Genomic DNA, 103,800 nt, shown 5'->3' with positions numbered 1-103,800 from the left:
TTTCACAGGAAATCATTATACTACATAACTTTTCCATCTTTTTTACACTTCATCTTCCTGGTGATAATTGTTATAGTCATCAGCACCTCCCTTGTTATTCACTATTTGGCCTGTCAGTGTAGAGATGTCTCTCCCCACCCGCCATGTTTTAGCATTCCTTTCTGTTTAAAAATCTCCTTTCTTTTCCCCAGTGCTCCATCCATCCTGATTTCTCTTCACAACAGGCCCTCTGTAAAAACAGGAATGCAGGCTGTTCTGAGAAAATCTGTTTAGAGTATGTTGTCTGTCTTCAAGTGGGCATTGTTAAAAACCCATGCCATGCACTGAGCTTTTCAATTATTCATTCATTTGTCAGCTTTGCAATGCATTCATTATCTTCCTGTGCTGTTGAGCTCTGTTTTTCTAGGACACTTAGTGATTGTTTAGCTGGCACTTTCTGTTATTTGAAAGTTCTTTTATTGTTACCATACGTTATGTAGTGGGATGCATGTGAAGGTGACGTAATCCATTATTCATCTCTTAGAAGTGCAATACTGGCTTATGCACAAGAACAAGACGTCTTTTTCTCAGTCATGCAATTATTAAGTGTTTAATATTTCAAATAAAAATACTATAAAATGTTTGTCTATTTATAAAATAAAAATAAAATAATAGCCATGTAAACAGTTACTCACTCACTCACTTTCTTAACCGCTTATCCAATTAGGGTCGTGGGGGGTGCTTAAGCCTATCCCAGCTTTTCAATGGGCACAAGGCACACAGTAACACCCTGGACAGGGCGCCAGTCCATCGCGGGGCAGACACACATACACACACCCATTTACCTATAGGGCAATTCAGTGTCTCCAATTAACCTGGCTGCATGTATTTAGACTCTGGGAGGAAACTCGGAGCACCCGGAGGAAACCCGCGCAGACACTGGGAGAACATGCAAACTCCGCACAGAAAGGACCCAGACCGCCCCGCCTGGGGATCGAACCCAGGACCTTCTTGCTGTGAGGCGACAGTGCTACCCACCGAGCCACTGTGCCGCCCAACATGTAAACATCTGTATCCAATTACATTCCCAATCAGAAAGTTTAAGTACATGTTACAGCACGGTGGCTACGTGGGTAGCACTGTCGCCTCACAGCAAGAAGGTTGTGGGTTTGATCCCCAGGTGGGTCCTTTCTGTGTGGAGTTTGCATGTTCTCCCTGTGTCTGCGTGGGTTTACTCCAGGTGCTCCGGTTACCTCCCACAGTCCAAAGACATGCAAGTGAGATGAATTGGAGATACAAAATTGTCCATGACTGTGTTCAATATAACCTTGTGTAAACTGATGAACCTTGTGTTTCGAGTAACTACTGTTTTTGTCATGAATGTAGCCAAAGTGTAAGACATGACATTAAAATCCTAATAAACAAACAAACAAAGTACATGTTAATGTACAATGTGTATTTACTTACTGCCAAAATTCAACATGGCAGGAGAGAAAAACAGGTCTGCAAAAGAGACATAGTTTATGCTGCACACTCCTAAGGGCACATTTTCCTGAGTCTGTCATAATTTTAAAGCAATAAAAAAAAAAACTACACCAACTGTAACCTCAGGTAACATACTTCTACTGTGTTGACTGGACTAATGTGATGCTCATTATTATTAATGTGTAAACTAAGTGCTACTCTTTACATGCATGTCATTTTGGATTAGATTACTTGTAGCATGCATGTAAACAAATATATTCATGATGTTGTTGAGTAGAGTTACAGTGTGTAACACTTAATCTTAAATCTTATTCTATAATTGGAATAAATTCAATTGGATTGAAGAAAAGCTTTGAATGTAATCATAGCTACTGAAAATTGTATTGGGATATACACCGATCAGCCATAACATTGAAACCACCTTAGCTCCACTTACCATATAGAAGCACTTTGTAGTTCTACAATTACTGACTGTAGTCCATCTGTTTCTCTGCATGCTTTTTTTTTTAGCTTGCTTTCACCCTGTTGTTCAATGGTCAGGACCCCCACAGGACCACCACAGAGCAGGTATTATTTAGGTGGTGGATCATTCTCAGCACTGCAGTGACTCTGACATGGTGCTGGTGTGTTATGGCATGCACGGGGGCTAACAAAATATGTCGAGAAATAGATGGACTACAGTCAGTAATTGTAGAACTACAAAGTGCTTCTACATGGTAAGTGGAGCTGATAAAATGGACAGTGAGTGTTGAAACAAGGAAGTGGTTTTAATGTCATGGCTGATCAGTGTATACTGTATTATTATAATATATTTAGTCTCTATTCATTAAAAAGAAAATGAATAAATGATGAATCATGTAAAATCATGTAAAACAATGCACAGTAAGATTTCTATAAACATGCATACAAGGTCATATCTGGTCAGTGGTGGCCCTAATGTGGCCCCTTCTTCTTTGATAGACTTGAAGGACGGTAAGAACATTTGTCAAGCAAGATTTTTTTTCATTGTGTTTCTGAAAACATTTTGGTTCTGAGACAATACAACTGATCTGACAAGAGTACTGATTCTAATCTATATAGAACACACAGAGTAAATGTCAAACAAACCAAGGACCACAAATGTCTTCCAGAAAACACATGTTTTTCATTAATCATATTGCAAAATGGAATCCCTCTCAAATTCAGTTTCAGTGAAATTCAGCTCTGGTAGCAACCATACTTACAGTTTCCACAGCTGTGTTTTATCTTTTAACTGAAGCAGATTTAAATATGAAAAACTGGAACTTTGGTTTGACTGCTTCAGCTGAGTGACACAACACATTTTACTGATCCGCTTTCTGCTTTTGCCTTTGTTTTAAATGAGATCTCTGCAATGGAAAAAATAACTAAGATTAAATCATTTTCTGGGTCATCACAATGTCACATTTAGAGATTTGTAAGAAGTTGAAGAAGTATTGGAGAAGTATTTAGACAATGTAACTATTAAGCTTGCTTAAAATTTAGTTTAGTGGGTAAAACTTCTAGAATTGAAAGTAAAGAAAATGACTGTTCCTGCATTCAGATGGGCAGACTCAGTTGATTAGCATTTAACTCTTGGCCAAACGTTTGTGGACACCTAATACTAGAACTGTGGGCATATTTTTTTAGGTGCTCCGTATTTAGGGTCACAGCAGATCTGGTTCGCATAGCTTTAAAGCCAGATTTGCTTCCAGATGCAATGCTTCTATTTTTATCTGGGCTAGGGACTAGCACTGAGAGCACACTGATAAGTGCACCTCCCAATGTCGGGACTGTTTTGGCCCTCCCGCTCCCTTGAACTTTAGCCAATCATACATGTATGTACATTTTAAGACTGTTAAGTTATTGGCTTTCGTAGTCCTATACTGTACATGCAACTAATCTATCTCATTATTATATTTTATTTTTCTTACTATCTCTACCAATTTTGGTCACCACCCTTGCACTCTTTAGTCTTTCAAACACAACAGGCAGCTTTATATGTGGGAGTTTACAAACCTCTAAGCTTTGTGACATGTAATTTGGATGTAACTTTCATAATGTTGTTAACAGCAGGAACATTACTCTACACACTGTTATTCTATAACGAAATGGCTGTTGATGTGGATAAAATTGGAACCTTAAAAAGGTCTTTTCAGGACACACATAGTCAGCTCTGTTTGTTATACATTTTATTTCTTGTGAGGTCATATTAGTTTTATTAGTATTATGCTTACATGTTTGTAATGGATTACAAACTGTTCATAAAGGATTGTATTTTTATTGTTAAGTGTATTCTTTTTGTATTTTATTGTTATTTTAATACTCTATTTTTGCTTATTATAAGCTGTTATATTTACTTTTATATTAAACAAACACACACTTAATCAAGACTTAAAAGCATAGATTCTTTCAAGTGCCACGATATAAAATTACATATAGCTTGACCACATTTATACAGTGGGCTGCAAACTTAAAATAGCAATGTCCTAAAACTAACCATTTCTATGAACTGTAGACATATGGGAAACATCTTTTGCAGAACTTTATACAAAAACAAGTCAACCATTAAAAAGTATTTCTGAGTGTTTATATACTACTGAATTATTGGCTGTCCTTTTTAAATAATCTAGTTCTAAAGATGAGCACTATTCATACATTAAAAATGGACTTTATAGTTGTTTGTTACTGTTGTAAAATATTTCTGCTTACTCACTGGCTGCTGTTGATCAATATCCATTATTGTTACGGGCTTTGCAAGCTGACCACAAATGTGTCTGGCACAAATGACGCATAAGATAAGATATAATGTACAGGATCCATTAGCATAGGTATAGCAAAGTCAGTAGCTTTATTCTCATCTCTTCTATATATACTGACTCAACTGCATGTGTACAAAATAAATCATGAGGTAAACAAGTAATATGTGCAAGTAAAAAGTTGCAGGGTTTTTTTTAATAAAAGAAAAGGTGCAGTATAAAGTAACACATATATTGAGGACATTGTAGATGAAGGGTCTTAAATTCAACCATTATTAGTGGTTTCTATTTTTGTGGACTGGTCCATGTGGATGTCTTATGTGTACCCTGGTTTACTCACTCATCATTACATACTGCAAGATGGATGGGTTACTCTAAATGTGAACCACGCCATACATTGGCAAGATTACAGATTTCATCCATTATAAGTAGTTGCATGTAACGTTATAAAGCAGAGGGTGTTTATGGCACACAGCTTCCTGAGGTACAGCCCACTTTTGTACAATATGGGCCTTTTAGTCCTTTAATAATGCATTTGTGCATTTTGTGAGACCAGATTTTGGCCAGTATAGCAGCCCACTGTAACACAGCTGTTAGAAAGACAAAAGAGCATTGGTGAACCACTTCTTACCAAGTGTTATTCAGGTGGTGAACCATTTTCAAAAGAGCAGGTACTTTTACTTGGTAGGGATAAGGTATTGTGTGGCACTGGTACAAGTGTATCAGGCAGCATTGCAGTGGTTTAATATAGAAGGTTTATCTGGAAAATGACTAATTGGGTTATAAGAGTGAGCATAAAATAAGTTTACAAGATATACTGGCATCTTATACCAGAGTGTACAGTCTAGAAAGAGAGCAGGAGGAGGAATGTGACTTCATGTAATAATTAAATGGCACATCATTGGTATGCAAAGGTTTTATGCAAAGCAGATGCCCAATATAACTCTTAAGGTAATACACAAATGTTGTGTAGACAAAGAAGCTGGTTAAATCAAATGTTTAACCACAGTCAAGTGTGGTTTTAAATTTACAATTAATACCAGACACAAAACTATGACCACTGTTACCATATTTTTCTTTTTACCATAGTGTTACCACTTAATTCCTGTGATGTATAAAAAAAGGACCATTAGAATAACCTAAAACTAAAAATGCATGCAAAGAATTATTTATTTAGTCATCTTAAGTAACTGCGTTATCCTTGTCAGGGTTACAGTGGGCCTAGAGTCTAACCTAACACACATACACACATTCACACACACCAAGGGGAACTTTACTGTCTCCAGTTAACCTGACTGCTTTAGGCTGGTGTTTGGACTGTGGGAAAAACCAGAGCACCCGGAGGAAACCCACACAGACATGACGGGAACATGCAAACTCCACAATATTCCACAAACATGCACACAGATAGATAGATAGATAGATAGATAGATAGATAGATAGATAGATAGATAGATAGATAGATAGATAGATAGATAGATATACTTTATTTGTCATATATACATATACAGTTGTACAGTACAATGAAATTCTTTCTTTGCATATCCCAGCTTGTTTGGAAGCTGGGGTCAGAGCGCAGGGTCAGCCATCGTACGGCGCCCCTGGAGCAGACAGCAGGGTTAAGGGCCTTTCTCAAGGACCCAACAGTGGCTGCATAGCAGAGCCTGGATTTGAACCGCCAATCTTCCGGTTGATAGCCAAAAGTTCCACTAGGCTACGACTGGACCCAGACTGCTCCACCTGGGAATTGAACCCAGGACCTATTTCCACCCTTTTTACTTATATGTGATTTTATTTTGTTTTTATTTATGCTGCAGTTTGTGGATATTCTTTTGATTGGCTATTCAAGTTTCATGTTTTAAAAATGTGTTTAAAAATGAGTATATTTCTGCTGGTTACTGCTGGTTTTGTAAATGATTGCTCACTACGCGAAAACGTGTAAGAATTCTTAGTTAGAAATGTAAGAAAAAAAAGAAAATGAAGTATTATTTTGCATCTAGAATTAGTGTTGTATGTTTGGGAGTTTAGTGGAGAGGCTCTCGGCCCTTTAAGAGTACAGTAGGATGGCCCCGCCGGAAGCTCTCAAAGCGCAACAGTGTGGATGGATGAGTTTGAGCAGCAGAGCGACTGATACGCAAACACACGCGTTCACGTCCACACACCCGGCGCTTAGTTCGACTAAAACTACAGAAAAACCGTCTTTCTTTGCTGTTCGATAAAGAATTACGCCATGTTTTGTTCTTAAATCCATAACTAAGCTCGTATAAAGTTGTCATGGTCTGAATTGTTGCTTGCGCTGGTTGGTTTGTTTGATAAACTTAACGCCGCCTGTTTATCCACATTCTGCATTTTTAATTGTTCGGATGCAACTCTGACTATGAGAAATTCTGTGTGGTAAGTTTTTTTTAATTCCTTTATTCCACTGTTTACTGTTTTTCTTTGTTTTGTGATAAGTTACACGACAGGGGCAAACCCAATTAAGCTTGGCGTGGGTTCATTAAATGAACCATTTATGCAGCCTAATGAATTTACTGGTTAATTGCAGAACAGTGCATGCTTATATGCTAAATAATGTGTGTCATTTCTAATATTTGTATTTTTTTTAATAGTCCAGGTTGGGTTATGTTCCAGCTTTTTATGTTCTTTGTAAATAAGTTCTTTTCTCACCTTATGTGCATTTGTTTTAACCCAGGTTTAAAATGAAACTGCTTGGCTGCTTTGGAAGGCCTGTTTGTGTTGCAAATGTGGTGCCTAACATATAAACAAATCATTTATATTACTCTAGTCTAAACTGGATACAAAGCAATGAGTGGCATTTTACTACCTGCCTACTGAATCAAGCCTACTGAATTGTGTGTTGAATTAGTGCTTCATTAATACCCCTTAGCTAATAGGTGTAATATTCTACATACAGTGTATCCTAAATAAAGTACTGAGATATCTGCTATATCTGGTTGTGAGAGATGATGAGGCTTTTTAAAACTTACGGCATTGTGTTACTTTCTTTTTCTTTACCACATTAAACCACATTTAACTTATTATATAGAACAGAACCTGGAATAGGGTTGTTCTGCACAGGTGGCAGGTGGACATGAGTTCTTCGATGTTTTCTAGCCTAACCTCTTTCTGCAGTATCTGTTCTGTATGTTCTGCATGAAACGTCTGCATGCATTTCATTTACAGCAAACTACAGACCTTAGTTTGTAGTAGGTGGACTGTGTGTTGGTACCTAGTGGCCACACCCTGAGTTAAAAACCAGTTTTACACATGCCAAACATAGTAAATTTACTGTTTAAATCAGCCATAAACAAAGGTGCTGGTGTGTAAAGAGGAGACAGTTGATGACTTCCATGATGTAACCATCACATCACATTTATCAGTGCTTGTTGTTTTAACAAATATTCAAACACTAAAGCGATACTTAATTTTAAAATTCATTTCTTGGTTTTGGTTTTTTGTTTGTTGTAATGGTGACCAGATCTTTCCAAATACATTGACACTTTTGTTATGCTTAAAGGTTCTTGAAACAAGCCAGAGCTGTTATTTGGCTGCATAGAACTTTACTTAACTCTATGTCAAATAAATGTCAAATAAAAGCAATACACCTAGGGGTTTAAATTATTATATTTTACCCTAGGTAGTTCACAAATGTAGACAAGTGATTTGGGATGCTTCTTACCTAATATCAAATAGGCTTACTTGCATTAGTCATGGTTACAAATGAGTATTTTTTTGGGATGAGCCTTAATTTGCAGTAGGGCAACACTTTCAGTAGTTGTTAATAAGCTGCATTGTGTGTTTGCTTGTGGGATTTAATATTGGACAGCAGCAGATCTGCCTGACCGTGGGAGGAAGCCCAAATTTTTTATTCAGACCTTTCTCATGAGCACAACAAAGAAAACCCCCATGTTACTGCAAAGACATACAGGTTGACCTGATGAAGGCTGAGACAAATGTGTCAGTGGCAACCATAAGATGACTTAACCAAGGACTTCATGGTTGTGCTCCTCAAACCAACCTACCCTTGACCAGGAAGCATAGAAGACATTGACTGGAATATGCCAAAATGAATGGATGGGACATGTAGTTCTGGGACACAGTTATATGAAGTGATTAATCCAAACTGGAACTGTTTGGTCTTATGGGACTGGCCATCTTGACTGTTTGACTGGCATTAAACACCAAGGCAATTTGAGTAGGAATGTAATGTTCTTGGTTAAGGAATCAGTCTTGGAATTTCCTGGTGTATCCTTTTCAGTCTCCATATTTAAATATCATAGAACATCTTTGATGGGATTAAAGAATGCAGTTGCAGCACAAAAGCCACCAAACTTAAAGAATGGACAACGAGGTGCCAGGAGCTTGTTAATACTTAAATCAATTACCGAGGAATGTTTCCAATTGCGTATGTGTGTAGGTTTGTGTGTTTGTATGTATAAAGTGTTTTTATTTATTTTTTGGTGTGTAATTAAGCTAATTACCAACATAGTAATTTTCCCATTTTCCCCCTATATTTATAAAGCATACTATTATTCTGGACGTCATGGTACACAATTCCACAGAAGACAGGATGGCTGTGTTTGTGTCTAACACTGTAACAGTGTTATCCGTCAGTCAGTGTGAAGGCCAGCTGAGCTCAATGGCAGTAGCTGTGTGGCCTTCTGTGTTGAAAGATGTTGACTGGAGCAGGTCAGTGAGCTGTAGGTGTTAAGAATGGCCGTTGTACACTGCTGCCAAGCTTATTACCAGCAAACAACTTTAGAGGATGTTTCATCTCACTCGATGATTTATGTTGTTTCCATGCCTAATGTTATTCACAATTGCTTTTGGAACACTGTCAGGAAGGATATGGCTTAGTTCAGGTCATGTGGTTTGGAAAGGTTTTGCTTCTGGTTTTGTGTGCAGAGTCTCTGAAAGCCAGTTAGTGCAGAATGAAATGTAAAGACAGTGTTTATTTCTTATATAGAGGAGTAATTACAAACCATAGGAACTGCATAATTATAAAAACCTACACACAGGGCTGTTAGAACTGCTTTGTGTATATTCTATGTGAAAGAATTACAGAGTGGAGATTTTATTTACACATATTTTCCTTTAAGCTAAGTTTGTATTTATAGAGCCCACCAGATCATTGGTGACCTTATAAATCACTGACATGTTTTTATTATTGACCGTCTTATTGTATTTTGTAAATATAATCTAACTTAGAATTAGGATGTTTACCACTGTGTTACATTTTTTTTTATTATTAATTAAATTTTTAATGGTTTTGGAACTGAGGATACTAAGTGTTGCAGTTTTGCCCATTATTGCTTGACTTGAGACTTTAGCTGCACTACTACATTTTCAATAGGAGACAGATCTGGCATACAGGTGGGCCAGTTATAATATCATGTCTCCTAAAATCCCACTATATGACTCTGTGTCAGTGGTAACCTCACCCATATGCAAGGCAGCCATGATTCACATGTATTATGATGTGTTGGCTTTTGCATCTTTTGCTGATTACCCTTTTGATGGTCCTTATTGTCGTTGGCTGATAGAAGTTGATGTCTGTTTTTTGTTAAACAAGCTGAAATGTAGATCTATTGGACCCTGGCTTGTTTCCACTGTCTTTCGGTCTGTTTGACATGTGCTCTGGCCCAGAGGACCTGGTGGTTTTTCTGCACAGAATTGATGTGTGGCTTTCCAATGTTCTCCCATCTGGTTTCAGTTCATGCCTTACATGATTTTCTCTCGGATTTCCAGAATCTTTTCACAGTGTTTCACAGTAGATGGTAAAAAGAGCATCCTAATTTACTTGCAGTCTTGCTTTGAGAAACATTTTGAACTAAATTGTCAGTTATCTTACAAAGTTTGGAATATAGTGGTGAGCCATGACCCATCTTTGCAAAGGCTGAACCTTTGGTAGATCCCCCTTTTATACCGTCATGATAACTTCACTTGTTGCCTGCTTGTAAAACAATGTAAATGGTTTTCTCTTATGTTATAACTTGTTATTCTTAATTTGAGTGTGCTGCAGGAATCACATTTATTAAAAGCTCAGTCAAGTTAATCAGTTAAAACATTGTTTTACAAAATAGACAACCTCTGTCTGTATTTCATGCTAATATACTTATTGAAACATCACATGTATTTTCAGTGCTTACAAAATATACATCATTATTATGCATAGTAACACTCAAATGTCGTTCTGTAAATGTTATTGTATTATCATAGTTCTGCTCACCTTATGTTTGTAAACCTCTAGAGAACTAAATGTTTTGCCTAATTGCTAATCCCTCTTGCCCCAACACTAGAAGAAAAATAAAAAACATGTTTCTGTTAAATAGCAGTGCTGAACTTCCTTTACCACCACCCATTGTTATGCTAGAACTCAATTCCAGGACATCCACCCCAATCGTGAATTACAACTGACACTGTTGCATAAGCTTACATCATCGATAGAGGCCCAGGAGTGGGTGGTGGATGAGGTTGGAGAACAGATGGACTGGGGCCTCAGCCTACCCCAAAACACCCATCACTCACTGTAGGGTAAGAGGCAGTTGGAACACGTTTAAGACTTGCTTCTCTTTGTGCAGTATGATAAAATAGTTTTTTAGTGTTTGTTGTGACAGACAAGTTTGCCTTTTTTCTTCTTTCTTTTTTTGTCTTTGCACTCAGTCACATTTGCTCAGTTTCATATTTTAGGATGTGAAGGATTGTACGCGGACTCATGCATGTCACTGTTTTAGACTAGATTTGCATGTAATGTATGGAATAGTTCAAATTTATGATACAAGGTTTTATTGCTAGAATGTACAATGTCTGATTCTTCTCATGATGCACCTACATTTTCAATAGGAGACAGATCTGGAATGCAGGCAGGCCAGTCATTATATCATATGTCTCTCAAAATCCCACTATACGTCTCTGTGTCAGTGGTAACCTCGTGCATATGCAAGTCAACCATGCTGTGTTCACTAATGCATCCCGGTATTATGACATATTAGCTTTTGCACTTTTCGCTGATGATCCTTTATTGGCTTCAGCCAAAGAAAGATGGTGTCCATTTGTGCAAAGCCTTTTTTAAGGGTTTTTTTTCCCTTTACTAAGTTTACCTTCCTCTGTTTTATGGCACACCAAGTGTTTAGTTATGAGGGTTGTTTGAACCTTGAAAGAAGTATTCACTTGTCTATGTTTTTACATCAAAGAAACTAAATAAATGAATTTGTGGAGTAGGTCCGTCCATTGGCAGTGAAAATCTTGAATTAAAAAAAAGAAAATAGTATTTGTACTCTCACTATGTAGTTGTTTCAGATCTCATGATTTGCCAGTTTATAACCTTGCTGAGTTGAACTACACTAAGATAGACTACCATCTTATCTTAATTCCTGCTCAAAGTAAATGGGACAGTAAACCGCACAACAAACTGTTTGAAGTTGAGGTAGAAAAATCTAATCTAACCTAAATTATAACTAAATTATAATGGACAGTCGTTTTACTGTGCTTGGTGGTGGCTGCATTATGAGGTTGTTTTTCTTTAGTGAGAACTGACGGAAAATAGATGCTGCAAAGCACCTCGCATTTTTAGGGACAACATGCACATTCTGCTAGACAGCTGAAAACATAATTTAGGTTGATCACTTTTCAGCATACCAATGATCCTCAACACACTGAAGTGTAATGTAAAATGTAATGTTCTGGCATAAGGATAATGAGACGAACATCCTGGAGTGGCTAAGCTAGAGTCCTGATGTAAATCTTTGGAAATTGCCACTCACCTCGAAAGTTGATTGAACTTAAAGGATTTCAAAAAACTTATAAATTATTAGTTGACTAATCATTTTTAACCCTGTCATTGTAGTTTTCATAACTGTTGCCTTTCTCTTTTTTTTGGTTTTAATGGGTTTTAATTTTAAGCTGTGTGAAAAAGATTGATTGATTTTTGATTTAAAAGCAATTTAATGATTTCCTATAGGCACTAACTATTAAAACTTGAACTATTAAAGTAAGAGAGTAATAAGTAATTTTTAACTGGTTATTGTGAGTCTATTAGCCCATCCATGTAGTGTAATCTCTTATAATAATCTTCTCATACTTGTAAACATTTGTAGTAATGGATAAATTATCAGTATAGTACAGTAGTACAGTATAGTACAGTAAACCATTAACCAACAGGCTTACACCATACCCAAATATAAAAAAAAACATCACTGAGGTTCATATCAACAAGTCTTCACACTTTATTCAATAAAAACAGTTTGATTATATGAAGCTAAAACACTACGAGCAAAACAAGTTCATCGTTCTGAATGTGTTTTAAATACATGGTATGGTAAAAGTATGGTAATATTAATTAGATGCAATAAAAATGAAATTTTGTTTGTGCTATGCAGAGCCTGTAAATGTGTGAGAGAACTCGAGTAACCCTTTTCCCACATGTATGTACATGGAGCCACTGAAAGCATAAGGTTCACAGATGTGTTGATCAGTTATGATCCACGTTGACTCTCGTTCATGGATAAATGCAACACGCTGGAGAAAGTGCTAATGCCTTCATGTCTTACAGACTTCTGAGCTTGGTGTTGTTTAGTTTGTGTATAAATGGGTCACAGCAACAAGGAAACTCTGTACTTTCAACATGGAATTATTGAAGTTTGTTGTTTGTACCTGGACTGATGTCATTCTTCTGCCATATGAGTGAATTATGTCATAGCTTTCAGTAGAATTATAGTGCGTCTGATTCTCTTTTGAAAGCTTTTTACCTGAGCTGGTCTAAAACAAGGCATGTCCTGATTCTGTAACAAAGATCTGCATCAGAATGATTTAGGCATATTAGAGTGAATTTTATTAGTAATTTACTAATCTGTTACGTTTAATGTCAGATTAGTGTGCCTCTTAGTGTGCTGGTGGTGTAGTAAAGAAATTTTTTACCCTGGAAATTCGATTTGTGCAAGTAAAAATCATCTCTTGTTTTTGATAATGGCTTGTATTATTTTCAGTGCTGAAATAATAAGTTCACACAGGTTAAGAGCTAACAGAATTAAAACTCTCTAGAACAGCTGACATTAAAAATTCACTTCATTTTCATGTTTCTAACATTTAATGTCTCTGTTTCTAAATCAGCGTGGCCATCTATCCATACTTCTAACTTGTAATTGGCTGTTAAAACCTTGCTACAGTTTAGCTCTAATGTTTGGGACTGTGCTGTGCTTACATAGCGATGTCCCAGAGTGTGAGTGAAAGACCTGGGACTTTATTCAAGCTATTTTGTTTGGAGAACAGAAAACAAGAACATGATTTTTCAATTATGTCTTCTGTTTTTCTTCTCTAAGTGCAACACAGATGCATCTGGGACATGACCAAACCCCCACCCATGAAAGTACTTTCTCCCTAGTTTGTATTATATAATTGTGTGTGTTTGCAGATGAAAACAAAAGATGAAGTCATGCCTTTTTGGTGGTCTAGTGAAGGATGATGGGTCATTTTGATGGCACTTTCAGGCAGTCATTTTCATTTGTATAAAAACAGAGTTCTATCTCCTAATAGTGGTAGTCACAGAGTGCCAAAACTGCAAGGAAGCTTGGCGTTGCAACATTTGCAACACTACTACAAACTGCTTAAAGTGCTTTCTTTGGTTCCGATAACTCAACCTTTTTCAGATTAGTTGTTTATAGTTGTTTCCATAAATGCGTCTCCCAAGGAAGGTCAAATCTCAATTTACTTTTTTACTATTAACATATGTGGACAGCATTGAATACAGCAAATGGCATATGCACGCTTAGCACTACAGTACATGGTTTAAATGTTAAAAACCTGTAGGGGGACACATTAAAATGAGTTTAGCAGTTTTGAGTTTTACAAAGACTAGGTATTATTTCAAGTTACAATTTCCGAATGCAACCGCTATGTTGATTGTTAGTCCTGTAATCACTACTTCATCTGTTTTATTTATTTATTATATTGTGATGAACTGCTTTTTATTTTATTATGAGCACATTATGATTTGTTTTATGTTGATTGGTAATGCCAAGTTCACACTACACGACTTTCCAAGTCGTCAGGTCGCTATACAGTTCACACTACACGACTGGATCTCTTGTAATCAGGAGTCTTTCAAGTCGTTGTGTATTTCACACTACACGACTGATCGGCGATAGGGGGTTTCACACTACACGATCTATCACCAACTGGAATCGCAGGCGAGCTTCTCTGGTCTCCCAAACTACGTTTTGTCATGAAAACAAATGTGAGAAGTGATGAAAGTTTTAACAATACCATGTCCAAAAATGCACGTCAGCAAGTAGCGAGCGATCAAAGTTTGTGCGGCAAAAAAACAAAGAGGAAAAGATAAATGACTTCGAGTGGATTTGGCTACATGAACAGTATGGATTGTTCTATAGTGAGTTGGAGGTTAATAAATATTTTTGCAATGTTGGTGTTGTTGAGAACGATCAGATCAGAAATACTGTAAAACTTGTGTGTGTGTCGATGTATTCTGATATAAACTATTTTATTCCCGTCCCACCTTTTTACAACGCCTCCCCTGCGTTTCCCCTCACCCCGTATCTTGCGTTCTCATTGGCTGTTTGACATAGCACTCATTGCCAGTTGGGTAACTCAGATTCAGATATCTGACATGCTAGAATTCTCATTTCGACCAGTCGCCGAGTGAAAATCAGGGCAAAAATTGTGTAGTGTGAACTAGGCATAAGACGACATCTCTGTTGCAACTGGAGGAGTGGAGTAGAGTTTGGCAATTACATCATGAATTATATTGTACGTAGTTTATATTGACATTCATTGATGAAAATCTGGTGTTGATAAGTGTTCACTTATACAAAACATGAGAGGTGTAGTGATTAAAAATCTGCAGCAGTCAACAACCACTTTATATCTAATTACGGCTATGAATTGGTATCGGCCGATTTTTAATCAAAATATGCTATCGGCGATCGGCCGATATTTCCTAAAAGTAGCCGATCCGATCGTGTGATATATAAAAGATCACGTTAAGTTAACAGCTCAGGGGATTGATCCAGACTTTGAGCTACGAAGTGCCAACCATCACATCACCATTCATCAACCATCGTACAGAAACCACAGTGAAAGCTCTTCATGACCTAAAATAACATAATTAACGTTGTGCATCATACATACAATGTAATTTTGCTGATTGTAATATTTACTTTAAAAAGATAATTCAATCCGGTCACATCTGAGTCGATTCTATCAGCACGTTATATAAACTCCTGGTTCACGTTGGTAAATCGTAAGCGGTTCTTACTTGTGATGTAGATGAGAACAGAAGACGTTACAGAGCCAATCCGAGGCAAAAGTTTATTCATTAGCAAATTCGTTAGTTCAGGATCATCTGCTGAGCTTTTAGCTCCTTAGACGGAACGAGTCTGACGGTCGGTTACAGATCTGTGGTAATAGCAGTTTAATTAAGCTTTTTAATGAAGCTTTTTAATGTAAGAGAGTCACACAGAATGTTCTGTAGTAGCTGCTGTTTATTTGAAACCACGACATTTAATTAATAACAGTAAACACGGAGAGATAACTGAGAAGAGAAACTTACGCTTCGCGAAAAATGAATCGACTCGTGAATCAATGAATCACTTATAGTGATACTGTGAACAAAGCGTATCTTCTAAAGGCACACACACACACACACGCACGCGCTGCCCCGGTTTATCTTCGCTCTTTTTAAGTTTATTTATTTTATTTACTGCTAACCCCCCCTTGATCCGAATCGGCTATCGGCCTGAAAGGAGATCGGAGATCGGAATCGGTGCCAAAAACCCTGATCGGTACATCTCTACTAATTACATTTTCAATTTTTAGTTAAAAAAATTGCATTGTTACCTGTTTTGCAACCAAAGTTTAACTTTTGCAACCAAAGTTTACTCAGAGTGACATCCTTTAGAGAATGTTTTTTTAGAGTAACTGATATTTGATCTGTTCACTGTCATGTCAAGCGTCATGATCAGCACTGTTCTTTAATGGCCCTGGTTTCTAACTTTGTGTTTATTTTTCTCTAACATCACTAATGTAGATTAAATGAAAATGAATAACACTTTAATCTTTATTAATCACTTCATGAATCACAATCAGTCGTGTACCTGTGTGTATGCATGTGTGCAGGATGCAGAGAGGGTCCTATGTGATTAGAAATTAGGAATGGCTTATCTTGTTTTGGCTCCGGCTCTGCGTCCTTTATAATGTAGTAATGGGGCTATGGGTTCCTGTTGGCTAAGCATGTGGGTCAGTCTGTGCTGCTCAGTTTGCAGTGTGTTTTTTTACAGGGAGGCATCAAATGGTTCAAAAGGCTTTTTATTTTCTAGAAAGATTAAATGACCCTAGTTTACTATGTTCTCTGCATGCTAGTTATTGATGAATAAATATTCTGCATAAATGCCCTGTATAGAAAAATACAAGCTTAAATGTTGTATTTGCCTTTCAAATGAGTAAAGTAATCAGTCTTAAAATTTAAGCTGAATTTTTCTTTTGATATATTATGGAGTTGTTTGCAAGGAATGTTCAACACTGCATATTAATTACCAGTCCAAGATTGTTTTCTTTATTATTATTTGTTTTTTAACTTTTTTTTGGACTGCTGGTGCTACCTTTCTGCCTGCTGTTTTTTTTTTTTTTTTTTCTTCTTTTTTTAAATTTAAGATTAGGTCTAAGTTATTTATACAGTACTAAGCTACAATATTACATTGCTTTACAATTGAAGGAATCAAATCACAAAGTGTATTTAGTTCTTGTGTCTTCTGTGCATATAGCAAATTTTATGGAAGCCAATTCCTGCCACCTAAGATAAAGTCCAGCACAGAATTATTTTTTATTAAATAATTTTATTAATTAATAATTCTATTTTTTCATTATTAGCTTTCTTGCTAAATTGTTATTTTGAGATGCTAGGCTAACACACATAAAGAAAGCATTGTTTGATTAATGCTGTACCTTTAAAAGCTTATTTAAACTGATAGCGTAAGTACCTCCGCGCTCCCTATTGACTTGTGTAAACACTTATGTTTTATCCACTTATCCCACATTGTGTGTGTATGTGTGTGTGCACACACCAGAGGGAGCTGTACTCTCTGAAACACTTTTTAATTGTGTACTTCTGTATGACCCTGTGCTGTACCAGTGATCACATAGTAGTTAGCAGTATGCTTCCACTGTAATGTAATATACATAGTTGCAGTCATTATCTGAGTTAATTTGCTTGTAAATGCTTTTTTAAATAAAAAAAATACACGAATGAAAAACAAGTATGCAACCACTTTTATATAGTATAATTTTAGAGCATTTATTTTGTTACACAATGTCAACCAAAATGTACATTTATAAGCATAAACAAAAATATAATTAAAAAGTAAAATTTCATAGGGGAAAAGGACTGTTACATTAGACAAATTCATACATTAATTGTACAAAATGATATAGAATAATTGCTACAACTGCACCTGTTTTAAAGACCAAATAATTTAACAGTATTTAAATGGACAGAAAATACAGAGATCTATCAAATGCATTCAAAATTCTTTTCAGTACAATTGCTTTTATATTGTTCAATTGAAAGGTTTACAGAATGCCTGGACAGCTGTGCCATACAAGGTGTGCTATCAAAATGAAACCTGCAATCACAAAACGGTTGCAGGATGAACTGAAACAGCAGCAACAACAGTTGTGAAGTAATAAATTACCAATTCAATTAACAATGAATTACACTGTATTAGACTTCCCTTTGTAAGCAGTTTTGGGTTGTTTAGCCATGCATGTGTAAAAGCTCCCTAAGAGCATAATAGACCTATGCACCATCTACCATATAAATAATACTGTAAAATATTCAGGAAATTTGGAAATATTTCAGTAAGTATAGGGCAAGGCCGTAAACCACTGATAAATGTGCCCGACCCTCAGAATTGCATGAGAGACCGTCATGCTATGGGAGATCTTAAAAAAAAAACAATGCCACTTAACCAGGCTAACACTCCATGCAAAGTAACTTTATTATGCAAAGAGAAAGCTATACGTCAATTTTAAGAGCATCCCCTTGTCATATACACACACACATGTACAGTACAATGAAATGCTTTTTCCTCATATCCCAGCTTGTTTAAAAGCTGGGGTCAGCAGACAGGGTTAAGGGCCTTGCTCATGGGCCCAACAGTGGCTGCATAGCAAAGCCTGGATTTAAACCGATAGCCCAAAGCTCTACCCACTAGGCTACCACCGTCCTGTTAAACACACACACACACAATTGGGGTGTACTAAAGCAATAAGCCACGAGAGGCTGTGCATTACTGTGATTTTAGCACGGGGATGACGTTTTTGGCACGACGCGAAGCGGAGTGCCTAAAACTTCTTTCCCCGTGCTAAAATCATAACAGTAATGCACGGTCTCGAGTGGCTTATTGCTTTTATAAAACGGCGGTCAACATAAAATATAATAAATACAACAATGTTTAATTCATAAATGTATTTATTGTGTATAAACTTACAATAAAGCGTTCTTCCGCGATGCAAAATAGTTCGATTAACAGTGTTGCTAGGCAACATGAGGGCGAAAATAACATTAACTTTTCTATTCAGTGGCGTATTAATATGGAATGATGTGAGGTGCAGGGCTCTAGAGTGCGACCAATTTGGTCGCACATGCGACCTAATTTCTCAATGGTGCGACTAAAAAAAATCTCAGGTCGCACCGGTGCGACCAGGCGTCCGAGGGAAAAAAAAAACAGACACACATTAGGCCAGAGCGGTAGAGAGAACAGAGTGGCGACACTCCCATAGGGAACCGTTGGAAAGGGGGCGGGACATATTTTCTGTGCAGCTTCCGGGTTGTGGAGCTCTGTATAGTTCCAAACATCCCATAGAGCCCCATTCATTTCCACTACTTATCAAGCATTTTTAGCTGTTTGTTGCTTTGTTTTAAAAAAAATAATGAATTTGATGTCATTAATATACGTAATACTGTTATTATTTAGCATTTGCTCAGCACTAAATGTTACATGTTTATCTTAATTAATAGGTATAACTGAATTTAGCTTAGTCAGCTAAGCTAAATTATTGACACTAGTCTTTTCACCTAAAATTGATTAATTAAAAGTTGATTAATCAAGAGTCTTGTTACAGAAATGATAATAAAACATCAGAGCCATAATAAATCATTATACTTTTACTTTCATTCTTAAGTACATTTGAAGGTAAATTTAGTTTAGTACTTTAGTGGAGGTAAAGAGTATTTTTACTTTTACTACTACTTTTACTGGAGTAATATGTTACCTTGGATATCTCTACTTCAACTCAACTACATGGTTTGTGTACCTTGTCCACCACTTACATTAGACAAAATGAACTAGTGCATATTAATTATGAATTAATTCATGTATTACATGTAGGAATAAATTATTACTTACTCATGAAATAAGACATGAATGAATGCTATTTCATGTACCTGCACTATAATGTTAAAGGTATTGGTACGGTAGTGTGTTTATGAATCTGTTCATTCAGTGCAGGTAAACCTTATGAATCCAGCCACATGGCTTAGTGTTTAACCAAAATGATTATTATTATGAATCCTCAGGAAAGTGAAGGGAGATTAGTTTATGTAAAAAACAAAACATAAAAAACTGTCTAATCTCTGTACTGTATATTGTCTCTACTACTTAATGATATCGCATTATGTAATGTATGCTAATATAATGTACTGTGTGTTAACAAGAACGACCTATTAAGTCATTATAAACATCAATCTTCCACTTCATATACCAAATTGATATTAAAGCAGATGCAGTAAATGTAAACGCAGTTGAAAATACCCAGAAATTGTACAAATGTTTATTATTTAGCGTTTAATATTTCACTCACTGCTGCCTGTCCCATATGAGAACATGACAGCGCCGGGTTTGTTTGGAACTATTGGAGGGTTACATGAACCACGTGACCGCGTAGCGGCGAGATCAAGGAGTGTCGCAACTCTCTCTATCTACGGCTCTGCATTAGGCCAATATCATGGTCTAAACCAATCAGAGATAGTGAAGGGCGGGACAATATTGTAGCGGTGATATGTAAACAACATTCAGCTCAGCCAATCAGAATGCAGCACCAGGTTTATACATGTGCGTTCGGACGTTCTGTCGTAAGTTTAGTTTTGTATATGAGACTCGCCGGATGTTCCCAGAATGGAAGTTCGGGTTCTGGAGCTCGGCGGTGTAAAGTGTTGTAACGCTCACTTAAGTCCTGACTAAACAGTTAAAGTGAGTCTACCCTGTCGTGTGTCTTTATTCCCACACCTCCACCACCGCACAGCAAAAGACTCGCAGCATCCCCACCGGACAGCGGCTAGGTGAGCCGACCCTCTACAGTAGCAAGGGGCTAATGCTAGCGGTAAAGTGCCGCGATAGTGAAAGTAAAAACACGACAATATTTTCGTTAAGTAAAATATAAAAATAACTAAAAGACCAAAATATATTACAATACATGTAGTCAAAATACGCAGTGAGTGGACCGCAAGCGATTTTGGGAATCTGTGTAAAAGATTCAGTAAAGCCGATAATATAATGCACTGCATTTAAGATTACACTCTAACACACACACAAACATATACATATAATTTTAAATATACACACACATATAAATAGATATACACACATACATACACATTTACTCTATTATTTTTATAATTTTTATAAGTGTGCTATAATTAGTCTGTAATACTATAATTAACTGTAAAGAAGACAGTGGCCGGCAATAGTATATTTGTGACTGGTTCTAATACATTTCGAATTGAAAGGCTGAAAAAGCCCAATGCATCTATAAAACACATTACATGCCTCGATAAATGCACTGCCCAAGTGTCCCCTCTCCCCACTGCCTTTCATTGTCAGGCAGCAGCAAACAGATCATCAGACGAGGCCATGTTGACCAGATTGTTAGTTATTTCCAAGTCAATATTGCCTGTATGGACAGTGATTAAAAAAAAAAAAAAAAAAGTGAACCTGTAAAACTGCGGTGTTAAATGCGATGCGGTCGAAAATTTGGGTGCACCTAACTTTTGTGCTGGTGCACCTAAGAAAAAAAGTTAGGTGCACCAGTGCAACCAGTGCAAAACGTTAGTCTAGAGCCCTGAGGTGGTCCTAGGTGTGCGTTTATCGGGGATTTTACAACGGCTTCGAACGCGGCTCAGCCAATCAGATTTTAGGACCGGAACTATCCGTTTTATAATGCTTATTATGGAATACAGAATACACATACATCATTTCAACTTGCACTTTTTAATGGTGTCAGCTGTTTAATAGGCAGCCGGCACTGGTAAGAGTTGGTACTTACCATTTACTAATTAATTTATACTGAAATCATTAGATTTTAAATATTAGACTTGAGAAAGTTTGTTTTCTTAACTTTTATTCCACTCTTTTTCCCAGCCACTCACATGTACTCGAGGTTAGACCCGGTCATTTACCGTGACCTTGGTCTGTTTTCTGTCTTAGCTCATGTTTCATCTTGCTCTCCTCACACCCTTACCTTTAAATTCCTGGCACAGTCTGGTGCTAAGGCATCGGTGGGAAAGCACCGTGCTATATTTGTGACTTTTGATTCCAGGCTAAAGCGTGTGAAGCGCGCTGCCTCTCATTTTTCCTGGAGGGAGGGTGGAGGGTTATATGTGTGTCTACACTGCATGGACCCCATGCTGTAGTCGTCCTTCATGTCACTTGTTCATTGTCTTTCTTTTGAGTTGAAACTGCTGTCTTCTATTTTGTGGTTTTCTATGCATCAATCTTTCTTATTAATGCTGAGTGTTGAATCATCTCCAAGATAACTATTCTAGAAGAACAAATCCTTTGTAAGTTTGCTACTACTTTTTTTTCTTCTATAGTAGATTTATACTGTTTTATATACTGTGTAAGTGTTTTGAGTGTAATGTCAAAGGTTATTAGAATCCCTGGATATCTGGTTAATTACTTCTGTAGGTAAACAGATTGCAACAGAATTTAATATACCGTTACATTTCATGTCAAATCTGTTAGGACTCTAGTGGTCCATTACTAACTGATAGACAAATTCACATTCAGACTTCATGGCATCAATGTTGTAGTAAAATAAATCCATTAATCATTTGTTATAAGAATTTATTCTAACAAGTTTTATTTTTCTGCGTTTAGTTGTTAGAGGAATTAGAAAGATGTTTATACTCACTTTTAAGGACAATGCTCATAGTATAGCTTTTGTAAACTGCAAGAAAGTGGTCATAAAAATGAGTAGGGATTAAGAGAGATTTTGATTATTTACCCATTATCTGATAACTGACATTAAAGTCATTGTTTATTTAGTGCTGTCAGTTTAAACGATTGTTTAAATTAATTGTCAACAACTAATGTTTAGTCTACACTAGCGATACAGAGTTTTCAAACTGATTTGTAACTCACCTTTACCCACCCTCAGTGCACGTGTGCCCCAGTGACTGTTTATATGCTCTGAGATAGAGCACTGCCATTCTAATGAATGATGGAAATATTAAGTAATAAAATAACAAACTATGTCAGTATGGAGTCTGTTCATCTCTGCACATGTGGACTTTTATGTGTATTTTTAATAATGCATGACCCAGTATAAAGGTAAAACTCCATCATGTAATAATACCTACACTAATGCTGTTACTAAAGCCCTAACATACATACCGCATGTATATAATGCCTAACTGAATAACGTTGATCAAAAGTCAATGCTGACTTTGTTGCCATATTCTGAATGCTGACCTGGTTCTACTCATGGTGTTTGTTCTTTTTACTGTTCTACATTCACCATGTTATGCAGTTTTTCTTTAAATAAAGCATAAAAACTAGAATGCTATATGCTTATCGATTGGTTATTGGGCAACTCTGTTTAATGATACTGATTTGATGCGTCAATTCAAGTTGCTGCCTAACATCTGAATGTTTTGTAAATGTATTGTGATATACTTCTTATATTGTCTTTGGCTGTGAATATAGTATTTTGTGGGTGAAATTTGTATTGTATTGAAGATGCTAGGTTTCTGTACCGGGGGCAATGAAGTTGTGGGTGTGGCTGCTTAACTAGACCTTTGGTTTTACAGCTGTCCACCAAGTCCCACCTGCTCTCTCCTCATCAGAATATTGGAACTAAAATAGAAAGACACACTCACTCTTCATGCCAGATACAAACAGTCTTTGTCCTGCAACATGAGGTCAGAGCCTAATTAAGAACTTGCAGTTTAGGTCACAGGTTTACATGAATTTGTATGTTATAAACATGTATCTTTGTGGCATGACATCCAAATTTGTTACTGGTAATGTACTGGTTATGATGGTTTATATAATTGTGTTCAATCAAACTACCCTTTTTACATAAGTACAAAGTCACCAACTGTAAAGTTAAAACCTTCTGTAAAATACCATAAAAACAAGAAGCTGTAAGTTGGTAGTTCTTCTAAACCTTTATGTATCTGACAAGTACAAAGAAATAGCTTCTTATTTTTCTAGACCTCCTTGATGTTAAATTTGATGCCTTCAACGCACTTAAGCCGGGACAGGTCAAATTAAAAGTAAAATGTTTATAGAATACTCAGGTTAAATGTTTTTAAAAATTTTTTACAATAAACAAGTGAATTGGTAACAGGTGAAGATATAATGATTGAGTGCAAATGATTGCTTCCTTTTATACCCAATGTTTAATTGTGTCAAGCTTTGTAAGAGAATTTGTCAGTCAGTTGCAACTGATAATTTGAGACTTTCACCCTCTTGAGAAATCAAGGCATTTTATATTCCTGAGAGGGCAATGGTTATTTTAACAAGACAATGTCAAACCTTGTCCTGCATGCACAACAACAGGTGGCTTTTTAGACACAGACTGCACATGCTTGGCTAGCCTGTCTGCAGTTCAGGTCTATGTCCAGTTGAAAATATATGGTGCATCGAGTAGAGTTAGACAGTGTGACAACAAACTGTCTTACGAAGTCTTAAAGCAAGAGCGTGCGAAAATTTTAGGTGCAAAACTGTAACTATCGGTATCCCTATTGCCCTATTGGGGGTTACTGCATTGCACCTAGTTATTCTGGGTTAACCGGACCCCCCCCATGACCCTGACCAGGATAAAAAGGTGGTCATAAAAATAAATGAATAACCAAATGTAAATCCATTCACACACTTTTGATACAGACTATATGTTTGAGCTTAATTTGTGGGTACAACTAGGTTTCCCATGGGTAGTTCACTCTCCTCCCATCTCTCTAAAAATGCCAGTAGGTAAAGTTGGAACTTAAAATTTCCTCTAGGTCATGTAAGTGAATGGGTAAGTCTGTGATGACCTGTAATAGACTGGGATTCTGAGTTTCCAGGATAGACTTAGCACCCACCTTAATGACAACCAGGACAATCAGTTACTGAAAATAAATCATTGGTGTACAGTTTTCCCCCCATTTCCAGTTTAACTGGAATGTTACCATAGCATGGAGCATGGTCATCGGATGATTTGTTAAGATGCAGTGCAGTCACTGCCACTCGATTACTCGTGTACATTACTCATGTACACAAACTTATAATAAGAGTACACCCACATCAGTTACACACACAGGTCTCCAGTTAGGGAAAAGAAAGGACTGGTGATTACTGAGCTAGCCATTCAGCACACACCTCTCCTTATTGGGGTAGAGCAGTGTGAGTGTGATAATTTTAGGGAAATGTCGCAGCCAGTGTACACCTTTCCTGACCTTGTGCCTTTGCATACCACCCACTGGCATTAAAAAGCCAATGTCATGCCAGGTCTAGATTTAATTGCTTATTATGTTTACATTTAGGACAATGGTCATTCTGAACCATGCTGATCTGAGAACAGGCAGACACCAACTTTCAGACTTTTAAAGTCCGTTGTAATGTATTAAATATTTAATACAAAAATTGTCAATCATCTTTTGACATCATTTTGGATTGGATTGAGATATTGTTTGACTAAAACTCAGGGAAGATCTAGTGTAAAATCTCTTTTCAAAATGACAGGCATTATGCTTATAGCCATACCAACCCAGCAATGCTGAATATCATTTGTTCTTGGAAAAAGGGTCTGGCAGAGTTAATGACTTAATATGAGATGGGAAATGGCCCGGGAATACTATGAGCTCTCAGTTTAATTATACACATTTCATGCTTCCGTTAGGACCTTTAATTCTCAAGAGTACACTTTACATATATGTAGTGTTATACTGGCTTTTTAGCAGCTTAAGTTTACTTACTATTGTTGCTTAGACAAGATTTAGTGAGAGATATCAGGGTTTTTGTTTGTTTGTTTGTCTTTTTCTTTGGTTGAACTCAAGTCAACACAGTAGTTAACACAACTGCCTCATGGTTAACACTGATATTTATTGATGTCATCTTACAGCCATGCATTGTAATATCATTAATTGTTAAAAAAAAAATCATATTTGAATAAATAGTCCTTGGCTAGATTTCTGAGTTTATATTATACAGCGCCACTGGAGCCAAGAGGGTTAAGGGCCTTGCTCAAGGGTCCAACAGTGGTTATATGGCAGAGTTGAGCTTCGAACTCTCAACCTTTCGATTGATAACCCAAAGCGCTACCCACTAGGCTACCACTTTCCCACACATTGGACAGCAATCTACACACTGCTGGCAATTTTATATCTGCACAGGTTTCCAGTGTAACTGTAGCCCCTTGACATTTATTTTGATGTTATATCATATGTATATCAGATGAACCATTTCTGATACTAGGCTAAGCTCTGATTTCAGCTTTATGCAGGCTTCAGTAAGAATATCTACCCTCTTCAGCACTTGGAATCACTGTTTGCCAGAGGGTCACTGCTCTGTTGGGAAGCCCACAGTCCCATCATGTCTCACTGCATGGTTTTTAAACTTGTAAAATTTAACAAAAATATAAAGCCCACATAGCATGTAGCAGTAAAAAAAATAGAATTATATATATATTTTATCACCAAAAGCAACTTGAAGCCACATTGTGTCCCAAACTCTGCTTAGAACATTTGCCTGAATAAAAATAAAGGTTTAGAGAGTAAAGAAAACCTTTAGTGAATGTTGGCCTTTTTCAGTATCTTTATTTATATTTTAAAAATACATTGTTGAAGTAGATTGTTACTAGAACTCTATTGTTACTAAACAAACTGGATTAACATTTTCCATCAGTTTATGCTGGTAATAAAATTAAGCTGCTGCTACTACCTTTATAGTACGTTTTATAGAGTACATCTTTACAAAGAGTACTAATAATTAAACTGTTTAAAAAAAAAACTGATTTAACCTGCAACTAATGTTCTGTCTTATAGTGACATCTATTATGTAAATTATGATTTGAATGATTCATTGGCATTTATTATGTATTCAAGTAATCACTAATAATCTTATGTAATAATGTTGTAGTCTGGTAATGACCGATGCTAATCTTGTAACACTGACGGCTTGGGTCACCCCTGGATTAATTTGTACCTTTATCCCTCCTAAGTAGTGCCTCCTTGGGTTTACTGTCTTAATTTCAATTGGATCTCACTAAGAGATGTACTTGCCTAAGGTAAACTTTACAGACAGTATTGGGCCTTTGTGCCTGTAGGCAGTAAATATTTTACCTAACAGTGCTTTATAAGAGATAATTTGTCTTTTTGTGTATCATTTTATTAAAGAATATCATAATCTAAAGATAAAAGTGAGGTCCCAACCACAGAAGTAAACTTCAAAGTGAGCTTAAGTTGTAGCCTGACATCATATAGACAGACTGGTTATGACCTTATGGCATTTCAATTACAGATTATTTGAGGCATTAGCTCATGCTCCGGAATGTCTTTGGTCTCATCAAATTGTGTGCAATGATGGTTCCTGTATTGCGTGTGGGGAAGCTTTGGGGGGTGATCTCACACATCTCATCTAGTTAAAAACAGTTGCTTTAACTCCAGGCACAGTGCACTACTGACAGGCTTGATTTGTGATTGGCATGGGATATATGGCAAAGTATCATATTGCTATACTTCTCATGATACATTTAGCATGTAATGTAACTTTTTTCATGTTCCCAAATGTCACATAGATCATATGAAAACCTATAAAAACATAACCCTCAGTGGGTGTTGGATTGGCGACCTGTATTGTGTATTGTTGTATTCCTGCCTTTCACCGTGTATTCCTCATCACAACCCTGACTAAAAAGAAGTGGTTAGTAAATATTACAATTTTTTTATTCCCCACTAGAAAAGTCAAAATAACAGTTAACAATTCTGTTCTTACATTCATCAGATCATAAAGAGATGTAACAGTGTAATTATTTGTTTAATCTCCTTGAAATTTTCCTTCTACCTCATAAAAACAAGCGTCTAGTTGAACTCATTGCTGTGAATTGGCCATATGTGTAAATTACTACGTTTTATTTATTGGCATCAAACTTGTAGGTTGTAGGTTGAAGGTGCCTTTTCCAAATAAAAATCACACAATGCCTATAAAGGTCTTATACATGATAAAACATCCTGTCCTTTGATAAAACACACTTTAAAGAACTTACTTGTCTTGTATTTGGAGAGACTTCAGCACTCCCACTGATTTACAAGTACCATAATGTGCAATGTTTAAGTTGGAATATAACACATGAAATTGTCTGATTGAGGTGATGAGGCATGACCAGTAGAGGGACGTTGTTTGCAAGAAATTCATCACTGTGCAAATGTGATGCAGCTACAGGAAATGTTATTCCTACTGTAGGAGGTTCTAACACTTAAAATTAAAGGGTTTACTTTCCTGTTTACTAAACATTGATCATTTACAGGCTAGGCTGTAAACACCCAAAGTATAAATGATAAACACATTTTGTCTAAGCAGTTAACAAATTCATTCAGAAATCTGGGTAACTGTGAATGTCCAGTCATCTATTTGTTGTGATAGGCTTCAGTTTACTTGTGAGTCCTTATTTACTTTGAAACTGTGTTTATAAATGTGTGTGTAAAAGATAAGTGTTGCAGTGGAAACATTGCAGGCAGGATAATGTGCCAGAAATAGTCCAGGCCAGATGCCATTCTGCATGTACTCTAGTGATTGACCTCTTACCAGCAACAGTAGTGCTCATGCGCTTCCTCACCTAAATTGTCCCCTCCATGATCTACTTTTGAATTGCTCTTTATGTTGCCTCTGGCTGTTTTCTGCTATAATTACTGTGTGCAGGCTTTCTTGAAACCCTCCTTCACAGTAGTTGGATTTTAGTAGCTGTGGGCAAATACACTCATTGTCCTCAGTTTGAGTAACACCCTACTAAGATTGGGTATGACCCCTCTTTGCTTTTGATTCCACAGTGGTTTGAGAAGTTGCTGCTTATTCAACCTGCAAATTTTGTATTCTTTCACATTCCAAAGTTGCTTTTACATTTAGGTCTAGTGACAAGAAATACAATGTAAGTATGCTTAACTCTTGGTAATATTAATAGACCAGTTTAAGATGACTTGGTGACATGGTGCATTATTATGCTTGGAGAAACAGACTAGTTAAATTGTGGCCATAAAGTGATGCACATGGTCAGCAACAATGCTAAAGCCATAGCATTAAAATGATACACCCTTACACCACCACTAGTCTAAACTGTTTTCATACAAGGAATACAGGGTGTTCCTAAAATAGTGGCTGGTGGACCATGGATTACTACAGTGTTGGCGTTAGCCAATATGTCAACTGAGAATTAGTATGTAAAGAAGCGTACAAATAACTGCCCCCCAGTGTTCTAGCCCCACCTTAAGTCCAGATCTAGGTGTGTTAGTAAATGTTATGAAAATAGTCAGTTATTTTATAAGAAGCATATTGTAAAATAATTTATTACACAGTCATCAATGTCTTATTGTTACCAATGTATTATCTACTACCCTACTAGATATATCACTGCAGCACTGGTAAAATGGGCATCCAAATTGATTGATTCACATTTTACCACAGTTTAGTGTGGTGTGATTGTGGAAACCAATGTGCAGAAGTTGGTCACTGTAGTGGATCATAAGGTGTGTGTATGTTTGCTTTTACTCACTAAAATTGAGTGAGTAGTTTGAAAGTTGTGAGGAGAGCTTAAAATCTTGTAAAAACAATCTTGCCTTTTTTGTTTTCATCTCCATTTCCCTCATCTGTTGCACATGTGCATTTACCAGGGATGGAATTTTGTCTCATTTTCCTCAACTAAGAGAGACACAATATGCTGTAAGGTCAGTTGTTGGAGTGGTCAGAAGACATACATGTGAAATTCACTTCTGCAGAAATGATTTGTTGTGAGTTCTTTAGATCACAGATTTAAATAAAAAATCCTTTAAGTAATTAAAATACCATTCAAGTTAGAATTATTGGTTGTGCATAAGTAGAATATTTTGAAGGGGTGGATGTCACCTAAACTAGAAATGCATTTTATTATAAAGAACTTAAAAGATTTTTTGTTTTCAATCTCTTATTAAAAGACCAGAGAAAGAAGAAAAAAGAACCAGTAATTTTAATTAAATTCAGCTAATAATTTCAAAGAACATGTTGAAATGCATCAAATAAGTGTTACACCCCAGCTGTAATAAGAATGCTACATCTAAATATGAAACAATAATACAGTACATTTTTAGTAATGGTTGCAAAGTGCATTTTGGGAAAGTTGTGGGAATCATTTTTTTTTTTTTTTTGCATTTTTCCCAATTTTTCTCCCAATCTAGTTGTATTCAATTACCCAATTTCATTACGCTTCTTCTCTACTGATGCTGATCTCCACTTCTGATTGAGGAGAGCAAGGCTGACACACGCCGTTTCCTACATGTGATCTTTTCACCTGCACAAGCCGAGTTTGTATGCGGATCAGCTTTGTGTACGGCAAACCACACCCTGATCAATGCATTATTCCTCGACTCTGTGCAGGTGCCATCAATCAGCCAGCAGAGGTCGTAATTGCATCAGTTATGGGTCCCTATCTGGCTTCTCACCCTGTATGAACAACCGCCAATCATTGTTCATGTAGCCGCCCAGCCCAGCCGGATGGCAGAGCTGAGTTTCAAACTGACGAGTTGTCAGCTCTGGTGTGCTAGTGTGTTTTACCGCTGCGCCACCTGAGTGGCCTGAATCAGTGTATTTTTCAGATAAGGATACTCACTGACATAAACCTTTAACATGTAATAAAGTCAGTAAAGTCAGTAATAGATGTTTCTTACAATTTAAGCTTCACGTATGCCCCCAAAGATGTATGGCTTCTATCGTAATACTGTATTAGGTTTAAATACCTTTGACTCATATTTGCAGTACCAGCTCACTACACAACAGGAAGGAGAGCAGACTATGTTGCTGATGGGGTATTAATGTGTAAATCAGGATTAAGTTGTGTGTGTATGTGACACTGTAGTCTAGGACTTAGCTGCAGGACCTTTCTGACTGACTTCTTTGTCCAGCCATTGGAAAGCACATGCCAACATTCAAACTCTGTCTCAGTTGTGCCAACATGGATCTGTTTTGTCACTGCTCTCTGAACAGCACAAGCTACTCTTTCGGGATTAATTTGGGACTCTATATCAATGTCTATTGCTTTGGAATGAAATGCCAATCTTTTTTTAATGACATGAAATTGTTCATGTGAATCACATCTGCGCACCAGATGTGGAGATTAGTTTATAAATGCTGGAGAATTTCTTTAATTGAGACGAATGCCACTGTACAATTATAAGGAGTGCCTGCAGTACTGCAGGTTTTGTCCTATATGCTCTGTGTATGAAAGCTAAATAGGAAAAGTGAATTTGAGGTAAGGGGGTCATAAATCTGATTCCCTTCTCTGAACTATTTTATTTTTTGAAGTAGTGTTTCATAATATGAATAGTGTAGTCTCTCTCTCTGCCTGCACTAACACTGGTCATGTGTCATCACTTAGTGGAATTTCTCATTTCTGTGAGGTGCTCATATTTGTCCCACTCCTTTCCTCAGTAGTCCCTGACTACACACACACACACACACACACACACACTTTTTTCTTCCCACCCTGCAGTGTCAAGTCAGTAATCTGATTAGCATTATACGAGCAACCTTAGCACAGTGCTTAGTTAGCCTGCTTGCGTCCAGCGTCAGCTCTTCTGCCAGCTTTCCCTAGGCTCTGATCCAGCACCATGCAGCCAGCAAGCCACGCTAAGGAATGAGAGAGGAGCTAAATCGAGTCCATTGCTCCAAATCTCTTATCCCACTGTACTCTCTCTATCCCACTCACTAGCGCTATCTGCTTTGCAGTCACCCCTTCTTGCTTTCTTCACATACTCAGTGCTCCATATCACTCCTCCTCTCTCTTTCTCTCTTTCACTCTCGATCTTTTTCGCTTACTGGCTGACTTTCCCGGGACTCCTGCAGCAGAGCCTGCATCACCTTGAAGTCTGCTCGCTTCTGCCTACCCGCAGTCCCCTCCCTTCACATTCCTCTTTCTATCCCTCTCTTCCTCATTCTCATCCTCTTCTGTTCTTCACCTTCCTTTTCTCACGGTCTTTCTCTCCTTAGTCCACTCTTTTTTTTTTTTTTTTTATCTTTTCCAAAATGTACCAGAACGCATGGATTGCCAGCTATCTCAGCCATGTGAAGTGCTGTCAAGGTGAGTGCATGAGAGTGGAGGCGTATTGATAGGAACTTCCTTTTACAGTTCCATCGCACTTTTATTAAACCTACTTTGCTTTTGAAGTACTTATTGTTCAGAACCTCGTATCATCTAGGGACCTAGAATATGCTGATTTAACACTTTCTGATAGCAAACAAGGAACAAGAGAGAGAATAAATTTGGCTAAGCAGGCAAATCCTTTGGCTTTTTAGTAATTTTGCTAGGAATTCAGTAGTTGAATTTACAGCACATTTTTCCAACACTGTCATATCTGTGGCAGCTTTTCTGTCTGACTTGAAAAGCATGCGCAGGACTTAACACTGCCAAATTGCAGTTTTATGGTTCTGTTTTGGCCTGTATGTGTTTGTGGTGGGACATGACTTTTCATTTATCCGCTGTGTTGACTGTTCTACTGGTTGTTTAAATGCAGCAAAATTCATAACAGGTGTTGGTAAATGCTGGCACTTTTTATGTCTTGGTTCCAGTCTTAAACTTTGCATTCATGAGGACAAACATTTTTAAAGTCAATAAAGAAATTTAAAGGTGACTTTATAGGGTAATTTTCATGTTTAGCTCATTTTAGTGCCTGGTTCGAAGTCCATGTACCCAAACCTGCATGCAGATACTGTCATTTTTCAAAATAAATTGTTAGCTATTATTAGACGATCAAGCTTAGACGCTTTAATTATGGCAGAATGATGTAAGTTCGGCTATAGATGTGATGCTTCCTATGTTTCCCTTGAGGGTAATCCTGTGCCTCTTAAAGCTTATCCTTTATTATCTTTGCCATGTGTTCCATTAAGACCCAGCTGCCATGCTACCTTAACAGTTTGCCTTGAAGCAGTGGACTCTTTGATTTACTTTTATGGTTTACCTAAACAACCACAAGCCTTTATTTTTCTTCTGCTGTTTGTTATTGTTTTTTTTTTTTAGAATTGACGTGACCTATAGATTTATTTTTCTATTAGAATGATGAGTTGGTTCTTGCTATTCTTTTGGCATAGACTTGTGTAGTAGTTCCTGATATTGTCGGCCTTGCCAGTAGGTTGCACTGGTTGTTTAATAAACAGTTGGGAATATTTTACCAAGTTGCTGCATTAATGCTTATACAGTGTATCACAAAAGTGAGTACACCCCTCACATTTCTGCAAATATTTTATTATATCTTTTCATGGGACAACACTATAGAAATAAAACTTGGATATAACTTAGAGTAGTCAGTGTACAACTTGTAAAGCAGTGTAGATTTACTGTCTTCTGAAAATAACTCAACACACAGCCATTAATGTCTAAATAGCTGGCAACATAAGTGAGTACACCCCACAGTGAAAATGTCCAAATTGTGCCCAAAGTGTCAATATTTTGTGTGACCACCATTATTATCCAGCACTGCCTTAACCCTCCTGGGCATGGAGTTCACCAGAGCTGTACAGGTTGCTACTGGAATCCTCTTCCATTCCTCCATGATGACATCACGGAGCTGGTGGATGTTAGACACCTTGAACTCCTCCACCTTCCACTTGAGGATGCGCCACAGGTGCTCAATTGGGTTTAGTCCATCACCTTTACCTTCAGCTTCCTCAGCAAGGCAGTTGTCATCTTGGAGGTTGTGTTTGCGGTCGTTATCCTGTTGGAAAACTGCCATGAGGCCCAGTTTTCGAAGGGAGGGGATCATGCTCTGCTTCAGGATGTCACAGTACATGTTGGAATTCATGTTTCCCTCAATGAACTGCAGCTCCCCAGTGCCAGCAACACTCATGCAGCCCAAGACCATGATGCTACCACCACCATGCTTGACTGTAGGCAAGATACAGTTGTCTTGGTACTTCTCACCAGGGCGCCGCCACACATGCTGGACACCATCTAAGCCAAACAAGTTTATCTTGGTCTCGTCAGACCACAGGGCATTCCAGTAATCCATGTTCTTGGACTGCTTGTCTTCAGCAAACTGTTTGCGGGCTTTCTTGTGCGTTAGCTTCCTTCTGGGATGACGACCATGCAGACCGAGTTGATGCAGTGTGCGGCGTATGGTCTGAGCACTGACAGGCTGGCCTCCCACGTCTTCAACCTCTGCAGCAATGCTGGCAGCACTCATGTGTCTATTTTTTAAAGCCAACCTCTGGATATGACGCCGAACACGTGGACTCAACTTCTTTGGTCGATCCTGGCGAAGCCTGTTCCGAGTGGAACCTGTCCTGGAAAACCACTGTATGACCTTGGCCACCATGCTGTAGCTCAGTTTCAGGGTGTTAGCAATCTTCTTATAGCCCAGGCCATCTTTGTGGAGAGCAACAATTCTATTTCTCATCCTCAGAGCGTTCTTTGCCATGAGGTGCCATGTTGAATATCCAGTGGCCAGTATGAGAGAATTGTACCCAAAACACCAAATTTAACAGCCCTGCTCCCCATTTACACCTGGGACCTTGACACATGACACCAGGGAGGGACAACGACACATTTGGGCACAATTTGGACATGTTCACTGTGGGGTGTACTCACTTATGTTGCCAGCTATTTAGACATTAATGGCTGTGTGTTGAGTTATTTTCAGAAGACAGTAAATCTACACTGCTATACAAGCTGTACACTGACTACTCTAAGTTATATCCAAGTTTCATGTCTATAGTGTTGTCCCATGAAAAGATATAATGAAATATTTGCAGAAATGTAAGGGGTGTACTCACTTTTGTGATACACTGTATATAGGGCAGTTGTGGCTCAGCAGTTTAGATTTTGGACTTGTGGTTGGAAGGTCACTGGTTCAAGCCCAACAACCGCTAAATGACCCTGAATTGCTTGCACTGTTATTAGTTATACTTATAAGTTGTTTTGGCGTCTGCTAAATGCCATGAATGTAAACGTAATACTTTAATATAGTTTGATAATTCTTCCCCAACACTATTTGCTAACCAGGCTGTGTCATTTTGTCTCTCATGCTTAATGACTGCAGATGCTTGTAGCGTGACTTATCACATAGCGGTGACAGAATGCATAAGTCATGCAGGCTTATCTCCACTTTACTTATTAGCCATGGCTGCCTGTGCTTTAAAACAGGTGTGCCAAGTATGCAATGTCTTGTGGGAGAAAATGTGTCGATTGTACCAGTTAAGATATTTATTGGACAACCTTGTTTACCTGATATGCACATCTGCTATAACCCTGACAATAGGACTGTGTGTCTGTGTGTGTCTGTGTGTGTGTGTGTGTGTGTGTGTGTGTGTGTGTGTGTGTGTGTAGTGGTGTACTATTGTTACACCACATTATCTTAACATCACAGAGCTATGGGCCAAGTACAGTGCTTGAGGTGTGAGATAATGGGAGAGATGCTAACAGAAATGCTAGTGTGTAGTAAGCATCATCAACCACAATCAACAATTTGAGTAGTACTTTTTCTATTGCAGTTTCTATTGTAGTTTTCTGTTAGTGTGAATTAATTGCCTGATGCTATTGCTGTCTCTTGCAGTTTAAATTAATTGGACATACAGTCACACTTGGTAATATAAAACCTCCATCTTTTTAATGTACTGTATTATGCTGCATATAAAATGAAATCAAAATACAACATAAAAGAAGTGACATTGAGTTTAATTGAAAATAAGACGATAGTTCTTTTGACAAAAGTCCATGTGCATTATTATTTAACCCCTAGTGCTTGGTCTGAACATCCTTTTGCCTTTATAACCTTTAATATGTCATTTCAGTAAGTGCTAACTGTGCTTCTCACACAGCTCTTGTGGAATCTTTGCCAATAGTTCTTGTTCTAAAGCTTTCAGCTCATTAAGGTCTCATGGCTTTCATGATGCATCTACTTTATTTAAATCCCACCAAAGCTTTTTTTATAGGATTTAATTCTGGAGACTAAGAAGGCCACACCAGGATATTTAGGGACTGATTTCATAATCAAGCTTTGGTTGACTTGAATGGTTGGGATCATTGTATTGCTGGAAAGTTTTATCATCAAGGTTTAGTTTTCACCACATCACTGACTGACCTCTTTGGTTGACCATGGACTGGTGTTTTTTTGTCATCCATGTGGCCAAATAGCTCCAGGTTTGACACATCACTCTTTACCCGGGGTGTCCAATTTACTGCCTGCTGGCCATTTATGGCTCGTTACCCTTTCTGAAACAGCCCATGAGGTATTTTTGAAATTAAATGAAAGTGTCCCAGAGGTCTTAAAGTTATTCCTAGTTTAAACTCTGGGTGTCGCTATCACATATAACCTGTCTAAAATGCTCCAGCCACATCTTCTTTTCAGAATCAAAACTGTAACGATGTTACACCTGCATTAATGTTCCTGAATTTCAGGGTGGCTCCATAGAAAGATTTCGCTGATTTCAGAGGGAAGTGTGTATGTTTAATTTGTCAGGAAACAGTTGCTTTAACGATGGAGTGTAAAAATCTCATTCAAATCAAAAGGACATGTCATTTATAGTAGGTCTATTATTTTTTTTATTGTGTCCATTTTTTTCTAAATGCAGCCCCAATACGAAAAGTGTTGCCCTGCTCTTTTCTGTGTCCCAGAATTTTGCAGGCTTGTCCAAACTATCCAAGTGTACATTGTAGAGTTCGGCTATGAAGTCCTTGGCTGTTAAGTAATCATTTTATGGTTGCCACGGACACATTTGTCCCAGGCCTCATCAGGTCATCCTGTAAGTCTTTAGCGTTAACTTGGTTTTTCTTTGTTGTCCTAATAAGATTGCTAAGGTCTCTGGACAATATCTTGGGCTTTATCTCACGGCCAGGCAGGTTTGCTCCTGCTTCGTCAATTTGGAACTTTGAGACGATACTCCCAATGGTGCCTCTAGGAATGCTCAATGTTTTGGAAATCTTCTTATACCCATTACATTTGGTGAGATGAAATGATCTCTTACAGTTTTGTGACAGCTCCATAGTTTTCACAATGGTTAAAACACAGCTTGAAGACCTAAATCTCTAGGTGGTGTTTATATCACATCACAGCTAAAGCAATTTAAGAGTCGTTATTGAGTTTCCAATTATTTAATCATGTTGTAATCCAACTTTAGGTCATACAGACTAGCAGGGGGTTTGAAGATCAGCAATATTATGTAGGGGTTGAGAATTGTGGTAGTATTAACAAAATATTTTGCTACTCTAAAATACTGTATCATTTGTTTTCTTTGCTCATTCGATGTATCATTCAACTGATAAAGACTTCATTTAAAACAAATCCAGATGCAGAAAAATTAAGTAATAATTTAGTTTTTTTAATTTCCTGCGAGTGAATATATTCAAATTCAACTGTAGTTGTTAACATACCTCAGTCTATAAGGGCTCACAATTTACACTGCATTGTAAGAACAGAGACTAAACTCTGAAGTCCAAGGAACTGTCTGTGGATGACCAATCAATTAGCAGTAAGGCATAGTTCAGAGCAAAGTATACACAACAATATCTAAGGCTTTGAGTATTCTTAGGAGCAGAGTAATTTTGAAATGGATGAAGATTGGCACCATCTTGAACACTCAGAATTAGTACTATAGCCAAACTAGGCATCTGGGCAGGAGGAAAATGGTAAAATCTGTTGGTCCAATGACTTTCTCTGCTGCCATTCATTAATCAGGCCTTTATGGCTGAGAAGTATGGTAGAATCCATCGATGAGTAAAAGGCATATGACAGGTTTCTCAATCAAATCAATACTAGCCTCTTATTTAAGGCCCAGATAACCAAACGGTAGCTCTGTTATTTAGGACACATTGAGAAGAGCCAATTAATTTTAAAAAATAGTAATGCTTGCAAGGGATGAAGGTGGAAGAGGACAGCCAGCAGCTAGTTAAATTGATGCAACACATGCAAAAGCTGTTTAAATCTTAAACCATTCAAACAATATTCATGTACCAAAATTACAGGCATTAAAAAGTTCTGTGAACTTATTAAAAGTTAAACTTTTTGAGTGACAAACATATGTATTACATGCAACCCACTTTTGGGGTTTTAATATACCTCATGTATCTTTGTAATATATTTAAAACACTTTAAGGATTTGAGGCTGACGGACACTACATGCTATGATTTGGACTCTTAGCACTTGAAAATCCACAGAACTTTTGTGGCTCTGTGATACATGCCATATACCCATTTCAATCAAACATATACTAACTGAATGAATAAATAGAATTTACTTATAGTCTTAGGATTTGCTAATCAAACCAAATTGGAAGAAAATGGTCTAAAAGATGGCATCTAAAGAACACTTGACATGGACTATAAACTGAAATAGGAGAATTGATCTACCTTTCCTGCTGTGAATATAACCACTGTGTAAGCACGGTGCAAACATGTAAATAAATACATAAAATACATAAATACAATTTGTGGAACTACTGTTAGTATTGAGAACTGCAAAGTGTTTTTTATTATATACAGTCTGACACGAGTTACAGTATGTTGGCACTGTTTCCACCCACAATACAAAAAGGCTGACGATGCCAATTTAAAGACTAACTTAAAAAATAAATAAATAAAAATACCTCAAAGCACACTGCTTTAAATAGCCACAGTCTTTAGGCCAGGTAAAAAAAACAAACAAACAGCAATGTTATTTAAAAGTTCTTAACACACTTAAGAGTATTAACACACTTTTCTCATTTCTGTTTGTTTTTTCCCTCCTGTCACTCGATCCCTCTTGTCCGATCAGCTGCTGCTGTGCTTTGGGAAGTAAAAAGAGATTTCTAGGCAGTGTGGAATTTTTTTGGGCGGATACTCATTCCAGCTGTGAAAACACTCAATACCAAAACGTAACAGGGTCCTAAGAGATGATTCGGAGCTCTCAATCAATAATTAGCTATCTCAGATTATGTTTGTAAAGGGTGAGGGAGTTGTAACACTGACACACCCATTCTTATGAAAACCTTGGAGTTCAGAAGTTTTGTGATATTGTAATTGTGTGATAGTTATATTAGAAGTAATATTTCCACTTTAAAAGTAACATTATTGTTTTGTGTATCTTACTCGAGGTTGTACAATTTGTACATTTATTAGCTAGTATTTACATAATCTTATGTGCTTGTCTATAATGAATTATTCATTCATTCGTTGTCTGTTTTACCCCTACTTTATCCTGATCAGGGTCACGGTGGGTGCAATTTATTAGGCGAAGTAGAAAACACCCTGGACATGTCGCCAGTCCATTACAGGGAAAACACATTCTTTCTCTCCCTCTCTCTCTCTCTCACACACACACACACACACACACACACACACACACACACACACACACACACACACACACACACTGTGCAAGAAAACCAGAGCTCTAGGAGGAAACCCAGGTGGACACACAGAAAGGAACCAGATCACTCCATCTGGGAATTGAACCCAGGTTGAGCGATCAACCTGTCGCCTCTTGCTGTGAGGTGACAGCGCTACCCGCTAGATTAGATTAGATTAGATAGATTAGAAAAGCTAGCTGGCCTAACTTATTTTAAATGGGTGCCATGGAAGATAGCTAATTAAAGCTGAATTGGGTACAGTTCTATCGGGGTGCACATTTACATGAAGCTCTGCTGCACAGAATCTGGAGTTTATTCACATTACATACTGTAGGATGAATAAGCATTGTACACAGAGTTTAACCAATTAGCACAGGAAGGCCTGAATGATGACAAGAACAAAATAGTCTTGATTATTATTTGAATTATTTTATAGTTCTGACATAGCTAATTTCTTCCAGTTGTAGCTAACATATTCAGTACCTCTCCTGGTGTTTTTATTTCTTTTTTTTTGCATGTAATGCACATTTATTGTAAACTTCACTTTTCAGCTGAGGTGGTCAGATTCCATAGAGTCAGTGTAACATGTGGAGTGCATTAAGAATGCCTGTTAAATTTCTAATGAGAAAAAATGTGGAGTGCTAAAAGAACATAGCAGCATTTTGTCAACATACTATCATCACATCTACCACACCTGTAATGAATGTGCAGTTACTGCAGACTTTAATGCATTCATGTAACCCCTGCAGCATTTGCTAAACTCATTTAATACATTAAAATATTTTATATTATTAAAACATTGATATTGAAACCAAACACTGTTAAACTGTACATGTACAAGTGTCTCATAACAGTTCTTATAAATGTAGTTCATTCCAACTTTGTTAAAGTGTGACAGCAGTGTTAAAATAGTGTTGCAGTTGAATTAAATGAGAACATTGTGCTGATAAACATTATAAGTAAGGATCTACCGAATTCACGGCCGTGAAAATCGTGTCTCATGCAATATGCAATTTGCTGTGAAATTCAAAATTTAGGGTTTGTGTTTAGCAATTTAACGTTTTTCATTTGCATAGTGTTCAAGTGCATCTTTAGAGTTTGCTGAGTTTATAAAGTTAGAAAAACTGTGCATAGACAAACTATTGAGAGAATCATACTTTACCGGCTTGTTCTTTTGAGGCGCAGCACAGAGATGATAATGTGTAGAGAAGCACACTTTTCCACTGATTATGAAATCCCCAAAGGGACTAAATACACTCAATACGTAAACACATAAATCAAACATTGTCAGCACACTACAGCACCGAAAAGTCTGTTACACTAGCAGTCCTACGGCAATTCAGTTAGCAATCGGTTAGTCAAAATGTCCAGGATGTCAATGTGTAAAGCAGTTAAAAACACTACCCATGTACAGTGGTGTTCAAAAAAATAGCAGTCCAACACCATTAACCTGATAAATCACTGTTTTTAGTAGAAGTGATATTTCTACATAGCAAATAATTTACTTAAAAGTGTAGTAGAGTAATGAAAACAAAACAAACCCAACAATTAGGACATGCATGCCACTCATTCTGAGTAATTGAAGCATTGATTGAAAGGGGCTTGTTCAAAATAATAGCAGTGAGGAGTACAATTGGTGAAATCATTCATTCTGCAGAAGAACGTGTGTCAAATTTGGCCCTTATTTAATTTAGGATGGTGGCAAATGTTGCACAGCTTGGTCATAGCACATTTCCTTCTGAAATACTAGGTAAAATGGGTTGTTCCAGACATTGTTCTGATGAACAGCATACTTTGATTAAAAAGTTGATAGTAGAGGGAAAAACATACAGAGAAGTGCAGCAAATTATTGGCTGCTCAGCTAAAATGATCTCAAATGCCTTGAAGTGACAACCAAAATCTGAAAGATGCAGAAGGAAGCGTGGAACTACTGTTCGAATGGATCGAAGAATAGCCAAAATGGCAAATACTCAGCCAATGATCACCTCCAGAAAGATCAAGGAACATCTGAAGTTACCAGTGAGTACAGAAGATGATTAAGTGAAGCCAATTCACCAGCAAGAACTCCTTGCAAAGTCCCGTTGTTAAGAAAAAGACAAGTCCTGAATGGGTTAACATTTGCCAAGAACACATTGACTGGTCCAAAGAGAAATGGCTCAACATTTTGTGGACTGGTGAAAGCAAAATTGTTCTTTTTGGGTCTAGTGGCTGTAGACAGTATGTCAGACGACCATCGAGCACTGAATTCAAGCCAAAGTTCACTGTGAAGACAGTAAAGCATGGTGGTACAAAATGATGATATGGGGATGTTTCTCATAACATGGTGTTATGCCTATTTATCGCATACGAGGGATCATGGATCAGTTTAAATATATCAGAATACTTAAGATCATGTTGCCCTATGTCGAAGAAGAAATGTCCTTAAAATGGGTGTTTCAACATGACAATGACCCAAAACATCTTGGTTACAGACAAACAAGACTGAGGTAATAGAGTGGCCAGCTCAATCCCCTGACTTCAATCCCATAGAGAACTTGTGGGCTGAAATCTGAAGCGTGTTTTTTTAAGGCAAAACCCAAAATTGCAGAAGAACTGTGGAATGTAGTCTAATCATCCTGGACTGGAATACCTGTTCAGAGGTGCCAGAAGTTGGTCGACTCCATGCAACACAGATCTCAGAAACAATTGTTTTGCCACTAAATATTAGTTCAGTAATTTAAAGTAAAGTAAAACCTCAAAAAAAATTTCATGTTATAGATAATTTTTTTGAGTTTTTAATGAAAAATGCTGGCACTGCTATTTTTTTTTGAACAGCCTAATATTCATTTTTCTTAACTTTCTGTAAAGGATGAACACAAACTGGCAAAATTTTGTTAATGTTTTGATTTAGAATTGAAAGTGTAGTATTTTCAGTGCATTTGCATTTATGGAAATAAAAGTTATTATAATGATTTTGTGCTTTATTCACTTTTTTAAAATCACTGCTATTTTTTTTAACACTGCTGTAACTGAGTTTGGAAAACTCTGTGGACACAAAAGGGGGGTATGTTTTTTTCGGACGAGTATTTTTGTATTTGAGACAGTCGCTGAATGTTCTAGTTTATTTTCACCTGTTAAGGTAGGCTTTGCTTGTGTATTGTAGCTTCTATTTATTCTATCATTTCATTTATGAGTGTTTTTTTAATAACTGCTGTGAAATGTGGGTCTTTTCTTAAAAAAATCTGTCGGATTTTTTTTTTTTTTTTTTTTTTTTTTTTTTTTTTTTTATAAAACGAGGTCCTTAATCACATTTTCCCGTGAATTTAGTATAGCCCTAATTATGAAACATGTTGCACCTTCCACAGACACAGCCAGCAAAGACATTAGACTGCTGAGTTCCATTGTACATGAATAAATAGGAAAAGGTATTAACAATTATATCGAAATGTGTGTGAAGAATGCAATCACAGTGCTAGTTCTAGTCTAATTTTTTTTTTTGTGTTTTTGGCAGAGGTGGAAAGAGTACTAAAATATTGTACTCAAGTAAAAGTACTATTACTTTAATGAATTTTTACTTAAGTACAAGTAAAATTACTAGTCTAAAAATCTACTCAAGTAAAAAGTAACTCATTTAAAATGTACTCAGAGTAAACGTTACTTAGTTAAACTTAGTTACTTTTTTAACAGGAGAAGGATGTCTCTTCTGTGTAATGCAAACAGGACAAGTGGATATAAATCTCACAATAGTTGTTTTTAATTAAAATATAATAGAAAAAAACATGCTGATACAACATTTAAAACATTTAGGGATGTCTAATGTGTCATTTTAGTACAGACCATCCCATAAAACTTTTTCAAACTGTATAACCACTGAAGTTGGCATTAATTGTGGATTCTATAGACCAGCCTTCTTTTCATCACCAACAAATACCAAACAGTCATACTGCAAATCCATAACTCAAAACAAGTTACGGTTACAGGTGTTGTGACTAAATGACCCAAAGAAAACCTTCAAGATGTAAGACAAAACTTTGCCATTCTTTAACATCAGACTATGTTGTCAAATAACGAAACATCAAACTCCAAACATGGTAAACTTTTAAAAATCGCCCCTCCCTACTCTATACCTAGATTACAGCTCCTTTATTTTAGCACCAGTTTATTTTCCATCGCAGAATTCACTGCAGCAGTTTTTTACTCAGTAACGGATGTTATTTAAAATTTAGCGAATTACAATTCTTAATACAAAACATACTTAAGTAAAACTAAAATTACTGTTTGTAAAATCTACTTTAAAAAGTACACAAAAAAACTACTCAATTACAGTAACTGTAATTTTTTGCTTTCCACCTCTGGTTTTTGGTTCATACAGCTATGAAAGTACAATCTTTACATCTGTGCCTTTATCATCCTCTCAACACTAACTGTAAATTAAAAAGATCTTTCTTCCTGTTCCCAGGCATCACAGGAGAGGCTCTTAAAGTCACCAGACCCAAACTACAGCGGAGGGCTCTCAGGTAAATGCTTTTTGCTTTGTTTTCTCTTTGTCATGGAAATGAATGTAAGAACTTCTTGCTAAAATCAAAATATGAATAGCAATTCTAGCATCTGGCAATTCATTAAGGTAAATTCTTCGAGATGGATTTAATCTACACAGCTATCATGATACAAATGCAGAAGTACCTTGTTCTTAAATGTATGTGCCACACACACAAACTCTGTTATTGCATCCTCTTCATTTAATACTTTGTGCTATAATAACATCATGGAGCTTTCTACTATAATGATTGATGAGACTGGAGAACACATGGGAAAGGATGCGAGACTATTCTACCATACAGAATCTCTCCAGATCCTTCATATTTCTAGTCAATGTTTCTCTACAGCTTATCACACAGTCATTCTATGAAGTTCAGAGTCATGTTATGGCCATGGCAATAGTATAGTCATGCTGGAGGATCCATACACAGCCTAGTTTAGGCTTCCAAATCCCAGATCTTGATTGGTACTTGATGATTGCCCTGACACCATGTATCCAAACAAGTTGTCCAGCCATGTAGTCCACCACCATGTGACACACTAGGGAAGATGTAATATTCTTGGTTATTTTTGTGTCTGTACCAAACAGACCTCTGGTGTTTGTTGACGAGAAGCTCTATTTTGGTCTTATCTGACCATAGATCCCAGTCCCAATGAAAGTTGCAGTAACTGCTGGCAAACTGTAGGCTCTTGAGTTTGTTGGTTCTTGACAGCAGATGTTCTTGACAGCTTCTGATCATTTTCTTAAACAACTTCTGGTTATGTTGATGACAACTAATACTTAGATGTTTGTCCCAAACACCTAATTAATGTCTGTAATTTCCCAGCTGTGACCCTTTTTCAATTTTCTGGCCTCTCAAACCATCAATAAAGATATACATCTCTACCTGACTGATTCTTAATATCTCCATTAGCTTTAAAATACACATTTCTAACTGTTTGTTTGCTTGTAGCCATTTCCTAATTTGTGCAGCCCAGCTACCTTCTACGAATAACAAAAGTAGGCCTGTATCACTTTATATTTATACACAGTTTCTTTGGAAATAGGGTTTGTAGATTTGACTCATAAGAACTTATAGGAGTGCCAATAATTATGGCATATCTAGATTATTATTTTTCATTGCTCCCCACCTGTCTAGTAAAATCATAAAGATTTAGTTTTTGACATCAGTTTTTGACAAAAGGTAAAGCTGCTCCATATTGTGCAGAATGCCAAACTCAATACAATAAAAGACTTTATACTAGAATGTGTCATTATGACCGTGAAGACAACAGTGCTTAACAGCAAAGACCATTAGGGAACTGTTCAACAACACAGAAGCAGAGACATTCCTAAAATTCCTGTCAATAACAACACCAAAGTAACACACATAATGAAGTTTTTACAGTGTGCTTTGTTTTCAGTTGCTGTTATTATTCAGGTGGAGGGAACTATACCAGAGCAAATTTATTCAATTAATAAACAGTGTGTTAGTAAGCTTTTGGAACAGATAATATTTTAATATTGACTAAAGTAACATACAGTACATTCTTAAAACAAGGACCAATATTGCTGTTGTATTATGCATATGGTTTTTGTTAAGTGGCGATGATGAAAGAATTGATTTGTTTGCTTGGTTTCAGCCAGATTAGATAAAACACAGTGGTCTGTGTTTTTAGGTATCTTGTCAGTCATTGCTATAAATAACTGCTGAAATATATTGATCTTTTTGTTGTAAAGTACTTCTTTATCTCTACTTTATTCATCTGTGTTATCAGCATGTATTTAAAGTAGGTTTTCAACTAAACTAGTGGCTAAAGCTCAAATGAAGCATAAATAAACATAGACTTTGTGTTTGCAAATTGTATTGTCATGTCATTTTTCTCACTCTCCAGTTTTATGTAGTAACTTTGGAAGCTCATAAAGAAGGGTGTACTGCATTGCCATGTTTTATTTTTCATTGTGATATCCTGCACAGTGCAGCATTTTAGTAACCTAATTTGTGTTCAAGAACTTTTTTATGTCTTTGTGGTACTTTCAGTGAACTTAAGTGGTTTAAAATAGCTTTTTGCAGTATAAAATTCTCTGTTATTAAAAACAGAATAATTGCCAAGTCATGGTGGCTGCAATTTCTTTGTGCAGCTAAACCCAAACTAGCCTTTTTAAATATAAATTATTTTCTAGCTCTTTTGATGCTCCATAATTTTTAAGCCATTATTTTTCTATTTCTGTAGTTTCCATAAACAGTTTTCATTTGAAGAAAAAGAAGAGGTAGCACAGAACAACAAGCCTGTGGATGCTCTTGCTAGTTTACCCAAAGGTGAGTACATATTTATTTCATTGCTTAAAAAGGTTAGTGATGTACAGTTTAAGTACATATGTAAGGGTCTGTATTAGGTATTCGTTCTGGGCTTATTTTGGGAAGACTTTTATCAAAGCAGATCATTTTCATAGACCAGTTTCTTCCACACCACTGATTGCTTGCACAATTCTAACGTCAGGTCGGCTTTGGGGGAACGTTTTGCAAAACTGTAGAAAAAAAACTTTGATTTATTTTATTGATTAAGCAAATGTAATGAATTTATTGCTTATTTACTTCTTTACTTTCAGATCAGCCTTTTGGTGAAAAGTCTTTTAGTCATTGCTGCTTAACAGTTTTATGACACGTACTTACTTGTGTTTAATGGCCTTTTCACAGTACAGACATCAATAAGTCACAACATCCTATTTTCCACCAGCATTAAATCAAAAGTAACATGACAAATTCAGTACCACATTACTTTATGCTAGGCATTGATTATAGATCACATTTACACATCACATAATCCACAACTAAACTCATTCAAAAGAAACCTATAAGATGGTCCAAAACTTGGTAAACAACCCTGACCCATCCAGGATTAACAAGTTCTAACAGACTCGGATAAGGAGCAAAATAATAGAATACAATAAAAAAAGAAATACTGTAGCCAGGGACATTACGCACTTAGACTAATGACAATAAAGATTCTATTTGACAATATAAATTCTATTCTAATGTCACTGGATATCCAGAATAAGTAGTTTAAGTTATCCTGGACCAAATAAATTGCAATGCAAGCACACTTTTAAAGGAAACGTACAATTACAAGTCCTTGTGTAGAATTATGCTACAGCAGTTATTTACACCTTAATACGACTGTTATTGGAATGTTGCTGCTACACATAAGCCGAAGTAAGTACACTTGCCTAGTAAGTTATTTAAATTACTGAACACTGATTACAATAAATATATAAATAAATTTGCAAATGTTTGGCGCAAAACTGATAAAACCTATACTTTGTACATTTAGGCTTAATATTATTGTGTATTTTTTTTTCTCTGAGTGTTTTTAGAGGTTTTACTGGGTTGGGTTAGGGTCAGGGGTTGAGCTCCATTGAGACTGATGGCCTATTTTTGGTCTGTGGGTAGCCACCTGTTCTTTTGCACAAGCTTTGAAATTGCTCATTTTGAGTTTAGAAAAGGCTAATAACAATGTGAGCTATGGTATCTAATACTGCCTGTAATAACAATGGTAGAACAGGATTTGTCACAGGGTCACCCACCATCAGGTAAGAGCTAATTTGTTATATTTGCGTGGTGGCTTTAAGGGTAAAATAGCTTAAGATTAAAAAAAAAAAAAATTAAAATGCAGTTGCAGAACATGAGAATCCTTGGTGTTTATCCTTTGTATTTAAATGCTACTTTGTCCTATTGTTAAAACTTTACAGTTACATCATGAGCTTGAGAATTTAAGTGGATTTGTTAAGAGGTTTTATTTTTGGCTTAGCAGTTGGTTTATCTCTTGCTGAGACACTTACCTAGTGTGATGGATAAAATAACATGTTAGTTTGACACATTTTGACACATTTTTTTGAAGTATTTCTTTTTTTCATTTGTTTAGAAGTATTTCTTTTTTTTAAATAAAAGTTAAAAACACAGAAATAATATAGCAGCAATAGCACATCACATTATCTAATACCAGTTCATTAAAAAGTGTGATTTTGTATATAATAGTGATCAATGAATTAATACAAACCCACTTGCCAAAGTACATCCCGAGTGATCCAAGTGATACAAATTTTTAAACTGATGCTCATACAGCACTGCCCTAAAAACCAACATACTTCTTTAATAAAGATAACCACTTTGTCTTGGGTATCCATCATGAATCCCTTGTCAGTAAACACAGTTAGTTACGACATCTGCTAATGTAAGACTTAAAGTGGAAGCCATATATCAACAACATCCAGAAACGCTACGTTTAAGCTCATCTGTAATTCATAACCTTTCAAAAAAAAAAAATTTTTTTGGAATAAATACACCTAGTCATGGACAAAATTGAGGATTTTTGTATGTGGGCAACTTTGAAATCACTGCTTGTTTTAGAAAGGTTTTTTTTCCCCTTTTAGCGCATCCAATTGTTCAATTAGCATCGTGCTTCCTCTCTGTCTATGCCGAACCCTGCCCTGACGGAGGTGATTGAAGCTAACCCGTATCCCCTCCGAAACACGAGCAGCAGCCAGATGCATCTTTGCCACCCACACATTGACGAGTTTTGGCGCCACCTAGCGTTGCATGCGGAGAGACACACCCTAAGCGCACCCTCTCCCATCTCTGTGTAAGCGCCTCCAATCAGCCGGCAGAGAACGCAATCGCATTCTGACAGGGAGAGACCCACATCCGGTTCTTTGTCCCACCCCCCACATGAGCAACCGGCCAATCGTTGCTCATATAGCCACTCAGCTTCGAACCGGTAAAGCAAGGCTGGATTCGATACCACGCTTTCAGAATCCAGCCCTGGTTGCAGCGCGTTTCTTTTTACCGCTGCGCCACCTGAGCGGTTTGTTTTAGAAAGTGAATGTAATAGTGGTAAACACAGTGGTAAACATGCCCCTGTTCTACCATTTTGGAACATGTTGCAGCCATTAAATTTAGACTAAGCATATACATTGTAAAAAGCACTATATAAATAAATTTGACTTGACTTGAGTGGTTCAGAGCTGTTTTTCTTTATCAATGGACATTGAAGCAACTTTACAGAATCCAGGACCAACAGACCAAAAACCCCTACTGAGCAAGCCGAGGGCGACAGTGGCAAGGAAAAACTCCCTTAAAATTACAGGAAGAAACCTTGAGAGGAACCTGACTCAGCAGGGACCCATCCTCTTTGGGTGGCCTGGAGGATACTTTAAATAAATAGGACTGAGGCATAGACTTCAAAGAGCATCTTCACAGAACATTACCTGCACGTCCACATGATCTTGCAGAAAACAGGATCTGTCTGCCAATTGACATCTTCCATGGCTCCCCTGTAAAGCCTGCATGCCCATTGTAGGTGCATTTAATGGTGGACCCGAGTTAGCTTGGGTACTTTTACTGGCCAATATGCAGTACCATGTTATGACTGTATGTTATGACTGTATGTTATGACGTTTTCATCTCATCTCATCTAAAATTGGAGCCACATTAGCCCTTCTGTTGATTCATTGATTGCCATACATTATGACGCACTATATTCATGTTCTCTGGCATCAGTGAGTTTTGGCTGCCCAATAAACTGTCGATGGTTCGTGACTTGTGCTTTCTCTGACCACTGCTCGTGGGTTCTCACCACAGTTCCCTGTGAGCACTACTTGCTTTTTCTGAGACACTTAAACACTGGCAACCGGCCATAATTTGGCCCATAAAGTCACTCAGATCTTTATTCCTGCTAATATCTGCTGAATGCATCATGTTTTCTACCATTAATTACCATCAGGCCAACATTTAGAATATCCCTGACTGTGACATGCACAATTGTTACTATATAGGTATGGCACCTTTCTGAGAGGCGGTCGTATTATTTAGGCTTATAAGTTTATATCCAAAAAACAATGAAGTTAATTTGCTTTTGGTCTACCTACTGACTTTTGAGATGTGGTTGTACTGATAAGAAACCATAGCCATGGAGCTGATTTTTTTTAACTGATGTGCTAAAAGCTTATGGTCAGGTGACCATACCTTTGAACATAGTGAAGGTTACATTTTTATAACTGTACAACCAGATTTCCAGAAGTAACCTGAACCATTTCTATCTGTAATTGTTTATCTGTGGAAGGAAGTACTTAACAGCTGTCTCACTTCCACCAGTCTAATGCCAGCCAGTAGGCTCTTTGCTAAATTTGCGTTTTATGGATTTATTACAAATTAGATGGCACTTTTGTACTTCTTTTAAGCTCATTTTAGCTGCTGTGACTCTGTGAAAGCCCGGAAAAAACTTAGTATTGCTTCTGAACTGTACTTAAAGTGTAATAAAACATGTACTTAAGTGTAATAAAGAATTTATTTTAATTTACTCTCATTTGAGTAGAAAGTGAAGTATGGTCATGAACAAGATTTTCTTATTTGCATTTGAACGCAACAGATTTGGGTAAACAAATATAATACCATGCAAGAATAAATGATTATATTTAATTACATTTCTTTTGTTCATTTGCAGTCTCAGAGTTAAGGAAACGGTTTGAGCACATAAACACGAGTCAGAGTGACTGCTGGGCCATGAACAGGTGAGAAATTACCTCAAGCATTTTACTTTACAATCAGGGTTGCGTGTTTAAAACACTGAAGCATTTACAATATGTCTGGCTGTATTTACGCAGTGATCTTTTTATGTCAGTGATCTGTTATATTCATCTGTTGTCTGGCTTTTAGGAAAGAACGAATTGCTCGCCGGCTGGAAGGAATAGACAGTGACATTCAGCTCTCCCTTCCAAATGCTGGTCTGACCAATCGGCTGCTGGAAGAAGATACCCCCAGATACACTCGTGCAGCAGACTCTTGTGACCCCTGCACAGGTTACATATATATGCTTATTTTTGTTAAAAACATTATTATTCGCTGTTATTAATCAGGGATCAGAAGTGACTGATGCTGTTATTTTTACAAATGCATTCAGCATTATTGACCCTTCACTAAACCTCTCGCCCAAACTAGGGTTTACCAATTATAACTTAGCAAATGTAACTAAAAACCATGTACTATCAATAAGCTGGTGTATGGAGTGTTTAGGATTGAATTTCAGCTCTAGTGGTTGCTAGAGGAGCTACTACAGCAGATATTTTCTTCCCTTCTGCTACTAGTGTCATATTGTTACTAGGTAGTAATTCTGCCATGTTTTTATTTGTCAGCAGTTAAAATAGTTTGGAATTAATAGGCTCTAAAAGGAATGTCAGTCTTACAATTTTACTGTCAGGTTATTTTTAATGGCCAGCTTTAGAAGTTGAAATCTGCAACACAGAGTTTGTAAAGTGGCAGGTTTACTATTGTCACATGACCTTTTTATTCATTAAACGTTTTGAACATTTGGAAACTAAGGGGAACGGCTATATCTTGTTATTTTAACGTTGGCGTTACTAAAGGATAGGACAGAACTTGGTCAGAATGTGTTATTTGTGGCGAGAAGCTAGCCAATGACAGTATAAAGCCAAGCAAAAAGAGACGATATCAAGAAACAAAACACCAGGAGACTCTTGGTGAAGGTCATACATTTTTTGAGAGGAAAAATCAGTTGGCACTGTTAAAAAGATCCACAGACATTAGAAAAGCTTTAGAAAGAGCAGGTTGTAATTTATACAGAGCTACGGGGGCGTCGTTTGAGTGTTCGCTATTAATAGTCAAGGCTAAAAAGCTGCACAGTATTGGAGAGCAGCTAATTAAACCCACTTGCCTGAACATTGTAGTTAGGCTGTGTGGCCTACACTTAGTGGATAAAGTGGAAACCATCCCACTCTCTGACAACACTGACTGTCACAACTAGCTGCACAAGAAGCTTCTTTGCCATTCAGTTGGTGTCAGATGAATCTGTGCTAATCATTTTATGTACAGTATATCAACGGTATAACGTCTACCAATCTGACCACGATATTTTTACTGTAGACTGTAGACTTTTATCTCTCATCCAACAATTTTCGTACAAGAATCTTGTTGAATGCTGCACTGACACGGCTGCCTGGGTTTGATCCCCAGGTGGGGTGGTCTGGGTCCTTTCTGTGTGAAGTTTGCATGTTCTCCTCGTGTCCGTGTGGGTTTCCTCCGGGTGCTCCAGTTTCCTCCCACAATCCAAAGACATGCAAGTGAGGGGAATTGGAAACACTAAATTGTCCATGACTGTGTTCGATATAACCTTGTGAACTGATAAACCTTGTGTAACGAGTAACTACCGTTCCTGTCATGAATGTAACCAAAGTGTAAAACATGACGTTAAAATCCTACTACACAAACAATCAAACACTGACACGGCTGCAGAGATCATGGCCAAAAACCATAGCTGTAACCCAAAAAAGGCCTTACTTAAAATTGTTTATTTATTTTTTAGGATTTTAACGTCATGTTTTACACAATTTGGTTACATTCATGACATGACATAAGTTACTAGGTACACAATATTCATCAGTTCTAGTCTTTAATGTCAAACACAGTCATTGACCGTTTTGTATCGCAAATTTATTTCACTTGCATGTCTTTGGACTGTGGGAGGAAACCGGAGCTCCCGAAGGAAACTCACGCAGCAAATAATTTACTTTATAGAATTGATTTTATACACTCATTAGTGATTATAATGGCTTAAATGCCTGAACTTATTAAATAGAAAGGGTGTCCATATTATTTTGTTCTATCATTAGGATGTTGTGCAGTGGAAGGCTCTAACAAAATAGTGCCTTGATGACTTGGGTGTTGTTCTTTGGCTTTTTGCCTCCCCACCAAAAACTTGGTTTGTATTCAGTGATAGAAAGCTTTGTTTGATATACAGTAGCAACAGTAACCAAGTGTGCAAAGCTAAAAACTATTTACTCAGTTTTCATAATGTATTTTTTTAGTAAAACAATTTTGTATTTCACTTTATCCTTTCAGTTCCTGTTCAGCACTTTGCTAAAGATGAGACTGGAATTTCGTACCCCAGAAGTTCAGAGGATGAATCCATGCACCGAAGTCGGCTTGAAATGCACATGGCTCAGATTGAACCTGCCTACCACCCCAGCTCTTCTGTAACAGTCGAGCATGAGTCTAAAGCTGAGCGCATTGCCCGCTACAAGGCTGAACGCCGTCGCCAGCTCTGTGAGCGCTACCGCATCTTGATGGACGAAGAGGCAGATAAGGACTATGCCGGCCACCACTCTCGAATGCGAAGGGAGCCTGAGGGCTCGGAGCGCCAGCACAGACGGCAAGCTGAGGAATTGGAGCATAATGCCCAAACCTCACATGCCCAGGCAGGAAAAATGCCCTCTCAGGCCAGCACCGAGCAAGAGTCTAGCCGAGAGCAGGCTGATTCATTCTCTGAACATGAGAGGAGGATGAATTTGGAAAACCAGAAGAGGGTACAGGACACAGGAAGAACGCATGGAGACGGAACAGCTCCTGACCCATCTGCACCTTACATAGACACTACTGGAGTGTCCAGAGCGTCAAGGGAACAGGAAGTTATTGGATCTCCGAAAGCGGGTCGACCTGCAAAGCAAGCGGCTTCTCCAGGAGATCTGTTCATTGAGCAACAGGCTCTTAACGTTCTCCAGAGACAAGGGTAAGTTTGTAATTTTTTAGCATTCTCATCACAGTTGACCTATTTAGGTGTGCTATTGTTGTTTTTAAAATACCACACTTCAGTGAACAAGTATTGCTTTCTATATGAAAGATATTTGAAAGATATAAATACTATGCCATATAAAATATTTTTTCTTCAGCTAAGGTATCAAAACAATGGTAAGGTAAAAAAAAAAAACAATAACATTACAACAAAATCTGATATTTTAGGATACATTTTTAACAATTTGAATTAAATCTGAAATTTTTAGCATTCAATGCATTAAAGAACTGCAGAACTAAAAACACCATTAAAAAACAACCGACTTATGCCATGTCATTTTATTATTGGTGCGTAACTTCTGAGGCCATGATTTAAAACAAAATAATAATAAAACAAATGTTTTGTGTGTGAATTATGTGTATTTAAGTTTATTGATTGGTAACACTTCGATTTAAAAATTCTAAAATTGATTTTCAGCCGCTCAGCTGGCACAGCAGTAAAACACGCCAGCACATGTCGGTTTGAAACTCGCCGGTTTAAAACTTGGCTCTGCCATCCGGTGAACAACGATTGGTTTGTCGTTCATACTGGGTGGGAAGCCAGATAGGGACCTCATAACTGATGCAACTATGACCTCTGCTGGCTGGTTGATGGCACCTGCACAGAGTCGAGGAATAATGTGGACAGGGTGTGGCTCTCCGTACACAAAGCTGAGCCGCATATAAACTTGCCTTGTACAGGTGAAAAGATGCAGTTGGCTACTGCTGTCAGAGGGGGCGTGTGACAGTCTCGCTTACCTCAATCAGAAGTGGGAATCAGCATCAGTAGAGAGGAAGCTTAAATTTTATAGCTCTTCCATGTCATGTCAACCGTAGTTTACTAAGGGGTGGGTTGATGAGAATAAATATTTACAGTATCAGTATCACAGAAAAATATTGTAAGATCATGGCATTATATTTAAGTTGTGAAAAAATATAATTCTGATACAAAACTGATAAATGCTTTTGTGACACATTTTGCCATTTTGTACTGCATTACATCTACACACATGCGCATTCCTGCATGCATATTGCTTGACCCAAAGTACAAGGACTTACTGACTGTGTTTTATTCAATGTATGTTTTATGGGTTTTAAAAGAGTGTCAGGGTTTGGAACCTTCACCGCCATGCTTGATATGCACTAGCTAGTGTGTGATCAGTTCTATGTCCGAGTACTATATTGTATGAGTGGTTCATTCACTCTAATCTGTATGTTTAGTGAACCAGCAAGCCAATGGTCACTCCAGAGAGATTCAGAAGGAGACACCAATTCCCCAATCAACTGGCCCTCCAGGTACCTCCCTTTGGGGAAGTCTGGTTGTGTCGATACACCCCCTTTTAATATCCACCTCATTCCACTCTGAGTCAGTGTTGACTAACAATTGTCCCCGTCTGCAAAAAAATCCATTTGAACTTACCTCAAAGGCTTTGCCTAACAAGTCACTGCGCTGATGTTTTGGGTATATGCTGATAAGTATACACTAATGAGCAAAATGAGCATTGCATTGTCTATTTGTAACAGTTTTGCAGGTCACAGTCCCAAGTCCTCACCAAGGTTTTTGGGGGTATTCACATAAATTAAATGACCCCCGTAGTTTCTGGGCAACTTTTGCCTACTTGGATAAGTTACTAACAGTAAAAGATCCAGCAGTCAGGAAATACGACACAGACTGGTAGTTGGCAGAACAAGAAGGAATGAACTGGAGAAGATCTTCAGATGTAATGATTTGTCTCTCTAAACAGATAAACAGGCTCCCAAGCAAAAATAAGAATTGTCCAGACTGTGGTCATTTCTGTGGTTGTTTATGGCTGTGAAAGCCTGGACAATGAAAAGAAGAACAGGAAGAATATTGATGCTTTGAAACTTTCAGCCCTACTTCTCTTATAAAAAAAAAATCACACCCTGAAAAAATTCATATACACAAAAGAGCTTGTGTTTGAATTATTCAATAATGAGTGGAAAATGGCTCATATTGCACTGCTCAAACCTACAGGGACTGAATTTTGGCATGCCTAAATAAAATGAGTAGATTTGTACAAAACATTTAACATTGTTTCCAGTTCTAGCATTTGAAAGTTGAAGTCAGGCTTAAAGAGAAGGGTTTTTGCTTCATTTCCAATAAGCCTTTCATTTAACAACTACCATTCCACCATATTCTCTACTCATCACTACATGTGGTATCGGCATTTCTAATCCCTTAATGTGTGAACATATTGTTTTCCTTTGCACAAAAAATAATAATCTTAATCCACCATTTAATTACCCAACAAGAATTGATTACACTTCCTTTCTTACTTTGGTTTTATTTTGGAAGCTGTGTGTTATAAATTAGTTTTAACAGGCAGCTTTTACATGCTTTGTTTTACACTATGACAATTCTGTCAATTTTATAGTACTCAAGTATTTTTTTCAGATTGTGTTCTTGGTTTTAGAAATATACTAATTAGTAAATGCAGGCTTTTTTTCTCTTAAAAAGGTCTTTAATGTGTTACGCTGTGTTAGTAAAAGCTAGGTAAGGAAAATTAATTAAGACTAAATATTTTAATTTCATTGTTGATCTCCGTTGCTTGCTTTGAGTCAGTTGACTTTACTGAGCTCTCTTGCGCATGAGTAGGGAAGAAAAATAATTATTTGGTTGACTTGCTAAGAATGCCTACCTTGATCACTTGGATGCGCTTCTCTCTCTATTGACCTTCCATCTTAGTCATTAGTCCCTGTGTAGAACCATGATATTCAAAGGTTTATATTCAAGCTGAGTATTTTATTGGAGTATTGTCCTGATTACAATGTGTTCTTTAGCAGATTTGGATTTGATTAACTTAAATCTATTAGTAATTTTAGATTTACTTTGGAAAAACTCTTAAGATCGTTAAATACAAGCAATTGCAATTTATTTAAAGCAGTAAAGTCTTTAAAAGTCACCTAAAATTACCTTCTAAAAGTATCGGACAATATTGGTTCGGAGCCCTAAGACATTTTAAGAGAGTTTATCATACAAGGATGTTGGATCTTGTTTCAGGACTTGCATCTGTATTTTATCAGGACTTGTAACTGTAATTTTTTGATCAACTTTTTGATTGTTATCTGTTTCTACCTTTTGTGACTACATGTCCTTTTTGTTGGATAGCTGAAAACTTCCTACTGGCCTATTAAATCATGTTTTTCATGTCTCTTCATTCTTGTTTTGGGTGGCTTTTCTGAAAAAAAGCATAAGCTAGGCTTGTCATAGACTTCTACATATTTTTTCTGCATAAGTAACTCTACCACAAATATACCATTAGTAATATTCTGAAACACTCCCTTCTGAAGTTCTCTAGCATACATAATGATATCTTATCATTATGTAATTATGGATATCTTATCTTATCTTATCTCTCTTATAAGGTTGAGTAATAATCAGCCCTCAACATTCACACAATTATTGTACATAAGGGAAACATAAGCTGGAAGCATTTTGCTTATTAACAAGCAATATTTGTGTTCTCTGCATTGTTTGGTAGCCCCTAGGGAATGGGTGAGGTTGCTAAGAGTTTATTTATGGACATAATAAATGTCCATTTAATGTGGTAATTTATGTGGCCTATGGTTGTCTAAATTTGAGCTGCTGTTGCAATATTTGTCGCTGAGTTCACATTGATTTTAGCTTTGGGTATTGTTTGCTCCAGTCTTTGGATTACTTCAACTTGAACATGTTATTGCTGTTATCTTGTTATTGCTACCACAGGGATGATGACACCACATTAGTATCTGAATGTTTTCTAAAGATTATTTTCATTATCTTAACCAGGCCAAAACTGAATAACTGGAATATGATTTTAATCCAAAGACATTTTTGAAGCCAGGTTAATTCCCATGTAATTACTCCCTGACCAACAATGTTTACCCCCCATATGCAGTGTATTTTTTCCTCTATCTTGTTGTTAACTCCCTTTTTCTTCCTCTGAAGAATCAGAGCTAGGGAAAGACTGACTCGTGATGAGCCAGCCCACAAGGGTCATGAGGTCTGCTCCACATCAGACACCGCTGTGTACCACTGTGATGCACAGCCCTCCTCCAATCATCGTCCATCCAGTTTCCAGCACTCCCGTCCTAGGCAAGCAGAGCACCACGACCCTGGCTGTTATGGCTACCTATCCATGGGTACTGATCCTAGTCTTCAGGCTTGGCAGCAAGCAGAAGTAAGAGTGGATGAAACAAGGAGTCAAAGGGATGTGAAACAGGAGGTGGCAGAGGAACTCCTGAGGACCAAAAAAGCTGTTTTGCCCTCTGAAGTCCGTAGACGAGAAAGAAGTGTTGACACTTCCCACCGTGGAAGATCTGTCGACTCAGGTATGGCCTCACGTCATCAAGGTCACACTGCACCCAGCAGAGAGGAAGTCCTTGGAGGACACGCCAGAGGAAGGCAAGGACGTAGCTCAAGAAGAGAGGAGCACGCAGAGCATGTCTCTCGACTTCAAGCTACTGAAGAAATGCAGACAAGAGCCAGGCAGGTCCAAGAAAGGACATCTAATGGCTGGTATCACCACCAGGGGACAGGCAATCAACTATCTCATGCTAGCACTCAAGGCTCTTCTCAACCATCCAGTGGTAAATGGGCTCAGGATTCAAGCAAACAGCAGCTTAGTCGATACAGTCAAGACTCTGCAAATCCCCAATCTGAATCTGGAGTTCCTATGCAAGAGGCTGTTCACAAAAGAGAGGAAACCCATAGAAGAGAGGCTATTCCTCAAAATTCCAGGGACAACAGAGATCACTCGCCAGTAGACTTGAGGGTTTCTGTAGCCCAGCTACGCCACTCTTACCTGGAAAGTGCCACAAACTCCCAGAAAACTGAACAGTATGTGGTTCCTTCAAGATAGACCGTATGTTTCCGTCTGGACTAACTGTAACCAGGGTTTAATGCCTTTGACTAATTCCAAACAAAGAAAAATAATAATTCTTTATCAATTCTAACCACGCCTTGTATCTTCCTTTATAAGTTTGTAGAGTCATTAACTAATTAACCTTGCAAAGTAGCCTGGATTATTAATTGTTCCTTCTTTTGTTCTTCCTTTCTTCCAAAAAGTTTGTCTTTGTGTACTGATTATTGTGTTGTATCTCTTGTTAATATAAAACATTTCTCTTTTAATCACCTCCCTCTTTTTCTATTTCCAAAGCAAAGTACTCACCACGTTCTGTTCTGGTAGGGTTGAGGTGATTCCTGCAGTTTCAGAAGTTCCCTGGAGAAGTGAAAGAGCATCCCGTCGCCCCCGGCGATACACATCTCCCAATAAAAGTAGAAAAACTTCTGAGAGGTTTAGAACTCAGCCAATCACTTCTGCCGAGCGGCAAGAGTCTGATAGGTGGGGTGTTTGAAGAAGCTGATCATGCATGACTGGTTAAGAGTGGAGTGCACGGAAATAATATTTCCACTATTTGCTCAAATAAGTGAACCAGTTGATGTTTGACGCTTTGAGTGGTGATCTGTGGATGTGCGCCTTGAGTTCTAATGCAAAACTCACACTATCACTGCAAAACTCACACTACCACCCAAACTGTCATCTTATGCTGTGAGGAAATTTGTACAGCTATTCAGATGAAATCCAAAAAACACAAAAAACAGGTCTGCCGTAATTCAAACCTCCTGGAACATCGATGCTGTCAATAGTCTAGAGCTGGGTTTTTTAAACCCTGGGATGGCTCTCAGAGAAAAATAATAATTAAATAAACTTGCACACAAACACCCCTTGTGGAGGCTTTATGTTACATCTTGTAAACCACAGTGGGACAGATTGTACAGAGATTATTGTACAGAGATTGTAAGAGATATTTCTTTTGTTGTCTGGGTCGCAGAAAAAAATCGTGGACAAAATGCGGGTCGCTTGAAAAAAAAAGTTTGGAAAAACCCTGGACTTGACATTGTCATAGCCTTAATTGCTGCTGTGAAAGAACAAAACATTTTATTTATTTATTTATGCATTTTCTCGCTTCTTCTCACGATTTAGTGTAGTCAATTCATCTTCCTCTGCTGGGGATCCCTGATTGCGTTTGAAGAGGGTATATTTTCTGCTCACTTGCCATCCGACGCATGCACAATCCTAGCGGACCCCTTCTTTACGCCCGTGCTACTGCACAGGTGCCTCTATCTGCTAACCAGGGTCCTTGCACAGCATTTAAAGACCGTACCCACTTAGTCCGGTCATTTCCCTAACCCAGAAGACACAGTGGCCAATTTGTGACCGGTAGCAGAGCCGAGACTCGAACCGGGGTGTTCAGAATCTCGGCGCTGGTGTGCATGCGGAATATCCCTCTGCGCCACCTGCATGCAAAACAAATGTAATAAATGTAAATGTTATAAAAGTTTTTTTTTAGAGACAAAAGTTTTTTCAGTCAGAAAATTAAAAATTGTACATTTTGTTGAAATCCCAAGACTGCTATAACAGTCTATTATTAGCTTTTACTTGACTAGGCAGTGGTAGCTAAGGTACTGGACTAATAATTGGATGGTTGCTGGTTCCAGCCCCACCATGCTGACACTGGTGGGCCCTCTGAGCAAGTCCCTTAACCTTCTATTGCTTAAACTTATTCAGTCATAATTCCAAGTCTCTTTGGATGAGTGTCTAAATGCTAAATGCTGTAAATGTAAACTGTATATTTAATTAGGTTTTAATATATCTCACCTTTTATCATATTTGCTTGGTTCAGTTGAAGTTTGTTACCAGGTGGCATCATGTTAACTGCTGTTTCGCATACATTTTATACACTTAGTGTTAAAATGAATGGCAGTAAGCACCTCTATATAATCAGTGCTCTGCTTGGGAGGAATAGAACACTTCAGATGCAGAGCAAACTAAAAATAGATCTCTATTTATATGAGCCATATCTCAGCTTATAAAATCTTCATGATAACAAAAAAGAATGCCAGCATTAAACACTTGGTACTGTGGCTAAACAGTATTTGCAGATGTTTACTTTTTCTTTTAAGTTATTACTTTTAACTAGTTGATTAAAAAGTTAATTCCCAATTAAGAGTTTTCTTTCATTTGTTTACATTACAGTAAAATGTTTTAACTAGCCTAACATAATTTGCTGCTTGGAATCATCTCCTTTTCCTCATCTCTGCAGTATAAAGCTTGCTGATTGCTCACTGGATTACTAATCTTGTCTCTGATTAAATAAGTTGTGAGCTAACTATTTATGTTCAGTCACTTTAATCTTCTAGTGCTTTGATAAGTCATTTTGATTGTGCTTTCTACAGGTGTTGTCCAGCCCCAGAATCTCAGATCACTGAAGGTAATACTTTTTGCTCAATAAATATGTTTTAAAATACATTTGTTTGTTTTTTTCCTTTTCTAGCTCTAAATTGGAAATTCTATTTAAAGGCCTTTTGTACATGTTTAAGACTTGTTACTTACAAAGCTTGAGCTAATTACTTATTCAGACACTAAGACAACCTAATATGGACTTTTAAATGTAATAGCTTTTGTTTTAGTTCTTTCTGTTTATTGTGGTGGCTCACAGTAGCGTGACCTCATTCGACTCCATTACAGACACACAGCTGTTTACTGGCTATAAAGCAGAAGCTCATGACATTGTTAACCTACTGAAAAAAAAATACTATTAAAATTTTAAAGTGGCTAGCTGATTATGCAGATATGGACAGACAAAAGTTTCCAAAACAAATTCCTGAAGTAAAATTAGACATTTACGATTATTGTAGTATAGTATTTAGATATATGACTAGTTTATATAGCAGTAGGTAAATTTGATAAATTTTAATTCATGTTTGAGAATTAGCTTCTAAATATTTTTAGCTTTTAGTTTTGTTCCACTTGGCATTGTTTTACAGTATAACTGCACTTAGGCTGAGCCATGCGTACTTTTCTATATCCCCGAGCTGTGTCTGATAATGTACTTCTGACATCATCTGTGAAGAATGATTATCATCCCACCTGCTGGTCTGAGATTCTGTCCAAATTAAGTCGCAGTAGCATGCTGTTTTATAGCCACTGTCTCGCCCCACAACTTCACTTGTTATCGACAGAAATAGTTTGCCCAAAATTGGTATAAGAAAGCAATGATGTTTTGTTTTTACTTTTTTTTTCCACATGTACCACATTTTTATCTGTAAAGCATTGACCTTCTGAATAATGTTCACAAATATGTGTTTTATTCCCTGCTGTGTTTTTTTTTCCAGTGGATGAGGAGAAGTTGGATGATAGAGCAAAGATGAGTGTTGCAGCAAAACGCTCTCTTTTTAGGGTGGGTGTACGCATGTCTGTGTGTTTTTTGTGCGTGTGTGTGCGCACTGTAAAGTATGCACACATTTTTGTAGCACTAACTTAAACCTGCAGCTCCTCACTACGACACCAATGTGTTCAACATACGACAAGCACCTGTTTCTTATTTAATATACCTCTAATTCATGTATATTGTTTAATGAACACTTGTGTAAGTATAGACAAAACGTATGTATTAATAAAAATAATCACGTTTTAGGAAAATAAAATTGGTAAAAAGGAAAAAAGGTTTATATTTACTTTGTATTATAAATGAAGTCCCGAATAATAATGTGGTTTAAAAAAAAAAAATTTTTTAAATTCAAAATGGTTTTAATGAAAGAAAATGCAACAGGCGACACTTATGGTGAAGGTGAAGGAGCTGTCTTAAGTATTAAGGGGATTGGAAACTTGCTTGAAAAAGGCTACAGAGCCACATGAAACACCTAAACTTACCTGCCTACAATTGATTCTTGTAACCCACAAGTTTTAAATGTTTATAAAGACACAGACATGGCACACAAGATTACACTGTCACTTAAAGTAGCAGGACAACCTAAAATCAGCAGAAACAACAGTTACACAGTGAAAAATTAGCTTTACTGTAGCCCTGAAGCTAAAATCGCAAACAGGTTCCCAACAAAGTATTAGGGTTTTTCAAAAAGTTTCCACACTTTTTTAAACTCTATTTATTAATAATGTCAAAAACAAATGACATCAACTTTTCTACATTGTCACTTTGAGGCATTTTTCTCATCATTGTGCCATCAGCAAAAAATGTTTTTGGTTCAGTGTGTAGCCACTGATGCACCACTGCTTTCACATCATCATCACATGAAAATCTTCTTCCCCTTAAAGCTTCTTTGAACAGTCCAAAAAAGTGGAAATCAGATGGCCCCCACTTTTTCCAACGAAAATATAAGTTAAATATAAGTGCGGAAACTTGAAGATCTTTCATAATAATCATAATTTTTGTAGTCAGTATTCTTCCAATAGAATTTTTTTTTACCATATCCTTTTTTATGCTTATAACCACTTTTTCTACAAATTTGAAAGACATTGTGTGTACCTTTTTAGTGACTCTGTCCCAGATATTTATAAAAGAAACAGTAGCTGCATAATTCAATAGAGAAAATACTTGTTTTCCTATTTGAGTTGCATGTAATATACATAAAGTTATTTACTTATTTAAAAGCTTTGTTGTGTTTTAGGAGTTGGAGAAGAGCGTGAACGAATCAGCTTTGAAGTCACAAAGTCAAAATTCTGCTTTACAACGCAGAATGAGACGAGGTCAGGACCGTTACCGCACACAACCTATTACATCAGAGGAAGTCGTCATTGCTGCTACGTGAGGAGACACACGCACACACACATACAGTCTGAATATCTCTGCCTAATTATTTCTCTCTCTCGCTCTCTCTCTCTCGCAAGTCTTTCATCACTGACTTTTACAGATAATGTGCATATTTCTAGTATTGAAAGTGTTTTATATAATTAGATGTCTTCTAAAGAAATTAATTATTATTGATGAGATGAAGGACATATTGATGAAAACTGGTTGGAGGGGGGGGGGGGGGATTATTAATTTTTGTAATAATAATATAAAACTCTAATATAATTTTTATCTCTGAATTTCTCCCCCCTGTCTTTTTCCTCTTTTCCCACTGATGCGAAGTGTCCCTGGTCCTTTGTCACAGATTGTGTCTGTTCACTCCTCTGTAGCACGTGTTCCTAGTCCCACTCTAGTGAACAGCACAGTCACCAAACACAGGTATTCTGTATCATACATGAACATGTGAGCATGTTTGTTGGACAGGCATGGTCACTGCTACAGATACTAACATGCTAGATGGCTACATTGAGCATGCAGTTATTGTTACTGTGTGTGTAACAACAATGTTGGGATCATGGCCTGTGATGTAACCTAGACTACCTAAAGTCTTAAGAGCTTAGGTTATTTAAATAGACTGCTTTGGGGTGGCACGGTGGCTAAGTGGGTAGTACTGTCGCCTCACAGCAAGAAGGTCCTGGGTTCGATCCCCAGGTGGGTTGGTCCAGGTCCTTTCTGTGTGGAGCTTGCATGTTCTCCCTGTGTCCGCGTGGGTTTCCTCTGGGTGCTCTGGTTTCCTCCCACAGTCCAAAGACATGCGGGTGAGGTGAATTGGAGATACAAGATTGTCCATAACTGTTTGACATTAAACTTGTGAACTGATGAACTTTGTGTAACGAGTAACTACCATTCCTGTCATGAACGTAACCAAAGAGTGTAAAACATGATGTTAAAATCCTAATAAACAAACAATAGACTGCTCTGTAACAGTGTACACAGAAATGTTTAGTTGCAGCTCTCCCTCATGTGGCAGTTGAAGGAAGTGTCACAGTGTGAGGCAAGTGTGGAGAACCTGACAAATAAAAGACCAGTGAGGCTGGTGGTCTATTTTAAAGTAAGAAGCCCTCTGAAGAAAGGCCTTCGAATTAAAGTCGCCCTCAGCAGCCATTTGGGTAGTTCCAAATAAAGAAAGGAAAAGTGATTACTTAAAGATCCCTTCAAAATGGTCATTTGTGACTAAATGTAATCTTTGCCCAGTTTCTTCACGTTCTGGTTAAAATTAAATACTATTTGTATTGCTAATGTATCAGGACACCTTGAATAAATAAAAAAGTCGAAGGCTGTAAGTTTCCTTACCAAGTAAGTAGAACTACAGCTGGAAATCAGTAGTTCATGTAAGTCAAAACACTACACACAACACAATACACTAGTCAAAAGTTAGTGTATTTATGTTGGCTTGGTTTGAAAACAAACTCATGCAACCAAACATGAGTTTCCTACCCCTGTTAAAAGGAATGAGCAAATATGGTGACTGTCTGTTTTAGATGTACATTAAATGTCATTTTTACAGTGATCAGTGTATTTTAAGCAGAATTATATGGACACTGGTATGTGATATAATAAAAATCTTTTTAAGATTGGTCTTTGTAAAAGATTGTCTATCTTTCCCACTTTTCCATCTCCATACTGACTCAGGTTTTCATGGTCCTGCATGCTTCTGCTGTGTTACTTACCAGTGCAACCACTGCACTAAACATGCCACTTTAACCTCCATGTGCTCTTCCATTAAACTGATTAATCACTCCACCTAAGAAAAGTATTCAAACTGACCTTTTATACTGTCATGTGGATAAATGGTCCAGTGTTGTCCTTTGAACAGGAAGCCGTCCTTGCTAAAAGCATGTGGGCTCCATATTAAAAAGATATGCATGGATTTGTCATGTGAAGACAGTAACACACTAGGAATAACTTTGTCTAAAATTATTAATGTGTGTTCTATAAAATAAATGTAAAGAAAACTGCCAGTTAAGAAACATGTAGATGCTCTTGGTACACAATTAGTGACTGTTATCTGTTGCCGTTATTTATTATTGCCTTTCCTGGCTTCAATCCTTCTTCAGCTCTTTGGTAAAGAAGCCAGCAAGAGAAATAGCAGAACCAGAGAGGACTGAAGAGATCCAGGAGGAGCCGGACCAATCCACCCTCAGCCTGGCAGAGAAAATGGCCATCTTCAACAGACTCACCCAGCAGCCTAGCCATAACCGACAGAGAGACACTCGAGCACGTCGGAGTAATGCCCGCTATCAGACGCAGCCCATTATACCCGGAGAGGTTGAGCAGGTATGGAACATTTTTATTCCTTCAGTCCTTTGTTGTTGTGGATTTAAACTTAGTGTCTATTAAGAGGAAGTCAGGGTGGCTCATGATTTAATTATTAAGAAGATTTAGTGAAGTTACTGTAGTATTACACAACAGTAGTCAGTTGAAGATGTCTACTTAAAATGGTTTATGATAAAAGTACAAGTGCCTTTGTACCAAATGCTGCCCACTGTTGCACAAACCTAATACTTACAATTCATAGTGCACTATTACCAAAATGCTGTAGTATAGTGTAAAATGAATTACTCCAAATAAAAAAAATGCATCACACTTTTTTTCTTTTTTTACACCACTGTAGCTGACGAAAACGTAAGCTATAGTAAAGTCACGAGTCTATGTATGTTTGCATATAATAGAGATAAGCTGGTGATTGCTGTAGCAATCCATAAAAAAAGAATTTATGTTGTACTTATGACAGAAAACAGAAAGTTAATTATTATAACAACCTGATTTCAACAAATTACAGTAGCACAAAACAGGTGTGTGAGAGCTTACTAAAATTAAGTGGGCGGCACGGTGGCTCGGTGGGTAGCACTTTCGCCTCACAGCAAGAATGTCCTGGGTTCGATCCCCAGGTGGGGCGGTCCGGGTCCTTTCTGTGTGGAGTTTGCATGTTCTCCCCGTGTCTGAGTTGGTTTCCCCCGGAGCTCCGGTTTCTCGCACAGTCCAAAGACATGCAAGTAAGGTGAATTGCAGATACTAAATTGTCCAGGACTGTGTAATGAGTAACTACTGTTCCTGTCATGAATGTAACCAAAGTGTAAAACATGACGTTAAAATCCCAGTAAACAAACAAACAAACTTAAATGAAGTATCTTAATGCAGTCCTTGTATTTAACATTGCTGTTTATGGCCTTAATGCTATTTCTGTCATACATAAAAGACAAATGGAAAAAAAACATACACTTAAGTTCCATTAAAGTGAAGTGGATTAGAGGCCAAAGTTCCAGATGTTTGTTTATCGTAATATGTCTAATGGTTTCTAGATTTAGTAGACTGAATTCACCTCAACAAACTGTCAAATGATCTAATATATATAAAGCCATGTCTATAAAAGTCTTGAACCTATCCAGATCACGTTGCATGTTAAATATAGTATTTGTAAGTGTAAGGTTTACCTGTACTGGCTTTATAATAATCAAAACATTTTGCCAGTTATTTAGGGGATACAGTTAAGATTTGAGGATGATTAATGGAGGAGTAGCCACACTGTTCTAAAAACAGAATGACAGAGAATTTAAAGACCAGCTTGGCATCCTATGCATGACTAAAAATAAATGTGTGCTGCCAGTGGAAACTCGGTGAGCTCTCTGTGATTCTCTTTCGTAGAACACATTTCTAGCTGATCAACATGATCTTTTCTTTCTTATGACATGCAGCCTTCCTTTCCATCTTGTAATCTTTGATGATGTTCTATACAAATCAATATGAATATTTGAGAAGGAAGGCAGGGAGAGTAAATTTTGTGGAAATATGTTTTTGGAATTTGAATCATGGAAGTTTGGCTCATTCTTTTTTTCCACAGTTATTCCTGCATGTATGATTGTGCTTGATTGTTTTCTTTGGTACAGGATGGCTCGGGTTCTGAACTTTATGAGGTGGAATCACTGCAGTCAGATGAGATGGAACATGTGAGAGAACAGTGTGATTCTGTTGTACATGCAAAATCTGCTTTAGAGTTGTACTCCTCATGGATGTAGTGTGGTGCTATGCTTCAGTATTGCTAGTTATTGTTCACTTTGTGCCTCGTGTTTCGTTATATGTTGTCTCATTGTTGCTAGTTATACAGTTGTAGTCAAGTTTACATATACCTGTAAAATATGTGCACAATATTGCCACAAGTATGAGGACACCATAAGCTTGTTGGGCATACCATTGCAAAACCATGGGCATTAGCTAAAACACCTGAACTAAAAAAAAAAAAGACAGATGTACACATACTTTTTGGCAATTTGGGGCATCAGACTGTTATTTTTGTGACTATTAACTATTATACTATTAACTATTATAACTATTATTGAGGACTAAATCAATGCGGTCAAAAATATACTTACAGCAGCTTATCAAAGTATTAATTTGGCGATGCCAAGTTTTATTGTAATTTTACTTTGTGGCATGGCTTCCTAATTTAAAACTAATATAAATAAGGAACCACAGGTATGTGTAAACAGTTACAGAAACCATTTCTATCCAAAGACTCATAAAATTCTAATTTGACTTAAACTGTTGATATAGGTAATGCAGTTGTATTTGGATTAGTATTGCACTGGTAATGAAAATTAGTATGTAACACAAATTCAGTTGGAGGTTTATCTTTGTCTTCTGGTTTGTATTTGTTGGAATGCTCTTCTGAAAATGCACTTGAGTCTTGCATTGAGTCTTGATTGTGAAATGAAAGCTCTAGTCAGTGTTACAGTGTACACAGATAAATGCCTTTACAATAATCACTTTTTTTTTTTTTTTTTTTTTTAAATACTCACCCCTTCTCTCTTGAACACATGCATGTTTATCAGTCTGGAAAACGAATGGTTAAATAGATTTTGCGTGCATCATTAAACTAGAGGAAACTTTAACACACCAACAGGATCTGCATGCTCTCAGATTATATGGACATGAAGTAAATGGCTCGTTACAGCAGCTGTTTTAGAATAATATTGTAAACACTGACAGGAACAATTTTTGCTATGTTCATTAATTAATTACATATAATCGAGATAGTGCTACACAATATATACCAAGCTCTTGATAATCATCAATGTCATAAACAGGTCATAACAGTCAAAGCTTTTTTTTTAGTTTCAGTGATGTCATGTTAATATATTAATATGTATTAGTGCAAAAACATTAACATACATTTATACCAATAACATGGTAAATGACACCCCATAGCAAGATATGCCATAACTATAACTTCATGAATGAAGTATTACTTACACATAACTACTTTAGTTTTACTGCCCTTACTGCATGGCATTTAATTTGCCATAACCTATATTCTGACATGTTAACTTCTGACAAGGTTATATAATTTTCACCTTAATCTTACTGGTATTTGTGATATCAAGTAAACAAAAATAGAAAGCATTTGATATATTTCACTTCAGACCTGTGTACTTGGGAGTAGTGGGATGGAGTAGTGGAGTGGAGCAAGGGCAAAATAAAGTGCTGCCTTGCATCAGTACACCAATATTTATCTAGTTCATCAAGTGTCCAGCTTTCAGTGTAATAAACACAAATCAGTAAAAAAAAAAAAAAAAAAAAACATTGCTAGTGCATGTGTCTGTGGATGTGTCTTGGGCTTGGTATTGTAAGTATGTTGTGATTTGAATCCGGGCGAGTCCTTGAAGTGTGTTTTCATCATGCTGAGATGGCAGTTACAAGGTCCTGTAGTTGTGACTGGAATTGCATTTCCTCTGTTCCTTACACAAATTTCTATTGCTCTTTCTGTGTTGCTGTGCTGTATTTCTGTTCACCTCTGTCTATTTTAGCTGTTCCCTTTATCCCAGACTTATTGTATAATTTGCTTAATTTTCTTGTGCTTTCTCTTTCTGCCCTCTCCTGGCTCCAGGTTTTAGGTGGATCTTGTTTAAACTCCACCTCCTCCGCCAATAAATCTACCACGGTTTCCTCAGCACATGCAGGTGATATCCATCTGACTACATCAAGCAAATCCTATGATGAGAGAGCTTTTCCACCTTGGCACAAATCACAACCTCTTTCAACAAACAGCAAAGGCCACTCTGAAGGGCCAGTGGCTGAGAAAGAGGATTCTGCTCTGTGCATAGGAAAGCGTAAACATCCCTCTCCAGACAGTGTAAAACAGCCAGTCAGAGAATGGGAACAGCTGAGAGGCCATGCCAGACAGGAATTGACCTCCTGTGACCTTCAAGACCCTGATGGTTATCAGAGGTTTACATCAGCAGTGTCAGGTATGATAAAATGTGCAACTATTGACCCCCCCCCCAACCCCACCTGACTGGTAATTTTGAGACACTGAAATACATTATAAGTGCTTTAAAGCTGGTTTAAGCCTGGTTGAGTTTTGAGTGCCTGACAGTCATAACTTCTAAACTGACTTGCCAATTGTGAATAAAATATTTAGACTTCACTCCTGCCAACGTACCATCACTCTTCCATGTTTAATTACCAGAAAAATGAATTCAGACTACAGCTTTCTCACAGCAGTGTACCAGGTGGCATCCTATAATATTAATAATATAATAATAATAATAATAATAATGATAATAATAATAGTAGTAATAATAGTAATAGTAGCATATATGCACTTGTACAGTACAATGAAATGTTTTCCACATGTCCCAGCTTGTTAGTATGCTGGGGTCAAAGTGCAGCCATCGTACAGCAACCCTGGAGAGGGTTAAGAAACTTGCACAAGGGCTCAACAGTGGCTGCACGGCAGAACTGGGATTCGAACCTACAGCCTTCCGTTCAATAGCTCAGAGCTCTACCAGCTAGGCTACCATACTATTTAGGCAGTTGCCATGTCTTAATTTAACCTAATATTTATTCAGTCAATGTCTTTATAGTGAGCCATATTTGACAGATTTACTAAAATTACCTGCAAATTGCACGCTTGATTGGGCTTTTGGTTTAGTGCTGTTTATCTAAAATTTGTTAACTCAAAATTGCTGTAATTTTTTTTATTTTTATAAATGTAAGTGTTTTAGTGGTTAATTATGAATCATATTTCCAAATAAATATGTCTTCACTTATGTATCCAGAATTTGACATTATTTTGAAGAGGTTGTTGTAAATATCACCCACTTGTAGCTTTTTCTGTTTCTTTGATATCACCTGCTGTTAGTCCTTCTAAATCATGACAATTCAGAAATAAGTGAGGTGCAGGTTGTTCCAGATCTCGGTTATACTACCGTTTCAAGCCATTGTTTGTGTGTTTAATCCATGTCACAGAATTTACCCACTTCCTGCTGTGCTGGCACCGTTTTCCACCTATGAGTGTGGTTCTTTAGATTTCCGGTTTTAAATATGCAGACAGCATGTGTATTTCCTCAAATACACACCGACACTTCATGCAAATCACCCAAGTCTGTCATTCCTTTAAACTGTATTCAAGTTTCTCACCTACAGTTTAGGAGTACAGTAAACCATACAAGTGTAGGTGAGACTTTTCTCATCTGCTGTCTAGCTCATCACAATCACTGGGGCTGTCCTGAGTTGTTCCTCTGTGTGTGTGTGTGTGTGTGTGTGTGTGTGTGTGTGTGTGTGTGTGTGTGTGTGTGTGTGTGTGTGTGTGTGTGTGTGTGTGTGTGTGTGTAACAGGTCTTCCTGAGCAAACTGTTTCAGTGAAAGCTGCAGCAGCTGTGACTGCACCACAGCCCTCATACTGTAGCTCGTCTACCTCACAGCACGCACACTCTCAGACACACAATCTTCATTCCCCGGAGTTTAGCAGAGTTATTTCTGAGCAGAGGGACAGTGAACGAGACCTGCACGCTGAAGAGGGAGAAGACATCTCAGACATCATGTTGGCTAGACAGATGTCAATCAAAGAAAGGTGAGTTACAAACTGCACAAACTTTAGCATGGCTTATTAAAAACACAGCAATATTACTAGTAATAATATTATTAGGAGTAATATTTTATAAAGAAGTGAAAATATGAGCTTTTCTTACTTTAATTAAGTGATGTAACCTAATACAATGTGATAGAAGCCTGGACTGCTTTGGCATTTCTATATAAGGCTGTGTCTCTGCTGCCTGAGTGTTAAAAGTCAGCAGAATGATTACTTGACTGTTTACAGGATATTGAGTCTTTGGTACCACATGGTCTGGCACAGTCTGTTAAAAGGAAGATAAATACATTACAGAAAGTGGCACCAGTTTGAGAGGAAGAAAGATACAAAAAGCTGACAGGGGTTAAGTCAGGGCTCTGCAAAATGTACTGTATAGGCTTCACAACAATCTTACCAATTCATGTCTTTCACAAAAAATGCTCTCTTTAAACTCTTCTAATGCTTTTATTTCAACCTACAATTATATTATATAAATATATTTTGAGACTTGCATCTTTTCAGTTTCATGTATGTGCATTGCCATAATATATTTTAAAGTGAGGGGGTTCAATATTTCTATTTACAACTGTACAAACCTGATTTCATTTTGCAGCAAAAATAATAAAGATGTGAGCTGAAAATAGTGCAGCCGTTAAAACAAGTGTTATGTAATGTAAGGTGTAAATTCCAAAATAAATGCAGTAATAAGGGATTTTCTGGAGTTATGTTTAGTGGATGAAAGTTCTGTAGTGAGGAACACAATTTTGTACAGTGTATGGTGCAGTATAAGTCGAACCAACGATATTGTGTATGTAAACAGTGTGCAATATACAGTGAAGAATATGATGCACCTAGGTTAAATGCAGGAATTGTGGAGGGGGTCTATTGTTGGGTCCAGTGACTAACCTGGGCAAAGTTTTGCCCTGCACTGCTAGTGTTGGTCTACTGGGTGTGTGACCGCTATATAAGAATTCAGTTATAATTTTCTTGCTCCTCAGCTTACACCAGCTGAGTAAGTCTGTGTACTTGCAGCCACTGAAATTTGTGCCTGGTGTTTTACTGTATACCTAATGCTTTATTCTATAGTGACAGTTTAGAATTGACATGGCATATGGAATGATGTAACTCTAAAGATAGTGTTTAAATTTATTACGTCTAAGACTTTTTCAAAACTTTTTTAATGAATCTGTATTCTCAGATTTTGTTGTTTAGCTGATTACCTAACTTGATTGCTGTACTTGACTACCATGTTGGTAGTAATTGCCTCACAACCTCCAGAAAACTTTCACTTTTAGGGGGAGTATTTTTGTGATGGGTACTTTAATTACAGTACAGAAGTCCGTACACTGGTCCAGTAATGCCTAGTTCACACGACACGATTTTTGCCCTGATTTTCACTGGCCAACTGGTCGCCGCTAGATGTGGCAGCTCAGGAGCAACTCGGCGATCTAAACTCGACTCTCAATTGCTATGTGTGAACTACTCAACAACTCGATCCGAGCGGCTTGCCGAGCACTCGGCGACTGAGGAGAGATATCTAGCATGTTGAATATCTGGATCAGTCGGTTGCGACTGGCAATGAGTGTGGTGAGGGGGACAATATAGTTTCTATCAGAATACATCGGCACACTTCATTACAAAAAAATATTTATTAACCTCCAATTCGCTACAGAACAAAACAATCCCTGCTGGTCGCGTTGCCAAATCCACTCAGATTATTTATTTTTTCTCTTTGATTTTACGCTGCATATCGGCACACAAACATCTTTGATCGCTCGCTACTTGTTGACGTGCATTTTTGGACATGGTATCCTCTTCACTTCTCACGTTTGTTTTCCTGACAAAATGTAGTTTGGGAGACCAGAGAAGCTCGCCTGAGATTCCAGTTGGTGATAGATGGTGTAGTGTGAAACCCCCTATCACCGATCAGTCATGTAGTGTGAAAGCCACACCGACTTAAAAGACTCCTGATTACAAGAGATCCAGTTGTGTAGTGTGAACTGTACAGCGACCTGACAACTTGAAAAGTTGTGTAGTGTGAACTTGGCAAAACTGTGTGGTGTTTCACTACAGGGTGAAATGGTTGTATAACCTATCTGCTTAATATGAATCTGTTTTTGCTCTCTGGTCATTGGAACGCTGTAAAATGTTGCACATGTTCCTACTTTTAAATACGTATCAAGCTCCTGTTTGTTTTCCTAATGTGTGTGTTTGTGTGTGCAGGCTTGCTCTGCTGAGGAAGAGTGGTGAGGAAGACTGGAGGAACAGGATCAATAAGAATCAGGATGCTGTGAAGGTGGCGCTTTCAGAAAAACATTCTCAGCTGTGGGAGGTAGAGCAGACCTTTAAGAAGAAGGTAACCCCTAAACCATTATTTCCTTTCTATATTTGAGAGCAGGCTTTAGTTTAGCTTGTAATGTAATGCTAGAAAGTCCTGGTGGCCAAATGGTGTTGACACTGGGTTTATTTTTCTTTCTTTTTTTGCATGTTTGGTTTATTGTTTTCTTTACTGTTTGTTTTTTGAGATGCTGGTGGTGCCATTAGTCAGTCAACAGTTCTAGGACAATGAGTCACATGACATTTGCAGCTCAGGTCATTGGCTCAAATTTGAATGGAAAAACTTACTTTTTACATTACTGATCAAAACATTTTAGAAATGACTAGCATACTTTATTTAGTTCTAACAGCTTGGACTACAGTGATATTCTTTTAATGTATTTATTCAATCTCTGAAACACATTTTGCACAGATACAGTGGAAAAAAATTACACTCTTACATATATTTTGTGATATTAAGCCAGCAATAATGATCAGTTAAAAAATTATATCTTTAATGTAACCTTATATTCAGCAAAATATTAGTAGATTAATAAATTCTTTATTATTTGAAAAAAACCTTGAATTAAAACTTCAACAACTTGGTAGCTCAAATGTTCAAGCTCTCAGAATGGAGGCTGTGGCTGTGTTCAGTATAACATACAATGTGGCCTGAGCTGACATAACATAGACAGAATTAGAGAATTTTAGTTGCTTTCAGTTTCTTTCATCAATTAGGAGAGGTGTAAATGGGATTTTGAATGCATTGTGTGTACCATGTATAAATCTAGTGCTGTAATTAATAGGTAAAGGAAATGTGGTACCACAAGGATGTTGCTAAAATTAGGGTGACCTAGCGAAGTTGGCGACTGGTAATTAGAAAACATGCTGGAGGCTGCAGCCTTTAAAAACCTACATCAAATTTGCCAAAAGCATGATGAGAGGAAGTAGAACCTTTGTGGACATAATTCCAAAAGGCATGTTGGGTGCGAAAACAACACTGGGGGCATCACCAAAAGAACATCATACCCATGGTGAAACACGATGGTGGCAGCATTATATTTTGGGCCTTATTTTGGCTGGATCTTGGGTTTTATTCAGGGTGGGGGCGGCTGGGTCAACGGAAGAATAGCTTCACCAGAAGAAGACCAAAGGTCTGGGCCCTAGCCAGAGCCCAGACCTAAATTTAAATTAAGCTTTGCGGGGTAACCTGAAGGAAGCTGTACACAAGATGTCATCACAATCTGACAGATTTGGAGAGCATTTGCAAGAAATAATGGGCAAAGATTGCCATCTCAAGATGTGCCATGCTGATAGACTCCTACCCAAAAAGACATCATAACATCTAATGACTTCAATGTTAGTTTAACCTCATTATTGTACTTTTTTTATCCACACCCAAAAGGTGATTTAAAAACTACATTAAAATATATTACAAATATAGTTTTTTAATGGGTCTTTAGGGAGATAATTGTTCTTATAATATGTCCTTTTTAGGGACATGGCATAATAGATGACCTTGCGATTTCTGATCAGCTCTGGGTAAGATTCACTGTCTCTGCTACGAGCATTATTTACAGTGGCTGGTGGTGTAGAAAATATTTTGTGTTTGATCTCACTGGCATGGTGATGGTTTGTGGTGCTGGTGTTTTAGAATTGCTGTTTTGGTGGTTTGTGACTTGTTTGCTTGTGGTGGTGGATTTATTTGATACTTTAAACTGTTATGATAAAATGTCGTAAACATTGCTGGTTTGGGGAAAAAACAAGGCCTTTTTAAATTATTATTTTTTTGAGTATTTGTCCCCCAATTGTCCTCCCAATCTAGGCTGTTATCGATTTGTATTTTCACCTCTACTGCTGCAGACCCCTACTCCTGACCGAGGAGGGCCATAACTAACACGTGCCCCCTTGAACAAGTGTGCAGTAGCCGACCGCTTCTTTTCAACTAAACAAGGCGGGTTCGTGTGGGGATCCGTATCACGCATGGAGAGTCAAGCATCCCCATTATCCCCTTTGTGCAGGCGCCATCTATCAGCAAGCAGAGGGTCATAATCCCCACAGCCTCTCTCCCTCACTCAGACCAGCCAATCATTGTGCGTGTATGCACCCGGCTGGCTGTTAGCAGAGCTGAGATTTGAACTCACAAGCTTGAGATGTCAGCACTGGTGGGCTAGCGTGCAGTTAGTCTGCCATTTAAATCAATGACTTGTGATGTTCTCTATGTTTGTAATCACTCTTATATTCAATGCCAGCATGGATCATTTAATTTTTCTCATTTCCATGTTCCTGCGTTCATTCTATGTTGGTGTGTGTGGTGTTGTATATTGTAAAGTGATTAAGCCTTAAATTTCAGTAGTTTCTAATGCTTTAAGTAAAAACATCACTTTTATTTAAATGAATATATGCTGCTTTTTATTTTCAAGTAGTCATCTTGCTTACATCTTGCTCTCTTTGTTTCCATCTCGCTGTGTTGCCCATATGCTTTTGCTTATTTATAGGAGCCAGTTTTTTCTTCCACTTTTACGTGCTCCCCTGAGTCTCTGGATCTCACTGACTCTTCTCTCCAGGTGAGAGAACCAGTCATCCAACCTTTCCTCACATACAGTATGAAAAAATATTTGCCCCCTTTTCAATTTCTTCTATTTTTGCACATATATTACACGTTTCAGATCATTACTTTGATTTTAATATTAAACATGGATAACCTAAGTAAACAGTTTTTTTAAATGTTGATTTTATTTACTGAGGGGGGAAAGTTTCAGTCATACCTGGCCTTATGTAAAAAAGTTTTATGCATCCACTAAATCAGGAAGGGGTAAACGCTTTTACTATGTGCCAGGTTTTAATTATGATTTCAGTATACTCAGTATACACTCTACATTTATGTTTTCAGCATTTAGCAGATGCTTTTGTCCAAAGCGACAGTACTGTGATGGTATATATTGTCTAAGCAATTGAAGGTTAAGGGCCTTGCTCAAGGGCCCAACAGTGGCAACCTAGCAGTGGTGGGGCTTGAACCATCGGCCTTTCGATTACTTATCTAGTACCTTAACCGCTAGGCTACAACTGCCCTACGAACAATACACAATATTTACATTACATTTGACGTTTTCTGCATTTAGCAGATGCTTTCATCCAAAGCGACTTACAGTACTTTTACAGTATATTGTCTAAGCAATTGAAGGTTAAGGGCCAGAAGTAGCACATGCCCCATCTATTGTGAACAGTAGCCGACCGCTTCTTTTTACCTGCGCAAGGCGGATTAATATGGGGATCCGTATCACGCGTGTAGAGTCAAGCATCCCCATTATCCCCGTTGTGCAGGCGCCATCTATCTGCCAGCAGATGTCATAATCCTCACAGCCTCCCTCCCTCACTCAGACCAGCCAATCATTGTGCGTGTATGCACCCGGCTGGCTGTTAGCAGAGCTGAGATTTGGACTCACAAGCTCGAGATGTCGGCACTGGTGGGCTAGCGTGCAGTTAGTCTTCCATTTAAATCAATGACGTGATGTTCTCCATGTTTGCCCTACGAACAATACACAATATTTACATTACATTTTACGTTTTCTTCATTTAGCAGATGCTTTCATCCAAAGCGACCTACAGTACTTTTACAGTATATTGTCTAAGCAATTAAAGGTTAAGGGCCTTGATCAAGGACCCAACGGTGGCAACCTGTCAATCGTGGGGCTTGAACCAGTGACCTTTCAATTACTAGTCCAGTACCTTAACCGCTAGGCTACAGCTGCCCTATACTATTCTTTATATAGTGTAGTTTTTAAAGCTAGGTAAAGGTTGGTAAGAATTAAAATAACATATGTTGGTGCCGCTTTTGCTATCTTTAGAAACATGGTAAATACTGCATCATTTCATCTGTCATCTCCTTTTTCTTTTCCAACCCTGTCTGTTTTTTCCCCTTCTTCTCACTTTGCACCCATGAAGGCAAAACCACTATCTGTGCAGGCAGATGAACGTCATCCCTGGAGACGCAAGGTGCCCATATAGTTTAATAGCAGAAACTCACTGATCCTGCACTAATCCATGAGTGTTTGTTGTTTGTTGCTTTAAGTATTGTTTTTTATATTTGTTTTTTAGCCACTTGTCTTAATTATTTGTGTGGTTTGAAATGTTACTAGCCTGTTTGTGTGATTCAAAAGTATAAGATTTTATTAAGATGATGATTCATAAATATGCTGTACAGTGATATTTTTGTATAGGGGAGAAAAAAACATTTATGAAATTCTATGAAATGTATGTTTTAAATGACCTATATTCGCTTTATATTAATTGTACAATTTGTCCGTTGCTGTCAAGCATGATCACAGCAGATAAAAAATTATTACAGAAACTAACCTAAAACAGTTTCTTTCATTTAAACCCTTTTTACCTGTGCCATACCAATAAATGCATTTTCTATAATTTGGGCTTAAAAATATTAGATTTCTCACAATAACTCGAATAAAACATTGCTAATAATGTAATGCAATTCATTACGTAAAGCTTTTACATTAAAATTCATCAAGATTTATAGTATTGTCTTTTTATTAATTTATTTTCTTTCCCTTGTTATCCAGAGGATAGGAGATAAGGTGGTGGAGAGTCACTGGTCTGAAAACATTGAGATGTCCATTCAGGAACGTAAGCAACTCATCACAGCTCAGGAGAATTCCTGGAAGGTCAAAGGACACGGCTCTGCCAACGACTCCACTCAGTTTACTGTGGCTGGCCGAATGGTCAAGAAAGGTCAGTCTGTGTTTTGCTTTTACTCATTTGTTTAGCTTCTTGCTCTTTTGTGTGTATATTTATCTACACTTTATAGCAAGTATTTGAACACCTGACCATGAGCTTATTGGACATCTCATTTCAAAAACGATTGGTATTAAAAGAGAGCGACACCTGTATGATCTTCTTGGCTATAACAACATCCACACTTCTGAGGTGGCTTCTCAAAAGGCTTTTCACAAGTATATCTGTAGGACTTTTTGCCCAAGTAGCTTTTGTATGGCTGGGCACTGATGTTGGTCAAGAAAGCTTCAGCTGATGTTTACTATAAAGCTGTTGAGTGGGGCTGAGGTCAGGGCTCTGTGCAGTACACCAGAGTTTCTTTAAGCCTAACTTCTTCATGTCAATTTAGAAAACTTGTACATAATAAAGTTTAGGTACAAGAAACTAAAGACTGGATACGCTATAGACTAGGCAGTCAGAATAAATAAATGGCTATTTACATACTATGAACTGATGAACCAGGTGTATATCATGTGAACAGCCATTGATGATCATCATACATGAGCAAAAGAACTGTAATTATAATGTATCCTGTTAATGTGCAGCCCCAGTACAGCTGGTCAAGTTGTTTTTGCATACATGTGTTACAGGTCTGGCAGCCCCAGTGGCACTTACAAATCCAGTACTTGTTTCTCCACCACTTAAAAGCAAGAATTCCATCTCCAAACCACAAGGAGGTAAACATCCTCCCTGCACATTTATGTTATTTATACTGTATATTCATGTTTGCATTTAATTATTTATTAATGGTATACCACAGTGGCAGTAATATTGTTCTGTAACGATTAACAAAAAATGTGATTATATTTTTTCACTGATTTACAAATGAGTTGTTAAATGTTACAAATTATTATTATTACTATTATTATTTTATTTTTATTGTTCAAGTCAATTCTGTATCCATATGGCAACCATGTGGACAGTGTTTCTCCAAGACTTCCTGTCTTTTGTTTGAGTCTTAGTTCTTAATGGCTCATTTATTGTTCCTGTAATTGTATCCATCTTGTTGCTGGCTGTCTTCATCTTTTACTTTTAACTTTTCCAAACATAATAGTCTTTAACAACGTATAGTCTTCTCATACTGTATACAAAAATAAAGCTTTATTTTGATTGCCTGGACTTTGAGTAAGAGGTTGGGTTTGATTTGTACAAGGATCAGTTTCTTGGTGTTCTGTGGTACTCTCAAAAGTCTTCAACAGCACCAAAATGTAAAGGGCAGTACACTCTTCTGTCCTGCTTTTTATTGTTCAGAGAGAACACCATAGTCTGAACAATACTTTCGTTTGGTTGAAGGAACCTAAAAAGATCTTTAGATGTAAAAATCTCTCTCTCCCATCTTAGTCTGCCAAGTGACAGTCTGTGTATTATTTCCTATATCCTTTGTTCTTGATCCAAGTAGGCAAAAGCTGTCCCACTTAATTTCAATCAGTGCTAAAGTAATTTGTGTTTTATGTTGTCATGACCTGTGTTCTTTGTATTAAGTCCCAAGTCCTCCTGTTTTTTTGCTGTCATCTGCATATTGAAGGTTATTGATGTTTTTTCCACCAATTTGAACCTCTACTTATCTTCCTCCAGTCCTGCTTCTCTCTTTTATTCAGTGTACATGTTGTACTGGAATTGTGACAGAATGCAGCCTTTATTTCCCTCACCAATGTTGAACCAGTTGGTTTGTCCATTTTCTGTCATGACTGGGGCTTGTTGATTGCTTTTGAGATTAGAACGATGAAATGTTCTGGTATTATCATTTTCATGAGGACTTTCCATTATTTGGTGTGGTAAAAGCTTTGTTGTAATCAGTGGAGCACATGCCAATATATGAAGAATCTTTAGCAAAGATTTAACTTATGTGGGTGGGGTAGCACTGTCGCCTCACAGCAAGAAGGTCCTGGGTTTGATCCCCAGGTGGGGCGGTCCAGGTCCTTTCTGTGTAGAGTTTGCATGTTCTCCCCGTGTCTGCGTGGCTTTACTCCGGGTGCTCCGGTTTCCTCCCACAGTCCAAAGACATGCAAGTGAGGTGAATTGGAGATACAAAATTGTCCATGACTGTGTTCGATATAACTGTGTGAACTGATAAACCTTGAGTAATGAGTAACTACTGTTCCTGTCATGAATGTAACCAAAGTGTAAAACATGACTTTAAAATCCTAATAAACAAACAAACTTATGTGGGTTATGAGAGATATTTTATGATATTGTACTATTGGGATATAAACTGATCTCTTCTAATCTGCTACCCATCAAGTGATTTTCCAGATTTGTTGCAATAATTTGGACATCACCATAAGTGAATGCTTTTCAGAATTTTGAAATACAGTGTACTGTCAAATGTGTTCGATTTTGTAGGTGTATAGTGTGTTGATATACATTCCACAGCTCTGACTTTGTTTGACTATACTGTGCTTTCATATCAAGTCCAAATTCTGCCTACCAGTATAATATTTATAGTCATTATCTTTAGACAGCCATTCAGATTTAACTGCTGCATTTAAAAACATTTAGGATTTTCTGGTTCATTAGCCAAATTTAGCTTCTAACTGGCAAGATGAATATGTAATTCTGCAACAGCATGATTATGTCAATGTTATCAAGAACTAATATGTGTTTTCTATTTTTCCAATTACTGCAATTTCAGAGATTGAAGTGAGAGAGGACATGACTGTTGAGTCAGATAAGAAGCTGGATAAACTTGAGTCCTTTTTGGGTCGACTTAATAGTAAATGTAAGCAAACTCAGTTCAGTTACAGCAGTCCTTGTCATAAGTTCATAGTATAAACTTATGCTGAAATGTGTACTTGATATATTTTAATGTACCTGCTTGTCCATTTCTCTCTGTGTTTGAGCAGGTGGGCTGCCGGAGACAACTCTAACAGTCACAGAGAAAAAGATTAAAGAAGTTATGACTTTGGATGATGAGTGCTTTGATAAGTTCTACAAGCACACAGAGGAACTTGCTAATGTTACCAGCAAAGTGGAAATTGACGATGACTTTGATGCTATCTTTGGAAACCAAATGTCTATGTAAGACCTAGGTTTAATCAGAGTTCAGTTTTGTTTAAACAGGATCTGGGGTGAATCCATTTTAAATTATATGTTTACAGTATAAAAAAATATTTAATATACTGTACAGTATCCCTTACTTTTAAACATGCAAGTCCTTTTTCCAAGCAAAAGAAAAAGGCTTGATTTGCAAAGTGCAAATTTAAACTCTAAACTCGAGTATGGGCTGATTCAGCAATCATCAGTTTGTTTTTAAAAAGAAAGTACTAGTTTTATCTGACCATAAAACCTTATTTAACCTTTTCGGCTGGCATGGTGGCTCGGTGGGTAGCGCTGTCGCCTCACAGCAAGAAGGTCCTGGGGTCGATCCCCAGGTGGGGCGGTCTGGGTCCTTTCTGTGTGGAGTTCACATGTTCTCCCCCTGTCTGCTTGGGTTTCCTCAGTCCAAAACATTCAAGTGAGGTGAATTGGAGATACAAAATTGTCCATGACTCTGTTTGACATTAAACTTGTGAACTGATGAATTTTGTGTAAATGTGTTTTTGCATGTACATAATATTTTTTTTATACAAGAAGTTGGTCTAAAAAGGTTTATTTTTTACAATCACAGAGACATGAGACACGTTTATATGTTAAAAGCTTTGACCTTTTTATTGTTTGTTTTTAGGCTGACTTCTGAAATGGTGCAGCACAAGCGTGCAATGCGCCCAGCTCGAAACGTACAGTCATCCAGAAACCCTTTAAAGCTGTTAGCTTCTCGAGAGGACATTAGACATGAGTACACAGAGCAAAGACTCAACATCGCCGTGCTTGAGAGCAGAAGGATCCGGGAGGAGAAAAGTGAGTAACATCCAATCACAATTGTTCAATTGCTTAAACTTATTTATGCTAAGCTGTTTTTTAAGGCTGCTGTTGTGGTAAAACGTGCATCTATATGAACACACATATTTGCAACTGAAAACACACATACATGCTACTGCACTGTGGACTGTATGGACTGGTATTTTGTGTGCTTGATATTTTACAATGCTCTTCTAAAGCATAAGTCTTTCTGTTTTTTTTCCCTTTTTCTTTTAGTAAATAAGAACAGTGGCTTTTCAGCAGTGGCTCTGGCTGGCTTAGCGAGTAAAGAAAACTTTGGCAGTGTGAATCTGCGCAGTGTGAAGGTTGCTGAGCAGAGCTCCCACAGCAGTGCCATGCCCTACAAGGCCACCATGCTCATGCAGGTCAAAGGTGAGTGGCTTAACCAGCCTTGAGTTAGGAGATAAAAAGTAAATCAAGTATGTGGAAATACAAGTGATGTTTAAAAGACACAGTGGTAGTCTAGTGGGTAGAGCTTTTGGCTCTCTCGAAAGGTTGAGAGTTTGAATCTCAGCTCTGACATATAACCACTGTTGTGTCCTTGAGCCAAGGCTCTTAATCCTCTCAGCTCCAGGGGCGCCGTACAATGACATGTCCAAAGACATGCAAGTGAAGTAAATTGGAAATACAAAATTGTCCAAAACATGTGAACTGATGAATCTTGTGTAATGAGCAACTACCAGTTCAGTCATGAATGTAACCAAAGTGTGTAAACTTGATGTTAAAATCCTAATAAATAAATAAATAAATAATTAGGAGTGGTGTCCACACATTTGGGTGTAAATTGTACCTTAAAAGATGATAACCTTTGCTTATTTAACAAGTGAATTTGTCATGTAGTTCATGTAGAGAAAGCAATAAAGCAAGAATTTTTATTTTATTTTATTATAAACAAGGTCGACGGCATGTCCAAACAAGGCTAGTTGAGCCTAGAGCTTCCTCTCTGAACAGTGGGGATTGCTTCCTGCTGATTACACATCATCACTGCTTCATCTGGGTTGGAGAGTTTGCAAATGTCATTGAGAAGGCAAAAGTAAGTGCATTGACACAACTCATTCTTGTAAACACAAACACACACATACAGAGTAAACTGTGCAATTTTCAGTAAAGATTTTCACAAGCACTTTTGTTTTGTCCATCATTAAATCAGTGAAGGTTTTACTATCCAATGACTTGTTGTAAACAAAATGAGAGAGTGAAGGAAACTAAGACTGAGCATCCTAAAAATGTAATCATGAGAAGCACATTAGAACTTGGTTGTAAAAATTATACCTTTGGGTATAATAGCCTAAAAGTCAGCTGCAAATGAACTTGAGGAGAAGTTTTGTGTTCCACTAAATACTTAATTAACAGTCTTTGTTTAGCATATTAGAAGTAAAATGTCAGTGTCCTAAACTACAAATTCTCTATGTTGAGCACTGGTGGGCAAAAACACAACCACCATGCAAATTTGGGCAAGGAAATACAAAAGCTATTATACTACATAACATGATGGGTGACATGTTTTAAATGCCAGTTTTTATGCTGGGCAGCTTCTGGAGAATAGCATGTTTTAAAATTTGATGTCAGTATATAAAATCATAAGTCTTATAACAATACATGGACAGATAATAGCCAGTCAGTTTTTGGTTGTTTTTGATGTTTGTGGTTTGGGTGACAAGTGCAAGTCCTTCACATGCAGAAAGGCATGAGAAATAACCACAGAGCTGTTTTGACATTATACCAGAAGCAGGAAGTTGGTTGTAAAAGACAGGAAATGTCTCAAAAAGTGAACAGCTGTCATACAAGCCAAAAGATTTTATGATTTAATTAGAAATGTCATTCATATTTATATGGCAGGGGAGTTTATGTTTCAGTTTAAGGCAGAAACCTCCATGCTGTTATACTCAATAAGTACTGACTGATCTTGATTCATATAGCAGTCTGGTTTCAAGGAATAAGGTGTTAATCAATAAACTCATGATTCAGTTTTTAATAGTATTTTTAATAACAATCAGATTTATTTTGCAACAGAATTGTGTTTGCTCTGTTATCCTATTCTGATTAGTTTAAAATGTGTTGTTGGTATAACCATTGATGATCAAAGATCTCAGAGAACATAACTGGCATAGCATCCTTACCACACTGTTAGTGTCCACTAGCAGCTAAATTAACTTTAACTTTATGTATGCAACATGGAATGTAGTAATGGTAATGGTATACATGCTGTGGTAATGTTTTATGTGCTAAATAAATAAATTTGGGCTAAAATCCATTTTTATTACAATTTTGAAAGTCTGATAACTATGTTGCTTTCTGTTTACAGTATAATAAGCACTTAAGTAATGTGGTAACTGTTTTGTTGAGGTAATAACAGGTTATATTGATCAAATCCACACAGGCTGCAGAACTGGCAACTTTTATCCAGACCAAGCATGACCTTGGCTGCAGAGCTCAATATGTTCAACCCATAGAAGAAGGCATCAATACCCACAGCCATGGAGCCAAGGAGTTCTGGAAGATTCTTGGAGGGCAGGCAAGCTATCAAGGTATGTCTTCTCATAAATATTCTTGGTACATCTTGATCCCAAGCAAATCTGGAATACGCAGTATAACAGTTTTATTGTAATGTACATGTGCATATGTATATATGACAACTAAAAGCGGTCTGTTCTTTCAAGGTCTTCGGTGCAAGCACATGTAAACCCTCTTATATTGTCTAGTGTCTATTTCTGCAAATTAACCTGTATTTCAATGGCAAATTCAGATGAGAGAAATACTGTAACAATTTATTTGTATTATACAGAGGGATGTAAAGTTTAAATTTCTTTTAAACAATAAACTGCCATTTGTCGATGGATAACCAATAACCAAAAGCATATAACTTTCCATCAAATTATAAAACAAAGGACAGTTTCATATCAACAAGTCTTAATGCTTTATTGATTTGAATATTAAAACATAGTGAATGTGGCAGTAATGTAGAACAGTAAGGGTATTGTAAACACCATGAGCAGAACCAGTTCAGCTCTCAAAACACTGTCAGTATATTAAAGCTATTCCTGACAACATTAGTGTAATTATTATGACAAGCACATTTTAACCTTTTATACTGGGATATGATGCAAAATATCCACACTTTTATATAAATTATAGAATTTAACATGCAGTCTGATGTCATAGTGACACAAACTAGCTTAACAGTTCAGCCATTCTTTTGCATTTTTCGTTTAGAAACTCCATGTGCTGCTGTACACAGAGCTGGAGCATGTGCAATAGGGGTGGCTAAGAGTGGGTTTCAAATTGGTGTTCTAACTCTGGAATCAAACTTCAGCTGTTTGAAATGAATTTAAATGACATTTTAACTGATGTTTACCAAACAATGCCTTTTTGTTGGTTAACCGGTGATCATTGACATCCCTAATTCCACAGTTGCAGGGAATCCAGACGAAGACGAGTTTTATGAGAGAGCCATAGTGGAGACGAACTGTGTTTACAAACTTCTGGGTGACAAGCTGGTTCCCGATGATGACTACTGGGGCAGAGTGCCACGATGCTCTATGCTCAGTCCAACAGAGGTCAGCTGATAACCCTGTTTTTTCAGTAAATTCTAAACATATTTATGTAGCATGTTAAATGTAAATGTGACATTTGGTTGTTTGCAGGTGCTGGTATTTGATTTTGGCAGTGAGGTATACGTGTGGCATGGTAAAGAGGTATCCCTGGCACAGAGGAAAGTGGCATTTCAGCTGGCAAAGCACCTGTGGAATGGGACCTTTGACTACACGACCTGTGATATTAACCCACTGGACCCAGGAGAGTGCAACTCACTTATACCCAGGTCTGCACAAATGCACAACCAACACTGGTGATTTTTTCCTGATATTTTATTTACTTTGTACTTTTTTTTTTTTTTTAAATAAGTGTAACATAATTTAGGAGATTATGCCTTGGAACCACATTTTTAAAGCATTTTAACAACGTGTGGAAAATGCTGGTTTTCCGCCATGGCCCCTGGTTGAGAACCTCTAGTCTACAGGAGGGCTCCAGGTCCAAGTATTTTTTACTATTATTACATGGCCCATGAACCAAAAAGCTTTGTCTTCATTTATTACATGTTAACGTGATAAGTTACAGAAGTTTAATAATTAAATTTTACATTAAAAAAATCTTTAAAACCAAAATTTTTTTTCTCTTTTGATTATTTCTTTTTTATAGGTCTGAGTAGTATGACATAGGTAACTGATGTAGAAGTTCCCATTAGCCACTTGAAGGGTTCTTTTTGGGTCACTTGTGGTTGAGAGTACCTTTTTTTTTTTGAGGCTTTGCTTTTGCTACTTTTTTTTGTGTACACATTGACTATAACAGTGTTTATTAAATGTGTTGATGCATGCTTAATAATCCAGGTACACAAATCCACAAAGTTGAATCAGACTGAATAAGTCATTCGGATTGAGTGATGAAACATTTCTCTACAACAAACTTGTGTCCAGATGAACTGATTCAACTTTGTGGATGTTTATTAAATGGTTTGTGTGTTTTAGGAAGGGACAGGGCAGGCCAGACTGGGCTGTGTTTGGTAGGCTGACCCAGCACAATGAGACAACCCTGTTCAAAGAGAAATTTCTTGACTGGAATGACTCCAAGGATCCAAAGAAGAACGACTGCACACAATCTGTTGAGCACAAGGTGATTTCATTTTATAACAAACATGTATAATCACCCTACAGGAAGATAGCAAAAGTTCTAGAAAGGTGGTTATTTACTTGATCTTAATGCCGCAGGAGTTACCGAGTGGTGAATGCCGGCCGTATGATGTCTCTTTGATGTTGTCCTCGACGTGTGCACCCGTTCGGACCATTCTGGATGGTGTAGATGTTGGGCGAGGTTATGGATTGGTAGAGGGGGATGACAGGAGGAACTTTGAGATCAGCACACTGTCTGTGGATGTGTGGCATATTCTGGAGTTTGACTACAGGTACAAAGCTGATCATTTACCTTAATTGTCATGCTTTATTTGAATAAATAATTAAAGTAAAAATGAGTTAGTTGATGTACATTTTATATTGTTTTAACATTTAGTTGAATTAAATGATTTTTTTTTTTCTCCCCCTCCCCCACCCCCACCAAAACCACTGCAATGGTAGTCGCTTACCTAAGCAGAGTATTGGCCAGTTTCATGAGGGAGACACATACGTTGTTAAATGGAAGTACATGGTCAGTGCGGCAGGTAAGCTGTTTCACACAGGTCATCTTTCTTTTTGGTGTATCACAAAAGCATAGTTTTTCAGTATGTTCATTCAACTTTGCCAATAATCAACATTCTGATTTGTGCGAGCTGATGTAGACAGCCTAGTGAAACTATGTAATTTTGTTTTATGTGCAGTAACAAATTGTATATGTTGTGTTACTGCTTATTCAAAGACATTGAAAGTAGACTGTCTTTGTTAGTGATAGTTCAAGAAATAGTTGGTCAATAACTGCAGTTGAATTATTTAAAAATGTTTTACTGTGCAAAAATATTGATTTTTAAAGAATGAAAGCATTGCTAACATAAGGTGGACAAAATTTGGGCACATCATGTACATCACTTGTAATAATTCCACTGTAAAAGTGATTTGTCATCTTAGTTTTTGTTCAGTTTAATAAGAACTTGTAATTTTGTACGTATTGCAGTGTTTAAAATAAATTCCAGTGTAGCTTGGAAGCAAAATACAAGTATACTTATATTCTCTACAAAAGAGGGGCACTGGAGAAAGAGTTTGGGAACCTTTGAATGAATATAATGTAACCTCTGATGATTTTTAAAGGGCTAAAACTCGATGGGGAAACTTTTTGTTTGTATCCTTAGTGGGAAAGAGGCTAAATTCTGAGCGGATTATTGGTCCAGGGAAGGAGAGGTGTGCATATTTTTTCTGGCAGGGTCGTAACTCCACGGTCAGCGAGAAGGGAACATCTGCTCTCATGACTGTGGAGCTGGATGAAGAAAGAGGAGCACAGGTATTTATACCCACTTCTTCATCCTTCTCACACCCTTGTATTTTACGGATTTAAGAAAACATGCTACCTGGATAAGATACTAAAGTTTTAAAGACCTAACAGTAACGTCATGCATATGTTATAGGTCCAGGTGCAGCAGGGAAAGGAACCCCCGTGTTTCTTACAGTGTTTCAATGGAGGGATGATGGTTCATGCCGGAAAGAGAGAAGAAGAGGAGGAAAATGCACAAAGTAGGCAAATTATATGCATATACATTCAATTTAATTAGAGGCACTATAGCAACACTAGGTCAGACCCCAAGGTTTCCCACATTCATTCCATATATCTACTAGATCCCAAATATCTGAGATGACTTTGTGACATGGCACATTATTATACTAGAGGTTGACATTATAGGAATAGGCAAATTTTGGCCATAAAATAATGTAATGTATAATTCACATCAACTACCAGTGTAAGTTGTAACCCTGAGCAGGTTGAATCTGTAGATTCAGCCTATTTGCACCAAATCTGACCCTACCATCTATCTGCATCCCTCAAGAATTGTGATTTATCAAACCAGCGACATTTATTTGATTGTTTGTGTGACCCTGTGCCCACTGGTGACAGGAGTGTGGAGCATTATGTGGTGGTTTGCTTTTCGCTTTATGCTTTTCTTCTCACTACTGTTGTAAAGAATGAAAAGTTGCCATAGCCTTCCTGTCTTTATGAACAAGTCTGGACATTGTCCACATATTTCTCTCATCAAGAAAGTGTTTTTGCCTGCAATTCACTGAATATTTTTGTTTATATCATTTTGTGTATTTTAAGATAAGCAGTTTCTGACTCAGACCAGCCAGTTTGGCACCAACATTTTTAGTCACTCAGTTCACTTTTTTTTTTTTTTTTTTTTCCCCAATGGTCAGACAATGAATGTAAATAATACAGTGTATGTGTTTATACAGGCAGATTTGACCAGTAGATTATACCAAAAGAACAAGGTGGCCAGTAGATACACTCTTCAATTTTAAACCTTTAAATACCATGAACCAGAATAAGCAAGGTTATTTACTATTTATTGGGGTTAAGGCCAGACATGTTAAGAAAGACACATTGAATATCTTTTGCCATGATTATTAATTTCTCTTTAACTCTATCTGCACGATGACTAAATGAGCAGTTGATTTAAACGTTCTGAAAAGAAAAACAGTAGGGTGGGAAAATATAGGGTGAAAATATGTATTTTTACTTCTAACATATTACATTCCTATTTCTTGCCTGTCACTCATTGTCAGAGGGTAAAACAGGAAACGGCTATCTGGTTTTCATACTGTGTACCGGGTGATTAGAGCAGCTGATGTTTTTTCAGAGAATACTGGGTCACACCACTGGATTGCCTTTACGTTGCATAAACAAACATACACAGATGACCGATCAATGTGAAACACTAGCTTGGGCTTAACTGGAACATTGCTTTTGGAAAACATTTTCCACTTTCAACTATTGTTCTTTATTTTATTGTCTATGAATTTTAGTTTTAGTTTGTTGTGTAAGTGATCATCAGTTAATTTTAAGCACATCAGCCATCAGTCTTTCTGAGTCCTAAATTCATTTAAAATGTTTGTGTGCAGATGACTGGCGCCTGTGCTGTGTTAGAGGTGAGAAGCCAGTGGAAGGCCACCTGCTGGAGGTGGTGTGTCACTGCAGCAGTCTGCGCTCTCGCACCTCCATGATTCTGCTCAACATCCCTAAAGCCAGCATTTATCTGTGGCATGGCTGCAAAGCTCAGACACACACAAGGGATGTGGCCCGTACCACCGCTAACAAGATCAAAGAGCAGTAAGTGAACTTATACCACATTTTAACATTGTCAGTTACATGTTACATTTAAAACCATGGTTTTAATGAATTATCAAGACATGCTATGTTATTCAAATATAAATTGAATTTAAGATTGAAACATGGGCAGTTCAGGGTTTGAAACACAACAAGAAGGTCCTGGGTTCGATTCCCAGGTGGAGCGGTCTGGTTCCTTTCTGTGTGGAGTCTGCGTGGATTTCCTCCGGGAGCTCCGGTTCCCTTCCACAGTCCAAAGACATGCAAATTAGGTGAATTGGAGATACAAAAATGTCCATGGCTGTGTTTGACATTGAACTAGAACTGATGAATGTTGTGTAACCAGTAACTATCTGTTCTGTCATGAATGTAACCAAAGTGTGTAAAACATGATGTTAAAATCCTAATTAATGATAAATACTCTGGCCAGAGAAGGAAATAACAATCTAGGGTATTTTGTAAAATGGAGGATATTGGTGCCCATTGCAGGGGTAACAATGCATGCACCATTAACTGTAAACAACATCTACACATTTTGAAGCAATATATGCTACGCATGTTGGTCATATCAGCATTTTTATTGACAGGTGTCCTCTGGAGGCAGGACTTCACAGCAGTAGTAAAGTGACCATCCAAGAGTCCGAGGAGGGAACTGAACCAATTGGCTTCTGGGAGGCTCTGGGTAGACGGGACCGGAAAGCATATGATTGCATGATTCATGGTAAGCTAACGTTTAAAGCTGTGTATGTTGTACCTCATATGTTTGTGTGTACTCCGGTTAAAGTGCATCTCTGTCTGTGTCTTAGACCTTGGAAAGTTTAACTTTACACCACGGCTATACCACCTAAGTAGTTCTTCAGGAGAATTTAATGCAGTGGAGCTAATCTGTCCATCTAGAGAGCCAAATTTGGTTAATTCAATGCCCTTTCATCAGGAGGATCTGTACACTGCCTCTCAACCAGGTAAAACGCAACACCAAAGTTAATGACGTTCTTAATGTATGAACACACACCACCTTGTGGAGGGAAAAATTATTACAATACTGTGACCTGTTCCCACCATCCTAAACTGTAGACCCTTTTATTTTTGTACTTTTATTTATGTAAAATGCTCTTGCTGCTTGTTATTTACTCATGTTTAGCAAAGTGAGGAATTTTCTCCTCAAGGCAGGTAGCATCAATACAAAGCCATACATGACATAGTATACACATGGTATTTATTATTGCTGTATAGAACAATCGCAGATTACTAATGGCTAGGTATCAGGGTCCAAATAGCTAGAGCATTCACACTTACAACCATGCTGTTATGTACAGATGTCCCAACTACGTGGTGCTGGTTCATTGTCTGTAATAAAGATCTCATGGAAAGTGTTTGTCTATATTACTGTTAAGAAGAAACCTAATTTACTTGGGCCTGTAATGTAACTTCTGTGTTTTTTTTCTTTTTCTTTTTGTAGCTTTGTTTTTGGTAGATAATCATCATGAGGTATACCTGTGGCAGGGCTGGTGGCCTCAGGACAGTGAAAATACAGGTTCTGCTTGCATCCGATGGGACTTGGACAGGAAGTGTGCAATGGAAACTGTACTCCAGTACTGCCAAAGTAATTAACACACAAGACATATGTATTTAAATGTTATTTGCCATTAGGTGATTATACAGTGTATCACGAAAGTGAGTACACCCCTCACATTTCTGCAAATATTTCATTATATCTTTTCATGGGACAACACTATAGACATGAAACTTGGATATAACTTAGAGTAGTCAGTGTACAGCTTGTATAGCAGTGTAGATTTACTGTCTTCTGAAAATAACTCAACACTCAGCCATTAATGTCTAAATAGCTGGCAACATAAGTGAGTACACCCCACAGTGAACATGTCCAAATTGTGCCCAAATGTGTCGTTGTCCCTCCCTGGTGTCATGTGTCAAGGTCCCAGGTGTAAATGGGGAGCAGGGCTGTTAAATTTGGTGTTTTGGGTACAATTCTCTCATACTGGCCACTGGATATTCAACATGGCACCTCATGGCAAAGAACTCTCTGAGGATGTGAGAAATAGAATTGTTGCTCTCCACAAAGATGGCCTGGGCTATAAGAAGATTGCTAACACCCTGAAACTGAGCTACAGCATGGTGGCCAAGGTCATACAGCGGTTTTCCAGGACAGGTTCCACTCGGAACAGGCTTCGCCAGGGTCGACCAAAGAAGTTGAGTCCACGTGTTCGGCGTCATATCCAGAGGTTGGCTTTAAAAAATAGACACATGAGTGCTGCCAGCATTGCTGCAGAGGTTGAAGACGTGGGAGGTCAGCCTGTCAGTGCTCAGACCATACACCGCATACTGCATCAACTCGGTCTGCATGGTCGTCATTCCAGAAGGAAGCTGACGCACAAGAAAGCCCGCAAACAGTTTGCTGAAGACAAGCAGTCCAAGAACATGGATTACTGGAATGCCCTGTGGTCTGACGAGACCAAGATAAACTTGTTTGGCTCAGATGGTGTCCAGCATGTGTGGCGGCGCCCTGGTGAGAAGTACCAAGACAACTGTATCTTGCCTACAGTCAAGCATGGTGGTGGTAGCATCATGGTCTTGGGCTGCATGAGTGTTGCTGGCACTGGGGAGCTGCAGTTCATTGAGGGAAACATGAATTCCAACATGTACTGTGACATTCTGAAACAGAGCATGATCCCCTCCCTTCGAAAACTGGGCCTCATGGCAGTTTTCCAACAGGATAACGACCCCAAACACAACCTCCAAGATGACAACTGCCTTGCTGAGGAAGCTGAAGGTAAAGGTGATGGACTAAACCCAATTGAGCACCTGTGGCGCATCCTCAAGTGGAAGGTGGAGGAGTTTAAGGTGTCTAACATCCACCAGCTCCGTGATGTCATCACGGAGGAGTGGAAGAGGATTCCAGTAGCAACCTGTGCAGCTCTGGTGAATTCCATGCCCAGGAGGGTTAAGGCAGTGATAATAATGGTGGTCACACAAAATATTGACACTTTAGGCACAATTTGGACATGTTCACTGTGGGGTGTACTCACTTATGTTGCCAGCCATTTAGACATTAATGGCTGAGTGTTGAGTTATTTTCAGAAGACAGTAAATCTACACTGCTATACAAGTTGTACACTGACTACTCTTAGTTATATCCAAGTTTCATGTCTATAGTGTTGTCCCATGAAAAGATATAATGAAATATTTGCAGAAATGTGAGGGGTGTACTCACTTTCGTGATACACTGTACATAAAAATCATTATGGTGTGTGTTTAAATGCATTATGACATTGTATTTTTCACTCTTTTATTGCAAATTCAATACAGAACCTCATTTTGCTTTAAGAGTCAAGCTAGCATGACAACATTGAAATTCATTGAACCTTAAATAATGTTTTTGTGACTTCTTGTTTATGTGGATATTGTGTTTATGCAGGGAAAAATGAGAAGAAGCCTCCAAAAGCTTACCTGATTCATGCAGGACTAGAGCCTCTCACATTTACTAATATGTTTCCCTGCTGGGAGCACAGAGAAGACATTGCTGAGATTACAGAGAAGGTAAAATACACACACATTTAAACAGATTGGTTGCATGCATGATTGCGTACATGGTTTGATGAATGCTTTAGGGTAGGTCATAGTCAGTCCATTTCTTGACTTTGTAGGCAAGCATCATTATTTAAATTGAATGCAGGCACCTACAGGAAACCAGTTAACAGAGAGTGCAGCAGTGGTAATAGGGCACCTCCTGGGGTTATTGCAAACCAGGCATTCAGCTGCATTTTGAATCAGTTGCAGAGGTCTAATGGTGGACATGGGAAGTCCAGCCATAAAAGACAAGAGAGTAGACAAGAATTTAAGTGGTTTTCATAGTGAGGGATTGTTGAATCTTTCTAATGTTGTGGAGGTATAACCAGCATGATTCGGTCAGGTCCATAACATGAGCCAAGAGGGATAGCTGGCTATCCAAAAAAAGTTTTAGTACATGTGATTTGATCTGAGAGTCTTTAGGAGAGATGGCATCTTGGCATGGGATTGTATCTCCAGGAACATACATCAGCTCAGTCTTACTGGGGTTAAGTTTCAGATGATGAGCTGACTTCCAAATTCAGATGTTTGCCAGACATGCAGATATGATACTTGGTGTTTGAAGGAGGAATGACAAGATGAGCTGAATATCATTGACATATGTAGGTGAGGGAGAAAAGATGAGGATTAAGTAGACAGTAAGGACAGATCACTGTGACGTCCAGTTGAAAGATTGCATGTTGTTGTCCCTGAAACCTTCCAGGTTGGAAGCCATTTACTGCCATGCTAAATCAGTAATTCAAATGCAAATAGTTTGAGGGGATCTGGACTGATGATAGTTTGGCTGCTCCAGCAGCATGAAGTCAGATGCCAAGGAAGTGTTAATGATGGATGTGATGATGAAGGGAATGGAGATTGTATAAAGGAATGTAGATAGAATAAGATCCAGCAAGCAGGTTGCAGGGTTTTTGGATAAGAAAACTATGGAAAAAATATGGAACGAATGGTTACAGCCAAAAAAATTTAATCCTACTTCTGAAAAGTCTTAATTTAAGCCTACTTTTAAAATATGGTTGAGGTGAGAAATCCTTACTCTGTGTTGTAGGAAGCAGAAGTATGTAATCAGATTATTCTAGTGGAAGATGTGTTGGCCAGACTGTGCAAGACCACTTATCCACTTGCTGATCTCATGGCCCGGCCCTTACCAGAAGGCGTTGATCCTCTGCACCTTGAGATGTATCTATCAGATGAAGATTTTGAGGTGAGATTTCAACCTGCTTCTTGACTATAAATGTAACATGTGCAATAGTTACTTCACTTTGTATTTTTCACACTGACTTTAGCACTGCATTTACAGTACACAATTACAAACAACACAATTAGCTACATCTTTATTTTCGTCAACAGGAAACTTGTCCATTGTGATGAGACATTCAGCATCATTTTGTTTTGTGTGCCCTCATCTTGATTAGTCTGTCTTTCGTCCCTCTATCATAATTTACCCTCTATATCCTTGTCAGCTTTTCACAAAATCTTATCTTCTATCTTGGCATAATCTTGCATCTGACAGTGGTTACATTTTCCTTTCAACCTCAGGGTGTAGGGGCATATGGGAAGGTGAGTTTTTAAACAGTCCTGGTGTTTCTCCACATCCACAAAATGCTTGTGTGTACAATCACTCATTTCTCTTGCTTGTATCACATTCCTTACAATATTGCCTTTATTAATCTAAGTGTGGGTGTGTCACGTAAAACAATAATATTTTAATCTTAATGCATGTGTTTCTCACATTTGTTCTCACCGTTGATTTAATAATAATAAAAATAATAATAATTACATTTTACTATGTGAAAAAGTAGCTTTTTTGTACTTAGTTTGTGTTTAATGCTCACATATCTTGTATGTGTGCACCAGGCATAACATGAACTCTTATGTACATATGTACATTTCCAGACATGCTACAAAAAAGCTACTGTAGATATGCTTATATTGTTAAATTTTACATCTATTTAAAACAACAGTGGCAATTGCTGCATTAACATATCATATAAAAAGCATTTTTTAATAGTGTTGCTCTGAGAAACACTGATGTTAATCTTTCATAGGAAATGTCTCTTTGTCCTAAAATTTGAAAGATAGTTTATTACCAGTGATATAAAAGTATTATTTTATTATAACTGGTAATTGACATGAAAGGCATCATTGTGTGCAATATGAAAGCCTGTTCAATGTTGGTTTTTGCATGAGTGTACCCATGAGTATGTTTTATGCCAGTGCTTTATGGCAGTTATACCGACTGACATAACAGTTAATTACCAGCGGCCCTCTAGTCATTCTTTAGCTGTCAATCACAACTTTTAACAAGAAATTAAGTCACAAAGTACATGGCATAAAACATATGCTAATTTGAGTACACATAACACATTGTATTAATGTCTACACAACATATTCTTTGGGTTGTAAACCATTTTCAGCACAGCAGTTAAATCGATGTTCACGTTAATGGTTTTACCACTGCATCTGGGAATTTTAAACTGTCTGCATGTACTGGGTACTTTATTAGGCATATCTATTTATGTGGTACATCTTGTAAACTATATGATACTGATATAAAGGTTATATCAGTAAGTGCTTATATAATTAAAATGGGCATTTAGCGGGAACTGTGGAAGTAATGCAAGATTAAAATGACTAAGAAAGATCTTGATAGAGCTCCTTATATGCTGACCAAACAGACATAACACACCCAAATTTAAGGACCTGCAGTAAGGTTGTTAAGCATGGGGGTGATTCATTTGTCTTTATCATTGTGTGGAAGCTAGTGGCACAGGAAATATTGTTAAAGTATGAATTCAGTAGTGTGTCCAAAACTCAGGTCCTGCCACATTTTTTTATGAATTAATAAAAGTTTAAAACTAAAGTAAAACTTTGCTGCTATTTTGTTTCCTCATACAGAAAAAAACAGGCAATTATGATTAAATAAGGGTAGTTTTGGGTAGTAAAATAAAAGATGGTTAGAGATGCATAGTCCTAATGACCACCTCTTGTAACCAGTTAAAATACTAGACAGTTAATCATGATGTTTTTATTTAAAGCGACTTAGAATTGTGAAAGATACAGTTCAAGCAATTGAGAGTTAAGGACTTATAGATGCTTAGGGGCCTAACAGTGGCAACTTGGCATTGGTGGGGTTTGAACCAGCATGCTTCTGATTACTAGTCCTCTGATTACTACTATCTTAACCACTTGTATTTTAATCAGACATTGACTTCTCTCAGGTTTTACAGTGTGTTTCTGTTGTACTTGTACAGAAAGCTCTGGAGATGAAGAGGAGTGAGTTTGAAACACTGCCGAGTTGGAAGCAGGTGAATGTGAAGAAGGCTAAAGAATTGTTCTAGTGGGAGTTGGAAAGTGAGTGTGTTAAGCAGATGGACCTGTGGTCACTGTAGTAACGTTAAGGATGATGGGATATGCATGTTGAGTGATTGTACACTCCCGTTCTGTCTGCACTCTATGAATGCATATCTGAGTGTGCTGGTGCAAGTCTATCAAAAAGGAGAAAAATAAAAGAAGTTGATTTTGCTGGAGATCAGCAGAGGTTTACCAGCCTCTTGTAGCATATCTTTTCTTTTGCTTTTTTCTGTTAAGTATTCTTTTTTCCTCACATTTTCTGATTGTAAAAAGCTGTAACATATTGTAATGTCTCTTGATTTAGATTTCCATCTTCCAGTGTTATTTTTAAATTTGTGTGTTCTTTCTATAAGGTCATTCCACTACATGTCTGTGTAGCAGAAGACATGCTACCATCTAGTTCCCTTTAAAAACTGAAAATATTCAGCCAGTTTAAGCAATGACCTCCTCGCACCAGCAGACTGTTTAATATAACAACCTTACAGTATCTGGCGGTTCTATACAGTAAAAAGTGAAAACAGATAGTTGGAATGATCACAGTAATGTAGTGATAAAGCCCAACTTTCTACATCACAAGTTCTCCTGTTCTACAGGTGCTGAGGTGTGTGTGGGTGTGTGTTACAAGTTTAATAAATTGTTTTCTGAGGTGAATCAGACCTTTTTGCTCAGATTCTACAGTGTATAGTGCCTTGGCGTTCATGTACAGTTTATATAATGAAATATGATAATCCAATATTTTAAGATGTTGTGAATATATAAATAATAAAATATGAAAATAAACACTGAACCAATGAAGTCTGCAGTTAATGTTGTGGTCCTGGTTTTATTTCGTTTTAGTATTTTTTTTTTTCTAATTAGCAATTTAAAATGATGGTTAATTTTTATTTTTACTATTGTTTCCTTAAACGGTTTGCCCAGGACCGAAGTGGTCTGTAATTTTGTAATTGAAGAAGCTTGGCACAAACCTGAACCGTCCTAGATTGGGCATTAAGCAAAATTGGGCTTTTGAACAAGAAAGATAATGGTCAGAACGGTAAGAAGGTACCCAATAGTCACTTCAAATGTCCAAAAAGGACTCCAAAAGTCCTGTGCAGAGATAGGAGAACCTGTTGTACCAACAACCATCTTTGCATTTCTTCCTAAATCAGGCCTTTATGGCAGAGTGGTAAAACGGATACCACTGTAAAAAATAGGGCAGAACAATATGTAGAATCACGTGCGTGCAAATGCAGCAGTGTCATTTCGATAATAAACATAATCTAGGTTGTAAATACATGTACTAATAATTTGTGAAAATGGGTTGTGTAGTGATACTTTATGGTCAATAGGGGGAGACATACAATACTAAATAAGCTTAAATAAGCAAGGTGTCTGCAGCGACTTATAAAGCCAAATCTGATAATGGTGTGAGAATTTGAGGTAAACAGCATGAATCCATGAACCTAACCTTAATTGTGTCAAGAGTTTAGGCTGCTGTTGGTGATATTTCCTCAGCATAAATTAAGCCACTTTATACCAATTTACTATGGACTAAATGTCACAGCCCATCTGAGCAATTAAAAATTTTATAATGACTTTACAACATATTTACTGTCCCATGTTACAAAGCATGTTTTTTATCTTAAACTAGTTTCTTAAACATTAGTTCAGTCTACTTCAGTGGCCCCAGTCACCAGATCATATAATACACATATAAAAAGCATCTCTGAAATGTGGTAAAACGAGAGCCTTGTGCAGCTGAAAAATATTCAGTAACTTTGTAATGCAGTTATGTGAAATCTGATCTATTCTAATGTTTCTTGTTAACCAACACGTGTTTTGGCAAGTTCATTGGTTGAACTATTTGCCTGGTGAGCTAGCTTTATTATTTGTTTATATTTGTATAGGTATTTAAATAGTTTAAATGCTGTTACATGATCTTTTTTTATTATAAATAAAAATACAATCGAGTTGGTCAGCAAACATGTGTCTGTTAAATAATGGTTTAAGAGAATAAACCACATTCTTTTTTTTTTGCTATTTTGAAATGGCAAAAAAAGGAAGCCACTAATGAGAACGGATTTAAAAATTTAAAAACTAGAGGTATTTGCTCTTGTTTATCCATATTTGGAGTTTTAAATTAAATTATCCAGGTGAAAATGATAATATTAGATAATATTTACCCAAGCATGTGCCACATGTGCTCTGTGATCAGGTTTCCAATCTCTACATAGGCAAGCACAGCAGGAAAGGGGGGTGACCTAATGTTTGGCAGGTATCTCTTTAATGCTCTTAGCCATCTGCCAATCTCATGTCTGCTCTCCACAAGAACATAATGTTTCCTATTAGTGTGTAAAATTCACCTCGGCCTGGCTGAGAAGAAGATCTGCTGTTTTTTGAATACACAGTTAGCATGCTTGGCTAACGGCCACTGTGCTGCCACTGTACTGCTTACTGCTAAATGGATTACTCAGGGGTGTCCAAAGTTTTCTTGTTGGGGGCCAGATGAAGTAAAATACACACACACACATATCTTTTATATACAGTGTATCACAAAAGTGAGTACACCCCTCACATTTCTGCAGATATTTAAGTATATCTTTTCATGGGACAACACTGACAAAATGACACTTTCACACAATGAAAAGTAGTCTGTGTGCAGCTTATATAACAGTGTAAATTTATTCTTCCCTCAAAATAACTCAATATACAGCCATTAATGTCTAAACCACCGGCAACAAAAGTGAGTACACCCCTAAGAGACTACACCCCTAAATGTCCAAATTGAGCACTGCTTGTCATTTTCCCTCCAAAATGTCATGTGATTTGTTAGTGTTACTAGGTCTCAGGTGTGCATAGGGAGCAGGTGTGTTCAATTTAGTAGTACAGCTCTCACACTCTCTCATACTGGTCACTGAAAGTTCCAACATGGCACCTCATGGCAAAGAACTCTCTGAGGATCTTAAAAGACGAATTGTTGCGCTACATGAAGATGGCCAAGGCTACAAGAAGATTGCCAACACCCTGAAACTGAGCTGCAGCACAGTGGCCAAGATCATCCAGCGTTTTAAAAGAGCAGGGTCCACTCAGAACAGACCTCGCGTTGGTCGTCCAAAGAAGCTGAGTGCACGTGCTCAGCGTCACATCCAACTGCTGTCTTTGAAAGATAGGCGCAGGAGTGCTGTCAGCATTGCTGCAGAGATTGAAAAGGTGGGGGGTCAGCCTGTCAGTGCTCAGACCATACGCCGCACACTACATAAAATTGGTCTGCATGGCTGTCACCCCAGAAGGAAGCCTCTTCTGAAGTCTCTACACAAGAAAGCCCGCAAACAGTTTGCTGAAGACATGTCAACAAAGGACATGGATTACTGGAACCATGTCCTATGGTCTGATGAGACCAAGATTAATTTGTTTGGTTCAGATGGTCTCAAGCATGTGTGGCGGCAATCAGGTGAGGAGTACAAAGATAAGTGTGTCATGCCTACAGTCAAGCATGGTGGTGGGAATGCCATGGTCTGGGGCTGCATGAGTGCAGCAGGTGTTGGGGAGTTACATTTCATTGAGGGACACATGAACTCCAATATGTACTGTGAAATACTGAGCAGAGCATGATCCCCTCCCTCCGGAAACTGGGTCGCAGGGCAGTGTTCCAGCATGATAATGACCCCAAACACACCTCTAAGACGACCACTGCTTTATTGAAGAGGCTGAGGGTAAAGGTGATGGACTGGCCAAGCATGTCTCCAGACCTAAACCCAATCGAACATCTTTGGGGCATCCTCAAGCGGAAGGTGGAGGAGTGCAAAGTCTCGAATATCCGCCAGCTCCGTGATGTCGTCATGGAGGAGTGGAAAAGCATTCCAGTGGCAACCTGTGAAGCTCTGGTAAACTCCATGCCCAGGAGAGTTAAGGCAGTTCTGGGAAATAATGGTGGCCACACAAAATATTGACACTTCAGGAACTTTCATTAAGGGGTGTACTCACTTTTGTTGCCGGTGGTTTAGACATTAATGGCTGTATATTGAGTTATTTTGAGGGAAGAATAAATTTACACTGTTATATAAGCTGCACACAGACTACTTTTCATTGTGTCAAAGTGTCATTTTGTCAGTGTTGTCCCATGAAAAGATATACTTAAATATCTGCAGAAATGTGAGGGGTGTACTCACTTTTGTGATACACTGTACATATACAAACATGGGCTTGTAATTAAAGACTTGTAATTAAATAATATAATAATAGACCTACTTGATTACTAAAATTTACATTTGAGTGAATTATCTATCTTTGACAGTGTTGTGTAACTTATAATATAGCTAATTTTACTCAATAAAAAGGTTATTACACTTCTTTAAATTAAACGTACATACTTCCCTCTGAACTCTGAAATATTCATTTTCCACAGCACACCTGAAATCTTCTGCATTTGCTGTCTCTTTTTTGTTTTTTTAGGAGCCGCAATGTTTATCCAAAAACTCAGGAACGTTAATGTATGTGTAATGTTAATGTTTCGAGTTGAGGGAAATAACATGGGCAGCATTTTAGATTTGTTTTATGCGATAGCGACACAGAGTTCCAATAATTCAAGCAGTTTTTTTTTCAAAACCTGCTTAATAGCGTGCCAACTTAAATTTTATTCCTAAATTACCTCACAAGCTGGTTCAGAAATGGTAACGGGCCACAAATGGCCCGCGGGCTGTAGTTTGGACATCCCTGGATTAAGCAAAAGGTATCAGCGATAACAGCACAGGTAAAGGTAAAAGAAAGAAAACCTAGATCTTCAAAAACCATTACTGCATAATTGGGCTTTTCATTCTATACAGGACTTACTTGTTTAGGAACAAATTTACTTAGTATTTGAATTGTATCATAATGCACTGCTGTACGAAATAGATATTTTTGTTCAATGAAACGATTTAAATTATTTGTTTTTTTGTAATAAACCCACCTCCAGTTGCCCACCACCTGGCATCATTAGATGGTTGAATTAACTAATCAACATCCATAAACACTGTGCATTGATTGATTGCTTATAACTTACCTATTTATTTCTCTTTTCTATTTTTTCCATATCATACTTTCATTAATGTCACTTTGCTTGCTTTTTCCAAAGTAATTAGTCAAAAACGTGGTAAACAAAATGCCAAAAACACCACATAAATAACTACTAGGGATGTAACAATACACTCTACTCACAATGCGATACGATTTACAATACTGAGTTCACGATACGATTTTATATGAATTATGACAAAGTTTTCTTTTATTATTTCTCTTTAAAATAAAAGAAAATATTGTGTTTATGCTTATCTTTTATTTATCTATATAATAAATGCCCTTTTATTTCTAAGGTAGGTGCAAATTTTGCAAAACATTGCTGGTTTAACTTTTTGCGTAAAAAAAAAATTTGCGCCAGTGCCCTCTGCTGTTTAAAGTGAATATCGATTCATCTTAAATGAATAAACGATTCAAATCGTGACAAACGTGCACCAATTTTTAACTGTCTTGTGGTGCATCGTTACAGCCTTAATAACTACATTGAAGTGATTTAAATTTAAACAACATATATATGTTTGCTGGAAGCCAATGTATATCTTTAATTCATAATATCTAGGGAGAGTGATGATCTAGTCGGTAGAATCCTGGCTCTGCCATGCAGCCACTGTTGGGCCTTTGAGCTCTCTTAGCTCTTAGCTCCAGAGGCACTGCACAATGACTGATCCCAGCTTCCAAGTCATGGTATGCAGAAGAAACTTTTATTGTACTGCAAATGTCTATATGTGTGTATATATAACAAATAAAGGCATACCATTGCAGATTATTATTATTATACTCCCAAGTAATTCATGAAGGAAACCATATTACTACAGTCAGTCACTCGGTAAAAATGGTTACATTTAGTACTCACATTACATAGCTATATAACAGGACCATGTGCATCCTGTGGTGGAGGAGGTTATCATATACCAACATTGCAATACTCCCATATACTATTCAATTTAAGAATGGTTTGGAAAAAAAAAGGTTGAAAAAGATCAAACAACTGCCTCAATGACTAGATTTAAACATGGTCCAACCTCCCACCAACAGTTGGCAATATTTAAAAAAACTAAAACTCTAATTAAAAGTCTGTATTAGGACTTGATATAAGTATTTTATAAGAATCTCTGTTTTGTGTCTATACTTTTCCTGTATGCATTATGAATTAAGAAAAGCCTAGAGCTAGAGTCTATTTATGCTTTGTGGCCCATGTTTCCAGGTGCTGCCGGTCAACTGTGACTCTTAATAGGGTGATTCAGTTACGAAAAATTATTAAATAAGTAAATTAATTAACAAATAAAACTAATTCAAGTAGCAGTAAATAAAATAAATCACAGTATATATTTAATATAACTGGTCTGTTGCTGCCCTTGCACCTACTCAGCATGTCAAGAATAGTAAAAATATATAATCAACTGGCAGCTGATGGAGTTTATTACTATTGTTCTGTTTGAGCAGTCAGATTTGAAGCTGTGCAGAAGAATGCAGGAAATAATAAATAACGTTTAGTTTGTACACATGCATAAGGGAGTGTGGGTATGCATGGGTAGAGCGGTCAGGTGTTTAGATGTACAAGTGAACAGGGAGACAAACAGAAACACAATGCTCAGTATCCAGGCGGAGGCAGTGAGTCAGATGTGTTCAATTCTCTGGAAGCTTTCTGCAGAAAAGCCAAATCCAAGGAAACAAAACAACATTCTCAACTCAGGTTTACACACAGAGACATGATCTGTTCTAATTTAACCTGAACATGCTGTTTTTTCAGTTGTCCCAGTAAGTATACTAGCAGCTTGCCTGATATATTTCAGCCTATTTGTAATTTATTTATTTATTGTTGTGTTCAGAAATGACACAGTTCCATGTAAAGTAGGATGTGACACAGGTGATGGTCAGGGAATGTAACGCAATTCTCATGCCTTATTCCTGTATTTACCTTTTTTGCCACATTAAATACCTACCCAGACTTCTCAGAGACTTGTACTACCAGCAGTTGCAGCTGTGATTAATGTGTTGCATCTTAAAAACCATTTTATTTTTTATGACTCATATATGCCTTCTAGGATTTTTTTTCCTCACCACTGTTGCCTTTAGCCTCTTTATTTGGAGTTTGTTTGTAGTGTGTTACAACAATTTTATTGCTAAAAAAGCACAATATAAATTTAACTGAATTAAATTATGCAGTGGCTATAATACACTTTAACCTGCTCTGTAATTTTTATAGTTTACACAGAATGCAATTTACATGTTGCATTTAAAAGACAAGAGCCACTCATGATAAACTGATATTTCAGCATCAATTTTGTTATTTTTTTCGGAAATAATAAATTAGGCACATTTGTAGAATACAACATAAATCAGACAGGTAATTTCTTTAGCAAATCTTGGTTTCATCAGCTTTTCTATTATTGAGACTTTTTAA

The 103,800-nt window shown here is 37.5% G+C and overlaps 1 protein-coding gene across 11 annotated transcripts; it reads left to right on the top strand.

Annotated features, from left to right (window-relative positions):
* The first annotated feature begins 31,571 nt into the window (after positions 1-31,571).
* svila (supervillin a) lies at positions 31,572-97,149 on the top strand. 11 transcript variants are annotated; one of them, XM_063002950.1, is made up of 44 exons: positions 31,573-31,811; positions 43,486-43,543; positions 45,780-45,865; positions 50,046-50,112; positions 50,258-50,400; positions 52,457-53,123; positions 54,386-54,460; positions 57,114-58,004; positions 58,354-58,509; positions 60,405-60,439; positions 61,344-61,408; positions 62,637-62,773; positions 63,101-63,196; positions 64,876-65,095; positions 66,706-66,765; positions 68,703-69,063; positions 70,436-70,670; positions 72,891-73,023; positions 74,481-74,525; positions 75,482-75,550; positions 76,929-76,979; positions 77,561-77,729; positions 78,362-78,448; positions 80,404-80,490; positions 80,615-80,789; positions 81,436-81,608; positions 81,846-82,001; positions 82,526-82,662; positions 84,010-84,157; positions 85,041-85,186; positions 85,274-85,449; positions 86,153-86,297; positions 86,393-86,586; positions 86,756-86,838; positions 87,460-87,608; positions 87,733-87,838; positions 89,219-89,426; positions 90,011-90,144; positions 90,230-90,385; positions 90,883-91,026; positions 92,860-92,981; positions 94,057-94,212; positions 94,548-94,568; positions 96,263-97,149. In XM_063002950.1, the coding sequence occupies exons 1-44, from the start codon at positions 31,757-31,759 to the stop codon at positions 96,347-96,349; spliced, it is 6,864 nt and encodes a 2,287-aa protein (XP_062859020.1). In that variant the 5' UTR covers positions 31,573-31,756; the 3' UTR covers positions 96,350-97,149. The 11 variants fall into 11 exon arrangements, with proteins under 11 accessions (XP_062859021.1, XP_062859030.1, XP_062859020.1 ...); XM_063002951.1 differs by lacking the exon at positions 94,548-94,568 and having other exon boundaries at positions 31,572-31,811; XM_063002954.1 differs by lacking the exon at positions 54,386-54,460.
* The last annotated feature ends 6,651 nt before the right edge of the window (positions 97,150-103,800 follow it).

This window comes from Trichomycterus rosablanca, chromosome 10 (assembly GCF_030014385.1).
Source record: "Trichomycterus rosablanca isolate fTriRos1 chromosome 10, fTriRos1.hap1, whole genome shotgun sequence".
NCBI classification, from domain to species: domain Eukaryota; kingdom Metazoa; phylum Chordata; class Actinopteri; order Siluriformes; family Trichomycteridae; genus Trichomycterus; species Trichomycterus rosablanca.
This window is presented reverse-complemented; position numbering and strand designations above follow the sequence as displayed.

What these genes read in the sequence shown, in the direction of transcription:
- svila (XM_063002950.1), top strand. Translation starts at nt 31,757, where the DNA reads ATGTACCAGAACGCATGGATTGCCAGCTATCTCAGCCATGTGAAGTGC. An exon ending in GAGCGGCAAGAGTCTGATAG is followed by an intron (nt 58,510 to 60,404) that starts GTGGGGTGTTTG and finishes TGCTTTCTACAG; the next exon opens with GTGTTGTCCAGCCCCAGAAT. An exon ending in TGCAACTCACTTATACCCAG is followed by an intron (nt 85,450 to 86,152) that starts GTCTGCACAAAT and finishes TGTGTGTTTTAG; the next exon opens with GAAGGGACAGGGCAGGCCAG.